Source organism: Manis javanica, chromosome 3, assembly GCF_040802235.1.
Source record: "Manis javanica isolate MJ-LG chromosome 3, MJ_LKY, whole genome shotgun sequence".
NCBI lineage: Eukaryota > Metazoa > Chordata > Mammalia > Pholidota > Manidae > Manis > Manis javanica.
The window spans coordinates 171896347-172010205 of NC_133158.1; the positions used below are offsets into that span (position 1 = coordinate 171896347).

Consider the following 113859-nt stretch of genomic DNA (forward strand, 5'->3'; position numbering starts at 1 on the left):
GTTCTAAGTATCTCTGGGTCAGAGAAATCTGAAGGTAACCTGGCTACTGAGTGTCGCCAAGCTGCAAAGAATAACAGCGCCTGAACATGACACCTTTGCAGACAACTTAATCAGTAACTGGAACCCCTCATTTAACCAATATCCTTGAGAAGATCATCTGGAATTAAGGCAATTAGTATCTAGCTCACAAGATGTGTAGGAATGTGAGACCCTTGGAGAATTATCTTCTCAGAATCAGTTTCTTCAGCTGGGTCCTTAATATTGGGATTTTAGGTCATGCTGCCATGGTTATGGTTTTGTCTTCTTCCCTTTTGTGTATGTGGCTTTTCTTCCTAATGCGGTTATGACCAAAGAATTCCAGAGGTGAATGGCCCTCTAGATTTGAGACAAGTGTGCACTGGAAGGCAGGACTTGCAGAGTGAAGAGGCTGCGTGGTCAGAATCCCTGGGTGGGAGAGATGGTTCAGCTCCCGGTCTTTCACTGCTCCCTGGGCTTGTTTCAGCCTTCAGTTTTTGTGGCTGTCGGGTCTGAGGGGCCGAGGATATGAGAAAGCTGAGAGCAAGGGTGCTGATTTTAAATGGTGTCATACGTTAAAAAAAAAAATCCATATGGCTCATCGTTAACTGATGAGAGCAGTAACATGGGCTGCTAGTGTCCTAAGTCCCTGAATGCTCTAAGGGATCGGTGCTGCAGGTAAACCAGCTTGTGGTGGCGTGGAGGAAATCTTGATTTGGAGTGTTTGCTGATTTCTATGATGCAGATACTCCCCTGGTGGCCAATTTCAAGCTATCAATATGACATCCTGAACTCAGAGTTGAGAGGAGATGGTATAGTCATGAGCAAATACTAGTTGGTGCAGGCCTTTGAGCCATTTTGGATAAAGCTGTGGGGAAATCTGGTTTGGTTTTAAGTTCCATAATTAAAGCAGTAATGTTACAGCTGACATTTACTGTGTGCTCACGAGGTACTAGGTATTGTTCTAAGGACTGTACTTATTGTACCTCACTTTATAGACAAAGCAACTGAGACACAGAAGGGTCAAGAAGCTCTCCTTGAGAAGTACTCAGTAAGCCCTCTGTTGGGAGTTTGTGTTGGTTTCCTATTGCTTCTGAACCAAAAAACTTAATAGCTTAAAACAACAACAATTTTATCATCCTACAGTTCTGGGATAATGGGCCTTACAGAACTAAAATCAAGGTGTCAGCAGAGCTGTGCTCTTTCTGGAGGCATGAGGGGAGAAGCCATTCCTTGTCTTCCTCAGCTTCTTGAGGCTGCCTGCATTGCTGCGCTTGTGGCTCCATCACTTTGTCTTTTGTTGTCTTACTTCCTCTCTCTTTAAGCCTCTTGCTTCTTTCTTATAAGGATCCATGCAATTACACTGGGCATGCCCCTGTCATCTAGAATATCTCATGACCCTTGATTGCATCTTCAAAGCCTCCCTTATCTTTTAGGAGAAGATATTCACAGGTTCTGGGGATTAGGACGTGGACATCTTAGGGGAGGGCACTACTCAGCCTATTACAGAGTTACAGAGTTCAACTAAGCTTTTGGGTGGAAATGAAAGAATAACCCAGCGATATTAGGTGCATTTTCTTTTAGCATTGCTGAAAGTGGGGTTTGTATTTTCTTTGGATTGCTTCATACATAAAAATGTCTGGGTTTCCAAAACATCAGAGTAGGTCATACTTGGGTAGAGAAAAAGCAGCAGATGTATGGTTGAGGATAAGGTTCTGTGACCCCCTCAGGTATGCAATCCTTTCAGGAGAAGCCTTGGTTATGTGGATGCCCGCAGGTATGTAAGGTGGCCTAAGACACTCCCGCCACTTGGTTACACACGAGTCCTTCTAACTGACCCAAATCCTTGAGGACAGGTGGCTGTGGACCCTGTGTTGCCCATGGGACCTGGCCCACAGCAGGCCTGTGATGCAGGAGAAATGAGTGAGGGAACATGTCCAACTTAGGAGACTTGGCAGGAAGCTGACTCCACAACAGACAAAATGGATCAAAAATTGCTATGTGGGATCTGCATTTGGGAGCTCACCCTCCTGTTGAAGCATGGATATAAAAGTAGGCTACAGAGATCATTGGATGGTGCCAACAAAATTCATCTATGAATGGAAGCAACCTAAGTGTCCATCAGTAGATGAATGAATAAAGAAGATGTGGTACTTATACACAATGGAATATTATTCAGCCATAAGAAGAAAACAAATCCTACCATTTGCAACAACATGGTTGGAGCTAGAGGGTATTATGCTCAGTGAAATAAGTCAGGCAGAGAAAGACAAGTACCAAATGATTTCACTCATCTGTGGAGTATAAGAACAAAGAAAAAACTGAAGGAACAAAACAGCAGTAGACTCACAGAACCCAAGAATGGACTAACAGTTACCAAAGGGAAGGGGACTGGGGAGGATAGGTGGGAAGGGAAGGATAAGGGGGAAAATTGGGCATTACGATTAGCACACATAATGTAGGGGGGCGGGGACATGGGGAAGGCAGTATATACAGAGAAGACAAGTAATGATTATATAGCATCTTACTACGCTGATGGACAGTGACTGTAATGGGGTATGTGGGGGGGACTTGATGATAGGGGAGTCTAGTAACCACAATGTTCAAGTAATTGTACATTAACGATACCAAAAAAAAATTCATCTATGGCTTGGATTGTTTCCATGGGAAGCCCCATGGCAGATTTTCTACAACATTTTATTTGTATTCACACAGTTAACGTAATTTCACCATACTAAAAACTTGGCTGAGGATGTCAGTTTATCTAACCTACCCTTGGCTTATTTCTTACCCTGACCATTGCTTTCCATTGAATCTGATTTTGGCTTGTTTGGCTTTAAAAAATCTTGAAGAATGGCTATTTCTGCTCAGATTAGTTTCCAATTTTCTGTTTCACTAAATGTTCACAAAGGCCTTGGCTTATTTTACACAACTGGTGAAGAAAGGTCAGCCTTTGTGTCTCTTAGTTCTGGTCGTGACAGAACTTCTACAATGTGACATGTTCAGACAGCCCAGGTGGGAGCTCTCTGCAGTGTAGTGACTGCTCAGCTGAAAGAATTCTTAAAGCCTTACAAGATAAGCTGCAACTAAAATTCCCATTTTATTAAAGGAGAGGAAATGTTCAAGGGCCCCAAACTGGTGAGCAGAAACATCATTAAGACTAGAGATGAGGACTTCTGATTGCTAAATAGCTGGGGAGAAGTGGTGAGGTGCATATGTGATCACCATTCATGCCCACACAGGGCATGAGTCACTGAGACACTCTCTGGTGGCCTCGAGTCACTCATGTAGTCACTCTGGTGCACAGTAAGTCCATAGGCAGGACAGCTTTGGGGTTAAGAGCCCATAACTCAAGTTCTAACTCAGTTTCTACCACCTCATGGTTCAATTTAAGCAAGTTTATTTCTCTCACAGGTAAAAATGGGAAACAACTGAACTGAATTTAGGGGATTGTTGTAGGATTGATGGAAGTAGTCCAAGTAAAGGACCTTAAAGCTACTAATTGCTCAATAAGAATGATAGGTTTTTAAGACTTATTTGATCTTTCCATTAAGCTGATCAACAAAATAAATTACAAATGGATTAAAGTAAATGGAAAAAACAATACAAACAGAAAAGGGCACATATGCAGTAGAAAAAACTAAAATATTGGTAAATTGGAATATACAAAAGTGAAAATTAGATTCAAAAGCATTCTAAGGAAAAGGCAAACAATAAACTGGAAAGACTGCAATGTGTTCGATAGCCAAAGAATTCATATCCTTTATGAGAAAAAGTTGAATACATACATCAAGGGAAAATATATACATCAAATAATAAATGTAAGTAAATGGAAATTCTGTTTTTCAATCATGAAAATTGCAAAGAAATCAAAATGTGTATGTCTCATGCTGGTTAGCATGCAAGTAAACATGTTAACTGATGGAAGTGTGTGCTGGTTTGATTTTTCAGGAGGGCAATTAGAAAGTATGTACTAAGTCTCAAAAATACCCAGGAAAGAGACCTTAAAAATGTCTACCTGATGAATCCACGTCTAGAAATTTATGATATACCGGAACTAATTCAACACAGCATTTTCTTTTAAGAATGTTAAATTGACAACTCAAATCTCCAACAAAAAAAGAAATGCTTAAAATATCTAGTTCTCCGGTGGAATATCTTCAAAGATTTTTTAATGACCTTAAATCTCAGACAAAAACTACGGGGACAATATGAGAACACAAAGACATCTATCTGTGTTACAACGGCACATTTGGAAGAATACATGTTAAGTACATCTACTAAAAGTGTGGAAGTAAAAAAAAAAGTAAGGAAATAAATCACGATGTTAATACTAATTATTTTGGGATGGGAATTCACATTATTTTTATTCCCAAGAATATTCTATACTTTACAAATTCTCTATTATTTCTCCTTAGGGAAGAGTGTGAATCAGTAAAATGTACTTGGTCGGTGGAGTATTTGGTTAACGGGTAATGTCTACTGTCATTCGTCTCTTAGTTCGAGTCCCCTTTCCGCCGCTGACTCTTTCGGCCTTTTTAGGTTTTGCAGCCAGGCATAATCTACTACACTAGATCACCTTGGGGTCTCCTCTTGGAAGAGAGAGAAAGTCGTGTTAAACTCGGTGGAATTTGGGGGCCAGGTTGCCTTTGGACCCGGAGCTGTCAGAGAACAGGGCTGCGGACCCTTGAACACTGCGGAGCGCGGCAGCTGCACTACAACGTTCCGTTCTCTTCGCCGCCGCGGGTGAGAGGTACAGACCCCGCCATCCTGGAAAACTGGGAATGCGCCGCTTTTCATATCACTGGGGGTGGGGGTTTCCGTTCCACCGGGAAGAAGGCCCAAACCGCTTAAATGTGCTTTTGTGTCTTCCGGTAGCTAACATCCGACCACAGCACGACCCTTCACTGCAAACATTTTTCAGGTGTGTTTTCCTAAATGTAGTCCATTTACAGGGACTTCTCCTGTGCATCGTTGATACAGAGCTTTGCAATTTACATTTCGGACAAAGTCGCGTTAAAGTTCAAAATACTTAACCTTTACACTTAAACAGGATACAGTCTTTTTCCAGGAGACGCTGTAACATCAAACCCCGACGTGGCAAAAAAACTCACATCGAGCCAGCCAGGAGTCGAACCTAGAATCTTCTGATCCGTAGTCAGACGCGTTATCCATTGCGCCACTGGCCCTGTACGCAAAAAGCAAATCTGTGATGTAGATCACTCCTTACACAGTTTTTACCCGCAGATATAACCACAACAGTTCTAGCCCTGCGCAGCCTCAGCCTACAATGCTCAGCCTTCCCCCGCCCCTCAAACTCGCTCCGCCAATCCTGCAACGTCACGGCCCTCTTCGGCGCGCTCCAATCCTCGCGTGGGATAGCGTCTCTGGCGTTCTCCAGGCGCGCATTAAATTTGACTGCGGCCGCTTCCCGTTTGCTCGCAGACCCGGTGGGGCGGGGAGAAGGGGTGAAAGGGAGCGGGCCGTAGCCACTGCAGAGCCTGGGCAAGCTGCAGCTCCGTAGCCGTGGGGAAGGCGTGGGGCGGGTCAGGCGGAAGGAGGAGGAAGGTGGTGGTGGTGCAGGATGGCGGCCACGACCTACGAGCGGCTGAAACTGTGAGTCCCCGGGACCGGACCGTTGACTGAAAGGGCATGGGGGGTGGCGGGGTGGCGGGCGGGCGGGGCGGCAGGTGCGGGCTGCCGGCCTCGGGAAGGGTTCCTGAGTCCCGAGACGGCGGGCTGGGTGTGGGAGTCCTTCGCACTCCCCGCCTTTCTCGCCCGGCGCTACTAGCCCGGGAGAGTGTTGGTTGCGGCCGCCCGTAGGCCCTGCCCCAGTCGCCCCAGGCACGGGAGCGACAGTCTCCTGAGCCTTTTTGCCGGACTTGGCCCTCGCGCCCACGGCAGGACAGAGAAGCTGCAGACTGACTTCCAGCGTGTGGGGTCTGCGTTTTGCTGCAGCTCTTCAGAGACGCTTCTCCCCACTTTTTTCCCCCTTTAATTCAAGATGTGGCAGCTAAATTTATCCTTCTTGCTTAGCAGAGAGAAAGAGTTTTTCCTATTTAATGGACCCATAGTAGCACGTTAGAAGCTACACACAAATCGACAAACCTTATTCTATTTGGGCATCAAAGCCCGCCTGACCAGTTTTTAATTTGCAGAAGAAACAAAGTATAGTCAATGCTCTTAAGGCCTTGGACGATTTACTTGGTTTTAAATATTACACAGCTCAAGAATGAAAGAGATTCTTAAGTTCATGTTGACAGCCAGAGGCTATTCTCGGGAACTTTGACACTGCATATTGACTTTTTGGTCAATACAAGTTCTTGAGGCTTTGAGAAATAGGCTCTGGTTGTTAGAGTTGTAAATTAGTTATTTGTAGGGTGTTTGACTTGTTCTAGATAAATAAAAACATGCATTTCCCTGAGCATTACCACCGTCAGCCCTGACAGTTCTGTCTGAATAATTCTGTTCTACTTATTTTATGTTTAATACTTTATCTCGAGACTGTTGGAAAATCCAGTGGGCATAGTCTGAGAATGTCTTTGGCAGCAGAAGCAAATCTAGCTTTTGAGAAGCCTAGCCTTCTCTAAATAAATTAAAATATTTTGTTATTTAGGCATAGGCATTACATTTCCTTTGCAGGGATATGAGAACATCAAAATGTGGTTTGAGCACTTCCTATGCTCCCCAGAACCTCAAGCTCACATAAGTTTCTGGAAGGTTCAATTTAAGTTAGTAGTGCAAAATTGGGAGTGAGGTCATCCTGGTGACAACAGATACTTTGCAGAAAAGATGATTATCTTTTCCATAGCTCTTCTTTACCACTTCTGTTTACTCTAATTGTCTTTGCAAACCCCAGCTGCACACCCCCTCCACATTTTTCTCATCGAGTTTCCTAATTCTGAGTTTCCTAATTGTCTCTGAGTTCCCCTTTGCAAGGTGATATGATCACCTTGTTCATGAGGGAGTCCATCAAAGTGTCTTTGACTAGGGTGCTGGCAGGGCCAGGGTCACGTGTGCCCTGCTGGCTAATTAGTTATTGTTGTCCATCTGATAGTCACTAAAGGGTTTAATATGAGCCTATGCTAGGTCTCAAATGTATTTTAGCAATACGGAGCCTTGGCTTGATGCAGCTCAGCATTAGGTTATGGAACACAACTGAATTTTTCCTGTGGCAAAGATTTGAACGGGATGGAGAACTTGAGAATTATGACGATTGTTTATAAGCTGCAAAGGAGGCACTAAATTCACCAGTCCAAACCTCAAAAAACGAAAAAGCTCTATATCCATAAAAGAGAAAGGAAATTTGGCCCATAAGTGGGGAGGCTGATGCTTTTGTATTGATTTTTTTGTGAGAAGTGGAAACTAAATTTGGGTGAAAAAGTAAACTTGGAGTTACGTGAAAGTCATATTCTAATTTGTCAGTCTTTATCTTTTTTGCTGTGAAAGTTTTGAATGGTTCTGTAAATGTGAGAATAAAATTTTTTTGTAACTTTGTTTTTCTTACCAAGGAGTTTTTGTGATGGATTTCTGCTCTTACTCCTCCTTTTGGCCCTTCTTGCTCTCAGGCATTGCTGGTGAATGTTTTAAAATGTGGCCTCTGACCTAAGGAGTATTCTTTTTTTAGATGCATTTGGATGTGGAAGTGGTTTCTGTTCCTTGTAAGAATTAGTAGGACATAATAGCAGTTTTAAAATGTGCCTAGACATGTGTTTTAAGAAAGAGCCATACAATCGATAGTTTATTTTATTACAGAATTATTGCTACTGGGTTTTTAAAATTTTATTACAGAATTATTGCTACTGGGTTTATTTAAGTAATAAAGTGTTTGGCATTTTAAATAATAATTCATTCTGCATTATGCCATGCATTTTTCCCAGTTCATCACTGTCCTGCTGTGAAGTTCGAATTCCTAATTGCCCTGGTTTCATCCTCTACTGCCCTGCTGAAACAGTCTCCAGTTCCCTCTTATTGATTTATGGGGCTAAGCCTACGTTTTGTAGTCACCTATAGTCTAGCCTTTTCACAATCTGTCCTTTAATCTTACTTCCCATAACTGCTCAATGCTTTTTTATTTCCCCTTCCACTCCACCACTCGTAGCTTCAAACTTAGTTTATTGGATCCTTCTACCAGAATGCCTTCTTCCTCTCTCCACTCTTCACAGGCCAATGGTAGTTGAAAGATCTCAGGCTTTTTAAAGTCAGAATAGAATTCACACACCCTGACCTTGCTACCTTTTTTCTGTCCTGGCCATGTTACCTAATCTGTCTGAATCTGTTTTTCATCTGTGAAATGAGGCTGTTACTACTTAACAGGATTATTGTAAAGATTGAAAGAGAGTGTAGATGAAATACTCAGCCTATTTAACACACTTTCTTTGAGAAGCCTTTTTTCCAACATCTTACCCTTCATTGAGCTCCCATAACGGTCTGCTATCGCGGGGACTAGACACCAAACATCCGTATGGTTTGCACATTCTGTTTCTTAGGATTGATTAACAGTGTATTTCCTATCTCATGGACAAGAGGACTGAAAGTTAGAATGATCAATCCGTAGTACTGTTTAAACCACTCACTTTGTCACCTGCAAGCGGTGAAATTGATGCCGGGGTTCTTGTTTGCGGAGCCGAAGAATGAGCTTCACAAACAGGGTAGGAGAGCAAGGTACAGGCTTTTATTTAGAGATACAGTGAAAGGACAGAGCTCCCGGGTCACGCCAGGAGGGAACAAGAGAGGCTGTAGTGGTGCATTGTCTAGGGGTTTTATAGGCAGCTGAGGATTCTTCGAGAACATGAAAAAAATTAGGGGTGTGGTCTTAAGTGGTCCCTGAATATTTAGAATTAACTTAACACAAGTAACTTCCTCTGATACTTTCTCTGTGAGATACCAGTATGTTGGTCTGGGAGCATATGAAACAAGGCCACCTGCTCAGCTCCTAAGGTGGGCCGAGGTATTGTTTGCTAAAGAGTAAGTTAAGAATTTCTAACGTCTTAACTTCTTGGGTATTAAAATGCAATCTTATCTTTAAGGTGGAATCCCTCCTGCCTTTTACTGTGTTGTTTATGCCTGGGCTTGCTAAATTAGTTGCGCAGTTTGCAAAATCACTTCATTAGATCTGAAGGAGGAAAAACAGCACATAGGCCTGGGCCTTTTAGTATGCTAAAGTGAACCTTACACATGATTATAAATGGTTAGCATAATAAAACATGTGCTACTCTTCTTTATCGGGGGAACATTAACTGATTTCACTGCAGAATGATTCTAGAGCTCAATGTTTAACATAGAGTTTTAGCAGGGGGATTTCCTTGCATGTAGTTACATTGCTCTGACTGCAAATATCTCGCCCTGCCCCCTCCGGAGGCCCTCACCCTACTCTGACTACATCCATGGTCCCTGTCTCAAAATCATTATACACACTTTGTTTCTCCAACTAGATTGCAAATATGTAGACCATGCTAGGAACACCTTAATACTGATTTCTTCTCCAGTCCGCAGTACCTAGCATAGAGCCTTCTGCAGAGCACATCCTTAGTGAATCAACTTGAGTAAATGAAAAGAACTTTACAGTGTGGAACATTTACCATCATTTTATAAAGAATACTGTCTGGGATAATTTGGAATGTATTCTTTTGAAATAGCAGCAGCTTAAGTCATTTCATGTATGTTGTCTTTCCAGTCCTTCTATGAGGTCATAGATTCATATATATCCTCTATCAATATTGTTGAAGACAGGGACATAATTGCCCTTGGCGCCAGTCAGGTCACACAGCCAAGCCATGGCACAACTGGCCTTGGAACACAGCAAGCCCAGAGTCCAGTGATCTTTCCATTGCAATACATTATTCAAATTACCTTTTTTTTCCTTATCAGATTGCTCTCACCTTCGTCCTTGGATATGTCTGGTATAGAAGTGAGTCATATGTTTGAATATAGTTGACATGTCCATATGGAGTTTAATATAGAAAACAGTATTGATTTGTTCATAATTTAAAATTCATACTTTTTAAACATCCAGACAGTTATAAACATTATATTTTGTAACTCCTTTTTTCTTTTTAAATCCTTTGTGTAAGCATGGATAATGTCACACTGGTAAAACAGTTACAAGAGAAGTCAATTACTGAAAACATATAAAATGTATTTTTCTTTATAAGATCAACTGAAATAGGGGTAAGGCAGGATGTCCTTTAGAAGGTGAATCAGGTTGTAGCCGGTCTCAGAAGAAACATTATTTCTTCACTTAGGAAGACACCTTCCTTCTTAAAAGGTTATCATAGCTGTGAGGTCATTGGGGACAGTTGTGATGCAGCCCTGAGAACAGATGTAAACCAAGCTATGCAGTGATGAAGACATATGTATTCTGTGCCATACAATGAACACTCAGGTTATTCATGTATCTCTCTTCAAGGAAGGTTGGAGGGAAGCTAAGATTATAATAAATTTAAGCCCAGATAATATGGATTTTTGTATCCAAGGCATTTGCAGGGTGGGAGTTCAGATCAGAGAGTCTAGGTTAGTGCTAGGCTGCATCAGGTCATTTGCTCTGCTTGTTTGGAATGCATATTCCAGAGCCCCATCTTTGGCCTGCTGAGTAAAAATCTGTGAAGGTGGAGCCTGAGAATCTGCAAGTTGAGCCAGCTGTCCTGGGAGTTCTTATGCACTCTCATGGGTGTTTGAGTGCTGGATGAAGCTGAGTGAGGACCAGGGCACACTGGTAGAGCAGCATTCTTTGGAGGCCCTGGGGCTTTAACAATTTTGCTGTGGATTAGTTTCAGATTAGGTGTTCTTTAGACCTCATCCTAATGATTGGAATCTGGTTTTTGGAGAGAATGGGATGTATTAGAGAATAGGAGATGGGTGGAGCATAGCATTTTAGAAAGAAGATGGCATTAAAATGAATTCTCTCCCTAGAACTATTTTTAGCATTTAGGTTTAGGATTGGGTTGGATTCCTGGGTTGTCTGGGATGAACCTGGGCTGTAAGAGATACCCAAGGAGTGGTTCAGTGAGAGGGGACTGCTGGGAACCATAGAGAGGGTGGAGGAGGGAGGGGTGTGGGAGCTACTGGATATGGGTGTAATGGGCTCATAGGTCCCTGTCTACTGAGTTTTACTTTTTGCTAGCCAAATCTAGTAAGATGTTACTCCATTATGTTTTCAACCAGAGATATGATAAATTTGATCATTAAGACTTTCATTTAATAGATTTCTGGAGAAATACATTCTTGTACAGTTTTGTGACATGACTGTTGCCATGCTTTTATGCAAATAGTAATTTTATTATTTTAGATTGTGGTAAAATATACCAAAATTTACTATCTTAACCATTTTTAAGTGTATAGTTCAGTGGCATTAAGCACATTCACATTGTTGTGCAACCATTGCCACCATATCCAGAACTTTTTAAACCTTGGAAAACTAAAATTTTATACCCATTAAACAAGTCCCCTTTCTCCTTTCCCCAGACCCTAGCAACCACTATTCTACTTTTTGTTTCTATGAATTTGACTACCTCATATAAGTGGAATTATACAGTATTTGTGCCTTTGTGACTGGCTTATTTCACCTAGCATAAATGTACTCAAAGTTTATCCATGTCTCGCCTATGTCAGAATTTCCTTCCTTTTTAAGGCTGAATAATATTCCATATAATGTATGCATTTTTGCTTATTGATTCATCCACCAATGGACACTTAAGTTGCATCCATCTTTTGGCTGTTGTGAATAATACTGCAATGAACATGGGTATCTAAATATCTCTTTGAGACCTTGCTTTCAGTTCTTTTGCAAATATACCCAGAAGTGGAATTGCTGGATCATATAGTAATTCTATTTTTAATTTTTTGAGGAACTGCTAAACTGTTTTCCTATAGCGGCTGACCATTTTATACGAAAGAGTTCCAGTTTCTCCACATCCTCACCAACATTTGTTATTCTCTGTTTTTGGTGATAGCTATTCTAAAGGATGTGAGGTTAGTAAATAGTAATATATTTGAATTGAGTTAATTTTACTCATTATTTGGCAGGATTTTGGAAAGTTTATTGCCTTAAATATGTAAATGTTACATGGGAAAAGTATGTTTTCAGACACTAGAAAATCATTGCCAACACTGAAAAAAAAATCTAATGTTTATATTATAATTCAATATATTGCTTATCTTAAAACTTAACAAGGCTAATTTTTTAATAGCACTCTTAAAAGCTGTTGAATCTCAAAGGGCTATAAGAGTAAGTGAATTTATAATAAGTATAATAGTCAGAGTTGCCTTTGTTGAATTTAACTTTTAAACCGCTCTGCTTTCTTTATCTTTTTTATTGTGTACTGGTGCAGTAATCCATAAAAGCAAAATAGTCAACCAAATGAAAATAGTCAAAATAGGAAGTAATTGCTACTTAAGTATTATGCTGTTGTACCCTGCAAAATGTGTATCATCTTAATAGGAACCAGAACTCTGGGTTGACAGTAAATACCCTGTCTTGAAAGACACAGGTAGAATTCTTCTTTAGTTAGTGAGTAGTGAAAACCTTTTGGGTTCTGGTAACCTTACCAGACATTTATATAGAACTTTATTAGTTTACAGAATTACTTTGAACTTTAGTGATGAGATATCGAGAAAATAGTTAATGATCAAATATTCTTGGAAGTAATTTCATTCTAACTTAAATCTATTTTGTGATAGCTTTATGGAAGTGAGAGACATTCCAGCAACTGAAGGCCATTCTTTTTGCAGTAGGAGAAAATTTTCTCTTAGGTTTTTGGTTATCATTGGGTTGTCTGTCCTGGTTTCAGTGTATTTTTCACATTGAGAGGTCAGTATAGCCTGTTAACTAACTTGGAAACTCAGTATAGCCTGTTAACTAATTTTGAAGAGCTCTAGGCAGAACTTGGCTTCAGTAATACTTTGTAGACTTTCTAATCAACGAACATGCTGCTCCTTCTTTTTCCTCTAACTAGATACAGTATAACTTCAAATCCAGTTAAATTTGACCTGTCAAGATCTTTCCTTTGCTAAGAAAAAGGAAAACCATTAAAAAAATTCTGTTTACTCTGTCACCAAGAGAAAGAAAACATTAGCTAAGGGCCATATATAAAAACCAACTTAATGTAGGTGTTTGCTGACTAATTATGTTACATTCTCTAAGAATATTGATTGAGCTTCTGCTATCTTTTGAGAAATACTGAGGGATAAGCTCAGAGTCCTTGTCTGCAGAGACTTGGTAGCCTGTTTGGTGAAGACTTAAAAACGAAAATAACTAAACCATGCATACCAGCAAGAATTACACTACTGGATGTTTATTCAAGTGTTTCTGACAAAAGTACTAGAAAGTTAAAATTATTTTCACTAGCTTTTGAAATGAAGCCTGGGAAGCATAGAATGGATATACTCAAGATCAATATTGGGGCCAGTGAAAGAATGGTGGAAAGTAGGAGGGAAAGAAGAGGCATATGTGGATTTCTGTGAGTTGGAATGACACCTGCTGTTACGATTAGTGGGTTTCTGAGTCATTACTTATTACTCCTAGAAATGTTGATTAAGTAGCAGTCATTGTTCATATCTTCATTGCTCCAATTCTGTAGGGTTAATATATAAATCAAGTATAGAAATCAAATGTATAATCATATATGATTTGATTATTTTTCCTGTAATGCCTGATAGGTGATCAAGAACAGAACAAACAAGACCAGAACAGTTTCTGTGACCTAATCACCCTTGCTATTGTTTCAATACCATGTAAGATGTTGAGCCCCAGGAGACTGGACACTGCCAAGGATTAAGTTTAGAGTTAGTTAGTGATTGTGTATTAAGCCCCTCCCCCAGAACTCTATTGTTGTTAACATGTATGTGCTCAATACATATGAAGGGTGCCCTCTCAGCACCACCTTATGCTGTTAAGCCTCGAGTCCCCTGGCTGGTCATTTCAGATCTTTGGTATCTCATCGTGTCTCCCCCCTTATCTGCGGGTCAGAAGCAGGGGGGGACTGACAAGTGGCACCTGAACAGGGACCTGAAGCTCACAGCGGAGAAGCTGCAAAGGTCGTCGATCCGGTAAGACTCCTGGGAAAGCGTACGTAGGGACAGGGTCGAGACGTCAGGGACACTGTAATGGGCCAAAACGAAACTAAAGCAGATAAACCGGAGGATTATTTAAAATTACTCCGTGCCCTCCTAAAAACCTCAGGAGTGAAAACTTGTAAAAAAGACTTGCTCAACTTCACAAATATATTAAAAAACATTGTCACTGGTTGCTGCCACAGGGAACCCTCAGACAAGCTGATTGGGATAATGTATTAAGAGATTTTAAAAAAATTCATTTTATTATCATTAATCTACAATTACATGAAGAACATTATGGTTACTAGACTCCCTCCTTCACCAAGTCCCCACCAACAAAACCCATTACAGTCACTGTCCATCAGTGTAGTAAGATGCTGTAGACTCACTACTTGTCTTCTCTGTGTTGCACATCCCTCCCTATGCTCCCCCCCACATTATACATGCTAATCTTAAGGCCCCCTTTCTTTTTCCCTGCCCTTATCCCTCCCTTCCCACCCCTTCTACCCAGTCCCTTTCCCTTTGGTAACCCGTTAGTCCATTCTTGGGTTCAGTGATTCTGCTGCTGTTTTGTTTCTTCAGTTTTTCTTTGTTCTTGTACTCCACATATGAGTGAAATCATTTGGTACTTGTCTTTCTTCACCTGGCTTATTTCACTGAGCATAATACCCTCTAGCTCCATGTTGTTGCAAATGGTAGGATCTGTTTTTTCTTATGGCTGAATAATATTCCATTGTGTATATGTACCACATCTTCTTTATCCATTCATCTACTGATGGACATTTAGGTTGCTTCCATTTCTTGGCTATTGTAAATAGTGCTGCGATAAACGTAGGGGTGCATCTGTCTTTTTCAAACTGGAGTGCTGCATTCTTAGGGTAAATTCCTGGAAGTGGAATTCCTGGGTCAAATAGTATTTCTATTTTGAGCTTTTTGAGGAACCTCCATACTGCTTTCCACAATGGTTGAACTAATTTGCATTCCCACCAGCAGTGTAGGAGGGTTCCCCTTTCTCCACAACCTCGCCAACATTTGTTGTTGTTTGTCTTTTGGATGGTGGCGATCCTTACTGGTGTGAGGTGATATCTCATTGTGGTTTTAATTTGCATTTCTCTGATGACAAGTGATGTGGAGCATCTTTTCATGTGTCTGTTGGCCATCTGAATTTCTTCTTTGGAGAACTGTCTGTTCAGCTCCTCTGCCCATTTTTTAATTGGATTATTTGCTTTTTGTTTGTTGAGGTGTGTGAGCTCTTTATATATTTTGGATGTCAACCCTTTATTGGATCTGTCATTTATGAATATATTCTCCCATACTGTAGGGTGCTTTTCTGTTTTATTGATGGTGTCCTTTGCTGTACAGAAGCTTTTCAGATTGATATAGTCCCACTTGTTCATTTTTGCTTTTGTTTCCCTTGCCTGTGGAAATACGTTCATGGAGAAGTCTCTCATGTTTATGTCTAAGAGATTTTTGCCTAGTTTTTTTCTAAGAGTTTTATGGTTTCATGACTTACATTCAGGTCTTTGATCCATTTTGAATTTACTTTTGTGTATGGGTTTAGACAGTGATCCGGTTTCATTCTCTTACATGTAGCTGTCCAGTTTTGCCAACACCATCTGTTCAAGAGACTATCATTTTCCCCATTGTATGTCCATGGCTCCTTTATCATATATTAATTGACCATAAATGTTTGGGTTAATATCTGGGGTCCCTATTCTGTTCCACTGGTCTGTGGCTCTGTTCTTGTGCCAGTACCAAATTGTCTTGATTACTGTGGTTTTGGAGTAGAGCTTGAAGTTGAGGAGCGAGATCCTCCCAACTTTATTCTTCCTTCTCAGGATTGCTTTGGCTATTTGGGGTCTTTGGTGTTTCCATATGAATTTTTGAACTATCTGTTCCAGTTCGTTGAAGAATGTTGTTGGTAATTTGATAGGGATTCATGAAATCTGTATATTGTTTTGGGCAGGATGGCCATTTTGACGACATTAATTCTTCCTAGCCAGGAGCATGGGATAAGTTTCCATTTGTTAGTGTCCTCTTTAATTTCTCTTAAGAGTGTCTTGTAGTTGTCAGGTATAGGTCTTTCACTTCCTTGGTAAGGTTTATTCCTAGGTATTTTATTCTTTTTGATGCTATTGTGAATGGAATTGTTTTCCTGATTTCTCTTTCTATTAATTCATTGTTAGTGTATAGGAAAGCCACAGATTTCTGTGTGTTAATTTTGTATCCTGCAATGTTGCTGTATTCCGATATCAGTTCTAGTAGTTTTGTAGTGGAGTCTTTAGGGTTTTTTATGTACAATATCATGTCATCTGCAAATAGTGACAGTTTGACTTCTTTACCAATCTGGATTCCTTGTATTTCTTTGTTTTGTCTGAATGCTGTGGCTAGGACCTCCAGTACTATGTTGAGTAACAGTGGGGATAGTGGGCATCGCTGTCTTGTTCCTGATCTCAGAGGAAAAGCTTTCAGCTTTTCAGTGTTCAGTATGATGGTGGCTGTGGGTTTATCATATATGGCCTTTATTATGTTGAGGTACCTGACCTCTATACCCATTTTGTTGAGAGTTTTTATTATGAATGGATGTTGAATTTTGTCAAATGCTTTTTCAGCATCTATGGAGATGATCATGTGGTTTTTGTCCTTTTCATTGATGTGGTGGATGATGTTGATGGGTTTTTGGATGTTGTACCATCCTTGCATCCCTGGGATGAATCCCACTTGGTCATGGTGTATGATCCTTTTGATGTATTTTTGAATTTAGTTTGCTAATATTTTGTTGTGTATTTTGACATCTACGTTCATTAGGGATATTGGTCTGTAATTTTCTTTTTTGGTGGGGTCTTTGCCTGGTTTTGGTATTAGGGTGATGCTGGCTTCATAGAATGAGTTTGGGAGTATTCCCTCCTCTTCTATTTTTTGGAAAACTTTAAGGAGAATGGGAATTATATCTTCTCTGTATGTCTGATAAAATTCCGAGGTAAATCCATCTGGCCTGGGTTTTTTTTTCTTGGGTGGTTTTTTTGATTACTGCTTCAATTTCTTTGCTGGTAATTGGTTTGTTTAGATTTTGTGTTTATTCCTTGGTCAGTCTTGGAAGGTTGTATTTTTGTAGGAAGTTGTCCATTTCTTCTAGGTTTTCCAGCTTCTTAGCATATAGGTTTTCATAGTAGTGTCTAATAATTCTTTGTATTTCTATTGGGTCCGTCATGATTTTTCCTTTCTCGTTTCTGATTCTGATGATGTGTGTTGATTCTCTTTTTCTCTTAATAAGTCTGGCTAGAGGCTTATCTATTTTGTTTATTTTCTCAAAGAACCAGCTCTTGGTTTCATTGATTTTTTTCTATTGTTTTATTCTTCTCAATTTTATTTATTTCTTCTCTGATCTTTATTATGTCCCTCCTTCTGCTGACTTTAGGCCTCATTTGTTCTTCTTTTTCCAATTTTGATAATTGTGACGTTAGACTATTCATTTGGATTTGTTCTTCCTTCTTTAAATATGCATGGATTGCTATATACTTTCCTCTTAAGACTGCTTTCGCTGCATCCCACAGTAGTTGGGGCTTTGTGTTGTTGTTGTCATTTGTTTCCATATATTGCTGGATCTCCATTTTAATTTGGTCGTTGATCCATTGACTATTTAGAAGCATGTTGTTAAGCCTCCATGTGTTTGTGAGCCTTTTTGCTTTCTTTGTACAATTTATTTCTAGTTTTATGCCTTTGTGGCCTGAAAAGTTGGTTGGTAGGATTTCAATCTTTTGGAATTTACTGATGCTCTTTTTGTGGCCTAGTATGTGATCCATTCTGGAGAATGTTCCATGTGCACTTGAGAAGAATGTATATCCTGTTGCTTTTGGATGTAGAGCTCAGTAGATGTCTATTAGGTCCATCTGTTCTAGTGTGTTGATCAGTGCCTCTGTGTCCTTACTTATTTTCTGTCTGGTGGATCTGTCCTTTGGAGTGAATGGTGTGTTGAAGTCTCCTAAAATGAATTTATTGCATTCTATTTCCTCCTTTAGTTCTGTTAGTATTTGTTTCACATATGCTGGTGCTCCTGTGTTGGGTTCATATATATTTATAATGGTTATATCCTGTTGTTGGACTGAGCCCTTTATCATTATGCAATGTTCTTCTTTATCTCTTGTTACTTTCTTTGTTTTGAAGTTTATTTTGTCTTATACTAGTACTGCAACATCTGCTTTTTTCTCCCTATTGTTTGCATGAAATATCTTTTCCCGTCCCTTGACTTTTAGTCTGTGCATGTCTTTGGGTTTGAGGTGAGTCTCTTGTAAGCAACATATACATGGGTCTTGTTTTTTTATCCATTCAGTGACTCTCTGTCTTTTGATTGGTGCACTCAATCCATTTACATTTAGGGTGATTATCGATAGTACTTATTGCCATTTCAGGCTTTAGATTTGTTGTTACCAAAGGTTCCAGGTTACTTTCCTTACTATCTAAGAGTCTAACTCAACTCACTTAGTATGCTGTTACAAACACAATCTAAAGGTTCTTTTCTTTTTCTCCTCCTTTTTCTTCCTCCTTCATTCTTTATATATTAGGTATCAAATTCTGTACTTTTTGTCTGTCCCTTGATTGACTTTGAGGATAGTTAATTTAATTTTGCATTTGCTTCATAATTAGCTGTTCTACTTTCTTTACTGTGTTTTTATCACCTCTGGTGACAGCTATTCAACCTTAGGAACACTTCCATCTATAGCAGTCCCTCCAAAATAGACTGTAGAGATGGTTTGTGGAAGGTAAATTCTCTCAGCTTTTGCTTATCTGGAAATTGTTGAATCCCTCCTTCAAATTTAAATGATAATCTTGCCAGATAAAGTAATCTTCGTTCCAGGCCCTTCTGCTTCATGGCCTTAAACACATCATGCCACTCCTGGCCTGTAAGGTTTTTGCTGAGAAGTCTGATGTTAGCCTGATGGGCTTTCCTTTGTATGTGATCTTATCTCTCTCTCTGGCTGCTTTTAGCATTTCTGTCCTTATCCTTTATCTTTCCTTTGTTAATTACTATGTGTCTTGGGTTTGTCTTCCTTGGGTCCCTTGTGTTGGGAGATCTGTGGATCTCCATGGCCTGAGAGACCATCTCCTTCCCCAGATTGGGGAAGTTTTCAGCAACTACCTCCTCAAAGACACTTTCTATCCCTTTCTCTCTCTCTCCTTCTTCTGGTATCCCTATAATGTGAATATTGTTCCGCTTGGATTGGTCACACAGTTCTCTCAATATTCTTTCATTCTTAGAGATCCTTTTTTCTCTCTGTGCCTCAACTTCTTTGTATTCCTCTTCTCTAGTTTATATTTCATTTATTGTCTCCTCCACCCTATCCAACCTGCTTTTAATACCCTCCATCGTGCTCTTCAACAATTGGATCTCCGACCTGAATTCATCCCTGAGTTCTTGGATGTCTTTCCGTATCTCCATTAGAATGTTGATGATTTTTATTTTGACCTCCCTTTCAGGAAGAGTCACGTGGTCCATATCGTTTAAATCTTTCTCAGGAGTTGTATTAGTAATTTTACTCTGGACAAGGTTCCTTTGGCGTTTAATGTTTCTATATGGCGCCCTCTAGTGTCCAGAAGCTGTAGTCTCTGGAGCTGCCCAGCCTCTGAAGCATTGTCGGGGGTCACAGGGGAGCGGGTTTGATGCCTGGGGGGTTGGGAAGAGCTGTTCCCCGCCTCCCGGCTGCTGTGCCTATGTCCACTGCCTAAGCCAGTGGGCCGGGCACACAGTTATAAGTCTTTGTCCCAGAGCAGCCAGTGAGCTGGGGTGGGGGAGGGGCTTGGGTCCCACGGAGCCACAGCTCTTGTACGTTACCCCATTCGCTGAGGTGTGCTCCTTTCTCCCGGGCACTGGCCTCTTCCTGTTGCTCTCTCAGGATTAGTTGCACCAACTATGTGTTCTAATTGTATCCGGTTTTAGGAGGAAGCCTCTGTCTCTCCTCTCATGCTGCCATCTTTAATCCAATCCTAAGAGATTTTAAAAAGGCTCACAGACAGGGAAATTAGTATCCCTGTGCCTGTTTGGTCGTTATGTGTAATTTGATCACTAGCCTTACAACCTTTGCGAACTCTCCCACTGCCTGAAACCAAATCAGACACACAGGAGCATGAGAGAGAACTTTTAGATGATGTGGTGAAGTCAAGTAAACGATCTTCATCCCCACATCTGTCTATCTCCTCTTCATCATCTTCTTCTTCTTCAGAGATTGATGAGAGTCCCATTTGTTCCTTTCATCCTAAAAAACCCTCAGCTCCTGTTCCTGCTGTGTTTGCCTTTGCCGCAGGCATACGCAGAGCCCGAAGGGAGGGTGATATAGATGCTTACCTGACACCGTTAGTGGCACTAGTCAATCTAGTTCCCTTTGGGCCAAATGAGGATCCTGATTTTCCACAAGGAGGGGTCAGAGCACATTATACATCTATACCTTACAAGACATAGAAAGACTTTAAATAGGCTATTTCCTCTTATGGTACTAATTCTCCTTTCGTTGTGAGTCTCTTGAGGGGGTTGGCAGAACAAGAAAGGATGATCCCTCATGACTGGGATTTATTGGCTCGTACTTGTCTAGACTTTTCTGACTTTTGCAGTTTAAGATGTGGTGGTATGAAGAAGCAAAAGCATAAGCTTTGAGAAATAAGCATGCCAATCCTCTGATTCTTATAACTGCTGAACAACTAGCAGGACATGGAGATTGGCTGCTAATAGACAGGCAGGGGACTCTCAAGGAATGATCTTGGGTATACTCAGCGAGAGGTCACACAGTCCCTGCACTTATCAGACAGGCAGGAGGCTCTCAAGGAATGACTAAAGCTTGTGCAGAGAAAACTAGGAAATTTGATCCCTAGACCCTGAAAAAGTGTTTGATCTTTTGTACACAAGCCTGGCCTCAATACATACTCTCTTATTAGAAAGACTTGGCCCCTGAGAGAAGTATGCAATATAATAAAGTTATGCAGCGAAATATATTTTGCCACAAAGAAGGAAAATAGTCAAAAGTCCATGAACTACTACAATATGTAACTAGTTTTCTAAAATTTTTTGGTGAAAATCTATTCTGGTTACTGGGTTCATCATTATCTTCACAAATTGGGAGGTTTTTAAACTAGACTCCCTGAAATGGAAGAAATTTATCTTCTGCAATATAGCCTAGCTTTAAATAACTGCTGCTAGAATTGTACTTGCATTTCATTTCCAGCCCCCTAGACACACACACAGTCCCTACCAGTACAAAGCCTTCATTGGCCCTCTTCATCTGGGGCCATTTAAACCTTAACCCAGTTACGTAAATTGCTTGCCCTTAGAATGTATTGTTGAAAACTGAGATACTTTTAATCAAGTAAGCTAAAAAGAAGGAAGGCAATTGGATATTAGTAACTCAAATCTTTATCAGTTTCATCTGTCTATGTATGTGTTCTTTTATGAAAAGTGTTGCTAACTGTAGTTGTTACGTCTCAATCTGGATGTTTGTGTGTCTGTGTAAATGAAAAATATTTTTCTACCTCTGGGTGGTATTAATAAAAATTGATTTAAAGACAAGCACTTGTGAAAATTGGGCATTCTAAAACTTCCAGAAAATTCTAATAGAAAATATTAAGCATTAATGCTAATTTAAATCAAACTGAAACAGACATGGCCCTAATGGTTATCAGCTGTCTAAGTTTACCTAAAGTCATTGAAGTTGATGATATCAAGAAAAAATGCTTAAAAAGAGGCTTGACTTTGTCTAATATTTGGTAAAAGTTGTGTGGGTAATCTAGCGTGGTTGTTGGGAATAAGTAAACAAAGTGTAGCAAGTGAACCTCTTAATAATAGTGTGTTACAGTGTGTATACCTGCAAACAGCCTGAGAATCTTTGTGGTAACCTAAAACCTTAATGTTTTGCTAAGTTAAGTAGGGATATTGATGCTGGGGTTCTTCCTCATGAAGCTGAAGAATGAGCTTCATAAACACCCAAGGTAGGAGAGCAAGGTACAGGCTTTTATTTAGAAATAAAGTGAGAGGGAAGAGCTCCTGGCTCATGCCAGGATGGGACAAGAGAGCCTGTAGTGGTGCATTGTCTAGGGGGTTTTATAGGCAGTTGAGGATTTTTTGAGAATATCAAAAAAAAGGATTAGGGCTGTGGACTTGTACCACCTGCCCTGTCCTCAAGGAGAGCTGGATCAAAGTCTGGTTGTTAGGACTGACAGTGGGGTCACGCGTTATGCTGATACCCTCGCAAAACACTCAAACATTCCAGGCCTAGTTGCTCCTGGCTTTTTGACCTTTAACTGATCTCACTTAAGATGTCTGTATCTTTACCCTAGAGAATTAGTGAGATCTTTCCTTTGCATAATGCTTAGCAGTTTCAGTGGGTATTTCTTTGCCCATTGTTACATTGCTTTGACTGTAAATATTCTGCCTTCTTTTCCTGGAGGCCCTCACCCTGCTCTGACTACATTCACAGTCCCTGTCTCAATATTTTGTGCTTAGTGAGAAACTGTACTGTAAAGCACATGGTTACAGAAATTACAAAGTGTGTTCATAAATTTGTTAATCTAAAGAATGCTAGTGTAATGGTTTACAATATCCCACTTCTCAGTGTTCACTGAAAATGAAGGTTCCTAATGGTTTTAAGTTCTAAATAAAACTACTTAAAGTGTTACGGAAAATACTGGAGAAACCTGGACTGGGTCACTGATGGAGGAACCAAGCAGCACTCGGAGGTCTTGGAGTGTTGAGGTTTATTTCACACCAGGCCCAGGGAGTAGTAATCTCCCAAGGTCTGAGCCCTGAGCACAAGCAAGGGGAGCAATTTGTATTATTTTGATAGGTGGCATTTCGGCATGCATGCGCAGGGCAAAAGGGGAGCCCAGAGGAGGGGAGGGGGGAAGCTGGGAGTGCTTTGCCAACTGGAGGAAAAAAGCGGTTTGCTGACCTTGATGGCTGTGTTGACTATTTTCCTTATCAAAAGTTATAAAGAAAACATCTCTGCTTGCTAGAAAAGATGTGTGTTTTAATAAGAGAAGGTATAAGGAACAGAAGTTTGTTTTGTTGAGGGTAAAAGAAGGTAACTGTTCTGAAGTACAGTTGTTTATTTAAAGAGGAAGAACTCTGAATGTAAAAAGAAAGTTGTAGAAAGTTTGGAAAAATTGATATAGTCATGCTGTATGAAATTAAAGCAAATGTCTTGATATCAAGTACACAGGAAAATTAGAATTTTTTGTGTATTAGTCTGCTGTTAATGTTGAAATATTGTAAAGGATTTTCTGATTGTTTTATCAAAGCAGTTTTTCATGCTTTAAGTCTCAATGAGTTGTCTAAAGACTATGTAACCTTCTGTATTTGCCTTTAAAATCTTTTATTGTCATTCTGATTAGTGACCTATGATTCTGTTTAAGCAAGCGACTTAAAAACTCTCCTGACAGCTTCCCAGAATCAAATTCAAAAAGGTGCTTTTTCCCTCTGGTTCACTCTGATATTTTCCAGAGGGCGCCTGGAACACTTCAGTGGAATTTTTTCTCCTCACTGGGGAAAATATTTGGCTAATTTGGCTTTTTTATCTGATATATAATTACCTGCTTAATTACCTGGAAAGTACTGTCAAAGGGAATGATGCTAAACTTTGTGACTGAATGTTTTGTTACAGAAATATCCAAATTTCCTTATGTCAACTATCTTACAGTAAGCTCTCATCAAATCTTTAACCATTGTCATTTCTAAGTTTTTTGTCGTTTATAGTCACTTTATAACTGCTAAACTAGTATAAAGAACTGGATTTCAGCAGAGCAAGTATTACATAAGATTAAACTAAAGAAAATGATTTTGTGGCTTTTTGTTTCAGATGTTGCTGATAAAGTGTTTTAAGCTTTCTTCTCTTAAGCTGACAACAGTTTAGTAAATGACAATACCTTTGTAAGCAGAATTGAAACATCTTTCTACCTGATCACTCCAAAATTTTAAAAACTCTGACTATTTTTATATTTTATGGCAGTATGTTTATTTGCATAAGCTAAATAAGAATCTGCTTTCCTTGAAACAGGACCAATTAAAAACACTGGTTGTATTACTGTTAGGGAGAGTTTGGTTGGTTGATGCAGCAGGGAAGTCAGAGGACAAAGTGAGGAAGGAATTCATTAAAGTATGAGTGATAGGGAATGACAGAATAGAATAATAAAGGAAGGTCACTGAACAGCTACTCAGCATGGGGTACAACCCCTGCTAACTCCTTAAGGCAGGATCACCTGGCGTCCAGCAGCGGCTGCCTGGATTTGCATGGCATGGGAACTGAGTCCCTACCACCCAGGGCTTTGGGGGAGCCGCAGAGCACTGGATGGAGTGAGATTATGTTCTGTCAACTTCCTGTAGGTAAAGAGGGGAGACTTTCAGGCAGGTTACTAAAGAGGATGATGTAAATTGCAGTTCCTGGCCACCCAGGTGACGGTAATTTGCCAGCCCAGGTCTGAGCTCCCAGCAGCACCCTCCCTACTTGTCTGAGATAGGATAGAGTGAAGGTTAAAGCCAGAATTTGCAGGATTAGAACGGCAAAGCAAAGTACTAAAACACTTAGTACTGGGAAGGCGCAGAGACAATGCGTCTAAGTGAGAAGTTTATTTAAGGCAAAAGGAGCACACTTGGAGAAAGGGGAGTGTGGGCTGCCCTAGAGAGGAGGCACCCCTGAAATGTAGGGAAAATATAAAAAGGATACACACCTAGAAAGTGTGGGCGACCTCAGAGAGAGGAGCGCCCCAAAAGGCCGAGGGTTCCCCCTTTTAAGGATTCTTTAGGAATGTGACTAAGGGCTGGGGGTGCAGACTTGTTAAGTGGTCTTTGAATACTTAGAATTAACTTAACAAAAGGAAGTTCCCGCTCTGATTTCTCCCTGGGATACCTGGTCCTGGTCTGGGCGTAAATCAGACAGGCTGCCTGCCCAGCCCCCAAGGTGGGCTGAGTTGTCTGTTTGCTAAAGAGTAAGTTAAGAATCTTACATTTTTAACTTAATGGGTATTAAAATACTCTTTCAGATGGAATCTTTACTGCCTTTTACTATGTTGTTTACGGCTGGGCCTGCATGCTAAATTAGTTGCCTAGTTTACAAACTACTTAATTAGGTCCAGAAGGAGGAAAAAATAGCATATAGGTAAAGGTAAAAAAGTAAGCTGGGCCTGCATGATTAACACAACAAAGACATGGGCTATGCTGAGGTACCTACCTTTATCTGGGAAATATTCAAACATTCCAGGCCAAATTGCTCCTGGCTTTTTGACCTTTAATAGATTAATTTTGGGTCTAAATTTTTAGTGGACTTTCTGGCCTTTTCCACTCCGCTCATATCTATTTTCCTGCCTAACATTACCAAGGCTTTGACAGGAATGTCATACCTGAGAGACACGTGCGTAAACACAGATATAAACAAGACAGCTTTAAGAACTAAGATTGACTTTATAGAGCCAATGAAGCCCCTTGGAAGAACTGGCTTGATACCTTGCTTACAAGGGTTCCCAGCAGCCTTACCAGGGGAGTAAGAAAAGTCGCTTCCTGGCAGGTGCAGGAACCTCAGGATGCCTTGGGGACCTCAAGGAGAGAGGAATTCACCCAAATCTACAGGTACTGCAGGCACAACCTGATGGCAAGTCTGGCTTGGCTTTCTAGCCTCGAGAGGCCTTTTAAAAGTCCAATCTGAAATTCCTTATAAAAAGTTCCAGCAAAGCACATTTAAAAGATCCTATGTAATCAATAGCTCTTCTTGCTGCATTTATGCAAATAATCAAGCCAAGTGTTAATTATTTTCTTAATCCGATTAGTTCTAATAAAAATGAGGGCTATTTTAGAGAAAAGTATTGTTTCAATAATGCAGCCTTATCTATACTAAATCCTAATACTAGTCATTGGGACGTAGACTAGATCCAGAATTCTAGTTTCCCCAAAATATCTAGCTATGATTCTCCAGCTGTTTTAGTTTTCTTCCATCATTTCAATTAAAATTTTACTGTTTCTAGCCCTCATATTCAGCCATCTCAAGTTGCTCCAAAAAGGAAAATCCAACTCCAGATGTTGCTACTTAATCTAATAACACAATTTGTTCTATCTAGCCTCAAAGCCATAAAACTGCAAATAGTAATAGAAATGGAACCCAAGAATAGAAGTGCCCATCTTCCGAGGTCTCTCTACCCACCAGTGATGGAGACCTAACTGCACCCCTTACTGTGCCTCTCTCAGCATGAAGCAGCCAGAGCAGTTGTCCCCTTTTCCCTAGCAGCAGCTAGGGTCTCTATCTGTAGAGTGGGGAATGAGACAAGGACCATGAGCTTAAACAAAATAGGATGAAAGCCTCTGGAAAAAGCAAGGCAGGATATTTGCAGTCAGAGGAATGTAACTGCATGCAAGGAAACCCCCTACAAAACTCTGTGTTAAACATTAAGCTCTAGGGTCAGTCTCTAGTGAAAGCAGGTAATATTCCCTAGATAAAGAAGAGTAGCTCATGTTTTTATTATTTTAATCATTTGTAATCATGTGTAAGTTTAACTTTAGCATGCTACAAGGACCAGGCCTATGTGCTGTCTTTTCTCCTTCAGATCTGATGAAGTGATTTGCAAACTGGACAACTAATTTAGCATGCAGACGCAGCGGTAAACAACATAGTAAAAGGCAGGAAGAATCTTCCGCCTTAAAGATAAGATTTCATTTTAACACCCAGGAATTTTAAGAAATAAGATTCTTAACTTACTCTTTAGCAAATAGAAAATACTTCAGTCCACCTTGGGAGCTGGGCAGGCAGCCTTTTGATATGCTCCTAGACCAAGATGCCAGTATTCCAGGGAGAAATCAGAGCAGTAAATATCTTGTGTTAAGTTAATTTTTAATATTCAGGGACCACATAACAAGTTCACACCCCTAAGCCTTTTATCGGGTTCCCGATAATGGCACTTATGCATGACACACTCTACACAGGTTTGCATTGTAACAGCAAGCGTAGATAGCCAGCCCGCCCCCCTTACTTAGGCCGTGGTGTGGTTCTTCATTGCTTATCTACTTGCTCCACTCCTGTGGGCCCTATAGTATTGAAAAAGAATGATGATGAAATATATAGACAAAATAATGGAGGAAAACTTGGATGGTGTTGTAATGTTACTTATCAGTCTGTTAGAGATAATGATCATTATGATATTTATAAGGCAGTTTTGACTCAAGAAGATATTGGCAATTATACCTGTGAGAATTTTCAAAGGGAACTCCTGACATGTTATATAAAAGTAGTTATGATGCCAGGTTCTTGTTTGTGGAGTCGAAGAATGAACTTAGCAAACACCCCAGATAGAGCCAGGCAGAGGCTTTTAAAGTGAGAGGAAAGAGCTCTTGGCTCACCTCAGGAGGGGACAAGAGAGCCAGGGATGGTGTGTTGTCTAGGGGATTCATAGGCAGTTGAGGATTTTGGGGAATTGAGGGCTTAGGGTGTGGACTTGTACCACCTGCCCTGCCCTCAAGGTGGGCTGGGTTGTTGTCTGTTTGCTAGGGCTGTTTACAGTGAAGTCACGGGTTCTGCTGAGATACCCTTGTGGAACACTCAAACATTCCAGGCCAAGTTGCTCCTGGCCTTTTGACCTTTAACTGATCTCACTGAAGATGTCTATATTCCTAGTCTAGTATCTTTACCCTAGAGAATTAGTGTGACCTTGACTTTGCATAATGCAGAACACAGTTTCAGCAGGGACTTTACATTGTTACATTGCTTTGACTGTAAATGTCTTGCCTTGCTTTTTCCGGAGGCCCTCACCCTACTCTGTCTAAGCCCATGGTCCCTGTCTCATTCCCCCTCTACAGATAGAGACCCTAGCTGCTGCTAGGGAAAGGGGGCGATGACCGCTCTGACTGCTTCATGCTGAGAAGGGGTGCAGTAAAGGGTGCAGTTAGGTCTCCATCAGTGGTCAGTTGAGAGGGCCTCAGAAGATGGGCACTTCTATTCTTGGGTTCCATTTCTATTACTATCTGCAGTTTTGTGGCTTCTAGGCAAGAAAGAACAAATTGTGTTATTAGGTTAAGTAGTAACATCTGGAATTGGATTTTCCATTCTGGAAGGACAAACTTGATGAGGTTAAGAATGCATGGTTGAATCTGAGAACTAAAAATTACAAAACTTTAATTGAAATGATGGGAGAAAACTAACACATCTGGACAATCATAGCCAGATATTTTGAAGAAGCTAGAATTCTGGATCTAGTTTATGTCCCAATAACTAGTATTAGGATTTAGTATGGATAAGGCTGCATTATTAAACAATACTTTTCTCTAAAATCACCCCCATTTTTATTCAAGTAACCAGATTGAGAAAATAAGTAACACTTGGCTGGCTTTATTTATTATTGGCATAAGTGCAGCAAGAAGAGCAATTGATTACATAGGATCTTTTAAATGTGCTTTGCTGGAACTTTTGATAAGGAATTTTAGATTGAACTTTTAAAGGCCTCTTGAGGCCAGAAAGCCAAGCCAAACTTGCCATCAGGTTGTGCCTGCAGTACCTGTAGATTTGGGTGAATTCCTTTCTTCTTGAGGTCCCCAAGGCATTCTGAGTGAGGTTCCTGCACCTGCCAGGAAGTGACCTTCCTTACTCACCTGGTAAGGCTGCTGGAAACCCTCTAAGCAAGTTACCAGGCCAGTTTGTCCAAGGGACTTTGTTAGCTCTTTAAAGTCAATCTTAGTTCCTTAAAGCTGTCTGTTCATATCTGAGTTTATGCACTTGGCTCTCAGGTATACATTCCAGTCAAAGCCTTGGTAATGTAACCTGTGTTTTTAATTCGTCCTCTTATAAGGAAAGCATATTCTTACTGAACTTATGCAAATAAACATACTGCCATGAAATATAAAAATAGTCACTGAGAGTTTTTAAATTCTGGAGGGATCAGGTAGAGAGATAAATTCTGCCTATAAAGTTCTGCTTATAAAGATATTGTCATTTATTGAACTGTAGTCAGGTTAAGAGAAAAAGCTTAAAACACTTTATCAGCAACATTTGAAACAAAAATCCACAAAATCATCTTTCTTAGTTTACTTAATCCTATGTAACCAATACCTGTTCTCCTGAAATCTAGTTCTTTACTAGTGTGAGAAACACACTCGCTGGTCCATATTCATTCAATAAGTGGACATGGAGACAAAGAGAACAGTGGAGCGAGGCTTTAATAATGGTCTTGCAAGATCAGGTGTCTGGTGGGCAGGCACAGCTGGGGAGTTTGGTGCCAATGATTTATCTCCTAGTGTGCTAGTCCCTCCCCTGGTTCCTCACTGGCTGAGTACTACAGGGTTCACATTCTTCCCCAGACTTCACCTAAGCCTGTTATATCTTTCCTTTACATTTGTCTTAATCTTATTGGTAGGTTTAAAAAACTCAAACAGGTACAGCCAGGCCCTTATCAATTCCCCCACCCCGACCCCCACTCTCAGCCAGAGCAGCTTCCACCACATGGCCCTTTGTTAATACCTTACTGTTAAAATGTTTAAACATCCTAGTGGGAATAAATCACATTTACTCTTTCCTAACACTAGTTTAGGAGTAATAAAACAGTGACTATAAATGACAAAAGACTTATAATCGACCATGGTTAAAGATCTGATGAGAGCTTACTGTAAATAAACATACTGCCATGAAATATAAAAATAGTCATAGAGAGTTTTTAAATTCTGGAGGATCAGATAGAGAGAAAGACATGAGGAAATTAGGATATTTCTGTAACACAAAACATTCAGCAGCAAAGTTTAGCATCATTCCCTTTGACAGTGCTTTCCAGGTAATTAAGCAGGTAACTATATATCAGATAAATAAGCCAAATTAGCCAAATAACTTTCCTCAATGAGAAAAAATTCCTCTGATATGTTCCAGGGGCCTTCTGGAAAACATCAGAATTAACTAGAGGTAAAAGCACCCTCCTGAACTTGATTTTGGGAAGCTGTAAGAAAGTTTCTTTGGCACTTGCTTAAATAGGATTATAGGTTGCCATGAAGGGATACTTATCCATTAACCAGAATGACAACAAAACACCTCAAAGGCAAATACAGAAGGTTCCAGTTGTTAACAGAGTTCAGCTTTTAGTCCTTTTAATATTAAGATCTCATTTTCTTAAATACTCAGACAACTCATTGAGACTTTAAGCATGAGAAACTGCTTTGATAAAACAATTAGAGAACCCTTTGCAATCTTTCAACATTAGGAGCAGATGAACAGTTTAAGAAAACTTTGTCTTTTTAACTTAAAACAAAATTCTAATTTTGCTGTGTATTTGATATCAAGACTCATTTGCTTTAATTTTATATAGTATAACCACATCAATTTTCCACAAACTTTCTACAACTTCCTTTTACATTCAGAGTTCTCCCTCTTTAAATAAACTGCTGTACTTTAGGACAACGTTACTTTCTTTTATCAAAAGACACATTCTTTAGCATGCAGAAATGTTTTCTTATTTCAGGTAGTTTTAATTAAAATTTAAAACCATTAGGAACTTTAATTTTCAGTGAACACTGAGAGGTAGGCTATTGTAAACTGTTACACTAGCATTCTTAAGATTGACAAATTTATGAACACATTTTATAATTTCTGGAATTGTGTGCTTTACAGCACAATCTCACTAAGCACAAAATATGTCTAAACTTAGCAAAACTTTAAGATTTTAGGTTACTACAAAAATTCTCAGGCTGTAGGTAGGTATACACACTGTATGTAACACACAATTATTAAGGTGTCCACTTGTTACACTTAGTTTACTCATTCCTAACAACTATGCTAGATTACTTACAAAACCTTTACTGAATATTAGAAAAGCCTCTAACCATTTTATTCTTAATGACTTTAGGTAAACTTAGGCAGCTGATAACCATAAGGATTTGTCTGTTTCAGTTCAACTTAAATTAGCATTAATGCTTAATATTTTCTATTAGAATTTTCTGGAAGTTTTAGAATGCCCAATTTTTACAAGCGCTTGTCTTTAAATCAATTTACTAATACCATCCGGAGAAAAATATTTTTCATTTACATGCTTAGACACACAAATATACAGATTGAGATGTAATGACTACAGTTAGCAACACTTTTCATAAAAGAACATATACACAAACTGATACAAAAATTTGAGTTACTGATATCCAATTGCCTTCTTTCCTTTTAGCTTATTTGACTAAAAGTATCTCAGTTTTCAAGAATACACTAAGGGTGAGCTGGTTACCTAACTGGGTTAAGGTTTAGATGGCCCCAGACTGACAGGGCCAGTGAAGGCTCTGAACTGATAGGGACTGTGTGTGTCCAGGGGGCTGGAAATGAAATGCAAGTACAATTCTAGCCCCAGTCATTTAAAGCCAGGCTGTATTGTAAAAGATAACTTTCTTCTGTTTCAGGGAGTCTAGTTTAAAAACCTTTCAGTTTTTGAAGATAATGAACCCAATAAGTAGAATACATTTTCACCAAAAAATTTTAGAAAATTAGTCTCATATTGTAGTAGTTCACGAAACTTTTGACTATTTTCCTTCCTTGCATTAAAATAAATTTAGCTGCATAACCTTATTATTTTGCGTATTTCTCTCAGGGGCCAAGCCTCTCCATCAGAGAGTTTATATTGAGGCCAGGCTTGTGTGCAGAGGATAAGACACTTCTTTTTCAGGGTCTGGGGATCAAAATTGCTCCCAGTTCTTTAGAATGCAAACCAGAGGCATGTCTGGCTTTAACTTGAAGAGGAAGCTCCCACCTGGGAGAGAGAAAGGCAGGTGTGCAACACCTGGTTGGCCTTTCTCTGTCTGAGGGCGTCCCCACGCCTTGGAGCCTAGGTGACAGTGGTCAATCACCTCCTCTGCCAGGCCTACTGGATTTAACCACTCCTTACCAGCGTGGCCTGCACCTTGCCTTGATTCCCCTCTTGCCTTCCCACTCAGCAAGAGTCGCCTCGGAGCTCTGGATTTAGTGGGCCCATACCAGTGTGCTCCTACTTTACGCGTTCTGGGAGTTCTAATCTAGATCTGAGTTTTCTCTGCGCGGGCTTTAGCATAGTACACTTGGGATCATTCCTTGAGAGCCCCTTGCCTGTCCGATAGGTGCAGGAACTGTGTGACCTCTCACTGCTTGAGCCTTGGTCAGAGCCATAAGCCTGTTTCGCTTCCCTGGGGGCTTCAGAAAAGGAAATGCCATAGCCCTAGGATGACCGCCTCTAAGGAAGGGAGATCAATAGAATAGAGCCATTTATATGTTGGGCTCAGAGTTCAGTTTGATTACTTCAGAGACTTCATTTACATTACGCAGGAGAACGTGGTGCAGGCCTAAGAGGACTGCTTTGAATGGGGAGCAGGGGAACTTTTTTGTCAAGGCCAGAGTCAAAATTCAGAGGCTGCCACGGACATTTATGGGGGGGGGGGTCTCTACTCTTATTAAACACCAGTTTCTCCCACTGCCTGGGAATTATCCTGCTAGTCACCCACTGTAAGAAATCTGATCTGTGGGACAAGAAGTCATCTGCAACTCTCGCATAGGCAGTAGCCTAGCTGGAGGTTCACTCAGCGCCATAGGATCGATCAGCCGGAGCCGAGATCCAGGACCACTGTCTACTAGTCCGGTCTGCCCTCGGAGTCCGCAGATCAGGATAGGAAAGTGGGAAATGAGCTCAGCCACTCCCCGACATTCCTGTCCATCTGGAAGCGAGGGATCAAGGAGTGGCAGACACCAGGAAACCTTTCACCCGAGACTTAAGACTGGTAGCCCACGTTAATCATCTTTTAAGTGGATAACAGATGCCTAGACACATTTTATGAGATAAAGAGTACAGCATTAAGTCGGGAATAAGCAAAGCGTAGATCTCCTACCTTATGTGGTGAGCATCTGGTTCTGTGAAATTGATGAAGTTAGGAGCGAGTTAAGGACATCCCCTGCCTCACTCAGAGGCCAGGGCTGCCTGAAGAAGCAGGTTGGGAGTCAGAGAGACACTCCTCGCAGACACCCAGGCAGGCTGTTGGGGTCTGATTCCAGACACGCGGCCCTTTGAGAAGCTGCTGAAGTGTGGCCTCAGCCTAGGCTCTCACAGGTGCCCAGGGCCTTCCTCAGTCCCTCGCATCCAAGGAGATGCCTCTGAAAGGGAATCCTGGCCTCCACGCAGGAGACTTTCCTGGCTCCCAAGGGGGACGGGGATCCACTGAGGAAGACGCAGGGGAACCTGTTGCTCAAGACTTTGAGAACGGCCATGGGGTTAGTCCCATTAAAGTGGCTGATGAGCACCTGATGCTATGTGCCATAGACGGCTTCCTTCTGTAAGGACAGTGAGAGAAAAGGCAGGCTCAGATGCCAATACTCTCTTCTGAAGTTATCCTGGATGAGCCCCCAAAGATGATGCCGGGGTTCTTGTTTGCAGATTCAAAGAATGAACTTAGCAAACACCCAAGGTAGGAGAGCCAGGCAGAGGCTTTTATTTAGAAATAAAGTGAGAGGAAGAAGCTCCTGGCTCACTCCAGGAGGGGACAAGAGAGCCTGGGGTGGTGTGTTGTCTAGGGGATTCATAGGCAGTCGAGGATTTTGGGGAATTGAGGGCTTAGGGTATGGACTTGTACCACCTGCCCTGCCCTCAAGGTGGGCTGGGTTGTTGTCTGTTTGCTAGGGCTATTTACAGTGAAGTCACGGGTTCTGCTGAGATACCCTTAGGGAACACTCAAAAAATTCCAGGCCAAGTTGCTCCTGGCCTTTTGACCTTTAACTGATCTCACTGAAGATGTCTATATTCCTAGTCTAGTATCTTTACCCTAGAGAATTAGTGTGACCTTGACTTTGCGTAATGCAGAACACAGTTTCGATAGGGACTTTACATTGTTACATTGCTTTGACTAAATGTCTTGCCTTGCTTTTTCCGGAGGCCCTCACCCTACTCTCTCTAAGCCCATGCTCCCTGTCTCAGTTATGTGTATTTAAATATAACACTCATTCCAGAAAATAATTTCTCCTCACCTAACTTGTTACAACTCACGAGCCAAGGATTGCACAAGTCATCTTTTTGTGTGGCAGGAGATTCCTCTATCAGTGGACTGTTGAAGAAGAATTTAATAGGCAAAGGACTTCCTCTTATGGTGTTTACTAACATATCAGGCATAAATATTACTCTTCCTCCCAAGACTCTCACTTCTGATGCTTGATTAAATTTACCTGTTAGTACTATTTTAATCACTGACTGTGAATGTTTTAATTGTACTCATGTACCCTCTTATTATAATTCTACAATCAATGTAACATGGTCTTCTGGATATAGGTTCCCCAATGGTTGGGTATTTTTGTGTAATAACAAAACATATCAAGCCCTCTCTTCACATTATTGAGGTGTTTGTGGTGTGGGACGCATTCTTCCTCCTGTAATAGATCATCCTGGAAATAAGCACAAAAGACTTCTCTGAGCTCTGCCGTCTGATTGTGACGACAACTTGAAGCTTTTAGATCCCATCTCTGTTGCAGTTGCAGCTGCATTCATCCTGCTGGTTGCTGGACTTGTTAGTGGAATGCAAAAGGAAATATCTAAGTTAGCCTGTGTGTCAAGTAAGACAACGAATTTGACTGCTTCCATATTATCTGAACTCATTCAAGAGCTAGGAGAAGTGCGAATTGCAGTACTTCAAAATGTGCTACTATAGACTGTCTGCTGTTAAAAGAACATGTGGGATGTGAACAATTTCCAGGAATGTGTTGTTTTAATTCATCTGACTTCTCTCAAACCATTCAGAATCAACTAGGCAATATTCATAATATTAATGTTTTCACAAATGCCTGGGTTACCTAACTGGTTTTCTTGGTTTCATTGGATATGGCTGATAATTGTAGGTCTGCTTTTGTTATGTATCTGTGCTCCTGTTCTGTTAATGTGTGTATGTAATTTAGTTAGTAGTTTGTTAAAACCTATACATGCTTATGTTACTCTACAAGAAGTTATGTCAAAGAAATAATCAATCTTCTCACATTTTCTTTCTTTGCTAGTTCTATAGCTTTTCTTTTTCCTATGTAAATCCAGCCCTTTACTAGAATTCATGCCTCATACTTAAAATTACTGTGTATCATAATCCTTCCAGCTGGTAAAGATACTTCAAGACAAGTGCTAGGCATAGAAGCCACAGGGCATAAATCTGCAAAGAAGTAAAAAGCTAACCTTTTCAAAGAATATTGCCTCTCTCTCACTTACAAACTTTACATCTCCCTGTATGGCCCTGGAAGATGGCTGGTTAGCCAGAGACGGGTAAGATTCCTCAAGGGAGGAACAACCTAAGACAGGCACAGTTGCAGAGGGGCCATCAGGTGAGAAAATGGGGGTCATTAGAGGTGAGGCTTAGAATCTCACCCCTCCAGCTTTGAGAGAAATCTCCTGCACTCATGGCTGTTTTGTCACCCTTGTCTAGCTCGGATCAATACCTAGTCTATAGGCATGGACCTGACTGCCTACACTTGCCTTCCTACTGCACTCAACTCCACTTTCCATCTTTATTGTGCATCACGAGATTTAAAAGATAGATTATCTTTTATGAAAAGGTAAATGTGTTAAAAAGCTTTCTGTTAGAAACTGTGCTCATTATTATGTCTACCTACTACTTAAACATTTCATTAAAAAAATAAGGGGGATGATAAAGGAGCCGTGGACATACAATGGGGAAATGACAGTCTCTTCAACAGCTGGTATTGGCAAAACTGGACAGCTACATGTAAGAGAATGAAACTGGATCACTGTCTAACCCCATACACAAAAGTAAATTCAAAGTGGATAAAAGACCTGAATATAAGTCATGAAACCATAAAACTCTTAGAAAAAAACATAGGCAAAAATCTCTTAGACATAAACATGAGCAACTTCTTCATGAACATAGCTCCCCGGGCAAGGGAAACAAAAGCAAAAATGAACAAGTGGGACTACATCAAGCTGAAAAGCTTCTGTACAGCAAAGGACACCATCAATAGAACAAAAAGGTACCCTACAGTATGGGAGACTATATTCATAAATGACAGATCCGATAAAGGGTTGACATCCAAAATATATAAAGAGCTCACACACCTCAACAAACAAAAAGCAAATAATCCAGTTAAAAAATGGGCAGAGTTGCTGAACAGACAGTTCTCCAAAGAAGAAATTCAGATGGCCAACAGACACATGAAAAGATGCTCCACATCGCTTGTCATCAGAGAAATGCAAATTAAAACCACAATGAGATATCACTTCACACCAGTAAGGATGGCTACCATCCAAAAGACAAACAACAACAGGTGTTGGCAAGGTTGTGGAGAAAGGGGAACCCTCCTACACTGCTGGTGGGAATGTAAATTAGTTCAACCACTATGGAAAGCAGTATGGAGGTTCCTCAAAAAGCTCAAAATAGAAATACCATTTGACCCAGGAATTCCACTTTTAGGAATTTACCCTAAGAATGCAGCAGCCCAGTTTGAAAAAGACAGATGCACCCCTACATTTATCACAGCACGATTTACAATAGCCAAGAAATGGAAGCAACCTCAATGTCCATCAGTAGATGAATGGATAAAGAAGATGTGGTACATATACACAATGGAATATTATTCAGCCATAAGAAGAAAACAAATCCTACCATTTGCAACAACATGGATGGAGCTAGAGGGTATTATGCTCAGTGAAATAAGCCAGGTGGAGAAAGACAAATACCAAATGATTTCACTCATATGTGGAGTATAAGAACAAAGAAAAACTGAAGGAACAAAACAGCAGCAGATACACAGAACCCAAGAATGGACTAACAGTTACCAAAGGGTAAGGGACTGGGAAGGATGGGTGGGAAGGGAGGATAAGAGCTGGGGGGAGAAAGAGGGCATTACAATTAGCATGTATAATGTGGGGCAGGGTACAGGGCGGGCTGTACAATACAGAGAAGATAATTAGTGATTTTACAGCATCTTACTATGCTGATGGACAGTGACTGTGAAGGGGTATGTGGGGGAGACTTGGTGAAGGGGGGAGGCTAGTAAACATAATGTTCTTCATGTAATTGTAGATTAATGATACAAAAAAAAAGAAAAAAATATAACAGATTAATAAAAAAATAAGGGGGAAATGTGGGATTAATATAGAAATCAAATATAGAAATCAAATGTATAATCATGTATGACTTGATTACTTTTCCTGTAATTCCTGATACGTGATTAAGAAGAGATCCAACAAGACCAAAACAGTTTCTGTGTCCTAATTGCCCTTCCTGTTGTTTCAATACCAAGTAAGACGTGACTGGAGACTGCCGAGGATTAAGTTTAGAGTTAGTGATTGTGTATTAAGCCCCCCACACAGAATTCTATTGTTGTTAACATTTATTTGCTCAATAGATAGGAAGGATGCCCTCTCAGCACCACTTTTGGGTGGTTAAGCCTGAGTCCCCTGGTTGGTTCTTTCAGATTTTCGGTATCTCATTGTGTCTCCCCCCTTGTCTGCGGGTCAGAAGCAGGAGGGGGACTGACAAATTCTTAAGCCATTTTCAGTAACATTCTCAGAATAGCCTTGTGACAGCACTAGCAACTTAGATTCTGGTAGCATCTCTCTGAGAGGTGAGATTCAGTGAAAGTCCCAGAGCCCTTGGGCTAGAACTTTCTACCTTGATCCACAATTAATCTCATTTTTGATTTTGTATTTTAACATGTTTTTTAAATTTAATTTTCATTTTAATCTAACACATGTATATAGTTTAAAAGTCAACAGTGCATAGAGCCTGTAATAAAAGAGAGTTTCTGCATGTCCACTGTTCAGAAACATATACTTTCTTCCAATTTTTTAAGCAGTTTCTTCTGGTATTTCACTGCTTTTCAAAACAACATTCTTTTACTGCCATTTCCTGATTTTTTTCAGTTTTAGTAATATGATGACTTCTTCAGAAAATAAGAATTTACTTTTCATTCCTATCTTTTCCTCTCCTCTCCCCTCAATATAGTTACAGATATTCAGTATTTTCATTGTTAGGGTTTTTTTAGATGTGGTTCTATAGCCAAGTCAGTAGTATATTATACAGATGTGGTTCATATGAAGTCAGTAGTATATTATAATTACATTTCCATATGAAAAATTTTGCTTTTCCTGGAATTAAAAAGTGCCTTTTATTTGCTTGACTTAACGTGCTTATTGCTAATTAATCTTTAGTCTCTATGATAGTAATAAAATGCCTTTCAAACATGTCAGGCAACTATCAGCTCATTCTCCTCTGAGACTTAATCTCTGGGAGCCTTCTATCCCTCTGCTTTAAACTGGACTGGGTGTTCTTAGGCCTTTTGCATGGCTGTTGTCTTGGAACCTCCCTTCACAAAGTCATGAGGATTTCTTTCACCTTTCTCCTGTTTGGGATTCCAAGTCTAACTGCTGAGTCACTCCATTTTGATGAAGCAAACTTCTCTTTTTTAGAGAGGATGAAAGAGGTATCTTTTGAGTTGTCCATCTGAAAATGTTTGCATTCTCTCCTCACACCTGTTTCATAGTGTGGCTAAGTATAGAATTCTCAGTGTGAAATTATTGGCCTTCAGAATTTTAAAGACCTTGTTGAATAGGCCAGTGTGTCGCTATTAAATATTTCAATGCTTCTTGTTTTGATTTTTCTTCTCTGAAAGGCTTAGGATTGTCTCTGAATGGTGTTTGAAGTTTTATGCTCACTGTGCCTGTGCGGGTATGTGTTTTCCATTTAGTGGGCCTTTTCCATCTGGAAAATTGTACTTTGGTTTGTGTTGTTTTGGGTTTTTGTTTTTCACTATTTTTTTGACATTTTCTTTACTTTTTTTCTTGTGTGCTCCTCTGTAATTCCTGCTAAATGACTGTTGAACATCCTGGAACTAGCCCCTTTCTCTACCTCCTGGCCCTTTTTCTCTCTTCCCCTCCCTCCCTTCTTCCCCTTCTCCCCTTCCTTCCTATACTTATCTTTTACAGCTCTTATCTTTTTACTCTGTTCTCAAGGAGAGATCTTCCTTCGGTTTTACCTTCTGATCCCTCTGTTGAATATTCATACTATTATTTCTGCTGTCAGTCCAAGAATGTGTTCCTGCTTTCTGAATGTTCTTCTTCTTGTTTTAAGACTGCAGTGTCTTTTCTCTGAAGCCATCAGTTATAAATGTGTTTTGAAGTTCTTTTATTCTATTCTCAGCATAGTTTGTTTATCTGAAGTTATTTTCTGTTTATTGTGGTCTGTCTTCTGTGATGAAGTTTTTCTTAAATATCTGGTGGTCTTTGGTCATTTCATGTTTAAGAATGAGGTACTAAAAAATTGGAAGGTCTGTTTGTGGGTCAGGACTTGTCAACTAGTGGTCTTTACTGTAGGTTGTGCAGGAACTCAGCCCTTAGATTGGTGGGAGGAGGCACAGAATGTCAGCAGTTCCGGGTCTTTTGGGCCAGTAAGTTTCTTCAGAGATGGTATTCAGTGGAAGTGTGGCCACCAGAATTCTGGGAACTTGGCAGAGGAAGAGGTTGAATGGTTTTCCCAGTCTGGGCAGACCTTCTCTTTGTCTCCTGATTTTGCCTGGGGTTGGGAATCCAGAGCTTCTGTTGACGTGCTCAAAGCATGAAATCCCAGGATCAGGGAGGGCAGGCTCATGGACGCTCTGTTTGGTTGGGGATCTATCTGACTGTTCCTCACACAGACTTTGAGCTGCCTTATACCTCACCTCACCCCCTACTCAAGTCATTATCCTTTCCCTCTGCTTCTTGAGGCTTTTCAGCATTTTGCTGCTGTAATCTGCTTACTTTGTAGTCAGTTAGATTCTGTAGTCACTTAGTAATTAGCCCTTTTCCAAGCACTTTTCCTCTTGCAAACCTGAGTTTGAATGATTAGTTATCTGCCCCACAGCCTGGACCCACTTAATTTTACTCCCCAGATTCCATCTTCTGGAACAATACTAAAGCTTTTTTTGGTGGAGGTTTTTTTCACTCTTGGAAATTCATCTCATTCTACTTCAATTAAAATTTTAATTTGTTGATCTCATTTCAAACAGTCTATCCAGACTGGAAATGTTAAATTTTGTATATCTCATCCTATAAAAGAAATTTCAGTTCCTAACTTTATAATTTTAAGGACATAATGTAGTCATTTACTTTGACTTCTTATTAGGACTGTAACAATTAGTAAAGGCCTAGTTCTATAGCTGTATTTTTTTTTTTGGTATATGATTTAAAGTCTTAATTCAAGTTGTTTGTATTTTATCAGTGTTCCCACTCCCTTCCAAATCAGTTTAAACTTAAATGCCAAGTTGGGAAAAACTTTTTAATAGTTTATATAGACACATTTTTTAGTCCATATATATTAAAAAATATTTTATGTAATTATATATTAAAATTTTATTAAGAGACTTTTCTGCTCTTACAAACTTTTGATTTTACAATAAATACTTGATTACAGACCAAAAGGTATCTTACTAGGTTGCATACCAAAACTTTTATATGGAAATATGTGTGACTTTTTAATTCATTGATTTTATTCAAATAATTTGTTTTCATTTTAGAGGTTTTGCAGGTGAGAAGTTTAAATAGATTTATATAGATAAAAATAAAATGTAGGAGGGTGAGCTACTGAAGGAAATCAGTATACATTTCTCTATTGGCTGTTTATTTAGATGCAAACTGTTTTTGTGCATTGTATTAAAAAGTGGAGGAATTTGATTTCTAAGATTACACGTTGATTAATCATCTTTTTCTATTAAGAATAACATTAGTTATAAAAGATGTAATACACTACTCTTATAGAAGTAAATTGTACTGTCTTCCCAAATATAGCTGTCAACTAAGAAGAATACAGAGGCCTCTCAGCAATATAATATGAAGACAGTGTGTGTATAAAGCCATGGACTTGCTCTGTGGTCAAAACTGTAGCCTTCCTTAAACTTTATCTAAAGCCTGTTAACTTTGTTTCAGATGTAAAACTTAAAGCAACTTAGTAGAAGCATAAGTGATGGCTTTTACTAAAGACAGCAGAAGAGTCAAAGAACAAAGCCCTGTGGTCTGAGGGCATTTAGTAAATAATGCCACTGTTCTATGGGGTCTCTTCTTAGTGCTGGACTTACATGTATATCGTCTCATTTACCCTTACCTATCACACACTTCTTAGTGGAGAGAAAACTGCTGGGAAATTCAGTACTTGTCCAGGGACTCATGATATCAAGCATGGAGTTGGTATGCAATCAAATCTGTAAGAGTTCAAAACCTGTAATTCTTCACCGTACTGCATTCCTAGAATTTGAAGTCATCATCTTTTGATAGGATGGCATAAAAAGTGCTGTATTCAAAATATACCCAAGTCAGTCAAGAAAGCATTCTTAATTTATACTTAGATTGAGAAATAAAGGAAACCTTGGTTTAATACATTTCAAATTAAAGACTTTACATTACAAATGGTTTTTAAAAAGTTTCAGTACTTAGAAAACTCCAAACCCAGGTGTCAAAAATTCAGAGAAGCACTTCATTCCTTAGTGCTCAGAAGATAAGCATATTTGTGGATGTGTTTTGGCCAGTGTTTAAAGGTTATTTTATTCTACGGGGGATTTGATCACTATTAGTTTTCTATTGTTGCTGTACCAAATTACCATAAACTTAGAGACTTAAAACAACACAAATGTGTTATCTCATACAGTTTCTGCAGGTCAGAATTCCAGTATGAGTCTCACTGGGCTAAAATCAAGGTATGAGCAGTGCTGCTTTCCATACAGGAAGCTCTGGAGAAGAATCTGCCCAACAGGCTCATTCAGGGCTTGGCCGAGTCCAGTGTCTGTGGCTGTGGGACCAAGGCCCTGTTCCTTTGCTGGCCATCAGCAGGGGACCACCCTTAGTCTCTGGAGCCCCCCTCTCCTGTCCTTGTATATGGCTCCAACATGTCAGGAGCCATCAATGTCTTGACAAATCCTTCTCCTCCTCCTCCTGCTATTTCTCTGGACTTTTATGTTGTCTTCTATGATTAATGGCTCCTGTCATTACCTTGGGCCCACCCTGACAGTCCAAGATAATCTCCCTATTTTAAGTCCAGTTGATTAGTGGTCCTAATTGCATTGGCAGGCAATACCTAGATGGGATGAAAAATCAGGAGATGGGAATCTTGGGGGGACATTTTTGGAATTCTGCCTACCACAGTCATTTCTACAATAAAACTTTATTTTCAGCTCATTCAATCCATAGTTTGTTTAAACTTTTAGCTATGCAAAGTAAAAACGATGGAAGAAGTAATAGGGTGTAGCCAAACATATAATCCTGTCTTTTTAAAGCTAATGCTGTCTTTTGTACCAAGTTTCTTTCTTGTTCTAGGCTTATATATTTACAAATAAATCAAGAAAGATATCCGTTCATTATATTTTCACATTTTTTATTCTGGAACGTTTGTCTTTGATATATAGACAGAGCTCTGTTTTACATAGTCTTGATATTTTGGGTTAGGATTTACTCCTGATAGGAAACTGTTTTCTTACTTTGGAATGTAGCCTTTTCTTAGAGTTGTTTTTGTCAATCTGATTTGAAGAATATTTCTTGTAAACATACAGATTTACATTGGTGTGAATTCTGTCCAAATATGTTGGAATATAAATACTTCAGATTGTTACGTATTATGAAATTAGGAATTAGGATGAGGAAGGCAGATCTTTCATTGTAATTCTGGGACCAAAATGTGAAACTGAGGTATTTTTACTTTTTAGAATAGCATTAGTGGAATAATTATACCTATTTACACACATATAATAAAATTATCAGCTCAGTACACTAGAGAATAGATATGAATTAAAGCAAAACTATATGGCTGATGAGTTGCTGTTCATGTATCCCAGTTTTATACCTTCTGTTGTACAGCTATCATTTCTTTAAAGCATGAATTGAAACCTTTCTGATCCTGTGTTCTTGGTCCTGTCATGGAAATTTGTAATTTTTCTCTCTGCTCTGTTAAAAGATTCATAGCAATTAGACAAAACAAAGAAATAATAAGGAATCCAGATTGGTAAAGAAGAAGTTAAACTGTCACTATTTGCAGATGACATGATATTGTACATAAAAAACCCTAAAAACTCCACTCCAAAACTACTAGAACTAATATTGGAATTCAGCAAAGTTGCAGGATACAAAATTAACACACAGAAATCTGAGGCTTTCCTATACTGTGAACTAATAGAGAAATCAGGAAAACAATTCCATTCACAATAGCATCAAAAAGAATAAAATACCTAGGAATAAACCTAACCAAGGAAGTGAAAGACTTATGCCCTGAAAACTATAAGACACTCTTAAGAGAAATTAAAGAGGACACTAACAAATGGAAACTCATCCCATGCTCCTGGCTAGGAAGAATTAATGTCGTCAAAATGGCCATCCTGCCCAAAACAATATACAGATTTGATGCAATCCCTATCAAATTACCAACAGCATTCTTCAATGAACTGGAACAAATAGTTCAAAAATTCATACGGAAACACCAAAGACCCCAAATAGCCAAAGCAATCCTGAGAAGGAAGAATAAAGTGGAGGGGATCTCACTCCCCAACTTCAAGCTCTACTACAAAGCCACAGTAATCAAGACAATTTGGTAGTGGCACAAGAACAGAGCCACAGACCAGTGGATCAGAATAGAGACTCCAGAAATTAACCCAAACATATATGGTCAGTTAATATTTGATGAAGGAGCCATGGACATACAATGGGGAAATGATAGTCTCTTCAACAGATGGTGCTGGCAAAACTGGACAGCTACATGTAAGAAAATGAAACTGGATCACTGTCTAACCCCATACACAAAAGTAAATTCGAAATGGATCAAAGACCCAAACGTAAGTCATGAAACCATAAAACTCTTAGAAAAAAACATAGGCAAAAATCTCTTAGACATAAACATGAGAGACTTCTTCATGAACGTATTTCCACAGGCAAGGGAAACAAAAGCAAAAATGAACAAGTGGGACTATATCAATCTGAAAAGCTTCTGTACAGCAAAGGACACCATCAATAAAACAGAAAAGCACCCTACAGTATGGGAGAATATATTCATAAATGACAGATCCGATAAAGGGTTGACATCCAAAATATATAAAGAGCTCACACACCTCAACAAACAAAAAGCAAATAATCCAGTTAAAAAATGGGCAGAGGAGCTGAACAGACAGTTCTCCAGAGAAGAAATTCAGATGGCCAACAGACACATGAAAAGATGCTCCACATCGCTTGTCATCAGAGAAATGCAAATTAAAACCACAATGAGATATCACTTCACACCAGTAAGGATGGCTACCATCCAAAAGACAAACAATAACAGATGTTGGCAAGGTTGTGGAGAAAGGGGAACCCTCCTACACTGCTGGTGGGAATGTAAATTAGTTCAACCACTATGGAAAGCAGTTAGAGGTTCCTCAGAAAGCTCAAAATAGAAATACCATTTGACCCAGGAATTCCACTTTTAGGAATTTACCCTAAGAATGCAGCAGCCCAGTTTGAAAAAGACAGATGCACCCCTACATTTATCACAGCACTATTTACAATAGCCAAGAAATGGAAGCAACCTCAATGTCCATCAGTAGATGAATGGATAAAGAAGATGTGGTACATATACACAATGGAATATTATTCAGCCATAAGAAGAAAACAAATCCTACCATTTGCAACAACATGGATGGAGCTAGAGGGTATTATGCTCAGTGAAATAAGCCAGGCAGAGAAGGACAAGTACCAGATGATCTCACTCATATGTGGAGTATAAGAACAAAGAAAAACTGAAGGAACAAAACAGCAGCAGACTCACAGAACCCAAGAATGGACTGGCAGTTACCAAAGGGAAAGGGACTGGGGAGGATGATGGGAAGGGAGGGATAAGGCGGGGGTGGAAAGAAAGGGGGCATTACAATCAGCATGTATAGTGTTGTGTGGGGATATGTACGGGGAGGGCTGTGAAACACAGAGAAGACAGGTGGTGATTATACAGCATTTTGCTATGCTGATGGACAGTCCTGGTGGGGTGTGTGGGGGGACTTGGTAAGGGGGGGAGCCTGGTGAACATAGTGTTCTTCATGTAATTGTAGATTAATGATACCAAAATTAAAAATAATAATAATTTAAAAAAAGATTGATAGATATCAGAAAAAGCCCTAATATTTCTCAATCATTTTATTCTTTGTAAAGTACTTCATAAATGCTCATTGGATTCTCACTGTTCTGTGGGGTGTTAGGGTAAGCATTCTCATCCCCAGGCCTAATGAAGGGCAGAGAAGTCTCTTTATTCACTGTTGTGCCAGGGGCTTTCACATCTTGTTTCATTTATTCCTCTAGAGAGTTGATCACACCCCCACTCCACCCCCGATCTCCCTTCATGCTTTTATTTTTTCACAGTGTTTACCACTGTCTGAGATGACTGCATTACTTCCTTGAACATTGATTGTCTTTGCTATTAGAATGTAAGTTCTGTCATCCAGGGACTTGTAGCAATAGTAACTAGAACAGAGCCTGGCATGGGAGTATACAATCATAACTTTGCCAGCATTACATACCTAGAAATGAGCAAAATCAGCATTAGAGCCTCTGTACTTTTTTTATTATAAATTTTAGAAAACATTTATTGTACATCTCATTTTAATTTTTAGTTTGAAATTTTCTTTTTAAAAATTGCTGTGTCAAAGTACATACAGTCAAATGCATAGGTCTTAGTGTACATGAGTTTTGACATGCTTATACACTTAAGTAAACATTTGCTAGATCAGGATATCAAAGATTCTCACTAATTTTTTCCCCTTCACCTTTGAGAACCCCTGTATTTTTTATTACAAGTCTTGGTCTTTTCAGTGGAAGCACTCCTAATCCAGTTCTTACAATTTGCTGTAGTGGTCTGATAAGAGGTTTATGGTCAGTTATGTGAGCTTTGAGTTTTGATTTCCCACATAAATAAGGCCTACATGTGTTTATTGATTGGCTGTGATCCTGGATGGTTGCTTGGGCATTACTGGGCCTAGAACAAATAAATCATTGGTAGGTAGTTGACTTAACACTAAAGTAGCATTGGTAATGAACTGTTTTCTATCAATGTTATATTCATTATTTAAAAAAAAAGATAGTCTTGGCGAGAGTTAGGCTTGAGATGGATTAATGATTGTACATTGAGCATTGACCCCCCTCTACTGAATTTTATTGTTGTTAACAACCATTTGATCAATAAATATGAAAATACCCTCTCAAAAAAAAAAAAAAGATAGTCTTTGTTATTCATCTGAACCTTGTAAGAAGAACTCATGGCATTTCTTAGGACATTAGAGGTGGAAGAGGATGTTCAGTGATAGCACCAGCCATTGCAGGAAAGCATTTCACATGACTTTTTCAGGATGTAAGCCTATTTAAGCCCCAGAGAATGCAGTGGGTCATCTCCTGCTGCGTGCTTAATACCGCATTTAAGAGTGTGGGGTGTGGGGGTATGGAGGGACTCTAAAGAGCAAAGCTTGTCAAAATGCCAAGTGATTTCAAGAGAACACTTTTTTCAAAAACTTTTATAATGGAGTCTTGTTTTTTAGATCTGCTTTTTATTTAAAAAATTATTTTCTATTATTTGCTTTTTATCTATTACCTACCTTCTACTCCCTAGTGCTTGTGTAATGCTTAGCACATGATAGCTTTTCAGTCAGTTTATTAACTTACATTAGAGTATGACTTTGACTTGCATGAAACATCTTCTGCAGATGTGGACTAATGTTGAATCTTTTTTTTTTTTTAAATAAAGACTAGAGGTAACTACCCTATAATTAGATTTTCTGGAAGTTTGCTTTCTTTCACTTTGTTTCAGGACACATCACTTTGTTTTCTTTTATAGCTTTATTGAAGTATAGTTGACATACAGTAAACTATACATATTTAAAGTGTATGGTTTGGTAACTTGACATATTTTTATACCTGTGAAACCATTACCAGTATCAAGATAGTGAATGCATCCACTACCCTGGAAAGTTTCCGTTTGCCTATAATCCTCCCCTTTTCTTCCTCCCTGCACAATTAAACATATGTAGATACCATATGATCCAGCCATTCCACTTCTAGGTAGTCACCCAGGAGAAGGGGATGCATATGTCTGCTCTAAAACTTGTACATAGTATCTTCATTTGTATCTCCCGAACTGGAAACAACTCACATGTCCATCAACAAGTGAATGGATAAACAAATTGTGATATATCCACAGGATGGAATTCTATTCAGCAATAAAAAGGAATGAACTGTTACAGATTTGGCTTCTTTGTTGCATTTTGCTTGATTGGCATTAATACTGATTTTCATTCCCTTAGCATACCCTGCCTCTCAGGCACTTTATAGCCCTCTCAGGTACTTTATAGCCAGACTTAGAAGTGTCTGAGAAAGATTTTATACCTAAGTTGTGATAATTAAAACAAATTAATCAAAGATGTCAGTTTGTGGATCGCTGAATGTCTTCTCACATAATTTTAATTCTTGTTATCCTTATTGGTTTTTATGCATTAATTTTATGCTTTCTCCTTTTTGAAAAGGAGAAATGATCTTAAAAGTTTTACTATCTGTAAGGATTTAAAAACATAAACTTTTTTTTTTGTTACTTGTCTGCACTCTGACAGGATTAGAGGTGTTGATACCAAATTCCTTTCTAGCTATAAGATTTCAGGTATTTGAGTGTGATGAAGTGTTTTCGCATTAAGTGTATGGAATTTTTACAGCTTCTTTTGGAATTTTACAACTTCCCATGGGCAAAACTAGCCTAACATTAAGATAGTAGTTAGAGATGAGCAATAAAAAGATGTTGTTACATTTAGATAATTAAGGGTTGATTATTCTGAGAGAAATGGTTAATAGTTTGTTCTCCTACAGGATTTATTTCTGTAACACCAAGTAGCTTATACATGATTAGTAAATAAATGATGTTAGTGATGGGTGTGTGGTTTTGTGTTTATTTTTCATGTTCAGGGGAATGGAATAGAGGGAGTAGAATTAAACATGAAAGGAGAAAAAAGACCTCAAACTGGCTGTTGCACAAATTCAAGTGTGGTTTAAGAACAGTGAAGATTAGTTCTGGAGAACAAGTAAACTAGTTCCCTGACCATCATGGGTCAGCTCCTGGAAGGTTGTACTTCCTCCTGTACTTACCTTAGCAGCAGCCTCAGTCTGTCTTATTTTGCTGCTTCAAGTCTGTATTTTCACTATTGTTTCAGTTGAAAGTATGCCAGGAGGCAGTCCCTAACCTCACCTAAATTGCTTGCCTGAGTTAATCTAAGTTATCTCCTTCCTTGAGAAACCAACTGTTGTTGGACGCTGGTTACAAAGTTGCATCAGTTTTGAGTTGTGGATTCTAACCCTACATTTTCCCTTTTTATATATTATTTTGCTGAGTGAGTTTTTTTTCTCATTTTTCTATTTGACATTCTGACAACAAAAACATCTAAGTGTTAAAGTTATTTTAAACAATTTCCTAGAAATGTTTTATTAAAAATCTGTTTCTTTGTATTTTTAGCTTACAACTTGCTTACTTTGTGTCACATGTTATTTTTTGTGCTTATCAAAGATTAGCTCATTTTACCTTTACAACAGTGATGAGTCTGGTGTTGTCCTTATTTTACGGATAAGAGGACTGGGGTTCTAGGGGGCTGAATAACTTGCCCAATGTCACACAGCACAGGTGTCTGGTTCTGTAGACTGCTCCTATTTTGCGGCATTGCCTTCTGTGCCATATTGAATATAATAAATTAGAATTTATTAGATTTTCTTTTGTAGGTCAAATTGCTGCTTTTACAAAGCAAATTAAGACCTTGTTAGTATTAAATAGACAAGTGAAAAAAGTTGCAGTGAGTGCATGAGGACAGCATAAGAGCTTCATCTATCCAGTAGCTGGAAAATGATGTAAAATGTAAAACACTGCTGAAATGGTTATAACATGATTTCTTAGAAATCTTTCTTTCATTTGGTTTAGTTGTTTATGGATTCAAATTTCTTCTTAGGCATATCACACCTGAAAAGTTTTACGTGGAAGCTTGTGATGATGGAGTGGATGATGTACTTAACATTGATCGTGTGTCAACAGAAGTTACCCTCTCAGGTACTTTATAGCCAGACTTAGAAGTGTCTGAGAAAGATTTTATACCTAAGTTGTGATAATTAAAACAAATTAATCAAAGATGTCAGTTTGTGGATCGCTGAATGTCTTCTCACATAATTTTAATTCTTGTTATCCTCATTGGTTTTTATGCATTAATTTTATGCTTTCTCCTTTTTGAAAAGGAGAAATGATCTTAAAAGTTTTACTATCTGTAAGGATTTAAAAACATAAACGTTTTTTTTTTGTTACTTGTCTGCACTCTGACAGGATTAGAGGTGTTGATACCAAATTCCTTTCTAGCTATAAGATTTCAGGTATTTGAGTGTGATGAAGTGTTTTCGCATTAAGTGTATGGAATTTTTACAGCTTCTTTTGTCTTTGAAAATATTCATGATTAAAGGTAATTTAGTAATTGAATAATAATACACATATATTAACTGACTAAAATGTGTTTTAGGCAAATGGTGTTCCTAACCTTTATCTGTCTTATATATCTATCCAGTTATATTTGGTTTTGCTTCTTGGGGTTGTGAAAAACTTTTTTTTTTTCAGTTGTGTAGAACATTTACTTCTGACTAAATTGATGTTAATAATTTTGGTGACAAATTAGTATACCATGTAATGGCACATTCAGAATTTCATATTTGTTTAAAAATTCACCCCAGAGGGAGTTTGATTTTTTTCCTTAAGTACAGAGATAAGTACAGTTACCATAAGGTAGACATTCATTAAACAGTAAATGTTCTTTGAATGGATAAAGCTAAACATGAAAATACTTTGCATAGGGTAGTAAAGTGTCAGGTATGACTATAAATTTCCATTCCTTGGTTATCTGATTATTCTGGTAAGTACTATATATGGATTTCCTGGACCAAATGGAGTTAGAGCTCTGTTTTAGTTTGATAAGTTGGCATTTCCTGTGTCTGTTGCTTGGTGGCCGCTCTCTTAAGATAGCTAATTGGTTTTAACCAGTGTTCATGTACTTCTAAAGTTGAATCATACTATTTCTTTATATCTAGTGTCTTATAAAAGCTTTAGTATGGACATACTTTCAGTTATTTTTTATCTTTGAGTGACATTTTATTTGTAGGCAGAGATTGCAGACCCATTTGAGTAGACAAAGCTAAAGGTCATGAACAGTTTGGATGTAAAGAGGATACCAAGCAGTTATCAGTAGACACATAAAGAGATACTTTGACCTTAACCAGGGATGATGAGGGTCTGACTCACTCAATTTCTCTGCCAGTTTATTTTTACCATTGGAATGCAGACCATTGCCATGGAAAAGGGATTTTTTCTTTCCATGAAAAACTTAACATTCTAGGAATTATCAGTTTTATTGCTATTACACTCCAGTTAATATAATTTATAGCTCCACTAATAGTACATTAAGCTTATCAAATGATCTCAATATATTCAAGATGAGTTGAAGTCAAGTGAAATTTTCCTTTCTCTTGTGAGTTTTTCTTTTTTTTTTCCTTTTAAAGTCAAGAAAGATATTCCTCCCTCAGCTGTCACAAGACCAATATTTGGTATACTGGGCACAATCCATCTGGTGGCAGGTAAGGAAAAATAAGCTAAGATGGGCAAAGAGGGTAATTAAATCAGCACATCAAGTCTAAGATGAAACATACTTCATATAAAGCTTTAGGCAGTGAATCTGTAGGTTAGGTAATCTGTCATTAATTTCTAAAAGTAATATGCCCCAAATGGCACATAGTAGTTAGATTTATCAGCCTGAGATTCTGTTAAAAAAGCAGTTTTGTTTTTGGTTTTATTTCAACTAGTTGAAATCCCTAGTCAGCTAGATATTTTTCATAAATTCTAAGAGTATTTAAATAATAATTTAAATGCATCGATGAGCCAGATAATTCTACACTGTCAATCCGATATGGGGTTCAGATACGACATAGTGCATGTTAGAGAATGTTACCTGATTCTGAGTTATAGGAAAGTGATTTTATTTATCTAAATTTCATTTCATTGAACTTTAAAAAATTCCTATTAGGTACTGTGCTAGATGCAGAGTTATAAAAGATACAAGTCTCTTTTGTCATGCATTTTATAGTTTGGTGAGGGAGGCATTTAAGTAGTAAATTATTGCAGTGTAGCCTGACATTCTAGGAGAGAGATGTACATAGGAAAACTTGGAGTGAGGGTGCTTGTGGATATATAGAGCCTTGAAAAGAGCTTAAGAATTAACTTAGTGATAAAGGCTTATTACCCTGTTTTATTTGCTCGGGGAGGAGGTGGCCAGGATCAGGGTTGGTGTATTGTGCATGGTGGTGTGGTGACGCCTTAATTGCTAACTACTCATCTGCCCCAGCACATTTCTCTACCATTTATAATGACATAAAGGACACAGGAGTGGTGTAGACAGGACGTCATTCTGCAGAAATGTTTTGTCTCTACTTTCCATCTGCTAATATCACTCCTTTGCATACCAAAAGCTTTTGCTTTTATCCTTTTGAGAAAAAATTTGACCTTTCAATAGGAATTTTTCTAAATAATATGTATATCTTTCTGTTCATAAATTATAAGATTGCTTAAAAAAAGTATGGCCTTTTACACATACAGCACAATACAGTCTCATTCTGCTAGCCTTTAGGATTTAAACAATAAGGACTGCTACTTTTGCCTTTAGAGTTGCCTTAGTTATATTTATGTGTATTTGGCTTTGCTTTTTGCAGGTAATTACCTGATTGTCATTACCAAAAAGACAAAAATAGGTGAATTTTTCAATCATGTAATCTGGAAAGCAACAGATTTTGATGTCCTTTCTTATAAGAAGACAATGTTGCACTTAACTGATATTCAGGTAAGAACTGGAAGCATTTACTAATTGCAAAACCCAAAGTAGTACCATGGGGGTGGATTGGGGAGGGAAGTGCAATGCAAAGAACGTTTGATGGATTTCTTTTAAACCTAATTATTTAAGCAACCCATAGAGCAAGGTCACTCTTCATATCTTTGTACCTAGCCAAAAAATGTGCTTTAAAAAAGTCCTTCATATGTTTTGTTGCTGTTGGTTATTTTTAAACTAAGTTCTTAAATTATGAAATTTCATATGGAGAGAAAAGGACAAACAAAAAAATGCATGTGTACTCCACACCTAGATTTAACTTCATATCCTTTTTGCATAAAACTAGAATATTAGATACTTTTGAAGCGCCCCACATCCCATTTCATTCCCTCTTTCCCCAGAGAAAAGCTTTCTTCACTTTTACCACATTTGAATATAAGTGTGTATGTATGTGTGTATATATGGTCAAACCCTGCCCCTTTTGCATGATTCCTGAGTGCACAAATTTCAATTACTGTGGTTCAGGTAATACCAGTCCCCCAACAGTACAGTTTGGATTTACGTTGCCATGGTATGTTAACTAAAACATTAGCCCAGCAAAGGTGAAAGTGCAAAGAAACAAAACATGACAATTCTAGAAGTGAAATTTGAGTTGAACATAAATAACTATAGAAGAAATAGGTGACCATGGGAATACTGACACTGTCTTTGTGTCATAGATACACAGCCAGAGGTCTTAGTGGAGGTGATTTACTGACATAAATGATGAAGTATGTGGTTGTGATGAAAAGGTTAACAATGTCCCAGAAGAAGTGAGGCCAGCAGCAAACTTCACAGTAAACGAGCTCTTGGAAGTATTTCATGATTTTGAAAGTGCAAAGGATAAAATGTTAGAAATTGGTTCAGATTTGGGTATATACAATTCACCAAGATGTAGAAAAGGTACTCCAATCATAAGTTACACAAAAAGGCAAGCACTGTGTAAGCTACTGTTGATAAATTTTTTACAAGAAGTAAAATATTTTTAATTCTCAGTGTTTCTAATACTAAATTTCAGTATACTAAATAAATATTAGTTTTACTGCTTTTTTATTTCCTTATACATTTCTACTTTTTAAATATTTTGATGAAAGTTTTTAAAGGTCATGTAATAATCATAACTTTTCCCATTGATTTTTAAGAAATTTTGTGATTATTAAGATAACATGCTCATTTTTACACCACTACCCTACCATGGAAGATGAAGACTGACTGCATTCATATTCAAACAATATCTGTTTTTACTTGAAGTATTTTTTAAAACTTGTATGAATGACATTACCCTGTTATAGTTTTTGAAAATTACTGTTTTTAAGATATTATGTTTAGAGATTTGTATCTATTAAGTATTTGTTTTCTAAATGTAATTTAATTTATAGTGTTTGCTTTTTAGTTGTAATTTCACTCCCAACATTACAAAAATATTTGTTTCTGGAAAAAAAAACTTAACCTAGAACATGTAGCTTACCTATGGTAAACATTTTTAAAATTAGTCTTAGCACTACTGTCTTAATTGACTAAGTAAAACTGAGACAAGCTTTTCATACTTCAGTTTTAACTTAAAAAGTTCTTTTTGTGTAACTGTATATAGCAATCAACGTATCAATATATTTGTTCTTTATGAGACATGATATTTTAAGGCAATAAAAATGGTTGTATTCATTTAATAGCCCAGTAATATTTGCTTGGACAAGTTCTTCTTGATTGCCATACTTTGTTGTTAGACCACGTAACAGATTTTAGTATTGCTCATTACATATGCTTTCCTTGTACTTTTTATTTCAAAAAAAAAAATGTCTGAGCCCAAACTAAAAATTTTGTAAAATGTAGACTAATATGTTAATCATCTGGTAATCATTTACACATGTTTACATATTACACGTAACAGTTATTTTTTAGAACAATAAAAAACAAGGATTTATTTAAGAACTCTAACTGTAAGTTATAAATATATAGAGAAATGAAAAAGCCGTAAACCAATATTTAGTCAGTCTTGGTATTGGGAAATTTAGCTAAAATGATTATCAGAAATTAAAGATAAATATTGCTAATACTGGCCTTTTCCTTTTTAATCTTTGTGTTTTTTTAAAAAAAATTAAATTTCACTCCTCATCTAGCCCCAGACAGTAAAGTTTTTTAAGAATGAGGATGGTATTATGCTCTTGTTATTTACTGTCCGTGTAACTGGAGCCCCTCATGAATTTATGCTTTTCGTTTGTCAAATGAGGATAATTATGCCAACCTAGCAGGGTGTGAAGATAAAAGGGGAATTTATGTAAAATGTCTGGCATACAGTAGGTCATAATTTATGACACTTGTTTTGTTGAAATAACTTTTCCTCATTAGAGTAAGAATTGTGAAGGAGTTCTGGGTGATTAATGTAATAATATCTTACCCTATTTCTTGAACATCTTCCGTGTGTTAAGAACTGTCCTAGTTCCTGGGGAAATAAATGGTGAACATTCCCCTCCTTAGCCCAGTTGTAGTGCTTGTGGTATGCTAGGCCCAGACTTATGGGGTTTTATTTTCATTCTTTTTTCATGCTGACGGATTTTTTTTTCAAGTATGAGACTGATTTTTTTCTCCCTTTCATTTACAGTTACAAGATAATAAAACTTTCTTAGCAATGATAAACCATGTCTTGAATATGGATGGGTTTTACTTTTCAGCAACATATGATTTGACCCATACTTTGCAGCGGCTGTCCAACACTAGCCCAGAATTCCAAGAAATGAGTCTCTTGGAAAGGGTAAGGTTAATCTTCAGTTATTTTCATTTATTTTGCTTTTTTGCTTTTTTTTAAAGGACGTGTCTTTCATCTATAAAAATATTCATTTTTCTCTATCATGGCTGTATCAGGATCATGTATAGGGCTTTGAAAACATACCGTGTTTTAAATATACATCACAATCCCAAAATCAGGACCCTAGAATCTATATTTACACAAACAGGATTGAGAACTATTGGTGCAAGTATTCAGAAATCTAGTTTAAACATACATGTTGGTAATTTCCTGACTCTCAGTGTTCTGTGGTATAACGTAGGTTAGCATAATTATGTTTATAAAATTAATGTTTTAACAGTTGATGTTCTTTTTTGCAATGGTGTTATTTATTTTGCAATTAGAAAAATAACTTACTGATTAAGAAAAATCAATATTGAAAAATATCCTTTTGTGTTAAGGTAGAGTTTTCTTGTTATTTTGCTTTTTTGTTTTTTTAAGATGCATGTTTCTTTAGAACTAAGCCTCAAATGATCTCATCTTAAAGGTTCTGTTCTTCTGGAACTTAGGTAATTAATTGCTGCCTTGATTTTTTTTTTTTTAACAAAGCTTATATGTGTTTGGGGGCAGACAGAATTTAAAAGTTTGCTGCCAGTTACCTACTAGTTTGGACTGTATGAAATTACCAGTAATTGACCAGTTTTGATAAATAAAAATGATAATTTCATATAGTTCAACCTAAATCCATATTTTAGTTGACTGGCTCTTTAAGATTTTATACTCTAATCTAGTAAATTTATATATAGGCTTAGATGTAAGCTAAACAATCAAGAAATTTGGCTTTTAACTACAAAGACGTTGTTGCTTTTAAAAGCACTTGCTACATTCTCTATTTGTTTATCAAACTTTCCAATGCCTACTGTGTACCAGGCTCTGTACTAGCCACAGAATGCAAAGACCTGGCCGCTGCCTTATGGGAGCCTGCAGTCTGCTGGGGAAGTGGAAGTCCAAGCAATCACATGACAGGGGGCGATTGCTGTCATGGAGATGTGTACCAAAGTGTGGTGGGATCCTGAGGGAAGTTGGGTCTCACCCCGTCTGGGCCAGTTGGGAATGACTTTAAGAAGGAGATGAGTTTTGAGCTGAGACTTAATAGTGAAGAAGGCTTATTGGTCCGGTGACAATGGGAGCAAGAGGGTGCCAAGCAGGGATGGAAGCAATTAGGCTAAAATAAAAAAGAAGCCATCTCTTTTGTTGGGATGGGAAGGGAATTTTTTTTCAGCTAATCAAAAGAATCAGTTAAAGTTAATATAGAATCATAAAAGTGATAAATGAACCATGGATACCTTAAACATTTCATCTAAAACATAAAATTTTATATTGATCAGTTTTTTGATGTAGGATACTGGCTTTTCTTTGCTTTGATTCCTTGATTCCCAATTGTCTTTCCTGTATGAATTACTGCCTTCACACTTTCTAGTTTGAGTCTCCTTAAAGATTTTGATGCAGAATCTCCCTGCAGAATCCTATAGATTTTTATTATGTTTCTCTAATCTTTTTTTTTCCTCTAATCTTTTATAGTTGCCATTCCTACTCCTAATTCAACAGCAGTTTTGTTTTAGTAACTTGACTTTTATCAAGTTAAATTGCAAAGCACCCAACTTTATAGGAACAGCAGCTTGTTTTTTTTAATTTATTTTTTATTTATTTCATTTTTCAAATTTTTGGTACCATTAATCCACAATTACATGAGCAGCAGCTTGTTTTTAAGTCATATTTCATTGATTCATAAGACACTTATTTTAATTATGTAATGATGAATAACAAGTACAGCTGGTACAGACACATTGGGAACACACGCTGGGATCTTGGGAAGCATACCATTCACCTGGTTATGGCTAAGTGCAAGAGTCACTCCCTGTGACTTTCAGCAAGGGAGGGAGGGATGGGGGAGTATCAGTGTGTTTTGTAAAGCAAATGGGGAGAATTGGTTACTATGCTGAGTTGTTGAGGGGGGGTTCTTCTGTATTTATAGTGTGAAAGTCAGCATGGTGAGAGATGAGATCAGAATTAAGTAGGGGCTGCTATATCTCAGGACCAGTTAGGCCATATAAAGATCGGGTTCTTTAGATGACAAAGAGCAGGTGAAGAATTTCTAGCAGACTGTGGACATGTCATGTTTGAGAATTCCTGCTGGCAGCCTGTGGAGGAATAGGTGGAAGGACAAGGCTAAGACTTGAGGCAAGCTGTTTGACTTGAGATGAGGCTGGAGTGAAGTGTTGGTCAAGGGTGGAGGGAGTAGAGATATGGAAGGAGCATGGGTTTGCAAGGAGATTTGGACTTGACAACTGACTAAATATGAGAGGAAGAAAGACCCTAAGCAGAGTCCCAGATTTCTGTCTGGGCCAGCAGCACAGGCTTAAGAGAGAGACAGGAATACGGGGAGGAGGGGCAGATTTGTGGGGCAGAGTTCTGTTAGCATGTCAAAGAGACCTGCTTCTAGGCAGCAGGTGAAGACATTGATACAGATTTCTTTCTGTAGAAAGTCAATTTGGTGGGAGATATTTTATTAATTTTACAACTTCTCTCTTAGGCAGATCAGCGGTTTGTATGGAATGGTCATCTTCTAAGAGAACTTTCTGCTCAGCCAGAGGTAGTATACACTAAATAAAACCTGCTTATGGTAACAGTCCCAGTCTTAATCGAATGCATACTGTAAAATGGTACCTAACACTAGTGATTCTGTTTATAGTTGGATCAGGTCTACCCTGTCATATCACTCTGGGTTGAAGAAGCCCAATTACTTTACTCTGACATCTTACAGAAGGCTTTAGTAAAGAAAAAACACTTAAGTAAAAATGCATTGCTTTCTGTAAGTAAGAGATGGAATGGGTCTTGGTGGCTGAATAGTGGAGAAATGAGGGCAAAGCTAAGTCCTCAGGCAAGCGGAGAGCTCTGCATTTGTCTGTCTCTGTGGATATCATTCCCTTCGGTCACCCAGGAAAGGTGTGCATAGTTGTTGCCTTCCTCTGTCCTTAGTTTATACACAGGAGGTGTAAACAAGGAGACCCAGCTAGGAAGCATAATGTATTGAATCTAGGTAAATAGATTTGCTCAATGGCTTTATTTTTTTATCATTTGCTTTGCTTTTTTTTGAAAAGTAGTTTGAGCTGCAAACAATTAGTGTGGATGTATCTTCCCTGGAGGAGGGAAGTTATAGGTAAAGAGTGAAAAGGAGAGAGGTGAACACTCTACAACTTTCTATAGTTTATTAGTGTTCCAAAATCTGAATAGTCATGCCCAAATGATTGTAACATGCACTTAAATTTTTTTTAAATCGAAAAGACATGTTACATTAGAGAAATTAAAATTTAAAAGTTACCCAGAAGCTTGTTACCTTGTTATTTTTATATAGTATCTCCCCATGTGTAAATATTTTTTATATACTGCTTTTTGTTTATTTTTAAAGTATTTATTTTTAAATGTAACATTTATCTTCATTTCAGGTCCATCGGTTTGCCCTTCCAGTATTACATGGCTGTATCCTTACTAATATTACTCTTTAGTTAACTAACAGTCTTTATTTTAACATTACTGGGCAGATTTTGAGACAGTTTCAAATATTGCATGAGGAGAGTATTTTATAGTTAGCAGTTATTGGCTTTAATACAAAATCAAATTATTAACATTAAATGTTAGAATACTTGTAATTTCACCATTTTTTTTAAAGAATGAACTCTTTAGACTGGATTATTCTCTCTGTTCAAGATTTCTAGGCTCGTGGTTTAAAAGAAGGAATATGTATGCTGTGCTTTGCCTTTATTGGATTTTTTGTATCAATAAAAAAGAGTAATTTGAACCTGGCTATTAAAACAAAAACTTCCCTCAGTGATTAAAAAAGTTAGACTCAGAAACTAGGATGACTGGCCACTTGGGGGAAGAGAATTACAATTGAAAATTATATTTGTTATTTGAAATATCTGCAGGAAAATGAAAATAGATGTGTACAAAGAATAATGCTTGGCAGGAGGGATCAGTACAAGTGCAAAATGAATAATGATTGTCTGATTATAAGTTAATTTAAAAAACTTACCATAGACATCATAATTAAAATTAAGGGAAGCAGTAACCTGACTATTAAAGGACAAGCACAGTATGATAATGAGTGTCTGTAATCCTCTTCTGCAGAAAATGAGGTGATCTTTATATCAGGTACCCCCAAGAAGCTTATTAACACAACTGTCTGATTTCTTTATTTATTATGTTAATATGATTTTGTTAAATTATTATGCTTCTTATACCTAAAAGCAGGAAAATAATGGAAAAAATAATTTGCACAATTGTGTGGGGATAAAAATCAGAAATCTCAGGTTAAAAGCTCTTGTTTATTCTTATTTTTTCCCTCTTCCCTCCCTGGAGCTTTCCAAATTCTCCTAAGGCTAAAGAACAAATGTTTAGGTGGTGCTTCAAAGCGTTGGGCCAGTTGTGTGTATGTATGTGTTTTTTTCCCTCCTAAATGAGATTGTGAATCAACACATAATGTTAAGTGAGATGGCAGAACACTTTCTCTACAAAGTTTTAAAAACAGCTTATCAACTCAGCTTTAAAGCCTTAAATTAGCTTTTGTACAAGGCAGTTTCTTGACAAGAACTATAGTCTCATTTTCACATACATAGAAATCAGCAAGAACAAAGATCTCAAGGCAGGAACATGACTGGAGCAGAGAGAATGGACAGGAAGCAGTGGAGCTTTGTTCAGAGAACTAGCTGGGCCCCGGTTAGGCAGGGCCTTATGAGCTTTGTCTTTTACTTCAACTATGATGAGCAACTTGGGATTTAAGCAGGGGATTGGCATGATAAGACAGGATCACCCTGCCAGTGATGTAGAGAAGAGGCCAAAGGTGAGCATGGGAGAAAACAAGGAATAATTAGGAAGCAGTTGCAGTGGGCCAGGTAAGAGGTGATACTGCCTGGGACCAGGATGGTAGTAGTAATGGGATGAAAAATGGTCAGGTTCTAGATATGTTTTGAAGGTATCACTGACAGGATTTTCTGACAAATGGTATGAAAGAGAGTAGTTCAGTATGAGTCTAAGGTTTTGGGCCAGAGTAAGTGGAAGAAGGCCATACGCTAAAGCAGGGAAGAGTTTGGAAGTGGAAGAGGCCAAACAGTATCTGGAGTTCCTGAGATTTCTGGAGAAAATCCAAGTAGAGGCGTCAGGGAAACGGACTGATGGGACTGAGTGTTAGGAGAGCAGTTGGTGTTGGAGGCATGAATCTGAGAGTCCTCAGGGTATGGGTGGTGTTTAAAGCCGTGAAGCTGGATGAGGTCATCGAGGGAAGGAGTGTATGCAGAACAGAGAAAAGTCTGGAGAAGGAGAGAAGACAACTTGGAGGGGGTTCTAGATAGTGAAAAAAATGCAGATTGTAGGCCCCGCTGAGGGCTGGGGACTTCTGAAGTGGTGGAAACAAAGTAAGTGACCTGAAAGGAGAGGTCATAGGGTCTCTAAGACTGAGAAGTTGGAGAAATGCAGATGAACTGGCAAAGTTCAGTGAGGAAGAGGAAAACCAACCAAATGAGGGTAGTGTTCCAGAAGCAAATGCAACTAAGTTTCCAGACAGAAGGTGTCATCAGCTACTGTGCTACTGGTTCGTTAAATGGGACCGTCAAAGAGGGAGTTTATACTCCTGCTCCTTAATCTTCCTGCCCACATGGAGGCTATTCTCAAATGCTGATGAGGAAGATTTTGGAGAGTGGGAAAAGGTGGAGAAGGTGAGAGTACAACTACTTGGTGGAGTCCTGGAGTGAGGCAGGTGGAGTCTCCTGCACAGGTCGAAGGCCAGGCACGGACAGCTGTGCCATCATGGAGAGCAGCAGCTATCTGGATGTGGGTGCTGGTATGTAGATAGATGTAGTGGGAGATGTGGGTGGCTTTAATTTTCACGGTAAAATAGGAAGCACTGTCATTAGCTGTGAGCGGGATGAAAGAGGGGTGTTGGAGGGTGAGGAGCAACTGCCAAATGGGCATCCCCAGTGGGAGAGGTTGGCCCTGGGAGTAACTGACCGATAAAATACCAGAAGGAAACACACTCTCATATTAAAAGGTACGTCACAGTGATAAGATTCCGTATGATCTTATTTCCTCTTGTTCCTTCCATGCCTTCTGGATTCTTGAAAGTGTTGCATATTACTCTTGTAAAGAGTGAAAAATGATTCACAAAGCAGTCATATTCCGTGCTACACTTACTTCTTTAAGTGCAGGCTCTTGTCATGCTCATCTTTGTGCCCTAGTTCAAAATAGATAAATTGGGTGAACAAATGAATAAAATACTGCCTTGGGTTCTTCTCTAGTGCTGTGGTTTTTAAAGGAAAATGAATTGGGAGCTTAACATGAGTTATTAAGTCTGATGATACCAGGTAAGAGAGAGGGATTAATCACCAGAAATTCATATTGCTATCATCATCTGGTATCACCATTTTGAAAATTATTTGGCATTCTCTGAATTTACCAGATCTTCCCCTCTGTATACCCAATACATTTATACCAGGAGGTATTTACAAGAATGTTCACAGCACAGCTGTTAGAAGCGAACTGTGAATGCCACACATTCTGTCAGTAGAAGAATCAGGTCTTCTGTGGAATGGTCCTTACGGATGGCACACAGCACTGAAGAGCAATGCGCTACTGCTTCATGCAGTGTATGGATGAATCTCAGGAATTCCCTGGGAGAGAGAGTGTGGTACCATTGTTATAAAACTCAAATATAAGCAAGCTGTGTGTTTTAAGTCATGGTTGAATACAGGTAAATTAAAAGGCAGGAGTATGGTCTCCACAAGCCTGCGAAGTTACTTAAGAGTAAGAAGATGGAATGGACAAGGAACAGATCATTAGATTCAGGGTTTTGCTACTGATCTGAAGTTGGATGGTAGGTTCATAGATACTTATTTTGTTATGCTATTAAGCTTTATAATGGATGGGTGAAGTTACGTTTAAAAAAGTTACATATAGGAAATAACCATAGGGCAAACCCAGACAAATGAGGAAGGAAAAAGGGTAAGGCCATTGGGATTATAAGAGAAACCTGTCATTCTGTTAAACCCACCAGTCTGGCAAACTTTTCAAAAGCCAACAATATCAGGTATTGGTAAAGATGAAAAAAGTCAAAGTCGTTCTTAAAAGAATTTGGCATTTCCTAATAAAATCAGGTGACGAATATACTCTGTGACCCAGCACTACTGCTCCTTAGAGCCACTTCTACATGTTCATTTACAGAGATGTTTGTTGTAGCACTGTTTATGATAGCAAAAACTGGAAACATCCTGGACAGTAGAATGGGAAGACTGATATATTCATACAGTGAAACATTACATAGCCACAGCAGCAGATGAACCTCATGAACACAGTGTTAAACAAATGAAGCAAGCCAAAAGAATATATAAAGTATAATTCCTGTTATGTAAAAAGAGGTGAAACTAGAAAGACCAGCAAAGGAATAGTGGACTGAGTGGATAATGGTTACCTCTTTGGAGGGCAGGGCAGTAAGGGAGCCGATGGAGGGGCCTGAAGCTCAGGGTGCTTCAGAGGTGCTAGGGGTGTGTGTGGGGAGGTGGATGTGTGTGTGTTTAATATTTTTTATTATCAGATATATTTAATATCAAATTTGTCATATTAACCATTTTTAAGTATATAATTTAGTAAGTGGCATTATATTCATAGTGTTGTGCAAACAGCATCAAACCTATTTCCCTCACCCCAGTCAGAATTCTGTATCTATTATGCAATAACTCCCCAAGCCTGGATGTTTTTATAAGTATTATATATATTATGCTATATATTTTTATTATATTTCATAATAACATTATTTTAATGTACAAGGTTTAGCATCTCCAAAGCCTTCTATAGCCCTTTACTCTGGAAGCAAAATAGGTCAGTGTTTAGAATTTCCATATGTATAACTTCCTACATTATTGAGTCGTACTGAGTTGTATGTAACATATACTGTTACCAGTAGTTAGGACAATAGTTTTATACTAATAAGCTTTTGGGGAGTACATTCTTCTATCCATATTTAGATTTACTTGTTTCAAGGAAAAAGTAGAGTCAAAATTTCTGCTTTTGGATAATCTTTAATTCACAGTTTGATCTGTAGATCTTCATATACTTACCAACTTTTATGACAAATTTATTTGTAATTATGCATAATAAAATATTTCAGGGTTTGTTTCTTTTTAACTTCAGTAGCTGAGCCTTTTTCCTCCTTTTCTCCATTTCTTATTTGAAGGTTAATCTATTTTAAATGTACATGTTTTTCATTCAAAATAGGTTTTTTGGTGATGTAGTTAATACTGAATTCTTTCCTTTTAGAAAGTAGTTGAGAATATCAGGGAAAGGAAATCATTATTTAAATAGGAACACTATAATGAACCACTTAATATACTGTCTGTGTATTATTATAGGATTATTGACTTGACCAAACTTCACAATTTAATATTAAAATACTAGAGATTTGTGAATATTCATGGAGAACCAAAAATTTGCATATTCCATCCTCTTAAAAGAGAGAGTCATTCTTGTTAGAGTAAATAGATTCATATTTAATCTGGTAGTAATACATACGATTTCTATATGTTGTATTTTTCTTAATGTTAAGTTATTACTATGCACACATGTTCTATTAATGGAAAATACTTCGACTGGATTCTCATCTCAAGGAGGAGTTGTTTCAGAGCTGGTGTGCGCTACTACGTAAGAGGTGAGATCAGTTTTGCCAGTGTGGTTGAGTATTGGGTTATATCTATCACTGATTAACGTTTGTCTTACAGTGACATTATTGTAACCTTTTGTATTGTATTTGTTTTCATTACCATTTGATAGCCTCACTAAATACTTACCTCCTGCTTCATTATGGTAACTAGGTAGGTCTTCTCTGCTTTATTCCAGCAACTGTAGTTACATTGCAGATGTCACTGAGACACTAGGCTCTTCTTACTGCGTTAAGAGAAATTGATTGTGTTCTTTGTTGGATGTCTGAAAGCACAGCTGAACTCATTGTAATTTTCAATAACCTAAACTTACATCAGAAGAATTTACCTTTATTGCTCTTGGTTTTTTGCATGCAAAAAGCTAGACATTTGAAATTATACCTTCAACTTGAAAGATTTACATTTTGAGTATTTACTCTCTAGGCTTTATACTGGCTACATACTAATTTGCTTAAACCAAGCTTTCAAAAATCTGTATTAAAAGTTATTGTCATTATAAAAATGAGTTTCTCTTTATTTTTTTAAGCCATAATATATCAGAATAAAATCCTGTGCCATTATAAATTTTATAAGTTTGAGCCAGGAATTTTATTCCATTATTGCAAGCGATAGAGCAGAGGAACAAAGATATTTATTGAGTGACCTGGCTAAGATCACAGAACCAGAATTAGAATTAGCAACTCCCTTGTAACTAGATTTCTTTGGATGGAAATATATTTTTCTTAATTTAAAATTTTTGAATAGGTTATGCATTCACATAGTTCAGGTATTAAAAAGTAATGTAATATATCTCATTTCTCTCCCCATCTGCTGCATCTTAGCTTCCTAGCAGCTAATCAATGGTCACTTTCTTATTTATCCTTCTGAAATGATTTTTATGCTCTTACACATATATAGTCTTCCCCTCCTCTTGTACACAGTGGTTGTATACTGTGCTCATTCTCTTATGCCTTGGTTTTATCTTTTTTTTGTAAACTTATTAAATATCTTGGAACTCTTTTCTCTCTCTCACCACACACACACACACACACACATGTGCACACTCACACAGTCTCACTATCACTTTTTAAAACAACTGTGTACTTATCCCTTAATGGGAACTATGGAAAGAACCAAGTATAGCCCATGATTCTGACAAGTAATTTTAGATGGCATTAAGAAGGCCTTTATTTGCTGGTTGAACCAAAGCAAAAACACCAGTATCTCAGACCCCAAAATATTGTGTATGAGAAATATGTTGGATAAAAAGGACTTTGAGAAATACTTGAAATTCTTGGAAATCCGTTGATTTCCTTCTGATTGGTATGTTGAGTCAGGGACTAGCTTGAAAATTCTTTGTGCTTAGCAAGCTTTTCATAGTAAAAACAAATCATATGAACAACATTGTAAAGGAATGTTTCAGATATTGAAAGGACTCACCAATATCAAGACTAAACATTTTAGAGCAATGCTCTTAAAGCTACGTTTTTTGTGTATATTCATGGAGTTACAGAAATTCTAGGATCATATATACAATTTTTGTGCTTTAATTTTATTTATTTGTTTGTTTATTGTTTTAGTATCATTAATCTACAATTACATGAGTGACCTTATGGTTCCTAGACTCTCCCCCATCATCAAGTCCCCCCCAACATACCCCATTATAGTCACGGTCCATCAGCGTAGTAAGATCCTGTAGAATCACTACTTGTCTTCTCTGTGTTGTAAAGCCCTCCCTGTGTCCCCCACCCCCTACATTGTGTCTGCTAATTGTAATGCTCCTTTTCCCCCCTTGTCCCTCCCTTCCTACCTGTCATCCCCAGTCCCTTTCCCTTTGGTAACTGTTAGTCCATTCTTGGGTTCTGTGAGTCTGCTGCTGTTTTGTTCCTTCAGTTTTTTTCTTTGTTCTTATGCTCTACATATGAGTGAAATCATTTGATACTTATCTTTCTCCGCCTGGCTTATTTCACTGAGCATAATACCCTCTAGCTCTATCCCTGTTGTGGCAAATGGTAGGATTTGTTTTCTTATGGCTGAATAATATTCCACTGTGTATATGTACCACCTCTTCTTTATCCATTCATCTACTGATGGATACTTAGGTTGCTTCCATTTCTTGGCTATTGTAAATAGTGCTGCGATGAACATAGAGGTGCATCTGTCTTTTTCAAACTGTGCTCCTGCATTCTTAGGGTAAATTCCTAGAAGTGGAATTCCTGGGTCAAATGGTATTTCTATTTTGAGCTTTTTGAGGAACCTCCATACTGCTTTCCATAATGTTTGAACTAGTTTACATTCCCACCAGCAGTGTAAGAGGGTTCCTCTTTCTCCACATCCTCGCCAACATTGTTTGTCTTTTGGATGGTGGCCATCCTAACTGGTGTGAGGTGATATCTCATTGTGGTTTTAATTTGCATTTCTCTGATGACTAACGATGTGAAGCATCTTTTCATGTGTGTGTGTTGGCCATCTGAATTTCATCTTTGAAGAGGTGTCTGTTCATATCCTCTGTCCATTTTTTAATAGGGTCATTTATATTTTGGTTGTTGAGGCACATGAGTTCTTTATATATTTTGGATGTTAACCCTTGTTGGATATGTCATTTACAAATATATTCTCCCATATTGTAGGATGCCTTTTTGTTCTGTTGATGGTGTCCTTTGCTGTACAGAAGCTTTTCAGCATGATGCAGTCCCATTTGTTCATTTTTTATTTTGTTTCCCTTGCCCAAGGAGATGCATTCAGGAAAAAGTTGCTCATGTTTATGTCCAGGAGATTTTTGCCTGTTTTTTTCTAAGTGTTTTATGGTTTCATGACTTACATTCAGGTCTTTGATCCATTTTCAGTTTAGTTTTGTGTATGGGGTTAGGCAATAATCCAGTTTCATTCTCTTGCATGTAGCTTCCCAGTTTTGCCAACATCAGCTGTTGAAGAGGCTGTCATTTCCCCATTGTATATCCATGACTTCTTTATCGTATATTAGTTGACCATATATGCTTGGGTTTATATCTGGGCTCTCTAGTCTGTTCCATTGGTCTATGGGTCTGTTCTTGTGCCAGTACCAAATTGTTTTGATTACTGTGGCTTTGTAGTAGAGCTTGAAGTTGGGGATCATAATCCGCCGAGCTTTATTCTTCTTTCTCAGAATTGCTTTGGCTATTCGGGGTCTTTTGTGGTTCCATATGAATTTTTAGAACTATTTTCTCTATTTCATTGAAGAACACTGTTGGTATTTTGATAGGGATTGTATTGAATCTGTAGATTAATTTAGGCAGGATGGCCATTTTGACAATATTCTTCCTATCCATGAGTATGGGACGTGTTTCCTTTTATTGGTATCTTCTTTAATTTCTCTCATGAATGTCTTGTAGTTTTCAGGGTATAGGTCTTTCATTTCCTTGGTTAGGTTTATTCCTAGGTATTTTATTCTTTTTGATGCAGTTGTGAATGTAATTGTTTTCCTGATTTCTCTTTCTGCTAGTTCATCATTAGTATATAGGAATGCAACATATTTCTGCATATTAATTTTGTATCCTGCAACTTTGGTCAATTCAGATATTAGTTCTAGTAGTTTTGGAGTGAATTCTTTTGGGTTTTTCATGTGCAATATCATGTCATCTGCTAACAGGGTTAGTTTAACTTCTTCTTGCCAATCTGGATGCCTTTTATTTCTTTGTGTTGTCTCATTGCCGTGGCTAGGACTTCCAGAACTGTGTTGAATAAAAGTGGAAAGAGTGGGCATCCTTTGTCTTGTTCCTGATCTTAAAGGAAAAGCTTTCAGCTACTCGCTGTTAAGTATAATGTTGGCTGTGGGTTTATCATATATGGCCTTTATTATGTTGAGGTACTTGCCCTGTATACCTGCTTTGTTGAGAGTTTTAGCATGAATGGATGTTGAATTTTGTTGAATACTTTTTCAGCATCTATGGAGATGATCATGTATTTTTTGTACTTCTTTCTGTTGATGTGGTGGATGATGCTGATGGATTTTTGAATGTTATACAATCCTTGCATCCCTGGCATAAATCCTACTTCGTCATGATGGATGATGTTGTTGTATTTTTGAATTTGGTGTGTTAATATTTTGTTGAGTATTTTTGCATCTGTGTTCATCAGGGATATTGGTCTGTAATTTTCTTTTTTTGTGGTGCCTTTACCTCATTTTGGTAATAGAATTATGCTGGCCTCGTTGAATGAGTTTGTCAATATTCCCTCCTCTTCTACTTTTTGGAAACTTTAAGGAGGATGGGTAGGTATTAGGTCTTCACTAAATGTTTGATAAAATTTAGCAGTGTAACTGTCTGTTCCAGGAGTTCTGTGCTTAGTTTTTTGATTTGCTGGTAATTGGTGTGTTCAGATTTTCTGTTTCTTGTTGGGTCAGCCTTTGAAAGTTATAATTTTCTAGAAATATGTCTATTTCTTCTATGTTATCTAGTTTGTTAGCATATAATTTTTCATAGTATTCTCTAATAATTCATTGTGTTTCTGTGGTGTCCGTAGTGATTTTTTATTTTTCTTTTCTGATTCTGTTCATGTGTGTAGACTCTGTTTTTTCTTGATAAGTCTGCCTGGGGGGTTTATCTGTTTTTTTTATTTTCTCAAGGAACCTACTCCTGCTTTCATTGATTCTTTCTATACTTTTATCCTTCTCAATTTTATTTATTTCTGCTCTAATCTTTATTTTGTCTCTTGCTCTAATGACCTTGGGGCTCATTTGTTCTTGTTTTTCTATTTCCACTAATTGTGAGTTTAGACTGTTCATTTGGGATGGTTCTTCTTTCCTGAGGTAGGCCTGTATTGCAGTATATTTCCCTCTTAGCACAGTCTTTGCTGCGTCCCACAGATTTTGCAGTGTTGAATTATTCTTGTCATTTGTCTCCATCTATTTTTTAACCTCTTTTTAATTGGTCACTGATTCATTGATTATTTAGGAGCATGTTATTAAGCCTCCATATGTTTGTGGGCTTTTTCATTTTCTTTGCATGATTTATTTCAAGTTTCATACCTTTGTGGTTGAGGAGCTGGTTTGTACAATTTGAATCTTTTTGAATTTACTGAGGCTCTTTTTTTGGCCTAGTATATGAGCTATTCTTGAAAGTGTTCCATGTGCACTTGAGAAGAATGTGTATCCTGTTGCTTTTGGATGGAGTGTTCTGTAGATGTCCATCAGGTCCATCTGTTCTAGTGTGTTGTTCAGTGCCTCTGTCTCCTTACTTATTTTCTGTCTTGTTGATCTGTCCTTACGAGTGAGTGGTGTGTTGAAGTCTCCAAAAATGAATGCATTGCCTTCTATTTCCTCCCTTAATTCTGTTAGTATTTGTTTCACATTTATAGGTGATCCTGTGTTGGGTGTATAGATATTTGTAATAGTTATATTCTCTTTTTGGACTTACTCCTACATCATTATGTAATGTTCTTCTTTGTCTCTTGTGCCTTTTTTGTTTTGAAGTCTATTTTGTCTGATACAAGTACTGCAACTCCTGCTTTTTTCTCCATATTAGTTGCATGAAATATCTTTTTCCATCCCTTTACTTTCAGTCTGTGTATGTCTTTGCGTTTGAAGTGAGTCTCTTATAGGCAGCATATAGACGGGTCTCGTTTTTTTCATCCATTCAGTGACTGTCTTTTGATTGGTGGGTGCATTCAGACCATTTGCATTTAGGGTGATTATCAATAGGTATGTACTTATTGCCATTGCAGGCTTTAGATTTGTGCTTACCAAAGGTTCAAGCGTTATTCCCTTAGTATCTAACAGTCTAATTTGGCTCACTTAGTATGCCATTACAAATACAACCTAAAGGTTCTTTTTTTTCTCCTCCTTTTTCTTCCTCCTTCATTCTTTATATATTAGGTATCATGTTCTGTACTCTTTGTCTAACCCTTGATTGACTTTAGGGATAGTTGACTTGATTTTGCATCTGCTTAGTAATTAATTGTTCTACTTTCTTTGCTGTGTTTTTATTTCCCCTGGTGACAGCTGTTTAGCCTGAGGAATACTTCCATCTATAGGAGTCCCTCCATAATGTACTGTAGAGGTGCTTTGTGGGAGGTAAATTCTCTCAGTTTTGGTTATCTGAAAATTGTTTAATCCCGCCTTCAAATTTAAGTGATAGTCCTTCCAGATAGAGTATTCTTGGTTCAAGGCCCTTCTGCTTCTTTTCATTAACTATATCATGCCACTCCCTTCTGGTTTGTAAGGTTTCTGTTGAGAAGTCTGATGATAGCCTGATGGGTTTTTGTTTGTATGTGATCTTTTTTCTCTGTCTAGCTGCTTTTAAAAGTCTGTCTTTATCCTTGATCTTTGCCATTTTAATTATTATATATCTTGGTGTTGTCCTCCTTGGTTCTCTTGTGTTGGGAGATCTGTGCACCTCCATCTCCTGAGAGACGATCTTCCCCAGAGTGGGGAAGTTTTCAGCAATTATTTCTTCAAAGACAGTTCCTATCCCTTTTTCTCCTCTTCTTCTTCTGGATTGGTCACACAGTTCTCTCAATATTCTTTCTTTTTAGAAATCCTTTTTTCTCTCTGTGCCTCAGCTTCTTTGTATGCCTCTTCTCTAATTTCTATTCCATTTACTTTCTCTTCTGGTATGTGTAATCTGCTTTTAAGTTCCTCCATTGTATGTTTCATTTGAGGTACGCAGTTTCTTAATCATTGAATCTTCGTCCTAAATTCTTCCCTGAGTTCTTGAATATTTCTATTTTCCTCCATGAGCGTGTTTATGATTTTTATTTTGAACTCTCTTTCAGGAAGATTGGTGAGTTCAGTTTCATTTGGTCCTTTTTCTAGGGTTTGTGAGATTTTGGTCTGAACCAGGTTCCTTTGGCATTTCATATTTGTATGTGCTGCCCTCTGGTGACCAGAAACTCTAGTCTGTGGAGCTGCTCAGCCCCTGGAGTGAGGTTAGGCGTTGCAAGGGGAGCAGCGCTGGTCCCTGGCGGGAGTAAAGAGCTGTTTCCCTCCTGGCTGCAGTGTCTGTCTCCAGTGACAGAGCCAGTGGGCCGAACACACAGGTGTGTAAGCCTCTGTTGCTTGTGTCTGTAGCCATTGTAGGCGGGGCCTCCCTCTAGCTGGGCTGTCTCCAGGGCAATGACTGTTGGTTTGCGAGCTGGTGCTGTCAGGCCAGGAGGAAGGCGCAGCAGGCTGCGTATTGCAGTGGGGGGCTCATAGCTGAGTAGCCAGCCAGGGGGATGGAGCTCGTGGAGTTCCTGAACGTTTCCAACCTGCTGGGCAGAGTGCATCCAGACAACCTTGTCCATCTATCCCTTCTCTTGTGCAGCAAGCTCCATGCAAGCCCCTCCCATTGAGCAGCCCTCTTATTGCTAGGAGGCCTTTCAGACTGTTCACCTTTCCTTTGTCCCAGAACCGCCAGATGTGTATCCCCATCTTCCACAATGGCTGGAATCTCGGTCTCTCAAGTTTTCTGCCCGTCTTAGCTTTCTAACCCCACTAATCACCAGAGCACCATGCCATCAAGGTTTGTGCTCCCAAAGCAGATCTCCAGGGCTGGGTGTCCAGCAGTCCTAGGCCTCCACCCCATCCCTGCTCCATTTCTCTTCCTCCTGCCAGTGAGCTGGAGTGGGGGAAGGGCTTGGGTCCCATCGGATCTCAGCTTTGGTACATTACCCTGTTATGTGCTGTCTGCTCTGTTCTCCAGGTGTACACAGTCTGGCGCGGCCTTCTTTCCTCTTGCTCTTTTAGGATTAATTGTATTAACTGTATTTTCGTATTATATGTGGTTTTGGGAGGAGTTCTCTGTCTCACCTCTCACACTGCCATCTTGAATCCAACACTTGTTACTTTCACCACTATTTGCATTATTACAATGAAATACTCTTAATATAATGAGCCACATAGGCATTTAATATTGTTTTTATGGTTTTAACTTTCAAAATACTATTTTTCAAACTCGAATCAATGGACTTATTCTCAAGAGTCCTTCAGAATTTTTTCTTTTCCTTAAAGTATGTCTCAAGTTTGAGAAACACTGTCTTAGGAATTGTGTATGTGTCAACAATTGATATATTAAATATCACAACCAGTTTCATCTTATTATTAATAGATTGTCAATCTTCCCCCATAAGCCTGTTTAAATGAGTCAACTTCTTTGAGCTTTCTGATGATGTACTATGCATTTGTTTGAAACTTATTTTTACAAGTTTCAATCCACTAACTTGAAGTGATGTAATTCTCTCCAAGTTAAACTGAATTAGTAAATTTCTGATGTGTCTCTTACATAATGAATATAGTTAATTTTGATTTTTGTTTTCTATTCAGGAATTGATTCTGAAGGCCACGCAGCTAACTTTGTAGAAACAGAACAAATTGTGCACTACAGTGGGAGCAGGGCTTCATTTGTACAGGCAAGTTAACATGTCTGTTAGGCAACCAGCCTTTTCTGCTTGGAAATATTTTGTCATGTTGAGATTTTCCTCTGCATTGTAATATTGCTGTCTACAGTGTGGAGAAAGTTCACTCGAAACAAAGATGCTCCATTAATCTGGCACTCACCTGCTGAGATTTCCTGCCCTTGAGTTTAATCCCTGGAGGCAGAGATAGGATAGGAGGTGCCAGAGTTCTGGAAAAGGAGCTGTGCCTCTGCTTAACCCTCTAGTCTTTGTCAGGGTGGTGATGCTAGGACATGCAGCTGGCTGAGAGCTGGCTACCTGCCTTGCACTTCAGTGTGAGGCAGTATTTCTCTTTTGTTGGCTTGTTGTGGCATTGTGGATCACTTGCTGCTCCAGTACATTAGTTGCTAAACATATTTATAAGTTCATAAAATATTCATTTGAGAATGAATAAAGCAATTTTCTAGTTTTATTATAATTTAAAATTAAATAACAGACAAACTTGTTAATTCTTACTTGTAGATAAATTGATTTATTTTAGAATTTAGGGTAACAACTATCTGCTATGTAAGTGCCATGTATATAAAATAAGAAGGAGAAAAGCCCTTTCAAATGTATTCCTACAAAATACAAACATTAGGAGCAGGTACAGTGGATTTCTTTCATAGTTGGTAGGTTGTATTTACATTTTTTCCTTTGCAGTCTTTGTTTATATATAACCTTTGTTGGTACATATATGTATATATATCCCTGACAGTAAGCAAGCTGAAAAAAACAAGTTTGTATGTTTCTTGTCACATTTCTCTCTTCTCTTTTAGACTCGAGGATCAATACCAGTTTTCTGGTCTCAAAGACCAAACCTCAAGTATAAACCAGTGCCACTGATCAACAAAGTAGCCAATCATGTGTGTATCTTTCATGCTATTTTCATTGGCTAAAAATAGAAGCTAGAGGCCTTATAGTTTGCATATAGGAAATGTTTATTCCTCAAAAGTCAGAATTCCACATATTTGAAACCTTTCTCCTTCTATCTAACATATAGTGGACCTCTAAACCAAAATGCTGTATAGATGGTTATGATAGAAATGTGGAAAAACAAACTAAATGGATGGCAATGGATTTTAGAGATCCCAGGAAGATTTATAACTTACGCTGTTCATATTAGTCTTTGATACTGTTTTCAGAATTAAAATATAGCATTGTAGTTGAGTAGAATAGCATATAATTACCTTACTACATGGCATTTAGAATATGTAGAAGACATGGTCCCCATTCTAATGTCATTGTCTTGATTATACGGATAGGACATTTAAGGAGATACTTTAGAGAATCTTACAAATATTCTTAATATGTAATCAGGTAAATATGTAACTTTTTTTCCTTTGTAGATGGATGGTTTCCAAAGGCATTTTGACTCACAAGTAATTATTTATGGAAAACAAGTAATAATCAATCTGGTATGTTTTTCATGTTTCTTGGGGAAACAAAACAAAACTTTTTTTTACAAAATATAAAATTTACCATTTTAACCATTTTTAAGTGTGCAGTTCAGTGCCATTAAGTATTTTACAGTGCTGTGCAACTATCATCCCTGACAATTTCCAGAACTTTTCATCATACCACACAGAAACTTAGTATTCATTACACAGTAAATTCACATTATCTCCCCCCTCAGAGGGTAACTATTCTACTGTCTCTATAAAATTGCCTAATCTATGTAAGTGTGATCAAATAATACTTCGTTTTCTCTTGTTTATTTCATTTAGCATATATTTTTAAGGTCTGTCCATGTGATAGCATGCATCAAAATATCTTTCATGAAGACTGAATAATATTCCATTATATGTATATACCACATTTAGTTTACCCATTTGTTGATGGACATTGAGTTGTTTCTACATTTTTTTTTTTTAGATAATTATTTTTTATTGAAGGGTAGTTGACACACAGTATTGCATTAGTTTCAGGTGTACAACACAGCGATTCAACATTTATATACATGATAATTCTAGGTACCAGTTATCACCATACCAAGTTGTTACAATATTTTGACTATATTCCCTATGCCATACATTACATCCTGGTTACCTATTTATTTTACAATTGGAAGTGTGTACTTTTTTTTTTTTTTTTTTTGGTGAGGGCATCTCTCCTATTTATTGATCAAATGATTGTTGACCACAATAAAATTCTGTATAGGGGACTCAATGTTCAATGTATAATCATTAAACCACCCCAGGCCTAATTTTCATCAGTCTCCAATCTTCTGAAGCATAATGAACAAGTTCTTACATGGAGAACAAATTCTTACATAGTGAATAAGTTACATGGTGAACAGTGCAAGGGCAGTCATCACAGAAACTTTTGGTTTTGATCATGCATTATGAACTATAAACAGTCAGTTCAAATATGAATATTCATTTGATTTTTATACTTGATTTATATGTGGATACCACATTTCTCTCTTTATTATTATTATTTTTAATAAAATGCTAAAGTGGTAGGTAGATGCAAGATAAAGGTAGAAAACATAGTTTAGTGTTGTAAGAGAGCAAATATAAATGATCAGGTGTGTGCCTGTAGACTATGTGTTAATCCAAGCTAGACAAGGGCAGTAAAACATCCACGGATGCAGCAGATTTCTCTCAGAACGGAGGGGGGGAGGTTCTAAGCCTGACCTCTGTTGATCCCCAATTTCTCACCTGATGGCCCCCCTGAGACTGTGCCTGTCTTATGTTGTTCCTCCCTTGAGGAATCTTACCCGTCTCTGGCTACCCAGTCATCTTCTGGGGCCATACACGGAAATGTAAAGTTGGTAAGTGAGAGAGAAGCCTTATTGTTTGAAAGGGTTAGTTTCTTACTTCTTTGCATATTTATGTCCTGTGGCTTCTACGCCCAGCATTTGTCTTGAGGTATCTTTACCACTTGGAAGAATTGTGATACACAGTAAATTCGATATGAGTCACGAATTCTATTTAGGGGTTGTAATTAGGGAGGAAGAAGAAAAGCTGTAGAAGTTGCAGGCGGAAGAAAACATGGGAAGATTGATTATTTCTTTGACATATCTTCTTGTAGAGTAACTTCAGCAAGTAGATCTATAATTACCAGCCATCTCCAGTGAAGCCAAGAAAACTGGTTAGGCACCCTAGGCATTTGTGAAAATTTGTCTATGATATGATGGATATTGCCCAACTGTACTTGAACAGTCTGAGAGAAATCAGACAAATTAAAACAACCCATTCCTGGGAACTGTTCACATCCCATATGTTCTTTTAACAGTAAATAGTCTGTAGTTGTAAGATTTTGGAGCGCTACAATTTGCACTTCTCCTAATTCTTGGTTGAGTTCCAACAGTGTAGATCCAGTCAAATTTGTTGTTTTACTGTATGCACAGGCCAGCTTAGATATCTCCTTCATCATTCCAATGGCAAGTCCAGGAACCGGTGGGATGAGTACATCTACACCTGTAGCAGCACGTGGATCTTTGTTGGGGTTTTTTGATGATTATCTTCTGGCATGAGTCTTCCAGAGAGTGCTGATGTTGGAAGTTCTTTTTCATATCGTATCTTAGTTTATTTTCAGGGTAGCCAAATTAGGCTTTGATCCTCTGTATAAACACAAACAGACCCTTTGCCCCCACTTTGATATGCCCTTTATACCATTGTGTAGAACTCATTGGAGGTCACCACACAGGAACTGCTTTTTTTTTTGTTATCATTAATCTACACTTACATGATGAATATTATGTTTACTAGGCTCTCCCCTATATCAGGTCCCCCTTATAAACCCCTTTACAGTCACTGTCCAGCGTAGCAAAATGTTGTAGAGTCACTACTTGTCTTCTCTGTGTTGTAGAGCCCTCCCCTTTCTCCCACCCCCCTCATGCATGCTAATCTTAATACCCCCCTTCTTCTCAACCCCCCTTGTCCCTCCCTACCCACCCATCCTCCCCAGTCCCTTTCCCTTTGGTACCTGTTAGTCCATTCTTGAGTTCTGTGATTCTGCTGCTGTTTTGTTCCTTCAGTTTTTCCTTTGTTCTTATACTCCACAGATGAGTGAAATCATTTCGTATTTCTCTTTCTCCGCTTGGCTTATTTCGCTGAGTATAATACCCTCCAGCTCCATCCATGTTGCTGCAAATGGTAGGATTTGCCCTTTTCTTATGGCTGAGTAGTATTCCATTGTGTATATGTACCACATCTTCTTTATACATTCATCTATCAATGGACATTTAGATTACTTCTAATTCTTGGCTATTGTAAATAGTGCTGCGATAAACATAGGGGTGCATTTGTCTTTCTCAAACTTGATTGCTGCATTCATAGGGTAAATTCCTAGGAGTGGAATTCCTGGGTCAAATGGTAAGTCTTTTGAGCATTTTGATGTACCTCCATACTGCTTTCCACAATGGTTGGACTAATTTACATTCCCACCAGCAGTGTAGGAGGGTTCCCCTTTCTCCACAGCCTCGCCAACATTTGTTGTTGTTTGTCTTTTGGATGGCAGCCATCCTTACTGGTGTGAGGTGATATACCTCATTGTATTCTCTGATAATTAGTGATGTGGAGCATCTTTTCATGTGCCTGTTGGCCATCTGTTTTTCTTTTTTGGAGAACTGTCTGTTCAGTTCCTCTGCCCATTTTTTAATTGCATTATTTGTTTTTTGTTTGTTTTTTGTTTGTTGAGGCGTGTGAGCTCTTTATATATTCTGGACGTCAAGACTTTATCGGATCTGTCATTTTCAAATATATTCTCCCATACTGTAGGGTTCCTTTTTGTTCTATTGATGGTGTTTTTTGCTGTACAGAAGCTTTTCAGCTTAATGTAGTCCCACTTGCTCATTTTTGCTGTTGTTTTCCTTGCCCGGGGAGATATGTTCAAGAAGAGGTCACTCATGTTTATGTCTAAGAGGTTTTTGCCTATGATTTTTTCCAAGAGTTTAATGGTTTCATGACTTACATTCAGGTCTTTGATCCATTTTGAGTTCACCTTTGTATATGGGGTTAGGCAATGGTCCAGTTTCATTCTCCTACATGTAGCTGTCCAGTTTTGCCAGCACCATCTGTTGAAGAGACTGTCATTTTGCCATTGTATGTCCATGGCTCCTTTATCAAATATTAATTGACCATGTATGTTCGGGTTAATGTCTGGAGTCTCTAATCTGTTCCACTGGTCTGTGGCTCTGTTCTTGTGCCAGTACCAAATTGTCTTGATTACTGTGGCTTTGTAGTAGAGCTTGAAGTTGGGGAGTGAGATCCCCCCTACTTTATTCTTCTTTTTCAGGATTGCTTTGGCTATTCGGGGTCTTTGGTGTTTCCATATGAATTTTTGAATTATTTGTTCCAGTTCATTGAAGAATGTTGCTGGTAGTTTCATAGGGATTGCATCAAATCTGTATATTGCTTTGGGCAGAATGGCCATTTTGACGATATTGATTCTTCCTAGCCACGAGCATGGGATGAGTTTCCATCTGTTAGTGTCCCCTTTAATTTCTCTTAAGAGTGACTTGTAGTTTTCAGAGTATAAGTCTTTCACTTCTTTGGTTAGGTTTATTCCTAGGTATTTTATTCTTTTTGATGCAATTATGAATGGAATTGTTTTCCTGATTTCTCCTTCTATTGGTTCATTGTTAGTGTATAGGAAGGCTATAGATTTCTGTGTGTTAATTTTGTATCCTGCAACTTTGCTGTATTCCGATATCAGTTCTAATAGTTTTGGAGTGGAGTCTTTAGGGTTTTTTATGTATAGTATCATGTCATCTGCAAATAGTGACAGTTTAACTTCTTCTTTACCAATCTGGATTCCTTATGTTTCTTTGTTTTGTCTAATTGCCATGGCTAGGACCTCCAGTACTATGTTAAATAACAGTGGGGAGAGTGGGCATCCCTGTCTAGTTCCCGATCTCAGAGAAAAAGCTTTCAGCTTCTTGCCGTTCAATATAATGTTGGCTGTGGGTTTATCATAGATGGCCTTTATTATGTTGAGGTACTTGCCCTCTATTCCTATTTTGCTGAGAGTTTTTATCATGAATGGATGTTGAACTTTGTCAAATGCTTTTTCAGCATCTATGGAGATGATCATGTGGTTTTTGTCTTTCTTTTTGTTGATGTGGTGGATGATGTTGATGGACTTTGGTATGTTGTGCCATCCTTGCATCCCTGGGATGAATCCCACTTGGTCATGGTGTATGATCCTTTTGATGTATTTTTGAATTCGGTTTGCTAATATTTTGTTGAGTAGTTTTGCATCTATGTTCATCAGGGATATTGGTCTGTAGTTTTCTTTTTTGGTGGGGTCTTTGCCTGGTTTTGGTATTAGGGTGATGTTGGCTTCCTAGAATGAGTTTGGGAGTATTCCCTCCTCTTCTATTTTTTTGAAAACTTTAAGGAAAATGGGTATTATGTCTTCCCTGTATGTCTGATAAAATTCTGAGGTGAATCCATCTGGCCCGGGAGTTTTGTTCTTTGGTAGTTTTTTGATTACCAGTTCAATTTCGTTGCTGGTAATTGGTTTGTTTAGATTTTCTGTTTCTTTCTGAGTCAGAGTTGGAAGGTTGTGTTTTTCTAGAAAGTTGTGCATTTCTCTTAGGTTTCCAAGCTTGTTAGCATATAGGTTTTCATAGTAGTCTTTAATAATTCTTTGTATTTCTGTGGGGTCCATCGTGATTTTTCCTGTCTTGTTTCTGATACTGTTGATTTGTGTTCACTGTCTTTTCCTCTTAATAAGTCTGGCTAAAGGCTTATCTATTTTGTTTATTTTCTCAAAGAACCAGCTCTTGGTTTCATTGATTTTTGCTATTGTTTTATTCTTCTCAATTTTATTTATTTCTTCTCTGATCTTTATTATGTCCCTCCTTCTGCTGACCTTAGGCCTCATTTCTTCTTTTTCCAATTTCAATAATTGTGACATTAGACCATTTATTTGAGATTGTTTTTCCTTTTTTAAATATGCCTGGATTGCAATATACTTTCCTCTTAAGACTGCTTTTGCTGTGTCCCACAGTAGTTGGGGCTTAGTGTTGTTGTTGTTTGTTTCCATATATTGCTGGATCTCCATTTTGATTTGGTCGTTGATCCACTGATTATTTAGGAGCGTGTTGTTAAGCCTCCATGTGTTTGTGAGCCTTTTTGCTTTCTTTGTACAGTTTATTTCTAGTTTTATGCCTTTGTGGTCTGAAAAGTTGGTTGGTAGGATTTCAATCTTTTGGAATTTACTGATGCTCTTTTTGTGGCCTAGTATGTGGTCTATTCTGGAGAATGTTCCATGTGCACTTGAGAAGAGTGTGAATCCTGTTGCTTTTGGATGTAGAGTTCTGTAGATGTCCATTAGGTCCATCTGTTCTAGTGTGTTGTTCAGTGCCTCTGTGTCCTTACTTATTTTCTGTATGGTGGATCTGTCCTTTGGAGTGAGTGGTGTGTTGAAGTCTCCTAGAATGAATGCATTGCATTCTATTTCCTCCTTTAGTTCTGTTAGTATTTGTTTCAGGTATGTTGGTGCTCCTGTATTGGGTCCATATATATTTATAATGGTTATATCCTCTTGTTGGACTGACCCCTTTATCATTATGTAATGTCCGTCTTTGTCTTTTGTTACTTTCTTTATTTTGATGTCTGTTTTATCTGATACCAGAATTGCAACACCTGCTTCCTTCTCTCTGTTGTTTGCATGAAATATCTTTCTCCATCCCTTGACTTTAAGTCGGTGCATGTCTTTGGGTTTGAGGTGAGTCTCTTGTAAGCAGCATATGGATGGATCTTGCTTTTTTATCCGTTCTATTACTCTGTGGCTTTTAATTGGTGCATTCAGTCCATTTACATTTAGGGTGATTATTTAGAGGTATGAACTTATTGCCATTGCAGGCTTTAAGTTTGTGGTTACCAAAGGTTCAGGGTTAGCTTCTTTACTATCTTACTGTCTAACTTAACTCGCTTGTTGAGCTACTATAAACGCAGTCTGATGATTCTTTATTTCTCTCCCTTCTTCTTCCTCCTCCTCCCTTCTTCATATGTTGGGTGTTCTGTTCTGTGCTCTTTTTAGGAGTGCTCCCATCTAGAGCAGTCCCTGTAAGATGCCCTGAAGAGGTGGTTTGTGGGAGGCAAATTCCCTCAACTTTTGCTTGTCTGGGATTTGTTTAATCCCTCCTTCATATTTAAATGATATTCATGCTGGATACAGTAGTCTTGGTTCGAGGCCCTTCTGTTTCATTGCATTAAGTATATCATGCCATTCTCTTCTGGCCTGTAGGGTTTCTGTTGAGAAGTCTGATGATAGCCTGATGTGTTTTCCTTTGTAGGTAACCTTTTTTTCTCTCTGGCTGCCTTTAATACTTTGTCCTTGTCTTTGATCTTTGCCATTTTAATTATTATGTGTCTTGGTGTTGCCCTCCTTGGATCCCTTGTCATGGGAGTTCTGTGTACCTCTGTGGTCGAGGCCATTTCTTCCCCTAGTTTGGGGAAGTTTTCGGAAATTATTTCTTCAAAGACACTTTCTATCCCTTTTTCTCTCTCTTCTTCTTCTAGTACCCCTATAATGCGTATATTGTTCCTTTTCGATTGGTCACTCAGCTCTCTTAGAATTCTTTCATTCCTGGAGATCCTTTTATTTCCCTCTGCATCAGCTTCTCTGCATTCATGTTCTCTGTTTTCTAGTCCATTAATGGTCTCTTGCATCTCGTCCATTCTGTTTTGAAGTCCTTTCAGAGCTTGTTTTATTTCTGTATTCTCCTTCCTTAGTTCTTGCATATTTCTCTGCAAGTCCATCAGCATGGTTATGACTTTTGTTTTGAATTCTTTTTCAGGAAGACTGGCTAAATCTATCTCCCCAGGTTCCTTCTCAAGGGAGGATGTAGCAGATGCCGTAGCTGTCTGGGTTAGTCTTGTCTGGATCATATTTTTTTGCCTTTTCATGTTGACAGGTGCTATTGACTGTCAGCTGGGAGGGCCAAACTTTTCACTTGCTACTGGCCTTTCTTTACTGGGACAACTGCGACCCCTAGTGGCTTGTGTTGGGTAATTGTGTGTAGACTGGGTCTTTGTGTCTTGCCGGGCCGATATGGAGAAAACTCCCTTTCTGAGGGGCCGGGGCCTGCCTTAGGCTGCTGCTTTGCTTTCGCAGAGCCTGGAGGGTTAATGGAGGGAGGAGGGTGGGGGTTGTTTAGCTGTTTACCTCCGTGGGGGTCTCAGAGGTGTTGCCCAGGGTGTTAGTGCTCCCAGTTTTCCCTGTAATTTCCAGCCACTGGACTGTGACCTTTGTTGTTTCCGTCCAGCTGTTCTGTCCCTGTCCCTTTAAGACTTTCAAAAAGCACTCCCTTTTCTTTGTCACAGGGGCATCAGCTTTGGAACGCTCTCTGAGGTCTTGCTGCCCTGTTTCCCTAGTTTCCAGCCCTCCACGCATGCACTGTGTCTGCACTCTGGTTCGGGTGGCTGGGGCTGGGTGTTTAGCAGTCCTGGGCTCCCTCTCCCTCCCGCCGGGAGCTGGGGGGAGGTGTGCTGGGGTTCCGCTGGCCGGGGCTTGTATCTTACCCCTTTCACCAGGCGCTGGGCTCTCGCACGAGTGGATGTAGTCTGGCTGTTGTCCTGTGTCTTCTGGTCTCTCTTTTAGGATTAGTTGTATTTGTTATATTTTCAAAAATAGGTATGTTTTTTGGGAGGAGAGTCCCACTGTCCTACTCACGCCGCCATGTTGGCTCCCCTCTGTTTCTACATTTTATTACATTTTTATAATATATAAAGTATATGTATTCAATATTTTTATTTATGTAAACCATATAAAAGTCAAAGCATATAACGTATTATATGTATTTTATTGTATTGTGAATAATGCTGCTATAAACATTGATATGTATCTGTTTGAGTTCCTGCTTCTAGTTCTCTTAGGTATATACCTAGAAGTGGAATTGCTGGTTCATTCAATAATTCTGATTAAATTTTTAAGGAACCACTATACTGTTTTTCACAGTGGCTTCAACATTTTACATTCCCACCAGCAGTGTACCAGTGTTTTAATTTCTCCACATCGATGCCAAGACTTGTTTTCTGGAACTTTTTTGTTATAGCTGTCCTTATGGGTGTGGATTGCTATCTCAAGGTTTTGATTTGCATATCTAATGACTACTGATGTTGAGCATCTTTTAATGTGTTTATTGGCCTTTTGGATATCTTTGGAGAAATGTCTACACAAATATTTTGCCCATTTTTAATCAGGTGTTTTTGTTGAGTTATAGTAGAACTTTATATGTTCTGGAATTAATTCTTTATCTGATAAATGACTTGCAAATATTTTCTCTCTCATTCTTTGGGTTGTCTTTTCACCCTTTTGGTAATATCCTTTGAATCATGAAAATTTTTATTTTGTTGAGATAACATTTTATTTATTTATTACCTTTCTTTTGTTGCCTGTGTTCTTGGTGTCAAATTTAAGAAATCATCACCAAACCAAAATCATGAAGAGTTTCTTGTATATTTTCTTCTAAGAGTTTTATGTAGTTTTAGATCTTATTTTTAGGGCTTTGATCCATTATGATTTAATTTTTATATATGGTCTAAGGAACAGGTCCAGCTTCATGCTTTTCTGTTTGGATATCCAGTTTCCCTATTAGCATTTGTTGAAAAGATTTCTCTCATTGGATGATCTTGAACCTTTGCAAAAATCAGTTGAACAAACATGCAGGGGTTTATATCTGGGCTCTCCATTCCATCGGTCTTTATATCTGTTGTTTTGCCATTATCACATAGTTTTTGTTTTGTTTTGTTTTGTGTTTTGCTTTTTCTTTTTTGTTTTATTACTGTGGTTTTGTGTAGAAAGTTTTGAAATCCTGAAATATGAGACCTCCAAAATTGTTCTTTTTCAAGATTGTTTTGGCTATATGGGGTCAGGTGAGCTTCCATACAAATTTTAGGATGGGTTTTTCTCTATCTGCAAAAAAAGAGAAAGAAAAGCCATTGCATTAGGATTGTATTAGACCATAGATTCCTTTGACTAGCACTGTCACCTCAACAATATTAAGCCTTTCAGTCCACAAATATGGATGTCTATTCATTTATGTGTGTCATCTTTGATTTCTTTGTGTAATGTTTTGTAGTTTCAAACTAGTTTTTCACCTCCTTGATTAAATTTATTCCTGAGTGTTTTATTCATTTTGGTGCTGTTGTAAATGGAGTTGTTTTCTGAATTTATTTTTTGGATGGTTTATTGTTAGTTTTTAGAGATGCAGCTGATTTCAGTGCTGCATCTTTGCTGACTTAATTTATTATCTCTGACAGTCTTTGGGATTTTTCTACATATAAATTCAGAGATAATTTTACTGTTTCCTTTCTAATTTGGATGCCTTTTTTTTCTTTTTCTTGCCTACGTCCTATTTCTAGGACTTCTTAATACTATGTTGAAGTGCCAAAAGCAAGCATCTTGTCTTGTTCCTGATCTTAGGGGAGAAGGTTTCAGTCTTTAAACATTAAGTATAGTGTTAGCTGTGGGTTTTTCATATATGATCTTTATCATGTTGAGGAAGTTTCCTTCCATTCTTAGATTATTAAGTTGAGTGTTTGTAAGTCCAGGGAGAGGAAATTCCGGGGCAGAACACCTCTAAAAACTGAAATCCGTCAAAGGGAGAAATAAAGTTTAAAACCTGTTGTTTATTGCTTACAAACTATAGTCCAGCGCTGTCTCTCTTCTCTGCTCCTGAAGAGGCAGAACTGACCTTCTCCCTCACCTCTCAGGTACAGATAAGCCCTCTACTGCCCAGGTAGTTACCCACTGATATGGAGATGAAGTCTCCACTCCTGAGGAATGATGCAAATACACTAAAGCCATAGTTCTTTCCACCTCTGAACGCCTATTGATATCAGATGAGATATTCTAAAAAATATTACAATTTTACCCACAGTGTTTTTATCAGGAAAGGGTGTTGAATTTTGTCAGATGCTTTTTCTACATCAGTCTAGTTGATGATGTGACTTTTTTTGTCCTCTTCATTCTGTTAATGTTGTATATTACATTTATTAATGTTTTGTATGTTGAACTATCCTTGTATTTGGGAATAAATTCCACTTGGTTGTGGTGTATAATCTTTTTGATGTGCTGCTGAATGTAGTTTGCTAGCTAGTATTTTGTTGGAGTTTTGCATCCATATGCATAAGACATACTGATCTTCAGTTTTCTTTTTTTATAGTGTTTGTTTTGGATATTAGGCCTCTTACTTTAGGAAGCCTTCCTTCTTCATTTTTTTGGAAGAGTTTGAGGAGAATTGGTGTTTACACTTTTGTTAGAAAATTTGTGAATCATCAAAATGAAGCCTTCTGGTCCAGGGCTTTTCTTTGTTACTGATTCAGTCTATTATTTATAGGTCTATTCACATTTTCTGTTTTTCCATTATTATCTAACAACTGTGTGTTTCTAGGAATTTTACCGTTTCACCTAGGTTATCCAATTTGTTGACATATAAATATTTATAGATTCCTCTTCTAATCCTTTTTTTCCTCCAAAATTATTAGTCATTGTCCTCAGGCATTGCTGATTTTAGTAAGTTGAGCCTTCTCTCTTTTTCTCTTGGTCCTTATAGCTAAGTTTGTTGATGTTTTTGATCTTTTCAAAGAATCAACTTTTGGTTTCATTCATTATTCCCTATTATTTTCCTAAACTTCGTTTTATTTATCCCTTTGATAGTTTTGAGTTTCATTTGCTCTTTCTCTTTTTCCTTAAAGTGCAAAGTGAGATCCTTAAGGTTTTATTTTTTAATGTATATGTTTACAGCTATAAATTTCCATTAGTACTGCTTTTGCTTTGTTTCATAAGTTTTGGTGTATTGTGTTTTTGTTTTCATTTGTCTCAAGATCTTTTGTAATTTTTCTTATGATTTATTCTTTAACCCAGTGGTTCTTTAAGAGTGTTTTGAACTTCCACATATTTGTCAAATTTCTAGTTTTTTTCTGTTACTGATGGTTAGCTTCATTCCACTGTGGTCAGAAAAGGTACTTCATATGACTTCATTTATTTAAAATTTATTAAGACTTATTTTGGTGTCTAACATATAATCTGTCTTGGAGACTATTCAGTGCACACTTGGGAAAAATGTATATTCTGCTGTTATTGGGTGGTTTGTTTTGTTTACGTCTGTTAGATCTGAGTGGTTTATGGTGTTTAGGTTTTCTTACAGATCTTCTGTCTGGTTGTTTCTATCCATTACTGAAAGTGAGCTAGTGAAGTCTGAGTATTATTGCAGAATTGTTACTTCTCCCTTCAGTTCTTTCAGTGTTGCTTCATATTTTTTTGTGTTCTAATATTTGGTACATATATATCTTATTTGTTACATCTTGTTGGTGAATTGACTATTTTATCAATATATGATGTCCTTCTTTGTCCTCATATAACAGTTGTTGACTTAAAGTGTATTTTGTCTGATATTAGTACAGCTACCCTAGCTCTCTTTTGATTACTGTTTGCATGGCATATCTTTTTCCATTCTTTCACGTTCACCTATTTGTGTCTTTAGATCTAAAATGAATGTCTTATACATCATATAGTTGGATCATGTTTTTTAATCCATTCTGCCAATATATGCCTTTTGACTGGAGAGTTAATCCATTTATATTTAAAGTAATTACTGATATATAGACTTATTTCTGCAATTTTGCTATTTGTTTTCTGTATGTATTATAGCTTTTTGTCTCTTATTTCCTACATTGATGTTTTCTTTTGTGTTTAGTTGATTGTCTTATTATAGTGGCACATTTTGATTACCTTCTCATTTCCTTTTGTGTATGTTCTGCAGATATTTTTTCTTTGAGATTCCCATGAAGATTACATATAACGTGGTAAAATTACAGTATCTAATTTGGATTGATACCAACTTAAATTTTATACAAAAACTCAACTCCTATAAAGCTTTATCCCTCCCCTTTATGTTATTTGTCATAAAATCCATCTTTATACATTTTGTTCCCAATAACATAGATTTATAATTATTTTTATGCATTTGACTTTTTAGTACTGTAGAAAATAAAAAGTTACAGACCAAAACTATAGTAATGCTGCCTTTCATATTTGCCCATGTATTTACCCTTACTGGAGATTTTAAAATCTTCATATGGCCTTAAATTACTTTGTAACATTCTTTTATTTTCAACCCTTTGGCATTTCTTGTTGGGCAGGTCTAGTGTTAATGAAGTCCTTGAGCTTTTCTTTATTCTGAGAATGTCTTAATTTCTATCTCATTTTTGAGGGACAGTTTTGCCTGATACAGTATTTTTGGTGCACAGTTCTTTCAACACTTTAAATATATCATCCCACTGCCTTCTGGCCTCCAAGGTTTTTGAAGGGAAATTGGCATATAATCCTATTGAAAATTCCCTGTGTTTGATAAGTTTCTTCTCTCTTGCTGCTTTCAAGAGCTCCTCTGTCTTTGTCTTTCAGTACTTTGATTATCAAGTGTTTGGTGTGGGTTTCTTTGGGTTTATCACTCTTGGAGTTTGGTGTGCTTCTTGGATTTGAAGGTTTCCATCGAACTTGAGAAACTTTTTGGTCATGTTTTTCCCTTTACTCTCTCTGCCTCTTTCTCTCTCTGTTCTCCTTCTGGGACTCACAGAATGGGTATGTTGTCCCCTAGACTCTGTTTACCTTTTTGCTTCATTTGTTTTTCTTTCTTTTCCTCTGACTTGATTATTTCATTTATATTATATTTAAGTTTGCTGATCCATTTTTATTCCTGGTCATATGTACTGTTGAACTCCTCTAATGAGTTTTGACTTTCTATTTTATATTTTTCAGCTCCAGACTTACTCTTTGGTTCCTTTGAAAAGTTTGTTTCTTTATTGATATTCTCATTTTGTTCATATATTGTTTTCCTGATTTCCTTTCACTCTGTGTTTTCCTTTAGCTTTGAGCATATTCAAGACAGTTTTAAAATCTTTTTCTAATAGTGCTTCTACAGGGATGGTTTCTGTTTAACCTTTTCCATTGACTAAGACTTGCTTTTCTATTTTTTTGTATACCTCATGATTTTTTTTGCTATAATTTGGGCAATGGATGATTATAAAATGGTAATACTGGAAGTCAAATTCTCCTTTCCCAGGGATTTGCTGTTTCTTTGTTTTCTTTTTTTATTGATGGCTGTAGTAATCCATTTGTTTTAAGACTTTTCCAAACTATTTTTGCAGAGACTGTTCCTTGTTGGGTATGCTCACTGAGATCTCTTATTCTTTTAGCTTATTTTCAGGTGATGTCTTGACAAAGATTTCCTTGAGTGCCAGGAACCAACACACACTAAGGAAAAACCAAAAAAAGAACACCTTCGTATCCCAGTCTCTGCAGACTGTTCTGTGCTGGAGTAGCCCTTCACAGATTAACTAGGCTTACTCAGAGCCTATGGATCAGTCTGAGGTGAAGACTAACGGTCTTCTCAGGACTTTTCTGAATGTGCATCTTGCCTGTGTATGCATGTAGCCTTCTTAAATCTTCCTTACATGTGGCTACTTTTGAATGTCCATATTTCCTAGAGTATCACCCCAGTTCCTCTGCAGGCATTTGATGGTCTGTTTTATGTTTTCACCCAATATCTCTTGCCCTACACATCTGTTGGTTTGTAGTCCTCTTGAGTTTTTGTAAGCAGTGTCCACTGCTTCTCCTGCCTGTGTTCAAAGTATGTGGGACAGACAAAGGAGTCAGTACTTCAAGTCGAAATGAAACAGAATTTGCAAATAAGGTCTGGTCTGCTTCCTCTGGTTTGAGGAGGGGAACCAAGAATCCACTTGCCACTGCTTAAGACTAAAATCATCACTGTACTAGGAAGGGGATGAGTAAGAGCATGTAAAATGCCACAGAATGGTTCTATAGTTTTGAAGATGGCTTTTTGTTGATTGGGCATTTTCTTGGTTACCATAAATCTTTGATTTTTTTCCAGAGCTTCCACAAATTTGGTACAGACAGTTCTTTTTTTTTTTTTTTTTTTTAAGTTTTTGCAAGGAAACAAAAGCTAGGAACTTCCTAGTTTGGTATTGTGTGGATGAATATTACTCTCTCATTTTAACTGAAGTTAAAAGAAAGCTATGGTGTTTTAATTTTTTACAGGTAAACCAGAAAGGCTCAGAGAAGCCACTTGAACAGGCTTTTGCAACAATGGTGTCTTCCTTGGCAAGTGGAATGATAAGGTACCTCACTCACTAGAAGTCTGTTGCAGGTCTTTTCAGATGAGCTGTGCACTTAAATATACAATAGTCCCTCCTTACTTCAGGAGATATATTCATAGACCCCCCAGTGGATTCCTGAAGCATGGATAATACCAAACCCTATGTATACTGTGTATTTTTCACATGCATACATAACCTGTGATAAAGTTTAATATATAATTTAGGCACAGGAAGGTATTAACAATAATTAACAAGTAAAGTGAAACAATTATAGCAATATACTATAATAAAGGTTATGTAAATATAATCTCTGTCTCTCAAAGTATCTTACTGTACTGTACTCTCCCTTATTTTGATGATATGAAATGATAAAATGCCTATGTGATGAGATAAGCAAGGTGAATAATGTAGGCACTGTGATGTAACATTTGGCTACTATTGACCTTCTGATAATATGTCAGAAGGCAAATCATCTGCTTCTAGACTACAGTTGACTGTGGGTAACTGAAGCTGCATAAAACACCACAGATAAGGATGGAATACTGTATATGGGTATATAGAGATTAGACCTATAGGTATTCCCCACTTTCTGAAAGTTCACATTATGCCATATCACTTTTACAAAAGACTTACATTAGTGTGGTAACAGCTTTTTTTTATAAAAGCAAACATCCTTTCCAGATTTCTTTTGGTTAACAAAAACAGGTACTAATGTAGGTCTTTTGTAAAAGCAAAGTGACATAGAGTGAACTTTCAGAAAATGGGGAATACTCAGCTTCATGGCATTTTGGGTTATGCAAGGTTTTATAGGAATGCTCTACTTTCAGACAGCTGAGGATATCTGTATCTCAACTTTTTTTTTTAATACTAGATGAAAGCATGATTTTGTTGGCTTGAAATTTTCTCTGGCATGATTTATATTGCAGAATAACTTCTTAAAAGTCAAGTTTTTGTAACAGTTTAGTTCTTGATTAAAATCCCGTCTTTGAGGCTTTGGGTTGCTTTGGCTATGGAGTCATAAATTACAATTCTTCATGATTGTTTGGTGTGGTCTCCATGGTTCTGATCACCACGTGAGCTGGAGTAGTTTGCTCTTGCATGGTGGCCTTGTCTGGAGCAGCAGCTTTGCCTCTCCTGTAAGTCACCAGGCAACAGTTGCAAACTGTGTAGCCTTGTCAAAAGAGAGGAACCCTAAATCATCAGTAGTTGCCCTCTGGAAAGGTGCAAGGTGAGTCAGGAGGTGGGAGGAGCGGGGGGCATGCATTGTGATATGAAGTGGTCACAGGCATTGAGGGGAAACTTTCCAAAGAAATGGTACTGGGGTACTTGGGAAGACTTTTTTTTTAACCTATGGAAAAATTTAAATGTGCAAAAATAGAATGGTATAATCTGCCTTTGGGGAGGAATTTAAGGCGCTTTTGTGCAACTCAAATCTCTAGTTCATCAGAGCCTCACTCTGTGCACGTTTCCACCTTCTCATGATGGAACTTGCCCAAACACACTTTAGGAAACTCAAGATAAGGGATTCCTGACCAGGGTGTGCCTCAGATTCAGAGGGATATACTAAGAATATGCATACCTCAGGCCTGAAAATTCAGAATCTCTGGGTTTGGAGGCTAGGATGTATATTCTGGAAAAAGTTTATCTGCTTGCTCCTGTGAACATCCCTGTTAAGACCCTCTGCCCCACAAGATTTCCATAGATAGGCTTGCCTCCAGAGTTGACTCGAGTTTATGGGAACTTCAGGCATAAGTCAGAGAGTAAAGTTATGCCCTTAGTGTTCCAGGGAACTTGGAGGACACCTACTGCTAAAGAGTGAACACCCCAAAACTGTTATTTCCCTTCTGTGAGCTTGAAAGACCACCAGACAGAGGAGCATGTTAGAGTGTATTTTCATTTTTTTTGTAAATGTATTTCTGCCAGGGGAAACAAATCATTCTATTGATTAAAGTGAAATTAAATGGTAGATTGATTGTCATCTTTCAGATGTCTATTAGACTGATTTACTTTTTAGTCTTTTAACCATTGTTACTTTGAATAATTTAAAGTTGATGAATTGGTGAATGACCAGAGAGAAAAGTCATGTGGTTGCACTTTGAGGAAAGGTGGACACATTAGCAATGGCAGGTGTATTCCTTTGAAATTGGATGAAAAAATAAGCTGTGCAAGGGATGTTTCTCAAGGGTTTTTTCCTAGAACTTTGAAACAAGTAGAACTGTTTGACTTGGGTTCAGAAGTAAAGTGATATATTTAAAATCATTTATTATCAAGATAAAGCTATGTAACACATTCTTAAAAGACATAATGTGATTTTAAATGATAGAAGCATCAGAATGCAAATGCATTTTGGTGTTAGTGGGCTATTTAAATTCTTTAACACATTTAGAGTTATTACTTATGGTTACAGCACTCCAAAAGTAACTGTCAAACTGCCACTTTCTTTCTTTCTTTTTTATAAGAGCCATCAAATTTTTTTAATGGAAAAAAAGGGAGGGGTGAGAAGTGGTATCAGAATAGTTCAAGAGAGAGTGGGTTAGTGTGTGCACTTGCCAGGCCTAGGTGCCCGCCTTCAGTGTTATAGTTTTATCATTGCCTTAAAAGACTAATAAATGAGCTATTCTTTAGTTCTTTATTCCCTTAAGCCTTTATACTTTTAGATACCCTGCTTGAAATTGAGTGTAAAATGAGGAGTTAACAGTATAATAAGTAAAAGGGGATTGGAAGATATTAATAGGAGCCATAATAAAATTATCCCAAGGCTGCTGACATGTCTTCCCATCCCAACCTAGACTGTATTCTAACCATAAATATTAGAATGTATTTCCTTTTCTTTTCTTTTTTTATTAAGGTATCATTGATATATACTCATGAAGGTTTTACATGAACCAACACTGTGGTTACCACATTCACCCAATTATCAAGTACCCCCCACACCCCATCACAGTCACTGCTACTTTCATTGGCACTGCCTTTGAAAATGCTTCCCTGCATTCCCGGTCTTCACAAAGTCTGGCCTGTGTTTTTGTACTAATTTCTAAGGATGCCATTCTTGGATAAAATAGTCATTGAGGTGGTGGGGGCCCCTTCTGCCCTGCTCAGGAGCCTGCACACTGTGGATGTCCTTTCAGTCTGTTGGATCCGTGGGAGTCACACCAGATCAGCCACCACATATGAATTTTACTCTGTAGATAAGAGTGTGGTGTCCTTCCAGTTCTCTGACTTCATGGCTTGCCTTGATCCCTGAGTAGGAAGTTGGGCCCCGTGGAATATGTGAGAATGCTCACGTGTCCGTGGTGCTCAGGTTCTCTGCCTTCTTTCTTGGATTTCAGGAATTGGGTGGTTTCTCTTTTTTTCCCTTTTTAAGAGGCAACATTTTCTAGCTTATGGTAGATCAGATCTTCTCTGTTAGATGTGTTCTAACTTTGAGGATTGTGCCTCTTATTAAGTACTAAATATCTAATAAATATTAGATACCTGAAAAGAACCTATTACAGGTTGACAAGAAAATTCTCTCTGCCATATTATGTGCCATGTATGGATATTGATAAAGATAGTGAATCGTTTGTTAGTATGAAGAATACCTGACCAGAGTGGGAGCCATCCTGCCTCTGTTCTCACAACTGCTGGTACATAGCATACATTCAATCTAATCCTCCTTAGACTGAACTGAATTTGACCTTTTGAATGTTTTAATCAATTTGAAAAGCAATAAAAAAGCACCCTGTATTTGCACATGCAAGTGGAGAATAAGTACATGTTAGGTATTCAGTTGGACAAGGCTACTTTATATTGCACACCTGATGGCTGTACCTGAGTTCACTTCTCTTAGCATTTTGCTAGGTTTTTTTCTCTGCTTCTATCTGAGGGCATCTGAAGAATACGTAAAGATAGATGAGAGAGCAAGAGAGAGAGAGAGTGCATGCATGTGTGTATGCTTCCCGCTTCAGTAGACATGAGCGTGAGAAGGTGTGTGTGTGTGTGTGTGTGTGTGTGTGTGTGTGCTGTGTGTAGTGCTAAACCCAGAGTGAAAGAGGCTCTGCTAGTCCCAAGAAATAGTATGCTCTGATCCAGAGGAAAATCAGTTTATGAAGGTATTATTAATAGAAGGAAAATGAATAATCATTGGTCAGTTTCTGAATATCTTTTCCTTTGGTAGATATATTGCCTTTGACTTCCATAAGGAATGTAAAAATATGAGATGGGATCGACTAAGTATTTTGTTGGATCAGGTAGCAGAAATGCAAGATGAATTAAGGTAAGCTATATCATTTCCCAGTGGAGGTCAAGGGAAGGGGTATGTGTATATATAATTATTGTGCATTATCTAGCAGACTAACAAATACAGTTCACTGGGTTGACAGCACTTGTCTGTACTGTTGTTTTGTTTTTGAAAGATAAGACTTGTGATTTTTAAAATAGTTTTAAACTTATGAAAACAATGCAAGGGCAGGTATTTTCATTTTTTAATGAATTATCTTCCACACATTTACACATTTTTACATAATTGAAGTTAGTTTGCTACTGTTTATCATTGTTTTCACTAAACATTTTATCACAGATATTTTGTCATTCTCCTACCTCATCTTATAATGATAGTTTAATGTTTTTTTTGTGTTCAGTCATATCATAATACAGCTTCAATTAAATGTTCTCCTTTATACCAAGCATCTAGTTTGTTTCCTTTTTTTTTCCTACCGTGAAAGATTGTGCTGCAGTGAATCACTCTAGGTACATATATTTTTACTTTATATATATTTTATATAAAAAATACAAATTGTTTTCTAAAACAAACTCTTGAGTGTAGGATTGATGAACCAAAGTGTCTGAATATCCTTATGGTACTTTCTGTGTGTGTTTACCATGCTACTCACCATATGTTCCCAGGTTTACTGTGCTCTATGCATATGTCAGTCTTATTTTAAAGCCAGAAGAAGGAATCTATAAACCATTCTGTCATTTTGTTCTGCCTGTGTGTATTTCTAACTGGCAACCCAAATGTACTTTTTAATTTTAATCACACAGTAACAGAATAAAACTTCTCATATGGACATTTGCTGTTTTCAAAACGTTTTTTTTATACATAATCAGCCACAGTTCGATATATCTGCTTTTTTTACTGTGGGGTTCTATCATGAGCAAAACTCGTGAAGGGAGAAACCATTGGCTGGGCCTGGCACTTCCTCAGAGGAGGTGGTTCCTGGGTTCACCTGTTAACCGCTGCCACACAGGAGTGTAAGAAAAAAGGGAAGATTGACACCAGAATCTCTGTCCATTGCCACTCACTGTGCTCCTGAGGGACAGCAGAGCTTTCATCAGTGACTTTCAAATGACCTCTCTGGACATTGTTTCCCCAGGGGTTTTCAGGGAAGTGGAAAGAACTTGGGCTTTGGGACCTGATACATCTCATTCTGAAATCTCAAGCTTGCCTCTTATTTAGCCATGTGACCCAGAGGCAAGTTCTTCAAACATTGGTAAAATACCTCATAGACTTAGTGTATGGTTTAGGAAATAATATTTATAAAATACCGAGTATTTATTTTAGAAGTACTGATGGAGTGCCAACAACCACATGTACTGATCCACATACGTGGATCAACTCCAAATGAACCTCACCAATTCTGTTGAACCTCATGTGGATTTTTAGTCTAAACACATTCTTTTAGGCCCTTATTTTTAAGGTCATGGTTTTTATTTAGCTCTTGGTGAATCTGTTGTTTTTCTCTCCTCCTTTTTGATTCTAGGGAATAATTGCAATAATATTAATATTATCTAGTGTTCACCTTATGCTGTGTCCATACACTCTGCTAAGCACTTGATGGGCATTATGCATTGTCTCATTGAAACCTTCAAGCAGCCCAGTAAGTGGTTCTGCCACCACCATTTTGAGGTGAAAAAAACAGTCTGAGAGATGAGGTTAATTATTTAAAAGTTACAGAGCCAGTAAGTTGCCTAAGGGGCTAAGGCTTGCTGTTTGCCTCCAGAATCCATGCTTTCCACTGCTACACTGTGTGTTGTAAAATATTTGACTTGATAAATTATCAGAGGAGATTCTTAGAAATGCAGGACACACAGGAACTGGTAACCATAGTGAACTCCAGTGCAGACGTGTGGGTGGGTAAGGGGAGAAAGGAAAACAGATTTTTCAAATAATACCATATTCTACTTTATAAATGTTTTACTATTTGAAGGTATTACCCATACTAAGAAAGGACTTTAAACTGTTTTTAATGCATAGCATCTGATGCCTGTGTCAGAGATTCTTCTTCAAGTTTATCTCAAGGCTAAATAGCTTCCCTTTTAACAAACAACTTAGGGAATTCTGATACAGATGGTACAGGGACCGTGCTTTGAGAAATCATGGTGTGTGAGACATAAAGGGAGTAACTATGTCAGAGGAAGCGTCCTTGCCTCAGGGAAACAGGGTTAAAGTCCTTAGCAACCTTTGCAGTGCTCCAGCACTGCCTATTCCCAGCTCTTAGATGAAGTGACCTCTGATGCTACTAGTTGATTTTCGCATAGGGGACTGTCTTCCGCCAGCTGTCTAAACTTCTTTTTGCCATATCATAACCAGATATACTGGACTTGACTTAACATTTCCTGCCTTACCTTTTAATTTACCAGTTTTAATGATGTTGCTTATATGAGACCTGTGATATAAGAGATGGTCCTTAGTACATTTGATGACTTTAGTATGAGGGTGTTTATACAAATATGTTTTAGTTATTTTCTAGTGGATGCTGCTGGCATGGTGGTGACGAACCAGGAAGGTGTGTTCCGCAGCAATTGCATGGATTGTCTGGACAGAACCAACGTGATCCAGAGTCTGTTAGCTCGTCGTTCACTTCAGGTGCAGCTACAGGTGCGAATTTCTTTTTTCTTTTATTAAATAAACAATGTAGTTAAAAATAAAATGTCACCTTTAAAAATATGAACAGAAAGCAAATAAAAAAAACTCAGATTGCCTCCACTCTAACCTAATTCTTTTTGTTTTTGTATCTTGCCATCCATGTATGTCACAGTTTTGGAACCATGGTCTGTATGTCTGCATAATTTTTAATTTTGTCATTTTCCTCTAGCATTATGTGTAATCCTAGATTTTTGTTTTTTTTTCCTGAGGAGTACTAGGTATTCTTCTCTTTTTTTTTTTTTAAGGAAAGCAAGGCAGAGGGTTTTATTAAGAGAGAAAGTGAGAGGACAGAGCTCCTGGAGGAGGGGACAAGAGAGTCCCCTGTGTAATCCTAGTTTTTAAGATTTATGTTGTATTATAATTTACTAAGCCATTTAGTTTGTGACATTTTTGGCTTATAAACACTGTAGAGAATATGTCTGTATATTATTGTTAACTTGAATTATTATTATTTCCTGTGGTTTAATTCCTAGAAGTGGAATTACTGGGTTAAAAAGAATATATATGTAAATAGATACTAACTTTCCAAGAGGTTCTACCAGTTTATACTGACACCACCTAGCAATAAGTGAATCCCTTTCACTGAATTTTTGCCAGCATTAGAAATTGTTATTTAAACCTAATTTTTCTATCTTAATAGTACAAAGTAGTACCTCAAGGTAGTTTTCATTTGCATCTCTTTATTACTGGCAAGAGATAATAATTCCCAGGTAAAAAGTTTCTGACACAGCTTTACTTTACCACTAAGATTGTGCTATTGAGAAAAATGGGTATAAATATTGCTTGCTGTTTCTATTTGGAATTAAGAATATATGGAACCCACATTTCCATCACACCAGTATTTGTTGTGAGCGGCAAAGTGCATCCCAAATGGTTTCCTGTCTAATTGTGAGCATTCAACTTTGTTGATGACAATTTTTTTATACCCAGGAAAGAATTTTGGAGGTAAAATACCTCCTGGCGAATGAATTGTCCTTGAATCCTAAAGTAACTCATGCCAAAGGACTGATTTTCCTATATGAGCATTTCTTAGTTTGTATGGTACTGTGTCCTTGTCAGCCTGTTGGATTTACTTCTGAGTGTATTTCTCAACAGAGACAATATAAGGAATGGTTGTTTCCAAGGCTGATTAACAAAAACCTATCTAACTAGGTTCTCTAATCTGTAGTCAGCTATTTTACATGCTAAATACAGTATTGTAAAACCACAGCAACTTCAGAGAGTCTTTGAACAGGAAGCCCTGTGGCACCAGAGCCAGTTAGCGTGGCTGTGCCCTTCCTCCTCCAGCAAGGGTGGTTTCTGCCCCACTTAAGGTCACTGAGGGCAGCCCCTTGGCTGGGTCTGAGGGTGGGACCCTCTGAGGTGCACAGTGAAGGTGGTGGTTCTTAGGGGGTTGAGGGTCCAAGACAAAGGCCAAGGCAGGGGTTCCTAATCTGTGATCAGTGAACCCCAAAGGGGAGTCCATCAGGGGATTCAGGATGCCCAGGAATCCTCAGAGCTAATACACAAAGGGCTTTGTGAATGTGCAGTTTATAGGAAGGTAAGTCTGTGGCATTCATCTGATTCTCAAAGGATTCCTGGGATGGGGGGATCCGTGTGGGGGTGAGGAAGTCTAGGAATAGTGAACTGTGAGGAGGGTAGAGGGTAAAGGCAATGGAAGGTGGGGGTGACAGGGAAGGATGACATCCTGGCAGGAATCCTACAGCTGTTTTCATCTTGTGCCTTTTCCTCGCCCCTGGTCCTGAGGAAACACACTCCTGCTGTTTCTGTGGTGCTGGGGCCCACAGGCGAGTGGGGGCAGCAGGGGAAGGACCCTCAGAGAGCCTTTGCAGCCTGGACTGGGCAGGGGGCTATGGTGAGCTGTGACCCCTTACGTACAAGGTATGCATCTCTTACCTACAGCCAGCAGCCAGGTGCCACATGATAGGATTGGGGACCATCTGCTTTCTTACTAAATCGTGAGTTCTGAAGTCTGTTAGACATGAACCTGGTGTTGTTCTTATTTCAGAGACTAGGAGTTTTGCATGTGGGACAAAAGCTTGAAGAACAAGATGAATTTGAGAAGATTTATAAAAATGGTAGGTAGTTTCTTTATATATAGGCAAATTTTTTACTCATATTTTGAAATAATCTAATATTTTGGATTTAGAACTCTAGTTGTAATTTTAATGATTATCCATTGGTTTTTACTTTTTTTCACAGCCTGGGCTGACAATGCAAATGCTTGTGCCAGACAGTACGCAGGGACTGGTGCCTTGAAGACAGACTTTACCAGGCAAGGCATGCTTTTAAAATAGCATTCCAGATCAGCGGGTGGCAGTCGGGGTGCGTGCTGGAGTCACGCGGGCAGCCCCAGCCGGCACCCACAGCAGCCACAAACCAGACCAGCCTAGCAGGAGCACCGGGAGATGAGACCAGGTGCTGCGGGGCACTTAGCCTCCTGGGTGATCTCAAGGTGCAGTGAGGGGTGAGAACCACGCTCCTCAGTTCTGACAGCCCACTGGGCACCTCAGGCACTCCCGCCCCTTCAGCGGATCTGGGCCAGGGCCTGAGATTCAGTGTCTGAAAAACACCCAGGTGGAGCTGCTGAGCTTTTGAGGACCACACTGGGTAGTGAGAAATTTGAATATCATGAATTTGTTAGATGTGGTTGGTCTTTTTCTGCTGTATGGATTCCCTGATAGCAAGATTTCTGGTCTCTCTGCTGTTTCATACCACTTCCCTTGGTGGGTGGTTTTCTGGTTCTCTTCTTATTTCTTGTCTTTGTAACTGAAACTTAGTATTTCTATTTTCTGCCTGTTTTGGTCATATTTAGAAAGGAATATGTATTTCTTGGACCTAGGTTTCTTTTGTGAGGTATCTCCTTTAATTTTCAGGGATGATTTTAAAAATCTTTGTAACTCACTCACTCCGTACCACCTACTTCTTGGTCATAAAAAGTGTGAGAATTACTATGCAAATCTGTAACTCTGAACTTAACCTCTTTTAACCAGAACTGGGAAGAGAACTCAGCTAGGACTTATAAAGGATGGCTGGAACTCACTGATACGGTATTATAAGAACAACTTTTCTGATGGATTTAGACAAGTAAGTTTGTATTTGATGCTAATTTTCTGTTATTTGGTGGCTGCACTTTTGCAGTAATGTATTCACATCTGACTTGGGGAGGTACTAATTTCCTTCTTTCTGTTCCAGGATTCCATAGACCTATTTCTGGGGAACTATTCAGTGGATGAATTAGAATCTCATAGTCCTTTAAGTGTTCCAAGGGATCTGAAATTCCTGGCTGTAAGAAATCTTTATGTTTTTCAAGTTGTTAAAAGTACTGTATCTGAAGGTGTAGATGGTGCCAACTCCCCTGGATTTAAAACATCGTATGTTGTTGTAAGTGACTGTAAATACCTGTTCCTCAAGGAGAAGATCGGGAGAGAAGAGGAAACTAGTTGGAGTGTTGTTCTCTTTCCAACTCCATTCTCTCTTGCCCCTCCTCTTGATGCTAGAACACCAGGCAGAGGGAGTGAAGGCCCCACTCCCCGTGTGTTCAGGCATTGCTGAGGGCGGACTTGTAACACAGGAAGTGAAGTATCTTTTTGTACTTCTCTCCTTTTTGACTCCTGTATTCACCAGACGTGGGCAAGAGCCTGTCTGGGGTCTCGTTCCAGTGGGCAGAGTGTCCCGGAATGGAAGGGGGCCTAGTGCCCTGGGTTCTCATCTAGGAGGACACCCCCTCCACTTAGCACTCCTTGGTTGGGTCAAAGCCATGCCTTAGATCTTGTAACTTAACCAGTCTGAAGATTTGGGCAATTGTGATTAAAACCCAAAATAAAGATGTCTTGTTGAAAAATGATATTTTGTATATTACCTTTTAGGAGAGTTCTGTTTATTTAAGCAAAGCATGCACAACGGATTTTGCAGCCATTGACTCTCACTCTTACATGCTGGTTTCTCCCCATTTTCTTTTCCAGTTGCCTATTATCATGGTGGTTGCCTTTTCAATGTGCATTATCTGTTTGCTTATGGCTGGTAAGTCTGCTCTTATTTCACATTCTTACATTGATTTCTTAGAATGTTGAACTCTCTTATGCAGCATCTGGAGTTTTGGAGTCTACTCAACACTTCATGTTTCCTGTTAAATTTAGTGACAAGTGAGCAGATGAGATTAGTGCTTAGATGTGATAAGAGGAATTGTGTACGCTTGGTAGCTTGATAATTTTTTTAATAAATGTTTTTTAAATATATTTTTCTTGTTACCAAAGCTATACATATTAATTATAAAACTACAGTTACGTAAAAAAGAAGATACTATTTATCATCCTTTCTTCCAAAAGTAAGCTAACTATATTCTTAACATTTTGATGTATTAATCTTTTTAAGTGTGTGATTTTTTTCAAATGTGAGCTATTACAGTTCTTTTTCACTGAGCAATATAAACATTTTCTTGTTATTTTATTTTTAATGGCTGTAAAGTGACCCATTTATGAATGTATAGTTTATTTAACCAGCCACCTATTGGACAAATGAATGTTATTAACAGGTTAATATTTTACTTAATAAATTTAAATAGATTGAGAGAATTGCCTGAGAACCTGAGCTAACAAGGGCTTCACTAGTTAATCATTTAAGAGTAAAGTGTCTCCATTCAGTAATATTGAGTGCTCTGGAAATTTGAGTGTGTGACTTGGTTGGTGCACTTGTGAGGTCCAGCTCAGGGCACTCGGGAAGAAAAGGTGCGCTCTAGTGTTCCTCCACCCCAAATTCCTCGGCCTAACGTTCCTCTGCCTTTGGGATCCCACCCGCTCTCGGGGCGCCGTTCGATTGCTGCCCTCTCGCATGGCACGGCGTCCCGTTGTTGTCCCGCACAGACCTAATCTTCCTCCTGATTCCCACAGCACTTTGAGTACGTCTCCTGTGGAACTTTGCCTTCTGACTTCATAAGCGCCTAGTGGTGTCCCTCTCAGGCAGCGCCCCTCTGGTGTCCTGACGTGCCCCTGTGCATTGCCCTTTCTGTGGTAATGATCGCGAACTCACTTGTTTGCCTTAACTTGGCCTTTTGAGAGCAGAGACTGTCTTACTTGTTGTTTTATCCCCTGTGTGTGCAATATAGTAAACCTTCAGCAAAAGTCTGCTGAGAAGGACTCTTATTCACCCCAAATCCCCACATTAATTCTGCTGGCTTCTTGAGGGGAGGCTCAGTAGCTATTCATCTCTGCTTTCCCCTTGGTGTTCAGCACTGTGGACAATCATGGCACAGGGAAGGAGCCATCCTGTTATTTTAGAGCAGGCATTATCAAACCTTTAAAGAGCCAGATAATATTTTAGACTGCAAACTACATATGATCTGTGTTGCACATTTTTTTTACAACTCTTTAAAAATGAAAAACCATCCTTAGCTCACAATGAAAGCTGTCTGCAGGCTCAGGAGCGCAGAAGGTGTTGTGTGGCATGACTGCATGTTCTGTGCTGGACTTGGGGCCAGAAGGGAACTGGACCAGTCAGCGTGTGCTCTGGTCCCTTAGAGGCCCTTGCTGGGCCATTCACTCCCTAGATACTCTAACATCTTTCTTAAAACAGACCCCAGGGGATGCCATTTTCTGGAAGCCACCTCACTGTTGAGTTAATTTTATTATTTAGATATGTTTTGATTGTATACTCACATTTCCCCATACAACCTCGGGGGAGGCAGGAAAGTTAAGACTCAGCCTACAGTCGGTGATTCCTTTGGAGAATGTCCTAGGTTGGGCTGGTGAGGAACTCCCTATCTTATTTTCCAAAAACAATTTTAAAACTCAGAGCTGTGAAAATTAGCAGTTACACAAATTTGGATGTGCTTTGAGTGAAAAAAAGGAGATTGGATGCTTATAGCTCATGTCACCTAATTGTTGTAAAATAATAAATTTTGTGATATTTAAAAATGTCTGGTCTGTGGACTCTACTTTGGTTTTTTTTTGGCTGAATATTTTTTAAATTTTGCTATCATTAATGTGCAATTACATGAACAACATTATAGTTACTACATTCCCCCATTGTCAAGTCCCCTCCACATATCCCATCACAGTCACTGTCCATCAGCGTAGTAAGATGCTGTAGAGTCACTACTTGTCTTCTCTGTGTTGTACAGCTCTCCCCATGTCCCCCACCTACATTATATATGCTAATCGTAATGACCCTCTTCCCCCTTATCCTTCCCTTCCCAACCATCTTCCACAATCCCTTTCCCTTTGGTAACCATTAGTCCATTCTTGGGTTTGGTGAGGCTACTGCTGTTTTTGTTCTTTTTTAATCTTTATTTTTTTATCTTATTTTTATTTTATTTTTTATTTTGGTATCATTAATCTACAATTACATGAGGAACATTATGTTTACTACACTCCCCCCTTCACCAAGTCCCCCCACATACCCCATTTCAGTCACTGTCCATCAGTGTAGTAAGATACTATGGAATCACTACTTGTCTTCTCTGTGTTGTACAGCCCTCCCCGTGCCCTCCCCACATTATGTCTGCTAATAGTAGTGACCCCCACCATTTACCCCCGCCCCCCGCCTTGTCCGTCCCTTCCCTCCCATCCTCCCCAGTCCCTTTCCCTTTGGTAACTGTTAGTCCATTCTTGGGTTCTGTGAGTCTGCTGCTGTTTTGTTCCTTCAGGTTTTTTCTTTGTTCTTATGCTCCACAGATGAGTGAAATCAGTTGGTACTTGTCTTTTTCCGCTTGGCTTATTTCACTGAGCATGATACCCTCTAGCTCCATCCATGTTGTCACAAGTGGTAGGATTTGTTTTCTTCTTATGGGTGAATAATATTCCATTGTGTATGTGTACCACATCTTTATTCATTCATATACTGATGGATATTTAGGTTGCTTCCATTTCTTGGCTATTGTAAATAGTGCTGCGATAAACATAGGGGTGCATATGTCTTTTTCAAATTGGGCTGCTGTATTCTTAGGGTAAATTCCTAGGAGTGGAATTCCTGGGTCAAATGGTATTTCTATTTTGAGTTTTTTGAGGAACCTCCGTACTGCTTTCCACAATGGTTGATCTAATTTACATTCCCACCAGCAGTGTAGGAGGGTTCCCCTTTCTCCACAACCTTGCCAACATATACTGTTGTTTGTCTTTTGGATGGTGGCGATTCTTACTGGTTATCATTGTGGTTTTAATTTGCATTTCTATGATGTTTAGCAAGTGATGTGGAGCATCTTTTCATGTGCCTGTTGGCCATCTGAACTTCTTTGGAGAAGTGTCTGTTCAGCTCCTCTGCCCATTTTTTAATTGGCTTATTTGCCTTTTGTTTATTGAGGTGTGAGAGCTCTATATAATTTGGATGTCAACCCTTTATCAGATATGTCATTTATAAATATATTCTCCCATACTGTAGGATGCCTTTTTGTTCTATTGATGGTGTCCTTTGCTGTACAGAAGCTTTTTAGTTTGATACAGTCCCACTTGTTCATTTTTGCTTTTGTTTCCCTTGCCTGGGGAGGTATGTTCATGAAGAAGTTCCTCATGTTTATGTCTAAGAGATTTTTACCTATATTTTTTTCTAAGAGTTTTATGGTTTCATGACTTACATTCAGGTCTTTGATCCAGTTTGAGTTTACTTTTGTGTGTGGGGTTAGACAGTGAGCCAGTTTCATTCTCTTACATGTAGCTGTCCAGTTTTACCAACACCAGCTGTTGAAGAGGTTGTCATTTCCCCACTGTATGTCCATGACTCCTTTATCGTATATTAATTGACCATATATGCTTGGGTTAATATCTGGACTCTGTTCTGTCCTACTGTGCTGTGGGTCTGTTCTTGTGCCACTATCAAATTGTCTTGATTACTGTGGCTTTGTAGTAGAGCTTGAAGTTGGCAAGCGAGGTCCTCCCTGCTTTATTCTTCCTTCTCAGGATTGCTTTGGCTATTTGGGGTCTTTTATGGATCCATATGAATTTTAGAACTATTTGTTCCAGTATGTTGAAGAATGCTGTTGGTATTTTGATAAGGATTGCATTGAATCTGTAGATCGCTTTAGGCAGGATGGCCATTTTGACAATATTAATTCTTCCTAGCCAAGAGCATGGGATGAGTTTCCATTTATTAGTGTCCCCTTTAATTTCAATTTCCATTTATTAGTGTCCTCTTTAATATCTCTTAAGAGTGTCTTGTAGTTTTCAGGGTATAGGTCTTTCACTACCTTGGTAAGGTGTATTCCTAGGTATTTTATTCTTTTTGATGCAATTGTAAATGGAATTGTTTTCCTGATTTCTCTTTCTGCTAGTTCATCATTAGTTTGTAGAAAAGCAACAGATTTCTGTGTATTAATTTTGTATCCTGCAACTTTGCTCAATTCAGATATTAGATCTAGTAGATTTGGAGTAGAGTCTTCAGGGTTTTTTATGTACAATATCATGTCATCTGCAAACAGGAACAGTTTAACCTCTTCCTAACCAATCTGGATGCCTTTTATTTCTTTGTGTTGTCTGATTGCATGGCTAGGACCTCCAGAACTCTGTTAAATAAAAGTGGAGAGAGTGGGCATACTTGTCTTGTTCCCGATCTTAAAGCAAAAGCTTTCAGCTTCTAGCTGTTAAGTATAATGTTGGCTGTGGGTTTGTCATATATGGCCTTTACTATGTTGAGGTACTTGCCCTCTATACCCCTTTTGTGGAGAGTTTTTATCATGAATGGATGTTGAATTTTGTTGAATTCTTTTTCAGCATGTATGGAGATGATCATGTGGTTTTTGTCCTTTTTGTTGATGTAGTGGATGATGTTGATGGATTTTTGAATGTTGTATCATCCTTGCATCCCTGGGATGAATCCCACTTGGTCATGATGGATGATCTTTTTGATGTATTTTTGAATTCGGTTTGCTAATATTTTGTTGAGTATTTTTGCGTCTATGTTCATCAAGGATATTGGTCTGTAATTTTCTTTTTTTTGTGGTGTCTGCCTGGTTTTGGTATTAGAGTGATGTTGGCCTCATAGAATGTTTTGGGGAGTATTCCCTTCTCTTCTACTTTTTGGAAAACTTTAAGGAGGATGGGTATTAGGTCTTGACTAAATGTTTGATAAAATTCAGCAGTAAAACGATCTGTTCCAGGGGTTTTGTTCTTAGGTAGTTTTTTGATTACCAGTTCAATTTCGTTTCTGGTAATTGGTCTATTCAGATTTTCAGTTTCTTCCTGGGTTAGCCTTGGAAGGTTTTTTTTTTTCTAAAAAGTACGTTTCTTCCACGTTATCCAGTTTGTTACCATATAATTTTTCATAGTATTCTCTCACAATTCTTTGTATTTCTGTAGTGTCTGTAGTGATTTTTCCTTTCTCATTTCTGATTCTGTTTATGTGTGTAGACTTTGTTTTCTTCATTAAGTCTGGCTAGGGGTTTATCTGTTTTGTTTATTTTCTTGAAGAACCAGCTCCTGCTTTCATTGATTCTTTCTGTTGTTTTATTCTTCTCAATTTAATTTATTTCTGCTTTGATCTTTATTATGTCCCTCATTCTACTGACTTTGGGCCTCATTTGTTTTTCCTTTTCTAGTTTCATTAATTGTGAGTTTAGACTGTTCATTTGGTATTGTGCTTCTTTCCTGAGGTAGACCTGTATTGCAATATATTTCTCGCTTAGCATGGCCTTCACTGCATCACACAGATTTTGTGGTATTGAATTATTGTTGTCATTTGTCTCCATATATTGCTTGATCTCTGTTTTTATTTGGTCGTTGATCTATTGATTATTTAGAAGCATGTTATTAAGCCTTCATGTCTTTGTGGACTTTTTTGTTTTCATTGTGTAATTTATTCCAAATTTCATACCTTTGTGGTCTGAGAAGCTGGTTGGTACAATTTCAGTCTTCTTGAATTTACTGAGGTTCTTTTTGTGGCCTAGTATATTATCTGTTCTTGAAAATGTTCCATGTGCACTTGAGAAGAATGTGTATTCTGTTGCTTTTGGATGGAGTGTTCTGTAGATGTCTGTTAGGTCCATCTATTCTAATGCATTGTACAGCGCCACTGTCTCTTTACTTATTTTCTGTCTGCTTGATCTGTCCTTTGGAGTGAGTAGTGTGGTGAAGTCTCCTAAAATGAATGCATTGCATTGTATTTCCCCCTTTAATTCTGTTAGTATTTATTCATATGTAGGTGATCCTGTGTTGGCCTCTTGTTGGCCTGACCCTTTTACCATTATGTAATGTCCTTCTTTGTGTCTTGTTACTTTCTTTGCTTTGAAGTCTATTTTGTCTGATAGAAGTACTGCAACTCCTGCTTTTCTCTCCCTATAGCATGAAATGTCTTTTTCCATCCCTTTACTTTGAGTCTGTATATGTCTTTGTGTTTGAAGTGAGTCTCTTGTAGGCAGCATATAGATGGGTCTTGGTTTTTTATCCATCCAGTGACTCTCTGTCTTTTAATTAGTGCATTCAGACCATTTACATTTAGGGTGATTATTGATAGGTATGTACTTACTGCCATTGCAGGCTTCAGATTCGTGGTTACCAAAGGTTCAAGAGTAATTCCATTATTATCTCACAGTCTGATTTAACTCACTTTGTGTGCTATTACAAACACAACCTAAAGGTTCTTTTTTTTTTCTCCTTTTTCTTCCTCCTCCAATCTTTGTATGTTATGAGTCATATTCTGTACTCTTTTTCTATCCCTTGGATGACATCTATTTAGCCTTTGGAATACTTCCATCTGTAGGAGTCCCTCCAAAATGCACTGCAGAAGTGGTTTGTGGGAACTAAATTCTCTCAGCTTTTGCTTATCTGAAAATTGTTTAATCCCTCCTTCAAATTAAATGACAACCTTGCCAGGTAGAGTATTCTTGGTTTGAGGCCCTTCTGCTTCATTGCATTAAATATATCATGCCACTCCCTTCTGGCCTGCAGGGTTTCTGTTAAGAAGTCTGATGATAGCCAGATGGGTTTTCCTTTGTATGTGATCTTTTTTCTCTCTCTAGCTTCTTTTAAAAGTGTGTCTTTATCCTTGATCTTTGAAATTTTAATTATTATATGTCTTGATGTTGTCTTCCTTGGGTCCCTTGTTTTGGGAGATCTGTGCACCTCCGTGGCCTGAGAGACTATCTCCTTCCCCAGATTGGGGAAGTTTTCTGCAGTTACCTCCTCAATGACACTTTCTATCCCTTTTTCTCTCTCTTCTTTTTCTGGTACCCCTATAATACCAATATTGTTCTGTTTGGATTGGTCACACAGTTCTCTCAATATTCTTTCATTCTTAGAGATTCTTTTGCTCTCTGTGCCTCAGCTTCTTTGTATTCCTCTTCTCGAATTTCTTTTCCATTTACCGTCTCTTTTACTACATCTAATCTGCCTTTAAATCCCCCCATTGTATGTTTCATTTCAGATATGGAATTTCTTAATGATTGAATCTCTGTCTTAAATTCATTTGTGAGTTCTTGAACATTTTTCTGTGCCTCCATGAGCATGTTTATGATTATCATTTTGAACTCTCTTTCAGGAAGATTGGTGAGTTTGGTTTCATTTGGCCCTTTTTCTGGGGTTTGTGAGATTTTGCTCTGAACCAGGTTCTTTTGACTTTTCATATTTCTATGTGGTGCCCACTAGTGCCCAGAAGCTCCAGTTTCTGGAGCTGCTCAGCCCCTAGAGTGAGTTTGGGGGTCGTAGGGAGCGGAGCTGGTGCCTGTGGGAAGGAAAGATCTGTTTCCTGATTTCCGCCTATGGTGCCTGTCTCCAGTGTCAGAGCCAGTGGGCGGAGCACACAGGTATAAGCCTCTGTGCTCTGCTTCTCTAGCTGTTGTAGTCGGGGCTTCTTTCTGGCTGGCCTGATGCCAGCACAGTGACTCCCAGTTTGTGAGCTGGCGCGGTCAGGCCAGGAGGAAGGCTCGGCAGGCTGCATGTCACAGTGGGCCTCGGAGCTGAGTAGGCAGCCAGGGGGATGGAGTACCTGAATGTCCTCAAAGTTCCCAAGCTGCTGGTAGAGCACACCCAGACAACCTTGTCCAGCTCTCCCCTCCCCCATGCAGCAAGCTCCGTGCAAACCCCGCCCCTTGAGTTGCCCTCTAGCTGCTAGGAAGCCTCTCAGATAGCCTGCCTTTCCTCTGTCACAGAGCCATCGGGTGTGGATCCCCTCCTCCACAAACGGCCGGAATCTCAGTCTTTCAAGCACTCTGCCTGTCCCAGCTCCCCAAAATCCAGAGCACCACACCGTGTAGGTTTCTGCTCCCAAAGCACACCCCCAGGGCTAGGTGTTCAGCAGTCCCAGGCTTCCACCCCCTTCCCCGCTCCATTTCTCTTCCTCACCCCCACCCCCATGAGCTGGGGTTGGGGAAGGGCCTGGGTTCCACTGGATTAAGGCTCTGGTACATTACCCTGTGTCCTGAGGTCTGCTCTGTTTGTGAGGTCTGAATGCAGTCTGGTTCAGCCTTCTTAACTGTTGCTGTTTCAGAGTTAGTTGTATTAACTCTGTTTTCGTACTATTCGTGGTTTTGGGAGGAGTTCTCTGTCTCATCTCTCACGCTGCCATCTTGAATCTCTTTCTGCTTTGGTTTTTAAGAGAATAGGAAATAAATGCAGCATGATCTCCAACAGCTATAGGACAGAATGCAGACTTTGGTGTCCCTGCTGGCATGCTCTCTCACTGGCTGTGGGCCTCTGCACGTTTCCCTCCCAGGAGACAGGCCAGGGCTGTTAAGGGAGAGAAGCGGCTATTCAAGGAGCAGAACAATATAGGCCTTTTGCCACTCACTTGCTGCTAATCTTCATGGATTCTAGACTTTGAAAAAAATGCATTATGAGGAGATCTGTGTTAAGTATGTTATTAAAATTTTATATTTTTTATGTATACTTGACTTTAATACATAACTTTTCTGAAGCATACATAGTATATAAAGTCATTTTTTGTATAGGTATTTTGATTATGGCTAATATCGGTCAAAGATAGGATTATGAACCAAACTATTAGTAGTAGTTTCTTGAAATACTTAAGTGTATAATCCAAAAATAATTACCATTATTTGGGTGATATAACATGAAATAGTTTAGTAAAGTGCTTTTCAAAGTGTGGCCTCTGGGCTGATGGCATCAGCATTATCTAGGAACTTAGCAGAAACACAGATTCTTGGGCTGCATCCCAGACCTGCTGAGTCAGAAACTCTGGGCCTGGGCCCAGCAGTCAGTCTTCATCAAACCCCGAAAAGGATTCAGATGTCAGAGTTTGAGAACTGCTGGTTTAAACCTTGAGAGGTTCTAGTATTTTTCCTGTGTGCCAGTAAGCTTTAATGTTGTCAAGATGTATTAAATGACTGAACACTGGATCTAATGTCAATAAAATGACTTGTATTATCAGCCGTTTTTTTTTTTATATCAACAGGTGACACTTGGACAGAAACACTGGCCTATGTACTCTTCTGGGGAGTTGCAAGCATTGGAACGTTTTTAATTATTCTTTATAATGGCAAAGATTTTGTTGATGCTCCCAGATTGGTCCAGAAAGAAAAGATAGACTGAATTTGTGTCTGTGGAAAGCGGCTTGGCTTGGAAGATTCCGTTATGCAGAACTGGAGTCTTTACTGACCTGCTTTCCACATCAGCCTGAGGTTTCTCAAAGCCTTTATCCAAAAGCACATCTTGTGCTCTGTTATAGGGGTGATGACTTAGAATCGTTCTGATGTTATTGCCTTGATGATCTCTTTACTTTTGGGACAGTTATATTTATAATTTGAGCTCTTCTATAATTAAAGTATAACCTGAATTTCAGCTCACAGAATGGAAGGAATCTATTCATTGTCAGTTTAATCAGCTGTTGCAGAATAAGTAATATATTTAAGAAATCTAGCTTTTTTCATTATTTAAAACAGTAAAATTATTTTTCCAGCTTAGTTTCATTGTCATTGTAGAAGCAGTCATTGTTAAGCAACATACTTTTCCACACATCTTTGGGCCTTCGTTAAAAGTTTAATAAGCTAACTATAATACGTTTATAAAATGTACGTCTTTCACATACATCAAATAGTTGGACAAGTCAGTCTGTGGTGTCCTGGCAGGGAGGCAGAGAATGGGGTCTGGTATCCCTTTGACGTTTCAGTTGGGCTGCCTTCTGAGTTCAGTCAGCCTGGACTGCTGTAGTTGGACCAGCAGTTTAAATGTGATGAAAAAGTTCAAATATACTTTATCTTTTTTAAAAGGTGTAAATGAAATCAAAGAATGTAAAGTCTGTCTCTTATGCTAAAGGTCCAAAGCCACCTCAGTTCTAAGGATTGCCCCAGTGGGGAAAGTATCCTTGGTTGGTAAGCTGCTTCCTCCTGGATGCTTTGGTGTTTTTGGTGTCATTACTGGGACATGCAAACCTCCAAGAGGGTCTTGTGCTGGATTTGATACTGTACTTGGGGGCAGCAGCTGCTTTTCCACACATGGTACCGTTGATGCTTTCCACTCTGTAAAGTTTTGTTAGCTATGAATAAGTGCGTCTAAAAACAAGTGCTTCTAATGTAGAGTTCTCCAAATCAAGGACCAATGTAAACTTTAATTTATGTGCAAAACAAACCTGAAAAATACGCTTTAGAAGCTGTGCATAGTTCTAATTATAAGTTAGGCTGTATACTTAATTGTAATTAATGAGGTTTAAATATTAGAAAAGTATGTAAGGTAGTATAATGGCCACTATTTTAAAACAATTCAATTAAATACTGCTACAGTATTTGTGTGTGCTTAAAAATATGTACAGTTGTTTCCAATAGTAATACCTTATGTTGTCTTTAAATATCTCTAAAAGCGCCTTTATTTCAACATTAGTTTTTTTCAACATGGTCTTTTATAAATGTTAACAAGAGTTGTTGCTTTTAGAAACTTTAAAGGAAATAATAGCTGGAAAACCCTCTGTAGCTTAAAATCAGTCATTAATCTGATTTTCACAATAAAATCACAAATAGGGTAAGTAATTAGAACTGCCTAGTCTTAACATGGACATAAGCATAATTTGCTCCAAAGGTGAAATACTGGAACTTAGTCCATGTCTGCTATAATATGTTACTCAGATGCTACTTGGCATTTCAAGGTAAGAGCTTGTTTCAACAGCTACAGTGAAGACCAAATCCGCACTGCTGATGTGGCTGCTTGGCAGCAGATGGACTAATTTGGTGCATTAGATTTTAAGGTATTAATATTTCAGAATCCTGCAATGATTTTATTTCTGGATTCATGTACTGTGCATCCATAAATAAAAATAAAATGTCATATCCTTTTCTAATTACTGTTTGTGGTGGCCCTGTACTTTGTCTTGAAAGGAATATTCTTTTTTATTTAAAAAATTGTAAAATCATTCAAGGAATACATGGTGATTGTAGAAAAGTTAGACAATGTAAGTAAGCAAGAAAATTGTTTCTGAAATTCTACTTTCCAGTTACTATCATGTAATAAATAGTGCTTTTCCTTGTAGTTGATTTTTAGTTACAGATAAAAAGAGGAAAATATTTAATAAAGTATAATGTCCATGAAAAGATGTTCCATGATACAGCTCTCAGCTGAGAAGTGGGGCACTTTGTTTCTTAGAAACTGTTCTCTCAAATTCCAGGAAGGGGTCCGGTGGGCATGAGGAAATGCTGATGCTAGCACCTTCTCAGATGTGCGGGAAGGGAGGTGAAATCCCCTGGGAGGCACATCCGGGGTACATACTCCCCCTCAGGGAGTGCGCAGAGCTGCCCAGGCCACCTTGTGCCCGTTCCAGGTATTGGTTCTCTGCACATGACTACAGAGCTTCCTTCCTTCCCTGCACACATGCTGGCAAAGATGAACCGGCCCAGGGTCTTCTTGCAAGGGGTTTTCAGTAACTCACCAGCCCTCCCTGTGACCCCCTGTCCCCCCTCTAACACTACCAGCAGTTCTGTCTGGGTCTCTAACCCCTTCTTTCCATGGGGAAAAAAGATAAACTGTGTCTGCCTGCCTCATTATACCCCAGTGTGAATGAGATTTTAGTCAGTATAGGACCTCAGTCATCCATTTGTGCTCTTTTATTTGTATCTACAAAATGAAAAGCTTTATCCATTCAGAGTTCAGTGACTGGGGTGGGAGTCGGGAAGGGTTAGTGGTGAGTGTGATCCCCAGCATCATCTGATACGGATGCATCAGTCCCGATGGAATAGAATTTACTCAGGATTAGTTGACAGTGTGACAAGCCCAAGCCCAGGTAGGAGGGAAGGAGAAATGTAGGGTGTGTGTGTTGAGAAAGAGTGTTGTTGGGGCAAGTGGCTTCAGCAGTTAAGGGCGGGGGGTTTTCATCCCTCCCGCCCCTGGAGTCCTGTCATCCTAACACAGATACAGTATAATAAAGCTTTACAATGTGTCTGTCACATGGGCCTCGCCAGCATGGCAGCGTGTTCATCAAAGGCATCAAGATGGAAGTCTCATCTTTTATAACCTAATCTCAGAACTGACACCCATCACTCCTGCCATATCCTATGCATTAGACATAAGTCATTAGATCAGCCCACTCAAGGAAAGGGGGCAGGAATACCAAGCGGGAGGGCTGTCTGGGGACCGCCTTAGAAATCTACCACAGCCAGTAGAGAGAATTCCAAAGGCTTGGTCAGAGCTTGTGATGGAGGGAAGCAGGAGGTGGGGCTTATGCCAGGACTGAGGTGTTCTGGTTATTTAATGCTGCATAGCAAATAAGCTTCAAGAGGCATAGACCAGTGATAGATAACATTTTGTTTTGCTCACAAAAACCTGCGATTTGGGCAGGGTCTGGTAGGCATCCCTCATCTGCTCCACTTGACATGAGTTGTGTGGCCCAAAGGCTGAGGCCTAGCGTCTGGAATCACCAGAAGCTCTCGTGAGAGAGGAAAAGGCAGCAGGAGGGGGAGAAGAGAGGGAGAGACACAGCCAGTGTGCAGGGAGGTCCCCATCCAGGGCAGCTTCCCGAGGCCCCCGAGCCTGGTACCTGAAGCCCTGGCTACCTTCCCTCGTGGGTAGAAGAGCGCTGGGAGAGGTGCCCGCCGCTGCCACAGGTCAGCTCCCGCTTCCCGCAGGCTTTCAGGGAGGATGGGGCCTGCACCTCATTCCAAGTCCCATGCCCTCCCAAGACCGTCGCTCCCTCTTCCCAGAGAGGACACACTAGTCTGGCTTTTTTCCTTTGCATTTCTTCCTAGTGTAGTATGTATATGCATCCCTAAATAAATGTACTGTTCACTTTTGCTTGTTTTGGAAGTTTATGAAGGTGCTGTTATTCTGGATGCACCCTCCTGCAGCTTGCCTTTTGTTCGGTTTCTGAGATTTATCCATGTTGGTAGTTATATCTGGTGTCCAGTCCTGTTAACTGTTGTCTGTTGAATGAGTATATGACAATATATGCAGTGATGGATTTATGACGGCTCTATCACAATTCACCTTTTATCTGCTCTACTCTGATGGACCCTGTGGGTGTGTCTGGTTGCCAGCTATTGGACTTAATACTGCTATGAGCATTCTCGATGTCCTCTGGCTCACAGGGGAAAGGGTTTGCCCCCTGGTTATGCCCCTTGGTAGATTTATGAGCCTAAAATTTGTACGATCTAGCATGAAATTGTTCTAAGTTGGTTGTGCCTTTATATTCCTAGTGGTTCCACATAGTGTGCTCAGCATGTCAACTTCCTCATTTCTGTGGTCGCTGATGAGATCAAGCACCTTTTCATAATTTTGTTTTGGTCGTTGGTGTTAACTGCTCTGTGTCTGTGTCTGTAGATTGCTCTTACAGACTTGTGGGAATACTCTGGAGACTAGTTCTTTGTCGTTCTATGTACTATGTATATCTTTTCTCAGTCTGTGGCTTGGCTTGGCTTGTCATTTCCTTGGGTTGTTTTGGTCGTTGGTGTTAACTGCTCTGTGTCTGTGTCTGTAGATTGCTCTTACAGACTTGTGGGAATACGCTGGAGAGTAGTTCTTTGTCGTTCTATGTACTATGTATATCTTTTCTCAGTCTGTGGCTTGGCTTGGCTTGTCATTTCCTTGGGTGACTTGATGGAAGACGTATATAATTTCAATGATGTTGAATATACCAACCTTTTCCTAGCGGGGGGAGGGACAATTATTAAGGAGTTGTGACGTGTAATTATTACATTGGATGCCCTGGTCCCAGATGAACTGGCCTGCTTGTTTCTGGCACTTCCCTTTAGGGGTAACCTGAGCATGGATTTGTGTTATGTTTTTGTTTGTTTTAGCCAAAGGTTTCAGGCATTCATCTTTCTCTAGTCCCCATTTTCAGTGACATGTGCCTGTTGCCTGTTTATTTTTTTTAGCTCTATGAAGCTGAAGTTTCATCCATTAGCATATCATGTTACATTTTATGTCTTAAGTGAAGCTGCTACTAGAGCTGGCTTTAGACAGAGACTCGGAGGTAAGGAGAGCAGAAAGCACAGCTGTAAGTCATGTTTAGGGAAAGTTAAGACATGGTCCTTGCCGAGCTTCTAGGATCACATGCTCTCCTGGGTTCCATCCAGCTTTACTCACAACTCCATTCCCTGCTGGTCTCCCTTCTCTGCTGTATTCCTGTCCTACATACCCATTTCTGGAAAGCAATCTTACACTGTTATGGGTGGGGAACCGGGGCATGGCTCGGCTCAGTGGCTCTGTTCCAAATGGTGCCAACAGTAGTGTTTGGCTGACAGATGGCTGGTGTCTGGTCCATGCTGGGCTCGGGCCAGACAGAGAAGGCTGGAAGGTGGACTCAGCTGGGCCTGTGAGCTGTAGCGCCTCCACATGGCTCTGCAGCACGGCTGTCCCAGGGGAGTAGGGCTCCATCTGTGGTGGCTCGGGGCTGCCTGAGGGAGTGTTCTAGCAAACCAGGTGCACTTTTATGATCTAGCTTTGGAGGTCAAGGTTCCCTTCCACTGTAGTCTATTGATTGGAGTAGTTACAAGCCCACTCAGACTTAGGAGGAAGGGACACAGACCCCACCTCTCAATTAGGATGGAAAAGAACCTGTGGCCATGTCTGAACACATACTGGATTCCTTGTAGGCCTCAGTCCTGAACCCTCCTCCCCTGTACACATTCATCCCCGGTGATGCCATTTAGATCTGTGGCTTTAAATAGTACCTCTACACTGGCGATTCCCAAATGTATTTCTCTAGACCAGACCTTTGCAAGAACTCCAGATTCTTATGT

The 113859-nt window shown here is 38.7% G+C and overlaps 1 protein-coding gene and 1 non-coding gene across 2 annotated transcripts; one reads left to right on the top strand and one right to left on the bottom strand.

Annotated features, from left to right (window-relative positions):
* Nucleotides 1–5131: 5131 nt before the first annotated feature.
* On the bottom strand, nucleotides 5132–5204 carry TRNAR-ACG (transfer RNA arginine (anticodon ACG)). Its single transcript has one exon. It is a non-coding gene; the product is annotated as a tRNA-Arg (tRNA).
* Nucleotides 5205–5472: 268 nt separating this feature from the next.
* Nucleotides 5473–109970, top strand: SACM1L (SAC1 like phosphatidylinositide phosphatase). Its single transcript, XM_037005606.2, has 20 exons — nucleotides 5473–5631; nucleotides 48987–49084; nucleotides 50572–50646; nucleotides 51775–51902; nucleotides 54526–54675; nucleotides 57242–57301; nucleotides 58155–58188; nucleotides 63299–63400; nucleotides 71668–71753; nucleotides 72557–72643; nucleotides 73127–73195; nucleotides 87798–87877; nucleotides 92013–92111; nucleotides 94577–94715; nucleotides 96772–96841; nucleotides 96966–97038; nucleotides 97757–97850; nucleotides 97959–98051; nucleotides 98729–98786; nucleotides 108096–109970. Exons 1-20 carry the CDS (start codon nucleotides 5600–5602, stop codon nucleotides 108230–108232), a joined length of 1764 nt encoding a protein of 587 aa, XP_036861501.2. The 5' UTR covers nucleotides 5473–5599; the 3' UTR covers nucleotides 108233–109970.
* The last annotated feature ends 3889 nt before the right edge of the window (nucleotides 109971–113859 follow it).

Bases quoted from the DNA above. Each gene is read 5' to 3' on its own strand.
- SACM1L (XM_037005606.2), top strand. From the start codon at position 5,600: ATGGCGGCCACGACCTACGAGCGGCTGAAACT. The intron at 49,085-50,571 runs GTACTTTATAGC...TTCCTTTTAAAG, and splicing joins AACAGAAGTTACCCTCTCAG to TCAAGAAAGATATTCCTCCC. The intron at 58,189-63,298 runs GTATCCTTACTA...CTTAATGTTAAG, and splicing joins CCTTCCAGTATTACATGGCT to TTATTACTATGCACACATGT.